Raw genomic sequence first — 144,179 nt, 5'->3', positions numbered from 1 at the left:
ACAGAATGCCTTGAGAATCTGGATGGCTGTTTTACTGACAAAACCTTCTAGTGTAGACATAGGCCTGGATATTAATTAGATACTTAACAGAGGCTTCTCCCAAAATAGCATTCAAAAACCATTAAGCAATTTTGTCAGAACTCATCTTAATTAGATTTTTTAAAAAAATGGACAATAACTTGGACACAATAAAATCTCAGCCACCTAGAGCCAGATCACTATTGTCCATTTTTACTGACTCCCATTAAGATGTGTTCTGACAAAACTGCAGAAGCAGAAAATTTCTAGATCCTGTGACTGCAGGGACTAGGCCTAGGGGAAGCACAAATCTACCCTTTTTACATGTTCCAAATCAATGTTCCAAAAGACTTGCCTGAAACAGATAATGAAAATTAGAAACCACGACAGCCTCTGCAATTCAGAGCCAAACGTTGACAACCTTTGACATCAAGGACAAAAATATAGCCAGTATCTAGATCATAAAAAAGGTGTATAGGGCTCAGCAGCAGGCCCACAAGTATGCATGTGAACACACACACACACACACACACACACACACACACACACACACACACACACACACAGAGTGAGGGTGTGTCTACTGAAAGTTATTTCAGAATAACAGTCATTATAAAATAATTTTGCAAGCATCTACACAGCAAATCCGCTATTTCAAAACAATTTTGAAAAGGCAGATGGCTTATTTTGATTTCTGTAAACCTCATTCTACAATGAATAACACCTATTCTGAAATAGGGACTGTGTAGACAGGGAAGAGGGGATATTTCAAAACAAGCTATTTTGGAATAGCTTATTCCAAAATAAAGCTGATGTGTAGACACAGCAGTAGCATGTTTCTGGGGGCTTTAATCTGAAATAGGTGCTATTGTGCTGGGGCCTCCCTGTAGTGTAGACATGTTATTCTGGAACAACAGCCCTGGAAAAAAATATTTGGAATAACTCTGTAGTGTAGACAATGCAGTACAACCTTTTGCTTTCATGCAAACTGTAGCTAATTCGCTTCAGCACATTCCCTCAAATTTCTTTTCATTCATTCTTTATAACCTATATTATACAGTCAGCACCAGTTAATGCTACAGTTTGCACCCATGCATTATGCAGTTTTATGTCATGTAACTCCATTGATTTAAGTGAAATTACACTGTTGAATAATGAGCAACAAGTTAGTGAGTCTGACTTCCGTTATAATCCAACTTTCAGTCACTGTTTTGGGAAGAATTCTCTTTCTCCACCCACAAGTGATTTTTTTTTCCAAAAGCCTGAGGAAGTTCAACCATTTCTGAGGGCCAGCAAAGGCTTCTGGGATTTTCAAGTCCAATGGGTGGCGTAAGGAGTGGGAAGCAGATTATGCTGCCATCCCCTCTCCTTGGCCCATAAATGCATACTAGATTTACTAACTGCCCACATGAGCCTCTCTTGAAATTAGTCTGACTGGAAAGTCCAAGTGAGTAACCAGCTGGAAAGGGCACTTCTAGAGATACAGAGGCATAATGGATATCTGTGGAACTGACCCTCAAACAACAAAGGTGAGGAGGACAGAAGAGAACAAAGGGCGTTACGGGTATTGAGGAAAAGCAGAAATACAGGAGATCACAACAGAAAAATATGTTCTCATTAATGTTTCATTATTTTGGTTTACATGTTAGATCTGCATTTGAAGCTGGACCAGTCTCCGGATCCAGAGTTAAAATTAACCCTCCTGAATTCTCATTTTGGTTACATCTAACAAATCAGCCTATCTCCACTCTTTCAAACAAAAAGGGACGTGTTTTCAAAAGTGCTTAGCATTGACGTGCCTTTGCTCCTCTTGAGGTCAATGAGAGCTAAACGATTCACTTCTAAAGGACCAGATTTATGCCAAAACCAAGTGCATTTGAAAACCCAGCCCAAAGGCTTCTATAAGTATTCCTTTCTGATACATATTTTGCAGACATACTGTCACCCTTAGTTGTATTTGTCCTTACTTTCTGTAATAATTTTGCTGAATATATTGTAAACAGCGCCCTCTGTGTGCACTGCAACAAATTTTGATTAAAATCCCCTACCAGTTTTTAACATTTAAGAATAGTAAAAACAAAATAATTTTTATTCTGGACACAGAACACCAAAGGATGACCAACCAACTCAATTATTCACACACTACTGTTTGGACAAGCTACATCCTAGAAAGAGGACCATAAACTAGATTGTGCTTGCTAGAAAGGAGTGCGTGTTGGAATGTGCATTTTTGTCATTGCTTTTCTGGGCGGGGGTTGTGTTTTTACAATTTTATTTAAAATGATAAGAAAGATGAATAGGTTGGTTGTTTTACAGTGTATTGAAATGAGGGTTCACCAATGGTGGTAATATACACAGTTCTTTAAGTTTATTTTAGCCCATGAACTAGTTCAGTTTTTGAAGGAATCCTGTTGTTCATAGTTTTGATGATGATAATATGGATGAATCTTTTGGGGAGCTGTTGCAAGCCAGCATGATAGAGAGAGAGAGAGAGAGAGAGAGAGGCAGGGCTCAATCTAACAAGAGTCAGTTCTTGGGTAAAATTGCTTCCTGGGCTCTTGGTATTGGTATTTGGCTGTGAATTATGAAAGAGAGTCGTTACCTACGTTCCTTTTTGTGACTACCTTTGTTCCAGTCTTGTTGCATATGTGTAAATAAAACAACTTATGCTAAGGAAGGACCCAGACTCTGTCCCTGAATGTTTGGAGAAGTGGAAGCCAGCTTTCAGAACCTTGCTATCATTCAGCTGAATTACAGCAAATGGATGACAATGTGTTCTCTTAATGCTGTCTTTTTTCCTATTTGAATTCTTAATGTGAGCAAAACCAGAGTGTTTGACTCAGCTGCATATCAAGGACCACTTATTTTATGCACCTACCCTAGCAGCAACTTTTGAGGCTTAATTAATGCTTTTGCACTTCATTGAAAATGTAAGATGCTATGTCAGAGCTAAATATTATAATTAGGATCTGAACTCAGTCTAACTGCAAGAGGATGAACAGTTTCGCAGGAATTATTTATCCTGAGCCACTGGCTCAACCAAAGCATACACAGGATTTAAAAGCCTGATCACATCTAAAGTGAATCAAGTTATGGTATACCACAGACTTCAAAAACACTTGCCAAATCTGGGGCAAGGCTGCACTTGGGGTGAAGATTGGGGTAGCAAAGCACCCTGACAGACCCAGGGAGATGGGTGTTGAGTCAATCAGCATACTTGCTGGGGCTCCTTCTTCAGACTAGTCCCCTCTGCGCTCCCATTTTTACTAATGTACTCCCAAGCTGTGTCTTAAAGGAAAAGTCTAGCACCCGAGGAAGGGTTTGAGGGCCCGGCTGTGTGAAAATGAGAATTTTTTTTTTTTTAAATGGAGCCAAAATAAAGAGAAGACTCTCAAGTACCTGTGACAAGAATTATAAACAAATCTAAGATGAACAAAGAATGGTTCCTCTAAAGAAACTTGAAGCACAATGAAGTCAGCAGAGTCTTTCAGAGAGAAAGCTGTTCACTTCCCCCAATACGCTGGAACATGCATCGAAAGCAAAACAATTCCACAAGACCTACATATATGGTTTTCTAATCCAGTGAAAGTAACACAGGCTCTGTTTTCAAATCCAGAGCCATCCGTGTTTTCCCTTTACAGACGCAGCGCAGTTAAACTATTTGTCTAAGACTGATAAGGCGATCACCCAGGAATTTTTTTCAGAAAGTCACATTTCTTTTGCAGAACTGAAATGCATATTTCAAAAAAGTAATTAGTATGTTTAATTTTGTGTGCTCACTTTCAACCTAATTTGCAGAATACAGTGTTGATGGCACTTAAAATGTATATGCCGGCAGTCCTGAGGACAACAAATATGATGACCCTAAATTGCATCAAATATCCTATCTGGCTGGAATCATTGTCACAGTAAGCCATGTACAGTAAATTGCTGGAAGACAACAGGACACATTGACAGAGGTTCCTTTTTCTCTCCAGTGAAATACTAGCAGGATTTGTATTAATTGCTAGGTACAGTTCTTGTTTTGCAGCCACTCTCTTACAAAACACGATATATGGAATCAGACATTCTAGGTTGTCATAATTCTTCTAGCAGCTCCAATCTCTGAAAGTATGTGGGAAATAAAAATTAATGAGATGCTGATCGTGAGCCAGAGGGCTCAGGGAAATAAATAAATAAATAAATAAGGCAGAAAGCTGATCTTCCCTTTTGTTATGACTTCAGGTCAAGAATGAAATGATACCTGCCTAGGGCCAGTTTTACGTTTTTTTTCCATGCAGGAATATACCTGCTTCTAACAGCTGCAAAGACAGGTACATGCTGTGGAGAAGAGAAAGGAGACAGGACCTAGAATTCCAAACTGTACCACTGCAAGGTTTATGGCAATTGCTTTGGATGAGAGCTGTCAACCTCATTCAGCAGAATGGGTGGAATTCCATTTTAAATTATGGTCAGTGGACAGTATACATGTAGGACTGCAAAGCATTTTCAGTGACATTTTCAGTGAAAACCTGAGCACCCCCTGGCAGCCGTGGGAGGCTGGCACAGAAAGCAAGGGCAGAATCTGTCTCAGTGTAGACATAGCCTAACTGAAAGTTCCATGTTTATTTTTTCCACTGCACTTTATTGTCCCATTACACCTCCCTGAGAAGATATGCTGACCTTCAGGACCAGCACTACTTCTGCCTTTTGTTACTGTTTCTTCCCTATCCTACTTTGTTTCTGCTCATCTCAACACTGCTCAGCACTGACCCCTCTCAGCTTCTCTCTTCATTCAGCAGCTTCTACCTGCTGCAGCCCTCCGCGATCACTTAATCTCCTTGCAAGACTTTACTGTGCATCTGGTTTCAAGCTACTAAAGGGGCATAACGAGTGCTTCATCAAACCCTGCCCAAACTCACAATTTGGGAAGCTCTGTCCATAAAGGCACACTCACCAGCCCCAGTCTGTCTGTCTATGCCTAGGAACAGCAATCATATTGGAATTTCAGCACTATTTTGCTCCATAGGCCAACTGCCCACCTTCTGAATACTGAAGAAAGCTACTGATCCTATCTTGCCTTCTTTCCTCTTTCTGGTTACAGTAACACCTTTCCCCAGCCCCTGCTGGCATTCTCCAGAGACCAGACTATCTCCTGGAGCAGCTGCAGCAACAGAAAGATGCCATGAAGGTCCCATATTATCATCTCGTGAACCAGATGGAACGTGAAGAGGCTCTCACACCAGCGTGCAGGATAGGGTGTTTTACCTTTGGTGGAAGTGAGGACAGTGGGTGGGATGGGAGTGGGTGAAAGTTGAATGAGTATGGAAAACAATTCACCCCTCTCAGCATATACGGAAAGCAAAAAGCACAAATGTGTCAGAGTTTTGACAGCTGCCCAAGAAGCCACATGAGAAATCATACGTATGACATCCTCTCCCACCCTGCACACCTTGCTGTACATTTTACTCTCTGGTACAATATACAGTCCCAAAAACATCAGGAAGGAAACTCACCAATTTTTTCTCCCTTCAGGAAAGATGTGCATAGTGCTTTAAGTGTGTGTGTGGCAGGGGAGGAGAACAGGATCTAAGTCTTTCTCTCAGTTGTCTGCTGAAGGGTTAAAGTTTACTGTGTCCAAAAAAAAATAAAATAAAATAAAAGCTCTCAGCTCCCAAGATATTATCAGTCTGCTAAACATAGGTAAGAATCAGAGAGGGAAAGAGAAAGGAACAGAGCTATATATAAGGAAAATTAAAACTCAGCATGTTGAGTGAGGGAGGGGGGAATGTGCTTTGAAGTACAAAAGACCCATTGTTAATGTGGGACAAAACCTCCCCAGTATGGGACAGAGATAAAAAGGAGGGAGTTTCTAGCAGATCAAGGTCAACCAAGATATATGAATAACATAAATGCTATTAATCTCGTACAGCATGAATCAGAGAATTGCAACAGCATAGAGCTGTGTGGTGGAGTTCATGGCATGAGCGTTCTTTGCCACTTTGTATTAGATAATGAATGTATTCATCACAGCCTCCTGCATGCCATCCAAACTGGCAGAGAAGCAGCTCTAAGGAGAAAGCTCAGAAAGGTAATAGGGATGTTCAAACATTGAACCTAGCTTAGATGTTTGTGGCTACCCACACAATCTCACGCTGCAGGAAATAGCGTGAGAAAAGAGTTCTGAGCTGGACTGCTTGCAGCTTATTATGTGTGATGCCGCCTCTGTCGTTGCCTATTTTAACAGTTAGAAAAGATGCGGAATAAAGCATGAAAAGACCGTACACTGGAAAATGTCACTTCTTCATCTTGTGACGAATTCAAAGTAGGAGATGCGCTATTTCAGATGGCTAAATCTAAAAAACTCAGAGCAGCAAGAGACTGAGTCACACATCCAAGCGTTCTGAACCAGACATAATACAGATTTTGTGTGTTTTGGTTCATCACACTTTTGTCTTCTGAAATTCCAAGGGCACCAGAGCTGTGTCTACACTGCAGCTCTCTTTCAAAAGGCGAGCATTCAAATGATCCCATTCGAAAGATCATCTTGCAAAAGAGCGCATCCACACATAACAAGGGGATTGAGCCTGTGATCCGCTCTTTCGAAAGGGAGCATCCACACAGCCACAGATGCTCTCTCAAAAGAGCTGGGCGGAAAATAGCACAGATGGGGTCGCGTAGCTGACAAGCCCTTCTGGGGTCCTCAGGCAGCTGGTCCTTTAAAGGGCCCTTCCCAAATTCCTCCACCCTGTACTTGCTCAGGCCCACAGAGCCTCTGCATGGACCATACAGTGCTTGGAAGCTAGTCTTTGATGAATCGCCAGCAGCAGCTCCTTCTGGTGGAGCTGGACATCCTTCATGCCCTGGTTGATCACCTGTCCATGGTGGTCACTGTCACCTTCCATCTCCTGTGGTTGACCCCCAATGCCAGGGGCCTGGAGCTGCTTGACCCAGGATGGTGCTGGCATTCCCCCTGAGCTTCCTGGTGCCTCTGGAGCAATAGATGTAGCTGTGACTGGTGGAAGCAGCTGATGCCGGGGGACTGGGATGATGCTCACTGGCTGCACAATTTCAGAATGAGCAAGTAGACTTCCCAGGAACTCTGCCACTGGCTCGCCCTCACCTTGACTCATCAGGACACCCGCATGCAGTCTGCCCTCCCCCCTTGAAAAACAGGTAGCAATCAACATCTGGAAGCTGGCCACCTTGGACAGCTATGGATCAGTGGGTCACCAGTCTGGAGCAGGCAAGGCCACCGTTGGGGCTGTTGTCACGGAGGTTAGGCATGCTTGGCTCATGCTGTTGCCACAGGGAGTGTGGAGTTGGATCCAGGGCAAAGGGGATCCTTAGCAGCAGGGGGCAGGGTGGCAGGGGCATGGAGGCTGGGGCTGGGAGGGGACAGGGGAAGAACATGGGGAACAGGGGGTGGGAATACTCCCTGAAGTGCTCATGAGACCACACACCCTTCCTCCTATGCAGGTTGCGTGTGCCATCAATGTGATGCTACTGCACAGGGTAATCCATGTGGGGGATGTGGACTCAGCCTTTGTGGGATTCACAGCGCTTGGCTTCCTGAACTGCTTTGGTGCCTTGGACGGGACACACATCGTCATCCATGTCCTGGAACACAGCGCTGGAACACACAGCAATAGAAAAGGCTACCACTCGGCAGTGCTCCAGGTGCTGGTGGACAGCAAGGGCTGCTTGATGGGCATTTATGTGGGCTGAGCTGGGCAGGATGGACACACAGTGCGTGTGTTCCGTAACTGTGGGCTCTGGTGCTGCATGGAGGCCAGGGCACGTTCCCTGTCGGGAGATCAGGGTTGGGGATGTGAGTATGCCCCTCTGTATGGTGGCGGATGCCGCCCTACACTGGCCATCTCAACCCCTCCCAGGAGGCATTTAACACTCACCTCATCGAGGCCCGAAATGTGACGGAGCGGGCCTTCAGACACCTGAAGGGCTGGCAGCAATGCCTCCTCACGCACCTGGAGGTGGGGCTACAGAACATCCCCCAGGTGGTGGATGCCTGGTGCATCCTCCACAACATTGTTGAGGGCATGGGAGATGCATCCCCCGCAGGTTGGGCAGCCAAGTCCAGCCCCAGGGTCCCACAGCTGGTCCCCGCCCCCAGCCACCAGGCCCAATGGGACAGGGTCCACATTTAGGGTTCTCTTTGGGAGAGCTTTGCTTGTGAGCCTCAGTGACTACCCCTGCTCCAGTCAACCCATGCAGGCCACCCCATAGATACACACCTTATCATCACCCCACCACACATCCATGTCCACACCCCTTCACCCCCCACTACCAACATTATGGGACAACGGGACAGGTCAAAAATATCAGTTTATGTGTGAACAAAAACTGTGATTTAAAGTTGTAAAGACATTCTGTACAAAGCAAAAGGGGGTAAATTATATACAAGGTTGGCTTATGCAGTGGAAGTCAGTGAAAAAGTGGGGGAGCTGAAATTGGATTAGATTGGAGAGTGGGGAACCAAAACTTTGTGTGGCGGGGGGACTTCACTGGTAGTGGGGTGGGGAAAACCTCAACTGAGATAGGGAGAATTTGGAACTTTAACCAGGGGGCGGGGGAGGACTTCAACCAGGAGGGGTGCACTACTCCAGGACAGGCTCACGCACTTGCCACAGGGAGTGTGGAGTTGGATCCAGGGCAAGGGGGATCCTTGGCAGCATGGAGGCTGGGGCTGGGAAGGGATGGAGGAAGAGCATGAGGGTGGATGTCTGCGAGCCCCGTCGGCCCCATCCGCCACTCCCATCTCTAGTATGGGGTCCCTGGTTGGGCTGTGAAGGATGGGCAGTACAGGGTGGTAGGACCAGGGGGTGGTCTGGTGGGAAAGGGTTCTGCAGAGGGGTTGTCAGGAGAGAAGAGGAGGGGGCCTGCTCAGGAGGATGTGTAGCAGGGACACATGGGTGGGAGCAAGTGCTCGGGGGTGGGCGCCAGGATTTGTCCAAGGAGCCCAACGTGCTCCCTCAGTACCTCTGTTACGTTCCTGGGGTGCCCCTCCAGCTCTGTCCATGTCTCTCTCTGCCTTTGAATGAGGCACCATTCAGCAACCTCCAAGAGCCAACAGAGTGCTTCTATGGTGTTGGCCTCCCATCTCAACCTTCAGCTGCAAGCCCCTCTTATTGGAGCTGGGGGTGGTGACCACAGTCCCCACTTCTCTTCCTTGCTGTGGAGCAGTGTTGGGGCTCTCCTAGCCCTCCTCCAGCACATCTGCAAGGATGGATAGGAAGAGAGTCAGTCCCTTGTTGGTGGTATGAGGGCCGTGCCTCCCCCAACCCCTGCAGGCACCAGCCCGCCTCTAGCACCAAGTGTCCTTGGTGTATGACATGTTCCATAGAGGTTCCGAGTCATGTTCCCAGTTTTTGGTCCAGCCCCACACCCAACTCCCCATGTGTGCAGCTTGTGGCGCTCTCCCAAGGGGACCTGTGTTGTGTCCTGTACAGGTGTACTGGGTGTGTGAGTGGCCTGCTGGCAGCTGTGGTGCCACTGCCCAATATCTCATTGGGTACTTACCAGAGGGACCCCACCCATGGTCCGATGATGTCCAGCGGGCCATCACCCAGCTGGGGGACCAGGATGGGATGTCAATTACAAGGAACCCCATGTCACTAGAGACCTCAGTGGCCGATTCCATTGCAGGCTCCATTGGGCAACTGTCTGGTCCGGACTCCTCGTCTTCAGCAGGGTGCGGCTCGTACACCATGGTGTCCAGGAGGGATGGTGGGGGAGAATTCCCTGGGCCCCAGGAAACAGGGGAGCTCACTATAATAGGGACAGGTCACGGGACGTGCCCTGATTGGCTGGCAGCATCCCTGGCCCTGGTGTACCCCTGCTGTAGCTCCTTTATTTTGCTATGCACCTGGCCAGGGGTGTGGGCAGGGTGGCCCCTAGTGGCAAGTTCTTTGGAGAGACTGGTGAATGCAGCTGCATTTCACTGCTTGCCCAGCAACGCCCTAAGCTCGGGCTCTGTCTATGAAGATGCCCTTTTCTTCAGGGGCTGCCTGGGGTCCTGTGAACCCTGAGATGGGTTGGGAAGCAGGGGGGTCTTTGGGGTCCTGTGGAGGCTTGCTGCTGGCCATAGTTGCTGGTCTTTTTGGGGGGCTGTTCACGAGGCATGCTGCTAGAACTCATATGTGAGCTGCCGCAAGCACACCCTCATCTTCCTGCAACTGTGGGGCTTTAAATGCAGCCGGATGCACACGCCATCTGCAGGGTATCTCCGCCAGCACCCCGGAGGACTCTTCTTTCAAAAGAGTGGAACATGGAACATTTACATGTGCACGCTTTCAAAAAAGTATTTTGAAAGGGGGCCTTCTTCCTAATACAGAAATGGAGGAGCAAGTTCGAAAGCTGCCCCGCATTCCTTCAATTTTCTTTCAAAAGAGCATGTTGGGTGTAGATGCTTCGTGTGTTCTTTTGAAAGAGGGTGAAATTTTTCAAATTTAAGTGCTAGTGCAGATGTAGCTCACATGTTTAACAGGAGAGACTGGGGGGCGAGGGGGATGTCTCTTGGGGAGGTAGGAAATGGAATTTTTTTCCCTTTATGCACACCCCCTAACCTGCCACAAAATATATGACAGTCAGTAGTTTACGTTTTCATTTATTTTCATTAGGAGTAATAATAATAAAAGGATCGAAGGACACTTATCCATTGAGCTTGGTTGTCCTGTCTGTTACCCTTTAAACCCTTTTGAACAAAAGGGCTAAACCAGAGTTTGGACCAAATGAAAATCCTAGATCCAATAATTCCCTCCCACTGACTGGGGATTCAGCCACCTGCCCAGCTAACTTACTAAAATAGCTTGAACTAGGACCTGAAGAGGGCCACATCGATGGTGATGGGGAGAGGGAGAGCAGACCCACACTCAACAAAAACAACTACATGGCAAGTTTAATAAGGAACACTTACTCAAGGGACAGGGGGAAAGTGTTTGGGGGGGAACCCCACGCTGACACAGGGGCCTAACTAGGCTGAATGAAGAAGCTGGGATTGCCGAAGTTATGAGCATGCCAAGTTCAAGATTAAAAAAATCATAAGCTGAACCCTGAAAAAATCATGAAATTAAATACAAATATGATTTTTGGCCCAAGACTATATTTTTTAAAATTATTTTTAAACTCTCTGTGTGTGTGTGTGTGTGTGTGTGTGTGTGTGTGCGCGCGCGCATGCGCATGAGACACACTTATGCCCACTCCTAATATACAAGTATGGTTATCTTAGGCCCCAGCTAAAGGAGTTCTCTCCCAAACATCTACCCCTGCCGTGCTCAGCCATTAATTCTGTCTCCATCAAACCCATTCCTCCTCCACCTAGCCCTCCATCAGCCCCTGTTCCACCCTAAACCCAGCATCCCACAGGTCAGTCCCGCAGGCATCCCTTTGCTTCTACTGGGGGTCTTCAACCCCCTTCTAAGCCTGGAGGGGCTACAGCAGGGTCCTTTCTTCTCCTTCCCCAGCTGAAGGTGGCAGTTCCAAGTGCTCTTTGCACCAGACTTTGTCTCTTCCTCAGACTGGATACTGAAAGGAGTGGGGAAAACAACAGAATCATCCTGTTCCCGTTGCTCGCATGGAGGGAGGGGAAGGAGGCAACAAAAACATGGAGTGGCTCAGCTCTAATTCCCTCCTCCCCTCCTGTGAGAATGACTTTAGGTTGCTTGGTGAGAGATGGGAAGGGATAGGAGAGCCAGGCTTCTAGCAGCTCCGATTGGTTGCTGAGCCCCTGGAGGTTGCCAAATGGGGCAGACAACCATGCACTAGAGAGCTGTAGCTCCTTGGGTCCTCCTAAAACTGGGCTCAGCCAAAATCATGTCACCTGTGAAAACACCATGGCACTATCAACTCTCAGGTTATCCACAGCAGAGGACAGGCCTTTAGTGTTGACTGTTTTAAAATCTCTTTTCTCTAAATGCTTTGTTTCTTCTGTTAAATAAACACTGCTTTGGCTTGAGAAGGCTGTCCGATGACTGCACGTGCCACTGGCCACACACTGCCAAAGGGAAGAGATGCTGGGTAAGCAAGACTGATGTGTAGGACACTGAAGTACAGAGAGGGGGAATTCCTCATCAAGAGAGGTAAAACCATAAGCCCCAACACCTAAGAGGTCACATTCAAAGAGACTACAAAGAAGGCATAGGCACAGCTGCCCCATAACTGTGTCAGAGGAGAGGAGATTTGGGCAAGATCTGGACACCACTATTCTATACACAGACCAAACAAAAAAAGACACCTTGCCTCAACTTGCTCACACTTCAAAGAAAGGACAGAAAATGCAACAAAGATGAAGTGACTTGCCCATAATCACAGAGAGGTTAGTGATAGACCCAGGAATAAAACTCATTGGTCTTATTCACTGACCCACACAGCCTCTTCCCAGAAGAAAACAATTGGGAAGATTTAGTTTGGGTTGGTCCTGCTTTGAGCAGGGGGTTGAACCAGATGACAACCTGTGGTTCCTTCCAACCCTATGATTCTGTGAGTCTCACCTACCATCTCTCATTCAGTACTGAAAGGTCAGGCAGGTCTTGCTTCCAAACAGCCCACATCAGCTTATATTTTCCACTTGATGCATTTTCAAATGGGCATCTTCTTGCTTTCTTCTAAGCCGCTCCTCATGCCCGGGACAAGCTCTTCACATTATTAACTCCTTATCATCCTTCTAAACCCTCCTTTGCTATGAGACATACGAAAACACCAATCAGCTGGTATGCTGAAACTACAACCTTGAATGCTGACCACATTATCGATTTCCCCCTTGTACTACCCAGTGTGTCTACATCCATATATTGTCTCTTACTTCATATTGAGCTTGCAAGCTCTTTTGGAAAAGGACAACACCTCAATGGAGTCCTCATCCACAACTAGGAGTCTTATAGGCTATGCAAATAATAATAATAATAATAATAATAATAATAGAAAAAGTAATATTCACTGACTGAACGGAATCATTACAATCAAGGTTGTGCAGATTATGAAAGTTCTTTTTTTGTGAAGAATTCTGAGAGTGAGATTTCAGAATTTGGCTTCATTCTTCATTGGCTCAAATCCCTAATATTTTAAGTTCTCTGTGAAGGAACATTTAAAGCAAATTTTCACCTTGACTTTTTATTTTGTGTTTTAATGCAAACTTCAAAAAAAAATTCAAAACAAAGTCATTTCAAAAGAAAATAATTGAGAGGAAAGGATGGAAGGTGACAAAAGACAGGTAAGATCTGATGAAACAAACAGCCAAATGAAAAAAAAAAAAAGATTCCCATGCAATTACACCAAGTAACGGCAGACAACTAAAAATGACGTATTTCAAAGCCCTTAAATACAAGTCTTAAACATCTAAATACTAAGATGGTGAACTTGAGTGCCTTGTCTTAAAGAAGGATATTAACACAACAGGTAACACAGAAACCTCATGGAATGAAAATAACCAAGGGAACACAGTAATACCAGAATTCAAAATATGTTGGAAAGACCAAATTGAACATACTAGTGGGGAAGAAGCAAGTATAGGCTTAAATAAAATACAACCCTTAAATAAATGAAATGGTACTACAGAATCTCTGTGGATAGTAATTCCATATGCTAATAATAAGAGTACAGTAGTAAGGATATACTGCTGAGCACCTGACTAGGATGGTAACAGTGCCTGTGAAATGCTCAGAGAATTTAGAGAGGCCTTAAAAATAAAATTAAACAACACAAACCCTCAATAATAATAATAATAACGGGGGATTTAAATTATCTCCACATTGACCAGAATGGGATTACGGACAAAGTTTCTTGATACCTCTGCTTTCAACCCCCAAGAAGGAAGGGACTTCTTGCTTTAGTCCAAAGTGGAACACAGGATCTGGTCTAAGAGATGAATAAAGCTGAACTACTAAGGTAATAGTCACCTTCATAAAATTTAACGTCCCTAAAGGGGGAAGGGGCAGGAGAGGAACCAAAGCAGCCTACCATAGAAATATTTAATTTCAGAAAGGGACTATGCTAAACAAGAAAAAAAATGCAGTTCCAAAAGCAAAGTATCTGCAATTGGCATGGAAACTTTTAAAAGGAAAACACAAGAGACACTATTTGTGTACCCCAAATTAAAAAAAAAAAAAGCAAGATCAAAAACCTGTCACCAGGGCTAAACAATGAAGTAAAACAAACAGGCAAAAAGCCGTCCTTTCAAAAAGGACAAGTTAAATCCTAGTGAGGAAAACAGGGAAGAGCATAAACTCTAGCAAATGACATGTAAAAATATAATCATGAAAGTCCAAAAAGAATTTGAAGAACCGCTATCCAAAACCTCGAAGTACAGTGGGGGGGAAAAGGGGGCAACAGAAGCAGGAAACCTGCTGAACAATCAGGGGGATCAATGGATGACAGAGTTGCCAAAGGAGCATTCATGGATAAGGCCTTTGTGAAGAAACTAATTCTTTGCATCTATCCTCACGGCTGAGGATGTGAAGGAGCTTCCCAACGTGAGCCATCCTTTGCAGGTGACAAATCTGATAAGTGCCAGATTGACGTGTCATTAGATATAGTTTTGCAAGAAATTGATAAATTAAAGAGAAATAAATGCCATCTGGTCCTGGTGAGTTTACCCAAGTTCTGAAGGAACTCATATGAAATTGCAGAACTACTGACTCTGCCATGAAGCCACTGAGAGCTCCATGCCAGTCCCAAGCCTGGATGAAGGAGGAGGGTTTGTCAGATGTGTGTCAGTGCGCTGACTGTCAAACAACAATACAGTGAAATCTGATGCCAGTACAACCAAATGTTAAGAAGATGCTGGCTCGAACGTCGCCCGGACAAACAAGGTCCGCGATACCAACCAAGTGATCGGGGTTGGGTCGCTAAGTTGGCTACCAAAAGAAAATTACACTTAACACATATGCTATCCATTGGAACATGAAACATCCAAACATTGTGGGCAACTGGAAAATTAGAGCTGTTTTGGAAGGAAATGGAGAGATATCGATGTGATATACTTGGACTGGCAGAGATGCGTTGGACGGGATCAGGAGAGATATGCGGTTGTGAAGACATTTGATCAGGAAACGAAAATGAAGCAGGAGTTGGATTCCTTCTCAGCAAGACAGATAGAAGAGCATTATTAGGATACAAAACCGGTGAGTGCAAGAATGATGGTCGTGTGATTCGAAGCAAAACCGCTCAACATCTCAGTCACTCAGGTGTATGCAGCCACGTTGGACAGTATGGAGGAGGAGATTGAGCTATTTTATAAAGACTTGACAAAGATGGTGGAGGAGATACCGAAGAAAGATGTGTTGATCATTGGAGGAGATTGGAATGCGAAGGTTGGAAGAGATAATGAAGGTCAGGAGAGAGTCATGGGAAGGTTTGGATACGGAGAAAGAAACGAACAAGGTGAGAAACTGTTAGTTTGCTACAGAGCATGAGATGGTGATTTGCAACATGAGATTCCAACAAAAGGACTGAAGGAAGTGGACATGGCGATCGAATGACGGGAAGTCCAAGAACATGATTGATACGATTTTGATAAGAAGAAGATGGATAACATCAGTACAGCAGTGCCAAACTTTCCAAGGAGCAGATACAGACTCAGACCACAGTCTAGTGATCGCAAACATCAAGATCAAACTCAAAAGAAAATGTAAGACACAGTTTAAGAAAAGAAGAGATGTGGCGAGGCTTTGTGAGGAAGAAACAGGGAATGCATACAGAGCAGCGCTTGAAGAGAAGATTAAGAATATCACCACGGAGAAAGACCTAGATAAGAGAGTCGCAGGGATAGCCATTGCTATGGAAGAGGCAATTGAGCAGACTGTTCCAGAAGAAGATCAATAAGAAGTGGATTACCCAGAAGACACTGAATTTGGTTCAAGAGAACAGAGTGTTAAAGATCAGAAGAGATGTTTCTGAGATGGCAGAACAGCAATATAGGATGAAATGCAATGAGGTAAGGAAAGCAGCCAGAAAGGATAAGGAGAAATGGTTAGAGGAGCAATGTGAAGATATTGAGAGGTATTATGGTGAATGTAAGACCAGGGAGGTGTAAAAGACAATTAAGAATATTAATAGGAAATAGCAATCGAAGCAGATGGTGATCAAAGATGAGAACGAAGAAGTGGTCATGAACAGGGAGAAGATGGTGCAGCGACGGACGAGATATTGCGCTGATCTATACAAGCACAGTTGGACCCGAGTGTCTCAGAGAGACTGATTGAAGAATTGAAAGAGACATCTTCCCCGAGCATTGAGGGTGAGACCGATATTTCAAAGGAGGAAGTAGAAAATGCAGTGAAACAACAACTAAAGAACAACAAGACCCCTCGAAATGATAAGATCACGGGAGGGATGATCAAATACAGCAGGCAAAGCATGATCCAGGAAATACACCAACTATGTAATATAGCATGGAAAGAAGGGAAGGCAAGGAATGGACAAGGCCTGTGCTAGTGACAATACCCAAGAAAGGAAGTACATTGGAGTGAAAGAACTACAGAATGATTGCCCTAATGAGTCATCTAGGTAAGGTGCTGATGATGATACTGACTGAGAGATTAAGATCGCAGAAAGAAGAACATATAGCAGACGAGCAAGCAGGGTTCAGAAAAGATAGAAGTACCATACAACAGATATTGGCACTAAGACTGATAGCGGAGAAAGCTCAACAAAAGAACAAAAATGTATGCACTTGCTTCATCGATTTTCAAAAGGCATTTGACAGTATAGATCAGAAAGTGACTTGGGGGGTGTTGGAGTCATATGGAGTGGATAGCAGACTGATACGGTTGTTGAAAGATATCAATGATAATGCGGAGGCAGAGGTGAGAACATGCAGGGAGTTGGGAAGTTTGTTTAAAACAAGTAGAGGTACAAGACAAGGAGATCCAATACAGCCAAGTATATTCATCACACATCTGAAGAGAGTGATGGACAAGATCAAAGAAGAGGTAGAAGGGATATCTGTGCACAAGAAAATAATTAATAACTTGAGGTTCACAGATGATATAGTTATCATTGAGGAAGATGAGGAGAAGCTAGCAAAAACAGTGCGGGGAAGCAGTAGGGACTGATTATGAACAATCGATAAAACAAAAACAATGGTATTTGGAGATAAGGAAATAGGAAGGAAGACCAGTGTTGATGGCATTGAACTAGAAAATGTAGAGAAGTTCACTTTTCTGGGGAGCATTATAACATATGACCTAGACTGTAAGAAGGAAATAACAACTAGAATAGCGAAAGCAAGAGCGAGTTTGAAGGCAATGGATAAGATCTGGAAAAGCAAAGCAATTAGCTTAAGCATGAAGCTGGGCATCTTGAAAACGTGTATTCAGCAGCATGTTGTATGGATGTGACACATACGTGATAACGAAAGATTTGAAAAGAAGAATATTGGTGTTCAAAAGGAGTTGTTATAGAAACATTCTGAGAATAGGATGGATGCAGGAGGTCACCAATGAGGAATTATATAGAAAGATACAGCCGAAAGAGAACCTGCTGCAGAAGGTTATAAAACGGAAGATACAACTATTTGGACATATATGCAGAATGAACGACAAACAAAAAATCAAGACCCTGGTATTCGGCATAGTGGACGGTTCAAATAGGAGAGGCAGACCCCACAGAGAATGGATAGATGATGTAGTAGATTGGTGTGGAGCTAGTCTACAGAAACTAAGCTGCTCTGCACTGGATAGGGAAAGATGGAAGGAAATAGTGAGAGAGGCATCAGACACCAATGGGCACTGAGCCCACAGTTACTGATGATGATGATGAGAACTACTGACTGTGTTTTAGTAACCTATCATTTAAATTAGATTCTGTACCAAATAAATAGAGGAAAGCTAATGTGATACCATTTTTTTTAAAGACTCCAGAGGCAATCCCAGCAGTTAGAGTTTGGTAAGCCTGACTTCAGTTTCAGCCAAATTGGTTAAAACTACAGTAAAAGAACAGAATTATCAGACTAGGGTGACCAACCATCCCATATTTGGTGGGATGGTCCCATATTTGGAATGCCAAAAAGGTGTCCTAACTTATTTTTTAAAAGGGATGAATTGTCTCATATTTAGGTCCTTGGGGGCTGGGGCAGGAGCATCCACAGCTACCGCTTCCCTGGCACTCTGAGCCAGGAGGTCCCACAGCAACTGCTTCCATGGGGCTCCAGGTGGGGGGGAGATGGGAAATGCTTCCCCAATGCTCCAGGCTGTGAGCTTCTGTGGCCCCCGGTTCCCCGGGGTTCTGAGCTAGGAGCTCCCATGGCCACTGCTTCCCCAGGCCTCTGGGCCAAGAGCGCCAGCTCCCCAGAGCTTGGTGCAGCTAAGAGAAGCTGCCCCTCCCCCTCACAGCTCCCTTCCCATATTTGGGACAGGAAGATATGGTCACCCTATATCAGATGCATAGATGAATGTGATTTGTTGGGGGAAGTATCAGCACGGTTTTAATAAAGGAAAATCACGCTTCACCAATCTGTTAGAATTCTTAAAGAGGAAGGGGTCAACAAGCACCTGGGCAAGAGTGCAGCAAATGATATAGTGTACTTAAGATTTTTCAGAAAGTCTTTGACAAGGTCCCTCACCTAAGCCTCTTAAGCAAAGTAAGCTATTCTGGAATAAGAAGAAAGCTTTTCATGGATTTGTAACTGATTAAAAGATTGGAACCAGAGTAGGAATAAGTCATTTTTAGAATGGAGAGAAAAATAGTGTTTGGACTATCAATGGCTATTAGCCAGAATGGGCAGAGAGTGTGTCCCAAGTCTGTGTTGCCCTTTCTCAACTTCTGAGTAACAAGGAGCTGGAACTCTTGATGATTACCTGTTCTGTTCAGTCCTTCTACATCAAATGGCATTAGTCATTGTTGGAAGCTGGGATACTGGGCTAACTGGACCACTGGTCTCACTGAGTATGACTTAGGTTCTTAGGCTAATTTTTCCACTCAGGTGAAACAGATGTCTCCCCCCCTCCCACCCCCCCCCCAAATAGTTTAGTGGTGAATCTGTGAGTATAGATCTACAACACAATCTATTATTGGTATGGTTCTCTCTGTGAGCAATAAGACCTTGTTTTTGGAAGTAGGAAGTTCTTAATCAACCAGTTTAAAATCCTAGGTAAAGAAGGGGGTATGCCTTATTGTAAGCAGATCACCAAATATCTCTGCTTAAGATTAATTATACCTGTTCTATCAACCGCTACAAAACCAAAACCAAGTAAATGGTCAAATAAGGCAGAGAAAAAAAAGTAAAATTTGAAAAAATCCCAAACCCTGTCGAATGACTGCTAATACAAAGTCAGAAAAGAAAGTTGGCTATTTTTCTCCTCGGTGCATAATCTTTATTGCAACTAACAACAATTAGACATAGTGAGGAAAGGTAGCCATACCAAATTCTGAAGTCTCAACCTCCATTTTGTTTGCTAAGATAACAATTAACATAAAAATAAGGACTTTGAATCTTTTCTCAGACATACGTCTATCTAAAAAGTACAAAATGGACATAAAGGGTGCAGGAAGGAGTGAAACATCCAAGCAGAGGGTTTAATGTGATGGCAGCACACATTTGTTGTTCCACAATTTTTGGGATGGAGTGGGGTGAGGAAGCTGTCAGGAGGGGATAAAATAAATGGAAAGAACAGGGAGAGGAAGGGGCTTAGCAGGTCAGGGAAAGGAAAAAGTGTGGAATAAAGTTCAGGAGATGACTGCGGGGCAGAGGAGGGGGCTTCTAATGTAAAATAGTCAACCAGCAAAAGGCAGAGGAAGTCCAGTCAAAACTGTAGAAAGTGCTCCAACTTGTCCAGAGATCTCTGGCTGCTTCTGATGCTGTTGTCTGCAGTCTCTGGCTAGTCCATTGCTGTATTCCCCTCACCCCAACCCCACAAGACCACAAGGCTGCCAGAGGGGAGGCACACGCAGTGTCCTACGTTTACTGGAGAAAAGGGTGAATGGCAGGAGACTGAAGGATCACAGAAGCTTATCATGTCTGTATGATAATTTTTAACTATCTTTAGACAAATATCGTGCTTCAGTCATGCTCATTTCTTTAGTCTGAGCAAAGAATGACTTTAGCAGAAAACTAACTTCCTGGCCGGTTGTTACATGACTGGGTAACTTGTTCATGGGAAGTTTAGAGTTTATACTAAGAAGAGTTAAGTAAATCTGTTAAGGTTAGACAGCTATGTGTTGAAATCATAAGCATATTGGAAGTCTGTTTATAGTAACACAATGCTGTTGTGTGCAACATTGCAGTCTACCCCCAAGTCCACATCATTTTGTTGAGGCTTCAAAGTGATGTAGGATTGCTTAACTTTTGGAAAATGAAGGCCAAATGACAGCCCAGTTGCTATCAAACAGGAGTTATAGTCAAGACTTTTGTATCCCATGATTCCCACAAAGTTACCCTAGCTGCAAAATTAAACTCCAGAAGCTCAGATTATATGGAAAGCAAAACGGATTTTCTAGACTTTCTGGCTGCAGATACAAGTTTGAAAACATGCAGTTGGTACAAAACTGTTGCAGTGATGTTTGCCTATGTTTGTTGACAGACTGAAACAACAGATGTATGAATTGCTCTCCTCAGCATGATCAGGGTCACACTGGGCTGGTGATGCTACAAACATGGACATTGGGCATTTTCCTTAGCCCACAAGGAATTCATCCATTTGCTGCAACCCAGTTGTAATATTTCATTTTTCAGTCTCACTCATGGGGAAATGCATGCCGCTGCCGCTCATTCTCCAGCTTTCCCCACAAGGGGGAGTTAATTGGATTACAGTATCTGCTGCCTGCATTGTTCCAAAGAGCCAGGCAGTAGTGAGGGCGGACTGGGAGCCAAAGCTAGTCTCCAAGTTCATAACCAGGGAGTGGAGGAAGCCAAAAGCATAGGCTGGCCAGCTGAGGCCCAGGGAGCTGGGGAGATGAGTTGTTGAAGCCAACTACAAGCTCTCCCACATGAAAGGAAAGAGCATCTGAGCTATTCTGTCTGGACTTCCTCGCTGTTCTGTCCTTGAAAGCCAAAACCAATGAGAAACATGAAAAAAAAAATCCATCCACTGTAGAAAACATTGTTGCAAAAAGACATCAAGGCGTTTTATGTCCCGTGCACATTTTCAGCAATGAACCATATCCTTGAGTGCCTCTGGGGGAGGGAGGAGGGTTGTTAAGTGTAGGTCAAGAGATGAAATAATGTTGCTGTACGTAGGGAGTCCTGGAAAAGAATGTGGACCCAGCATGTCACAGAGTGCAGAGGCTCTTGCTCATGGTACATTTTGTTCCGACTTTCACAGCCCAGAATGTTCTCACTTGACAAAAGCTCTATTGTTATCTTTTTTCATTGTCTATAAACTGCTGTCAAGCTACACTGCCTCAAAAATCAAGTGCATCAGTTTAACAGTTAATTTCTCCAGCTGGGTAATGCTAACAACATATGGAAGAAGTGCCCACCAGGCCAAATCTGTAATCTAGTTCTGTCCCCTCTGTTTTGTTCCTGGGCCACCACTCCATTACCTCAAGTTCCTGAAAACTTTTGACTATGAAGCATCAGAAGCCCTTATGAAAGTCCAAACACACACACACACACACACACACACACCAGAAAAATCAAAAAGGCTGAGTCTCTCCCTCTCTAATCCAGAGATTACTGATAAACCCTGTTTCTTTGCAGTTTCATATGTTCGCAAAATTTTGGGGCTGAGGTGTTGGCTTTTTTTTTTTTTTTTTTAAATTCGTGGTAGCAGAACTCTTCTTCATGAAAGAGAGGGACTATTGGTACAGGCTAGAGCCAGAAAAGCTGTGGGGAGGTATTGTGCAAGCTTCCTCATAGCTCTGCCAACTGACCTCGATTCTTGACCTGCAAAATCTCAGCTATTCTTCTCCTGTGCCAAATTATGCAGTGGTTTTGAGAGGCACACAACTAAACCAGCAAGCCTTTTGTGACATGTGACCTAACTGGTATTTGAACTCAAGTTCCAAGGTGACAGTTGCGCAAAACCTGACATGTTACAGTGACCAAAAGCTGGCAATTTAGGGTCAATTTTTCAAAAACTGAATCCAATTTTGTGCCCACAATCCACTGCTGAAGAAACAGTCAGACCCAATCACTTGTGCATGCAATTTATCCATTCAGTACTCCCAGAGTAAATATTTGTATAATGTACTTGCTGAATTGCTGATGAATACACAGAATAGCTGACTGGAGAGAATTAGATACTAAGACAGTGTCTCAGTGGACATTTAAAATAGACATTTTACCATCAATTATGTAAGTAGAACCCCAAGGCAAATCTGGATGTCTTCTTCCCTATTTCCTGTTCATGGTATCAAAAAGCACTTTAGTATAAGAATATGTGCTGTGAGGCTGTTCTTGCAGGGTATGTTGGAGTGCCATAGGATATGTTGGCTGTTCCATTAAAAACTTTACCATATTAGAGGGCAGACTGTGTTTCAAACCTGAATGGCTCAATATCTGCCAGGGTAACTCTCTCTTTTTAAGTCACTTATTTAATCCATTATTTTAGTAATTTTTTAAATTTATGTCCCACAATTCCAATTTTAGCAACTAATAAACTGTGCCTGAAGAATGCAAGTGTACAATAAAAAGCACTCTAGGTTGCGTGCCTTTTCTTTGTATGGACAAACTAAAAAAAAAAAAAAAAAAAAAAAGTTCATATCTTCATAGCAAGAAAAAGAAAGACGTTGTTTTTAAACACTGTTATCCCTATCAAGATGAACATTAGTGTTTTCCTTTTAAAGAACACATTCCAACTTCAAACCCACTGCACTTTTAGTTCCAGGAGTCATTACACTTTTAAAAAAAGAAAAGGAAAAAAAAAGGAACCGAGCACTGCTAGAAACCACTGTATTCTATGAATGCTGCTTTATCATTATCTCAACAATTGCACAGGGCCCAGCATTTAGCAAGAGCTATTTATTTTCAGCCTAAAAACTTCCACATAGACTGATGTCGACAGCACACAACATCAGGATCGATACAATGTGCTTAATTTGCTGCACAGTGAGAGCAAAGTGCAGAAATGCTGCAGACAGCTGTTGTCAGCACTATATTTCACTGCTGTTTAGTTTACTTTATGCTATTCCAGCCTTGGTCATGTTCCAGCCGGAGGGGAAATAGAGGAAAGGGAGGTTACAAAACAAAAGGCAGTAGGAGTTCCATATCATTCTTATTTGCCAATCCGGAAAAGAGTTTTGCAAATAGGTCACTCATTAAAAGTTTATATAGCTGAATTCAGGAAGGCCACCACTAAGTTGAACCACCATAAAGAAAAAAGGGTTTTATTGAGCCTTCTGGGTGGGCACAACCATCAGGCAGAAGCCAAAGCTTACATAAAACATTACCTTTCAGATACTTATCTAGCCACTCAGTAAGCATTCAGTTATTATTTACCCTTATGCAAACAACTCAGTAATTCATTTTTGTTCCTCTTTACGGAAACCTAAAGTAGTAAAACTTGGCTACGGTACTAAACAAAGTCACCTTCATGCTGCTTCTTACTACCAGTGAGAGAATGTTATAAAGCAACATGAAAAACAAAGAATGACATTAACAAATTAGACTCCAAGCCTGCAAACCCTAACTCCTGTGTTTTAGCCTAGTCAGACAAGTAGTCTCACTGACATCAACAGAACTACTGCACGTCTGAATCTAAGAATGAAGGTAAGTGTTTGGAGGATGGGGGCCTTTGAGTTTGTGAAACTAGCTATACAGTCTCACACTAGAATTTGAAACTTTCCTTATCTGAAAGCCATTACAACACTGGTTTCGCTACCCATGCCCCAAAACAAAGACTCAAGTATTAGTGCTGCTCCACTGAATTCGATGGGGCTGTGACAAAATTTACACCACCTAAGGTTCTACACTGAGAATACTTGTTAGGAATTGATATGATAAGAAAAAGATTTGGGGACTGATGATAAATTATGCCTGAGTTCCTATCAAACTTTACCCTGTATATCTCCTGCTACTGAGGTGCATTTTGCAACCTTCTAAAATAGTCTATCATCCTGGATCCCATACTGACCCTTGTGGAGTACAGCCTGACATCCCGCCAGACAGTACTATTAATTTCTGTTTTCATGCTCCCTGACCAGGCTCTCATTTCACACAAGAGATTACAATGTTCAGATTTAGTCATCAAGATACACAACTGAATCTGAATATATGCCTTAAAAGAAATCTCTTTTATTAGAGCTGGTTGTATTCAACTTGAGACTGAATTGGCTCCCAGCAGCTCAAAGAGATGGGTTCAAAAGTTTTACTCTTTCCTATTTAGTGCATGTATGGCCTTTCTCCAGGACTACCTGCCTGAACTTGCAGCTGAGTAAGTTCACAGAATATATTTACAATTAGACAAGGGCTTTAAAAATGTCTCCCAAAACATGCGAAAACTAGTTTAATTAGTAACAAACAGAACATCTCATACCTTCCAAAACCTTGTCCATATACAGTTTGCTAATATTGCCGCAGCAATGTTTTCTCACTGGGATTCAGCAAGCCCTAGATGACGTGTTGCAAATTAAAACTCACCCTGGCAGCCTTTACTTTCAGAAGGATTAACATGGGAATCTAAGGGACCTGTAACATTTCATGGGTTTGGATTTTTAGAGCTTAAACTTTCCCAAATAAAACGTCATTCTGATAAATGAATGTATTAAAAATACCATCCAAAAACTGGGTAGGTGTCTTACAAGGTGACAAATTCTTAGCAGAATCTGAGTATTAGTAATTCACAGTCATGCTGGAAGGGCATAATGAATGGGATACTGCAGAGGTCAGTTCTGGGTCTGTTCCATATCTAAATCTTTTATGAAGATAATGGCAGAATACACTTATAAAGTTTGTAAACAATATCAGGGTGAGAGGGGCTGCAAGTACTTTGTGGGAGAGGATTAACATTCGGGATAGTCTGGATAAACTGAAGAAATGTATGAAGTAAATAGAATGAAATTCAATAAGGACAAATGCAAAGTACTCCACTTAGAAGAAACAATCCATTACACACATACAAAATGGGAAAGGCCTATCTAGGAAGGAGTATTGTGGAAAAGGATCTAGGGGTCATAGTGGATCACAAGCTAAATAGGAGTCACTGCGACTGCTGAAAAATAAAAAGCAAACATTCTGGGATGTATTAACAGGAGCGTTGTAGGCAAGACATAAGTAATTCTTCAGCTCTATTCTGCGCCAATTTGGCCTCAAGTGGAATACTGGGTTTAGTTCAGGTGCCACATTTCAGGAAAGATGTGGACAGAGAAGGTGCAGAGAAGAGCAACAAAAATCACTAAAATCTAGAAAACATGACCTGGGAAGGAAGTTTGAAAAATGGGTTTGTCCAATCTAGAGAAGAGAAGACTGAGGGAAGACATAACAGTTTAAGTATAGAAAAGGTTGTCACAAGGAGGTGGGAGAAAAGTTGATCTCCTTAACTGCTGATGATAGGACAAGAAGCAATGGACTTAAACTGCAGCAATGGAGGTTTAGGTTGGACATTAGGAAATTTCCTGTTAGGGTGACTAAGTACTGGAATAAATTGTCCAGGGAGGTTGTGAAATCTCCATCACTGGAGAATTTTGAAAGTAGGTTATACAGACACCTGGCAGGAAGGTTTTAGAGATAATACTTAATTCTGCTATGAGTACAGGTGACTCAATTATATCTCTGAGTTTCTTCCAGTCATATGATTCACAGCTAGGTTCACAGTGGACTGGGGTGCCTAAATCCCTCAGCATTTTAGGTATATCTGGGCATTCATAAAATCACTGGCTCAGCTTCTGCCTAACTCTGTGAGCACCCAAGACATGTTAGCATTTGGCGTGACAGAGGATAGTGTATTGAACAGAGCATTCTGGAGGGAGAGAACTCAGGAGTGGACACCATCGGATAGGATCAATACAAGAAGTATGACCACTAGTATCTAGAATTCCTAGAGTAATATCAGGGACTGATTATGCTCCTGGTGTTCAATTAATGCTTATTTTAAAAGGGTTGTTTTGTTTTGAGTTAGTCAAATTAACCAGTTAGTTGAACTAATAAAAACTGAAAATGAAAGCTCTTAGCTAAAATTCAGTGCCACTGAAATTGAATTGCAACTGTCAAAGTTTATGACCCCAAAGGTAACAATGTTTATACGTTTATGAAGGTACCTATGGTGTGAGCAAAAGTGATTTGGCACCCATACCACAATAGAGAGAAATTATACATTTTCATAGTTTCTCTCATCCAGGGGTAGGGAACACCTGGATCATGGTCCAGATCTGGACTGCAGCCTGTCTGGGTCTGGACCCCAAGGCTGGAAGCTCCCCTCTGTAGAATGAGGTCCATGGTGGAGTGCAGGGTTTGGAGCCCCATGCCTCGTAGACCTTATCAGGAAATCTGTCATCCAAATTCAGACCACAGGCTCTGCAGAGCCAGAGGAAGTGTGGAAAGCGGGGAAGGAAGCAGCTCTGGGCATTGCTGCCAGTCATTGCAGATCTCTCACTCGGGAGCAGGGACAAGGAACAGCAGAAGAGAAGGGGGAAAAGCAGTAGCCTGCCTGACACGTCCTACTGCTGCTCTGATTGGCTGGAATTCTGCATAATCAGAGCAGCTGAGGACAGTGTCTGGGAGCAGGTGGAGGGGACGGTGTCACCAGCATCCAGAGACGCTGCAAAGGTAAGATGCACCTCATCACCCAAGTCATCCCCCCAGAAAGCTCCTGCACCCACTCTCATCCAGAGCTCCCTCTCCCACCCTATTTTGACCCCTCTCCCTCCTAGATCCCACACCTGCATGCTGCTTCTGCCCCCTCCCACTCTTCCTCCCATCCTGATCTCTCCCTTCCAGACCCCACCTCTCAATGCCTCCTACACCCTTCCTCTCCCCTAGACCTCCACAGCTCTAACCTACTCCTGCACCTCCTCCCACCTAGACCCCCACCCAACCACAGCTCCATCCTGCACCAAACTCTGTCCCAGATCACCCACCCTCAGCCCACTCCTGCAACCTCCCTCCCATCCAGCCACCTGCCCAATTCCCACCCTATTCCTGCATACTCCCCATAGCCTATAGTGAGGGACCACAACATGGAGGTGAATTATTTTTATTTATTTAGCTGCTCACTTATAACTTCTACTTGATTTGTCTATGGGTCAGTGGCCATCAGCCTGAAAAAAGTTCCCCATGCCTGGTTTAGGTCACAAAATATTTGATTTTACTGTTGACATTTCCAAATAGCAAATATTAATTAATTTTGTGTTCTTCAATTCCGTTCTCTAGTTACTCTTTCTGAGCCAAATTTTCCATGCTTTGGGACAGGAAATAAGTTTGCCTGAGGGCAGACCCCAGACCTTCCTCCTGAAATTAAAATATTAAGAACACGAACAGTACCCTAGAACTGATATTCATATTTTCCAAGGCCAGAAGGAACCAATGTGATACAGACCGCCAAAGTAGAGAACGTCCCTAAAATACTTCCTAGCACACCTCTTGTAGAGAAAACATCTAATCTCAATTTGAAAATTGTAAATGATGGAGAATCCACCACAACTACACTCCTGCCACATTCATGGTCCACCTTGATCACTTCCATGTTCTTAGGATTTTTGAAAATTGTAAATTTTGTGACTGAAGGTATTTAGACCTGAAATTTTAGTGCTGTAACTTTCAGCATCTTGACCTAAAAAGCAGGTTTGGGGGTGGGGAAGTGTTTCACAAAGTTAGCATAGGGGATGGTACTGCACTTCTGCACTGCCTTCAGAAGTGGAACGGACAGATAGCAGTGGCTGCTGTCCCCCAGCATTGAAGACAAAGCAGAAGTCAGGGTGGCAATACTGAGACAACCCTCCTGCTGCCTCCGCCCCCCCAAAAAACTTTTGTGTTAGAACCTCTAGGATGAGAAACTCTGGTCTCCCTCATAACATCTGCATGGAATAGGCTAAAAGCACACAAAATGCCAGATTTCTCAGTCCATGACTCGTTTTTTTACGAACATGAATTTACAGGGCCCTAACCATGAACTTTGGTCAACTGTTCCAATTCAGGAATAGTAGATGAGTCATTTTAACTTGAGTTTAATCTTAACTCCTTAAAGCCTTGGAGTGTGCATCTATATAAAAAAAAGAAAATGACACCTTTCTGCTCACGAGATGTGTTCTTTATGCAAAATCTGAGTTACATTAAGGGCTTACTGACAAAAGTGTGTCTTTTGTGTTGTACTTCTTAAAAAACAGCACTTCTGATTCTACTGCAAAGTCAACACAGTTAAAGGCAAGACAGGTGGGTTCTATTTCTTCTTCTGCATTGTCAGTAGAAGTAGGGATGCTAAGTATCACCTTATCCGGTGCTCAGATTTGGTAGGCCTGTCACATGTTACGGATTCCACCCACTCAATGTGTCCCCAGACAAGAGCTCTCAAGGAGCAAATGGAATTCAAATCTTCTAAAAAATTGGCAACTATAGGTAGAACTGTTAGTTCCTACTGGAAAGGTAGAATTCTTTCCTCAGTTACAAAATTATCCCTATAGTTCTTTAGGCTGTAACAGTTTGCATAGGTGTTAACTATGGGAAGAAATAGAACACAATTGAGTTGATCTAGTATGAAGGGTCACACTGTGGCCAGCAGAAGCCTTATTACTGATGACACCTTAAAAACAAACTCAAGTTGCCAAATTCAGGTGAGTTTTGTAGGGGTGGCAACTCCGAAAAAAAGTTCATGTAATGGTTCAAGTGAGCAAATATTTTTAAACCCTTGAGACTCATAATAAAGAACCCTCCCAAGCCATTTTTACAGCGACAATCCAAAGAATTGCCATATTTTAAAACATTCAGGTGGCAGGTCACTAAATTCACCCCTTAGTATTCTTGCCTGAAAACCCTCTGAGGATGTGCCGACCTACTCCAGGTCCTGTGGGTGGGTGTGGGGTTTGATACAGTGCGGGGAGTCGGGTGGCCCGGGACCGACCACCCCACCTTTATAGCAGCCATATATAGTGTAGCAGCAATATGTGATTCAGTGTATCTACTTTAAAACCTAGGTTTCCACAGTATTATGAGTACCAGGAACAATAACACTCCGATTGTGAACACCACAATGCCCTGTGGCTGTTTTAAGTCCCAATAATTCTCTATACAGCCCCAGCTAGTGATATTTACTGATAGTGATTGATTCATTTATTCGTAACTACAATTACTTAACACTTGTCTGAAATATATTTATTTGGCATAGGCTAAACACTAGGTTACATATAGCTGTATATAATTACACGTGACTTACCAACAACATCCAATGCTCCCACATCTCACCAACTACTACGTTACAGCAGCCCTTCAAGTCACAGATACGGCTTGGTTGGGACCTTTTGTGGTGGTGACGTCCGGGTGATCAGGCTGGGGTCTGCCGTCTGGACTGGAAGTTGCTAGCCTCCGCCTTGTGTGCAGGAGCCCACAACCTTATTCCTGCTAAATCACCTTTTATACTGTTTCTTACTTAGGGGGTTCAATATCTGGCCAATTAAAGTGTTTGTTACCTAATTTGGGCTTTCTATCCTCCTGGCCTGTCAGAACACGTTACAAGATTTCCTTGGTCCTTGGTCATTTTCTGAACCTTCCCCCGGACCCTCTGATATTGCACAACCAAGATGTTCTCTTTGGGGGGCTTCCCGCTACTTGCCCCAGCTGTTCTCTTTGGGGAGTTACTATCTGCTTGTCGGGATGTTCTCTCTGGGGACTCTCCAACTACTTGTCAACTTTCTGATTTCTTTCTCCCGGCCTGGCTTCAGACCTTCCCACCGTTGTATGATAGTGTTCCAAGATGGAGCATATGGTCATTCTGCCTTGCAAATGAGGCCTGGCCACTAGGTGCTTGTGCTCCCACACCCTCAAGCAAATTAAATGCACAAAGTTAATGCTGAGGAGATAAACATCAGGACATTCACAAAACTGACATATCTGTTGCAACTCAGCTCGGCCAAATCACATATTATTGAATTTCCCTAACATTCAGAAGCTCCAATCAGGGGCCAGAGCTCTTACCCTAAGCGCTGAATATATACATAACAAATAAATGATCCACAGTCAGAATGTTCAGAAAAAGTCAAGTCAGGCCTATGACATGCATTATGTACTTCAACCTGTATCTGAATTATAGGGTAACACAGACACAGAATGCTTGTGTGTGTTCTTAAAAATTTACCAATTTCAGTACAAAGGTCTGAAGACTGCACTAAGACAACCCCATCCCAATGAATGAAAAATGTGGCTCTAGAGGAGATAGTACCTGCAGAACAGAATCAAAGAACTCAAAAATTACTTATTTTTCTGCTAAAAATTCCACCCAGGAAACAAATTATTCTATAAACCGGAGAAACTATAAAAAAAAAAAAAAAAAAAAATCTATATACCTTTGTAAGTCAAATAAAAACACTGATGTAGGAGAGCAAAAAAGGGGACATTACTCTTCTTTGTAAACCTCTTAAGTTTGTATTTCCATGCTGCTCTTGACAGCCATGAGGGCTAAAAACTTCTTTAAAAAAAGAATAAACCTAAGATTCTCACGTAACCACCACCCGAATCTAGGAATTAAGAAAACCACAAGGTATTGGGATACTTGTGACACAGGCATAAGAAATGACAACACTCTTTCTCTGTTAGTTTAAGCCTTAATATTGCAAAAGCTGAGAGAGCTGAGTATGGTATCATTTGCAGATCTTCTAGATTAATTCAGCACTGCAAGGCTACGTCTACACGTGCCCCAAACTTCGAAATGGCCATGCAAATGGCCATTTCGAAGTTTACTAATGAAGCGCTGAAATGCATATTCAGCGCTTCATTAGCATGCCGGCGGCAGCGGCGCTTCGAAATTGACGCGCCTTGCCGCCGCGCGGCGCGTCCAGACGGGGCTCCTTTTCGAAAGGGCCCCGACTACTTCGAAGTCCCCTTATTCCCATGAGCTCATGGGAATAAGGGGACTTCGAAGTAGGCGGGGCCCTTTCGAAAAGGAGCCCCGTCTGGACGCGCCGCGCGGCGGCAAGGCGCGTCAATTTCGAAGCGCCGCTGCCGCCCGCATGCTAATGAAGCGCTGAATATGCATTTCAGCGCTTCATTAGTAAACTTCGAAATGGCCATTTGCATGGCCATTTCGAAGTTTGGGGCACGTGTAGACACGGCCCAAATGACATTGTAATTGGCACAGCAACATAGTTCCCATTGGCCACACTGATGCCTGGCCTACATCTAAACACTTTTGCCATCATAGCTATGTCCATTCAGGAATGGGGAAGGGGACGGAAAAGAATCACTTACCTACCCAACACCTACTTGGCGGGGGGGGAACACATTAGCGATAGCTTAAAGTGGCGGAGTCCTTCTGTCAGCATACCTTATTTCCTTCAAGAACCTGTTTGACCTATACCAATAAAGCAATGATTTTGGCACAAGCTGTGTTTACACTAAGTGAACCGTTATACTTGTGTTCTATACAAGCAGAGGCTACAGGTGGAGGAAGAACTGAGGTCATATTGCCCCTCCTTCCATTCGCTGCTTGGTTCGTGCTGTCCATGCCAGTAACACTGGTGAAGTCAGATGTCTTTACCATGCCATCCTGCTATCAGCAGGCCTGGCTCATATCTGTATAGCAGCAAACACTTTCTAGCATAGAGAGTATTATTAGGCAACAAACTGGAGTCTTCCCTCCGTGTCCAGAATGCAGGGGATTTTATTTCCATGCTGATGGTCTCCAGCAAGTCAAAATTTACTGTTCATTATTTTGCACACTTGTTTCATACAAAAAAAAAAAAAAATGGCAAAAAAATAAACTAAGAGCAATACCTCAGGTTTGCAATACCATAACATATCCAGGATGTGTAATATAGCAAATTTAATTCTGCATGAGAAACAATGTGGCAAATACAGACCTGGTATAATTCCGCTTGGTCTGAATTTGGTCCCTTCAGAAAGTTTCCTGAACACTGATGCTTGGATTCTTGAACCATGGCACTACATTTGCATTACTCTTTCATTTAATATACAGTTTTGTAAGTGTTATGGACTTCATTGAATAGTATCACAGTGCTAAGCACCAGACTAAGAAACCTGAAAAAAATATTCTGAATGGATGCTCTAACCAGCAAAATTGAACATTTCACTCTCCAGCATGCTAATGGCAAAAATTACATGACTCCAAAATGTAAGGAAACAATTTCTTAGCTAGTGAACAAGATAATTAGCATGCAAATTCAAGATCACACTGAGTCACAAACCCAGACCAAGCTCAGAAATATTTTATGACCTGGAAAAGACTTCATTCTCAATTAATGACAAATAAATGTCTCTGTTATCAATGAGATGCACCATGGCTTTGAAACTATCTCAAGTGCATAGAAAATTAAACACGTTTTTCTATTCAGCAGTAAATGTATTGCCATTGATTTAACAGGAGTTACACCAGAGATGAATTTCATCCATGCAAAATAATTAGCCCCACCTGCCTTCATTCATGTAGATTATAAAATAAATCTGTACATTACGCTTCTAAAGAAACTGCAGAAGACAGATGCAAATGTGGGGTAAGTGGATGACTAAAAGCAGGTGAAAGAAAGCAACAGCAGAAGCAAACAAACTAGCTGCAAACTGATCCCATAGGCATTCCCAGTCAGTTATTTTACAACTGGTAAAAAGTGACTTTTTCCAATATATGTCCCCCGCAGAAGACTGGTAAGTTAACTCAAACAACTAGACACTAAAGCCAGAAAAATGCAATACTTCAGAATGTGGACTATGAAGCTGCCAAGAATACTACAGTGGCAGCCACTGACCGATATTAAAGCCAACAAAAGGAAGAAGGAGAACATGTTTAACAAAACCAGCCAATGAGATGCCAAATGAGTATTGCAGATGGATGTGTTCATGTGCCAACTTACTTTACAGATGCTATTTCTAACCAGAATAAATTATGCCAGCAGCAGTCTGTGTATTCATGAGACCACATCTGGACATTTAAAAATCACAGTATGAGACCAATCCACAAAACCACAAGCAAGTGGGACATCCGTGTACATAGCCATGTATAATGAGGAAACAAGTAGTAATTGCTCATTTGTTTAAGGTCCCTCCCAAAAAAACCCAATGGTTTTTATGCTCCAGGAAAAGAAAAATGAACAAATACAGGCAGACGGGGTGAGGTATAAAGTTAGGATAATTGTATCCCCATTACATTGTATTTGCTATATCAAAACAAAAATAGGTTAAAAAGTGTTTTATTTAATCCGGTGTTCATTTTCAATAAGAGCTGAATATTAACCCTGCTGCACAGACTTGGTTATTTGCAATAGTTTAAAAACTTCCTGTTAACTAGTTTGCTAGTCTAGAAGGGGGTTACAAAAAGGAAGCATGAGATGTTCTTTTTTGGGTGATATCACAAAAAGATGTAAAGTTAGCCATGCAATGGAAGCAAGGGAAAACTCACCTTCACCAGAATTCTAACACCAATACTGACTTGCAGTGTTTTGTGGTCACTCACATATGTAACTATTCTAGGAGGTGGAGAGCAGCAACCATATGGTGGCTATCTGTAAAATTTCCACTAGTTTGAACGTCGCTGGTTTGACAGTCCCTTTTATAAATAAGGATCTATGTATAAAAATAAGCAATACCAATAATTTTTAATAAAAACTATCCAAGTGGTGGAAAAAAAAAACATAACTGAAAACTCTATACTACTACCCAAATACCATAAAAAAAATCATATCTGGAAAAGTTGGCCCGAATAAAGGTCTGTCAGACATTGTTAGCTGACAACTGCTTTTTGATGGTATTAGAGAACTGAGATGCATTAGAACAAGCCAGGAATACACGTAAGCATTTAATGACCATAAATTTAAAATGACAAACTTTCTATGGTGGAAAAAAAAAAACCCCACAAACCTGTAACATGAGCTTCCTAAATTAGTTTGTGGACGCACTCTTTTGAAAGAAGCTCTTTCGGAAGACACCTTATGTGTAATGTAATGCACATTATGAAAGGATGAACTGCATCAGACAAGTTATTTCCAAATTGTTTTGCACATATATTAATAAAGTTCTGGCTGAGACGTAGTGCAGATGTAGCCAAAAACAATTCAGCACAGTGACTGACAGTGACTAGGCTCCTTCTGCTATTACACTGTCAGAACACCCTAAGTACTATCTAAGGCAGATATGCCATACTACTAAAATGCTCCCCACTCCAAGCCTTGGGGTGCAGAGACACTGCCTGAGTCAGTAGAAGGAAAGAAAACACTCATGCATCTGTAAGGATTACTCCCTCCTCCTTCCAGCCTTTGTGGGAGTTTTGCTTCTCTGTGGGAATCTGACATAAGGATCAGAAGTCCATTGGCTCCCACACATCCGGGAAGGACTTTTTATAACCCTTTTCCCCTGCCTAGGATACCATTCTGCACCTGGAATCAAGTGTGATCATCCTTCCAACATTTAGGATAAATGGTTATTTGGTTTCTGGTCTTTGCAGTGAGCATTCTATTAAATTGCCCTCACTGCCAGGCTAGCCTGCATGGAAAGAGGTTTATTCAGCTTGCTTTCAGCAGCCCAGGACCTGTGGCTAGGGTCAGTTGTAAAGTTCTTACAATATGACAGATGTCCTGCACAAGTCTGGTTCCTCAGTAAACTAGAGCTGGATAGGGGAAGGCATCTCCAAAAGAAAGTGGGAAATGGGGCTCCCCCTGACTGGTATGAGGGGTCAACCCTTTTTCCCCCAGTGCATCAACCCTTGTACATGGGGAGGGCAGTATGAGGACTCAGTAACAGTAATGGGAACAGCTTAATTGGGTTGAGGAGGAGAGGTAAAGGCAGCCCTCACCAGGTAATATGCATTATGAAAGGATGAACTGCATCAGACAAGTTACTGCCAAATTGTTTTGCACATGCACTAATAAAATTGTGGCCTAGCATAGCCACATTCCTGGTGTCCTGGACAAAGGAAACAAGCAAAAACAAAGCTATATAAATAAGGGTTTTGTGCAGGTTACTCAAAAATTAGGATTCCCCCGACAAACACACCGCTATTTTACATTCACAGAAAAAAAAAGCTTGTATATATAGTCTACCTCACTTTATTAAACTTGTTTTTTAACTTTAAGGCACAAAGCAAAGATGGCCAAGTGTCTCCAAACCTTAGACGCAGCTGCTCCTAACCAAGTACACAGCATTTGACACATCTGGAAGAGATTGCACAGTCTTTGAAAATTGTTGTCCCAGTCCCTTTCCTCCTGCTGATGATATTTCAGGCTACTAAAGTACTACATGAACTACTGAGCATGCTTCTTGTCAGAATAAAGGAGAAATTTTTCAAACTAGTCTGAAATAACAAACTTCCTGATTTACAAGAAAGAATACTGTAAAATGTACTGGAATAAACAGAAAAATCAACTGGAAGACTGACATTTAACTTGGAAAAATTGCTATTTACTGTACTTGGCAAGCAAGATAAATTTTAAAAAGTAAATCAGCACTACAAGCTTTTCATGTTTGAACTAAGCAGTGAAATGTTAATATATTAAGTTTTAAGTAATGAAGGATGGAGTGAAGAGGAGAAAAAGTTTAGCCTTGTGTAGCTAGAAATTTGCTTGAAATTACATACTAACGTAACGTGTGAATACTAAAAATATAATTCTCTAATGTAAGTTGCAAAATCTAAAAGGAAACAAATAGCAAAACAAAACGTTTTATTTGCTTGTCTCTCAGAAGAGCACGATGAAAAAGACAGATGAAATTTAAAGGGAAATACAAGTCAACTATTAAACATAATGAACTTTATTTTTTTTTTCTGGATAAGCTTTGGAGAGTTTTTCCCCCCCAAAGTAACCATTTACTTTTTATGTAACTTTGGAAGATGAATAAAAATGAATTGTGACCAGTTTACATATGCATTTTTAAAACATTCAGTAGATATAAAATTGAATATAACACTAACTTAAGACAACATAAACCTCAATCTTTTAATGTTAGTATTAAAAGCAAAGCTCCAGTTTAAAAGAAACACAGGAGGAAACAAATGTTTTTTCAAAAGACACAAATTTTTCTGATTACTGGTTGTAACTAAGATTCCAGTTGTAATAAAGAATTAAGAGATCTAGTCTCCCATTGTAGCAGAAGCATAAATCTCACAAACATTAGTGGGAGGTATGTATGTATATATGTAAAGAGAACACACCCTTCTTGAGAAGATATTTTAAAGAGTAATACCATTACTGTTCAGCAAAATACTACTGAGAGCGCACTGATTTTATTTTTGCCAGTAGAACCTTAAAAATAAAACCCCCCATGAAGAAAACAATGTTACTTCCAAAGTGACATTAAAATTTACTCCTCAGCTTCATTCTATTGTAACACTGGAGTATTTAATCTAAACAAGCATGCTAAGCCACCTACAAAGTCCATTTCGAGAAACTATTTGAACAGATTGTGTTTACAGAACAAACCTTCCCAAGTAAGATGATCAATGTTACAAACCAAAGAACTGAGCTGCAACTGCACCTATGCATATGGTCTCAGAGAGCCAATTGACTAGGTCCAATTGCACAATCAGGCCCCAACAGCTCGATGCTTGCTTGCTTGCATGTGTAGCTCTATCCCCTTCAATGGAACTATCCGTATGTGTTTTCAGGAACAGGCCCAAATTATTCAAATCACCAGGAGGAAACAATGTTCAGATGGACATTTAAAACTTTCGCCATCCTTTAGAATTATATCTAAAATAAAACTGTACTTGAACGTCCAAATTAGCAAAAAATAGCATAGATATATAGTCCATATTAAGATTAAACAATTTATAGTGAATGAGAAAAATATTGTGGTTACAAATATATTTTGATATAATTCTTAAGAAGCAATCTAAACCAGTCATCTATGCATAGTATTTACACAGGAGTAAGAAGGGGTGTTTCATTTTCAAATCAATTGATATTTTGGTCAGAAAGTTTGCTAAAAAGCTCATCAATGCAGGTTTATAATAATCAGGAACCGCATTTTAGTAAACTTTATAACAAAAAAAATGTTATATGTTGCACAATTATTGGATGAACCTAAATTACATAAAAAGCTAACTAAAAGTCTGACCTGGTTAATCTGAATCACTCAGTAAATTCCATTTTTACTCTCAACATAAATTCAGATTAACACAGTGGTACATGGTACATATACGTTATGAAACAGACTATCACTTAAATCTTTCACAAACACAGATTAACCACGTCTGACTGTACTTAATCTCTATTATCCAACTCTATGCATGATTTGTTCTCATTTCAAACCTGTCCTTTAATTAGCACATATGCAAATGTGCAAAAACAAAGGCAATACTTAATATAAATATTTACTAGAATGAACAGAACTGGCACTTAACCAAAAACCACCCTGTCATTCATTTCTGAAGCTGTATTTTTTCTTCTCTAATTTGTCTTCTGTTTTTAGTAGTCTTCTATCCTATTAACTTGTAGGGTTACCGATCATCTGGAAATTTCACATTGGTAAAGGAAAGGAATGTCTGGTTGATGCAGTCTGGAGATAAAGAAAGAATTGTACTTCAGTTCAGACTGATTACCTGTAAGCAACATTGATAATTGAGTTAAGATATACAGCAGGATGGGGGGGCAGGGTGGTATGCCCGCACAGGAAGTGCAGCTACTCCACACTCCCAAATCAGGATAACTGAGAAAGTGACAATATGGAGGAAGGTTGGGCGAGTGGGGGGGGGGGGGGGGAGAAGAGAGAGAACTTAACTTTCCAAAATATTCTAGTCCCTCTTGAAAGACTGATGTTTGTTATTATATTTTAGAATGACTAATCACTGACAGATAAGAGGTTCTGTCCAGTGCAATTATTCCTTATATGAAGTTCATTGATTTATGTTGGCATTTGCTTTGATTGGCTTATTTCAATTAAATACGTAAAACCTTCGAACAAATATTACATCTCTCCAGCTGCTTTTTTCTTTTTTACAGCACTCCCTGTGAGAGATAGATACCTCTCAACCAAGCACACACTGAAGTCAAGTCTTTGACTTCAGTGGGACCTGCATAAATCCCTCATCTTTCATTTTACACCAGATTTTAGCCTCAGATGAAACAGAGACCAAGCCAGCCTCTTCCTTGAAGCCACTGTGATCAGATTCAAAGTAGGCAGTTAATTTAGTAAATAGATATTAGATGTTTTAATATAGCATTTACTGTACTTTCCCTTACTCTGTAAAGGCCACTGTATTGCTCAGAAAAAGCAACGTATGTTATTGCTATGGGAAAAAAATAAAATACTACTGTGAGGGTACCACCACAACTTACATGGCATTTGAAAGTCAACCTATTTCTTTAGCATTGACAGTTTACCTTACTGCACAGTTTTGACAAAATGGCACAAAGATAAAATATATTGCAATTTTGTTTGCTTAGATTTCTTGATCAAGATCTGTTAAGTAATTAGTTTCTGAATTTTGTCAGTAGGTGTTTAAGTGATTTTACCATCTTAATAAAAGACCCATCATTTTTAGACTGTTTCGTTCCCTTGTCTCACCTCCTCCCCAACTTCCAACACTGTGTGTCTATCTCATACTGATCCTGTTGCAAATATTGGAAAACATGACGAAAAAATTAGTTATGTTAAATTTAGCTTCTAAATGAGAAGAAAGAACTAGCTCCAAACATTTCAAGCAATTCATGAAATAAGGAAAATGCTACAATAGTTACATGTGGACATGAAGACAGTGTTCTTAACACTAAAGGAGGTGGAGTCTTCCTGTATTTAGTACGTAACAAAATTCAAAAGATCCCCCTAATGGATGAAATTACTACAGGAGCAAAAAAAAAAGTGAACATGTGCCAAACTGATTAGTCAGCTAACTAGAGGATATATACAGCATACTGTTAGATATGTAATGAAAGTCCTTGCTCACAACTGACTGAAAAAAAAGTGATGTGTGGAGTTAATACATGTCTATTTCTTACCTCTTCAGATCAATGTCAGATTTTATATTCAAATAGCCAGTAAGGAAGTACTGACCTGACTGATGAGCCAAATCAACTCATATTTGCTAATTACTCCATCCTGATTGTTCATCTTGCATAATCAATCTACAGCCAATTTGCACTTTGATTTCTAAAGTTTGTTTCTGCTTTAAAATGCTATTTTGAAAACAAAACAAGTTTTACTTTCAAACTGTATATGTACAAAAAGCATTGCTGAATTTTCTAATGTACCTTCAGAATACAAGACAACACAATTCTTTTTTGGTGACCAACATTTAAACAGCCTCTCATTTCAGTTTCTCTATACCCAACATTTATTTCTATCAAAGTCTTAATATTAAAGGTTTACAAAGTCGCTTACCTCTAATACAAGAAGAAAAATCTTGTTCTATGAGCAGCTGCCATACTTTCAGACATATTTCTGACTTTAAGGTAATTCACAAATCCTCGGAAGAACAGGAGGAGGCCTGAAAATATTTAAGACATGAAGAGAACTGCTAAAGTACTTTTATTAATAGGTTACATTTTAGCTGTATTAAAATAATGTAAAAAATCAGTATTTGTATAATCCTGATCTTCCCCAATGCAATCCATTAGCTGTGCATCTCAAATTTAGTGTCTCATCCTGTTATAACTGGATAGATAAGTTACACAGACACGACTGATTGTAAATTATTCCCCGACGTTTGATCTATTTCAGGTTTTAGGTTACTAAAGATCAACATACAAAACATTTTTAAGTACAGAAAGTTTGCAATACAGTTTTATAACATTCCTCTATTTAGGTGTCTTCCTTTTCAAAAATACAGCTTTTAATTCAGAATAAACTGCTGCTGCGTCAGAAGACCTGAATTCCAACACTTAACCTGAAATATACAGATGACATAGGGGCGTAAATGTACTTCCAGCCTAACATATAAAATGCTCTAGCTGGAAGATCATAAATGGCAGTAGATAACAGCTTCATGTCGGGACACAAAAAATTTTAACTGTCTAAAAGAGCCCACGATTGACTGATTAAACTCAAGATTTGTTGAGCATTAATTGTAAATACTTGCTTTTTTGGCATAAGTCCCTTAGAAATTAAAATCATACCTTTCCCTCATCTTTCAGTTATAGTAATTTAGAGAGTTATTTACAATGGTAGGTACAAAATAGTCAGATGGAAGTTATTAGTCAAGTTTCAATGATAATTATATCAGCTCACTCTCATAAGATACAGTAAACTCCCAAGATACACGCATCCAAGTTGAGCATGTGTCAGGTTAACACGACTGCCGTCCATGACAGGAGCAGTTTCCTGGTCCGGGGAGTGGCGGGGAGCTGGGAACTAGGCGGCAGCCAAGCTCCTAGCTCCCCTCCACTTGCAGGGCTGGGAAAGTAACCATACATGGCTGGTCAGTTTCCTGGGTCCCACAAGCAGCCAGGAGATGAGAACCAGGCTGCCCCCTGGTTCCCAGCTCCCTGCCACTCTGCTGGCGGGGGGTTTGCAGGAACTCAAGGGTTTACTGTATTTGAGAATTAGCAATTAAATGACTATGACAGACTGGACTTATTTTTCCCCCTAAATCAAAAAGACTACCTGCCTTATACTCCTTGACAGTGTGACCTAGAGTAGTGGTTCTAAAACAAAGGGTCTGCAGCCCTGTGCGGGACCACGATCAGGTTTCATGTGGTCCACTAAGCAAGGCCAGCATTAGACATATAGGGACCGCAGCAGAAATGCATGAGGCTGAAGCCCAGAGACCTAAGCCCTGCTAATTGGAGCCAAAACCACAGGTGATTGACTTGCTACTCCTTAATAGTGGCCCTGACTTTTATATTCAGGCAACCAGTTACTGTGGCACAAATGGGCCATGGAGCTGAGCTAGGCAGCATGGGCTCCTCAGAAAGACAAAGGTTGAGAATCCCTGTCCTAGAGGATAAAGTACTCAGGAAACGTGGGTTCTCTGCTAGTCCCCTGCTGGGTGACCTCCCTGTACCTCACAGTTTCACCATCTGTAAGATATAGATTGGGGTGGAGAATCTCTTCTGGGTTGGGACCACTGGCCCACAGAAAAATATATCAGTTGAGGGCCACATACAAGTGAGAACCCAAAATAAACAAAAAAAATCCCTAACACTCACGGACCTGGCCCCCAAGACAGAAGTACAACCCACTTGTACTCACAGATGTGGTCCCCAACTGAGACTTATGGAAGAAAAAGAAGGAGAAAAAACAGAAAGACACTCCCCTCAAGTTCCAGACCCTCTGAGGGTGGGGGAGGTGCCAAGGGTCAGACTTATCTCCAAGGCTGGATTAATTCTTTTGAGAGCTCAGGGTTAGTGGGTTTTCCCAGGGCATCCAGTCCCTGGAATGGAGCAAAAATTAGGCATTTGTTGTGTGACGGGGGGCTGCTGCAGAACAGGCTGGGGGTGTGAGGTTTGGACAGGAGTTGGGGTCCTTACTTGGAGCATCTCCCAGGGAGGGTGTACAGGTACTTTTGTGCAGTTCTGTACAGTCAATCATGGGCCTCTTTCCTGCAGTGTATAGAGTGTACAGCACAGTGTATGGCACTTTCCTGCAGTGTACAGAGCTGCATAAAAAAGTACCTGTACACTGCAGGAAAGTGCTCACTCTGGACATCCCTCCCCCACACTCATTAACTGCAATTCTTGGCAAATGGAAGTGGCAGAGGGTGGTGTATGCAGGGAGCACTTCCCTGCAGTGTGCTGAACCACTTCCTCCTCCCATGGCAGGCAGATCCCAAGGGCCAAATCCAGGCCGCCTTGATCAGACCCACAAGGCTTGGGGCTCCCCTTGCTGCTGCAGGGAGTCAGCACTGGCATTCTAACCACCGTGGCCCAAGTGTCTGGAGCACCGGCTTGTGCCACTGGGGGCGGAAAAATTGGGGGCCAAACCCTAAGCCTCCGAGGCTGGAGCAAGACAAGCCTTTGACTGGATTCAGCCCATCGACCATAAGTTTTCCATCCTTTATGTGGGTAATTTAAAGGCAGAATCAAATACTTTGAAATCTACTAATGTAAAATGCTGTTTAAGAAAAAAGAATCAGGTGATGGTATTATGCCCATAAATACTGAAAAAAGTAGTTGTAGAAGGTACATCGCATTTCGTGATTCCAATCTCAAACGTCTAGGCATTAATAGGACATTCATATTACATCTGCATATTGTGAGGGTTTTTTGCACTGTCTTCCTTGCTGCTGGCCATGGCCAGAGAGAATTTCATGGACGAGCTGTGCTAGATCAGACCCAGAATCCATCAACTTCTATGGTCAAATAGACTGTCGTCTTTTAGGGCTATGGTACCATCCATCCCATTTTCAGCAGGACGGTTCTGTATTTGGGATGCCAAAAAGCCGTTCCAACTTATTTTATGAAAGGCACTAACTGTCCCGTATTTCCTGCACAGGTGCACCTGCCTGTCGGAGAGCACGTACTGTGCATCAGTCCATGCTCTCCACAACAGAGAAAGCCAGGTAAGGCTCAGGGAAGGGAGGAGGAAGCACCTCAGCCGCTTCTCCAAGGCTCAGGGAAGTTGGGGGGATAGCGCCCACCCCCAGCCCACATGTGGCCATGGGAGGTATGGTCATTCTATTTAGGGCTAACAGGTGTCATTCAGAATACTGAAAAACTAAATTTCACCAAGAAAAAATGATGGGTGGGCCAGACCATGTTGACTGGTGCCACTCAAAAGATCTTTTCAAATCTAAGCAGGAAAGTGGGAAAACTTTGTATTTCCTTTTAAAAGCAAATTTAAAGGACAAATCATGTCCTATAAATGGTGTTCCAGACAAAGATATGGGTCTGCTTTTTTTTTTGCGGGGGGGAGGCGTTGTTTGTTCCTTCAAGCTCAGAATGTTTTTTCCATGTTTTGTTAAGTCTTCACTTGACAAAAAACACAATCACAGAGCCGAAGATGTTAAATACCACAGTTTTAAAATATGCACATAGCAATTCAGTAATTTATTTATTCATCTCTAGAATGGATGAATTATCATTACTGAATACATTTAAATGCCAACTCGTGCCCTTCAAGCCGAAAGGATTCCAGAATATATTATAAAAACTTTAAAAATTAAGATCAACATTTTCCAACTTATGAGGCTGAAGTTAAGCTGCTTAATTTGTATTCGGTCCCTGAGTATGTACCAAATGTTACTAAAATTAATGGGGAATGTAGTTGCACAGAACTTCTCGAAAGCTCCTTCCTTTTATACAGATGGGCAAAGATGACTTAAAAGCCCTAACCTTAGGCACCCAAGTTAAAAAAACAACTTTAGCCTAAAACTATTTTGTGTTTATTCAAGGAATCATTTTACCAACTACTGAAATGAAGTCACCTCTGAGAAAATATGAAAGCCTGGTGTTAAGAGGGTCTCACTAGTTGCAGTTCACTTTGATTTCTGGCCCCAACAATGCAGGGCAACAGAGAAAAAACAAGTTAAATATAAAAAGTGAAGAACACTCCTCATAGCCAACTGGAAGTGCAATAGGAAATGTTAGGTTGCTAATATGTTCCAAAGATCTTTCTTGCTCATCAAGTTTAGATTTAGTTTCCAAACTCACCAAACAGCCTAAGGCCCTAAACATCTCAGAGGAAAGAGTGCCACCTACTGGATCATGCCACATTTTAGTGCACTTCCAGTTAGAAAATAGGGGAAATTAAAATAGTGGTAAATACCAAACACACACAAGAAAAAAACTGCAGTGGTAGTATGTTCATAATGATTTAACTACAGTAGAGACAGACAAAGGAGCGAAAATTAGCTATCTATAAAAACTTCTCAAAAGTCTGTTTAGACTCATGCTCAAAGAAAACAGACTGATCAAAAAGTATGACTTGTCTGACAGACTAATGATTAATGTAATATGCATTTCAAAAGACACAGAAAGGATACTTGCATGACAGGGTGCTTTTGGATGGTTGTATCTTGTGAGAACTTTATTGAATGCCTAAAAGTTACTTATGTAGATATTGAAAATTAAAACCAACAGCTTTTTTTAATTTAAACTTACAGCTTTAATTGTGTAATTCTACACTCTGATATGTTTATTTTTGTTTTCAATGCAAATTACAAATCAAACAGCTGCAAAATTATATTTCTTAGTATAAACCTCTGAACTGCAGACCAACAGGGTAATCAGAAATTCACATAGAAGGAGTGCATCCAAAACCTTGGTATAAGCAACAGAAATGAAGTACAAAAAGATTTTTAGTAGGTGCAGAAAAACTACAGTTTTCTAGTTTATATTGTGTAGTTTAAACATATACACAACATATCTTTAAATTCAAATAATATATATTTTGAATTACAACTTACCAAGTACAAGAAATATCCACCAAAGCCAGTACTGTCCATTGAAATATCCAGTAAAGTAGTCTGAGAACTAAGACAAGGATTAAATACAATAACAGAAAAAAATTACATTTAATACATGTTAAATGCAGATAGTGAACTAATAAAGTTAATATAAAATTCATTGAAACAGAAAGTAAACAAGTAGTTCAAGAAGCTGCAAAATATAGCTTCTGTGTAATGTTTTTTATAAAAGGATTTTTAAACTCTTGTGAAAAATGTAATATTACTCATTTGATTCTGATACTTTCTATTAAAATCAATTACTGCCACGTCCTTTTCAATGTCTACCATGCCAAATGCACTACAGCAGCCTGCTGCTTTAGATATTAACACTAAAAGCCACATTAGTTTAATCTTATCAGACAGGGATGTTCTGCTGACCCCTCGAAAGAAGAGCTTTTGACCTTCTGTATACCCCCTACTGTTAATCGTTGCCAAGAGTACCAGTCCCATAAAGACCTCTAACTCATTAAAGTCTTTTCATTTTCAAACTAGATGCTCCAGCATTCAGTTCCCAGCAGTGAGCTAAAACAGCCAAATGAACCTTGAAGTGGTATTTCAACTGTTCCTGTTAGTGACCATGGTAGACAGTCTGCTCCTCTCTTTATTGTGGGAATATGAACAGGCAGCTGGAGGGCAGAGCATGATGGTACTGCAGACCCCTATCTTTTCCTTGGCCAGACTGCAGACTGCATGCTTCACTGATAAAAAGGCAAATCAAACAGCTCCAGAGCTCACTTCATCTCTCTCTCCACTCCTAGTTTCAACTCTAACTCTTCCCTAATAGTCACTAAAAGGGAACAAAGTAATTTGTACAGTTGTAGCAATTGAATAATTCTCTGTCCATTTCCAGTCCTGTTCTAAAGCCACTCAGCAAGCGTGATGCATACTACCACAGAGCTTGCCCAGATTATCATTGCCAGCAAGTTTTGTGCAATAGGTAAGCGCAGACATCAACTATACTAAAATGAAAATATGGGGTCAGATCCTAAATTGATGTAAATCAGTGGAGTGCTATGTATTTAGAGTAGCGAGGATTTGGTTTATGATCTCCATTAATATTTTTCCCAGAGCAGGAATAATTTTGATCGTTGACAATTGCAAAAGGTCAGTCTGTAACAGCATTCACTCCAAATAACTTTCTAAAGAAAAAAAGAACCCAAAAAATCAAATATCAAATATCCATGAAGGGTAGAGTCCCTGTTGGAACTGGACATTGAGACAGTTTTACAACGGCTTCAGTTATCAAATCCTTAAGATTCCCAGACGACTGGGCATGAGTTGCTTCAGACGCATAAAAATCATAGAAATGCAGGCAGGAAGACACTTGCAGAGGTTACAAATCCAGCCCCTGTACTGAGGCAGGACCAGAATAAACCTGCATTTACATGCAAGAAATGACACAATAGGCATTATTGGGATAATCTCAGGAAATACCCTTTGTAATTTCTAGGAAAAGGAAGATTTCTCCCCCTCCTCTTGGTTTTTGTAAAGTAGGTAAAAAAGACCAAAGTGCCATAAAGGTACCTAAAAGCCCCAAATCATCCAAAAGAAAATTCCACAGGCACAGAAACTGAGTCAACAGCTGTAGCCTGTCTGAAGAGCCACTTAAGTACTGGACAGGAGACATGAGTGGGACATATTGCTCCATTGCTCATATTTCTCCATTGCTCAGTGAGGAGGGAGAAACAGAAATGGGGAACTTGGAAATGGCAGAGATGCTTAATGACTTCTTTGTTTCGGTCTTCACAGAGAAGTCTGAAGGAATGCCTGACAGAGAATGCTGGTGGAAAAGGGGTAGAGTTAGTTTTTTAAATAAAAAAAGAACAAGTTAAAAACCATTTGGAAAAATCAGATGTCTGCAAGTCACCAGGGCCTGATGAAATGCATCCTAGAATCCTCAAGGAGCTGATAGAAAAGGTAGCTGAGCCGTTAGCTCTCATTTTTGGAAAGTCATGGGAGACAGGAGAGATTCCAGAAGACTGGAAGAGGGCAAATATAGTGCCCATCTACAAAAAGGGGAATAACAACAACCCAGGAAATTACAGGCCAGTCAGCCTAACTTCTGTGCCAGGAAAGATAATGGTGCAGGTAGTTAAGGAAGTCATCTGCAAGCACTTGGAAGGTAGTAAAGTGATAGGGAACAGCCAGCATGGTTTTGTAAAAAACAAATCATGTCAAACCAACCTGACAGCTTTTTTTGATACGATAATGAGACTCGTAGATAAGGGAGAAGCAGTGGATGTGGTATACCTAGACTTTAGTAAAGCATTTGATACTGTCTCGCATAATATTCTTATCGACAAACTAGGCAAGTCCAACTTAAATCGCGCTGCAATAAGGTGGGTGCATAACTGGCTGGCTAATCACACCCAGAGAGTAGTTGTTAATGGTGCTCAATCCAGCTGGAAAAGCATAACAAGTGGGGTTCCGCAGGGGTCTGTTTTGGGACCAGTTCTGTTCAATATCTTCATTAATGATTTGGATATTGGCATAGAAAGTACGCTTATTAAGTTTGCAGATGATACCAAGCTGGGAGGGGTTGCAACTACCTTGGAGGATAGGGTCATAATTCAGAATGATCTAGATAAATTAGACAAATGGTCTGAAGCAAACAGGATGAAGTTTAATAAAGATAAATGTAAGGTGCTGCACTTAGGAAGGAATAATCTGTTTCACACATACAGAATGGGAAAAGACTGTCTAGGAAGGAGTACAGCAGAAAGGGATCTAGGGGTTCTAGTAGATCACAAGTTAAATATGAGTCAACAGTGTGATGCTGTTGCAAAAAAAGCAAACATGATTCTGGGATGCATTAGCAGGTGTGTTGTGAACAAGACACGAGAAATCATTCTTCGGCTCTACTCTGCGCTGGTTAGGCCTCAGCTGGAATATTGTGTCCAGTTCTGGGCACCCCAATTCAAGAAAGATGTGGAGAAATTAGAGAAGGTCTAGAGAAGAGCAACTAGAATGATAAAAGGTCTGGAGAACATGACTTATGAAGAAAGGCTGAAAGAATTGGGCTTGTTTAGCTTGGAAAAAAGAAGATTGAGGGGGGACATGATAGCGGTTTTCAGATATCTTAAAGGGTGTCATAAGGAGGAGGGAGAAAACTTGTTCTTCTTGGCCTCTGAGGAGAGAACAAGAGGCAATGGACTTAAACTGCAGCAAGGGAAGTTTAGGATGGACATTAGGAAAAAGTTCCTAACTGTCAGGGTGGTCAAGTACTGGAATAAGTTGCCAAGGGAGGTTGTGGAATCTCCCTCGCTGGAGATATTTAAGAACAGATTAGATAGATGTCTATCAGGGATGGTGTAGATAGTGGTCGGTCCTGCCGTCGGGGCAGGGGACTGGACTCGATGGCCTCTCGAGGCCCCTTCCGGTCCTAGTGTTCTATGATTCTATATTAGGGAGAGAGAATATTGCATAGTGCTACAGACATGTTTGACAATGATGCCACATTCAAGGTAACCACATAAGGTTGCCATACATTGATAGGGAATCCTTTAGTGTTGAAAACACCAATAGCTGCTGCAGCCATTGGGGCAGCCTGGAACTGGGAGGGCAAAAAAGATGGCTTAATGCCCTCATCCACACCCTCCTTCGATTGGATTGGAAGCTCCATGCTGTGCCTCTGCATGGGTGCTGCAGTTCCACAGATTCAAAGTTTAAGCCCAGAAGAGACTGAGGTCAACTCATCTGTCCTGCATAGCACAGGATGTTAAATTGCTCCCAGTTAACCCTATATTGAGCCCCAGAACTTGTGCAGTGAACTTAAGCATCTCTCCCAGAGCAGCCTCCAGGAGAAAGATTTACCATTTCCCTTGGCAGATTGTTCCAGTAGTGAAATATTCTCAATGTTAAAAAAGTGCCTTTTTCCCTCCCAATTTGTGCGGCTTGGGTTTCTTACGTTATGCCTTTTCCCACCGAAATTAAAGACCTTTCATGTGTGGCATTTTTTCCCTTACGGAGACATTTATACACTAAACAAAGCACCTTTCAACCTTCTTTTTGATAAACTCATGAGTTTGAGCTCTTTGAGTCTCTTCCTGCAAGGCATTTTCTCCAGTTCATGAACCATTTTTGAAGCTCTTTTCTGGACACAGCTGAATTAAATCAAAATCCTTTTTAAAAAGGTACCAGACCTGGAAGGAGTATTCTCGTATTAGTGTCCCCAATGCCACAGAAAGAGGTAAAAGTCATCTCCCTGCTTCTAGTCTGCAGTGTAGGACTGCAGTAGCCCTGTTCGCCATAGTTCTGCACAGAGAATTTAGGTTAAGATGCTTGTTCATCATAACCCCATAATCCTTTTTAGACTCCCCACTCATACAGGTATAGGCCTCAATATTCTCCATGTGGTCTGCATTAAGTTCTTAGATGTGTAACTGTATTTCACTGGATTAAAACATACTGTTTGAAAGTACCCATCTTGCTAAGTGACTCTCTGTGTAGGTAATCTAGATATATATTAGGAATCATTTTAGTCCATGGCTTAAGCCCCACAGGATTATTTGCATGTCCCTTCCAAGTCCCTTTTGGCATACATTCTGGATATTCTTGTTATCCACATAAACATCCAAACCATTTCTGAATATTGCCAAATTCTTGGCTTGAACAGCAGACTGTAGCAGTAAGTTCCACAGTGTTGTTTTTCCCCTTTTTTCTTTTAAGTGTTTCTCTTTTTAAAGCAGAGTTGGGGACACCTTGCACCCACCTCCTTCCCAAGGCCCAGATCTGGCCTGCTGGTTGCCTGGAGGCCAGCCCACAAGCCTCACCACTCTCCTCTACCCAGCATCCAGCCCATGGGGGTGGGTAGGGCCAAAGCTTATGCACAGGAACCAGGCAAGCTGCGACCAGATCTGCCCCCCACTGGGCTCTCCCTGCTGGGGGCAGTAAGCCACTCCTCCCTTGGGGAACAGCAATGCATGGCTGCCTGGACAGGCCAGAATTCCAGCCACTCAGAGCAGAGGGGATGGGAGGAGGAGGGCAGTGCATGTGAGCAGCAGGGGAAGCCTCTCCAGCGAGCATTTCTCCATACTGCCATTCTCTCAGCCAGCAGGGTGAGGGGGGGGCGTGTTGGAGGAGGGAGCAGCAGCAGCATGTGGAGGTAAACACACACCTCCATGAATCACCCAGGCCCTTACCCCCAGGGTTCAGGAGCAGACTCCCTCTTCTACCCACCCCCTACCCTGGCACCCTTCCTCCTACCCAGACCCCTCACCGCCAGCCTACTAATAACCTGCCACACACTGCCCTCATCCCAGTCCTGCATCTTACCTCCCAACCCCTGCTCCAAGTGGCTGGAATTCTGGCCTCTCCAGGCAGCCATACATTGCTGTTTCACAACCCCAACCTGCTCCTATACCCTCTCTCTCACACTCAGCCCTTCACCCCATGCTCTGACTGAACTCTTCCCGCCACCCAGACCACCCACCCTTAGCCTGTTCCTGCATCCTCCCTCTCAAACCCCCTTCCCCGCCCCCCAATTTTGGTCCCACTCCAAGTCCCAAGCAATCTTATATGGCCTGGGGAAAGCCGTGAACCTCAGTCCTCCATTCCCCCACCCGTGGTGCTGGTGTGCGAATGATGTAAGGTGTCTCACGTCAGGAGCCACATCAGTCGGGGCGGGGGTGTGTGTGAGTCGTTTATGTAGCTCCCAACTGATTTTTCTGTGTGTCAGTGGCCCCGCAGGCCAAAAAAACATTCCCCACTCAATTTAATACCTCCTTGTTCTTATATATCCTCTTTTCTCTCCTATTCGCTGTTGTAGATACTTCTCCCATATTGTCTCCTCTTAGTCGCCTTTCCGATAATATAAATAATCAAGGGGGAGAATCTAAAAAAGGAGATGTATAAGCAAGTACCCAGTGGGACAATTAAGGTCTGTTCGTGGCGTATGTGTCACTTGATACTGGGAATGTCACAGAAAACAGCAATGGGGCTATTAAGGAAGGGGAAAAAGCCTTAAGATAGCTTCTTCATGTCCCAAAAGCTCCAAGGAGACCCTGAATCCTTTAAAAAAAAGTTCTCTATTATAGTCTATATAAAAACCAACAAAATGATTTATGTGCCCTCCCGCCCTGCAAAAAAAAATTAATCTTTAAAGGTGCCACAGTACTCTTTGCTATTTTTGCCGATACAGAATAACACGGCAACCCCAAGACATATTCTGTGTAGGTGCTTGAATGCCACTGATTTAACGGTACATAAGAACCTAAGCTACTTCTGCATCTTTATTTCATTTCTGCATAATCTTACACAGTTAAATCCTTTTTGATAAAAGCAGGAATGTGGCCAGTTAAATTTTTACAGCAGATACAAAGCAACTACAACATTCAATAATTTACATATTAAATGATAATAAAAGCTGTTAAGTGAATAAAAACAAGCAAGTTCACTGGCAAAATTCTGCAATTTCCATTTTAGTAAATATTTTACTGCATTTACTGTTAAATATTAGATTAATAAGTTGATAAAAACCACTTTAAACTATATTTTAAAGAAAGTAAACACCATGAAGCAGTCTTTCAAGTATCATTTAGTAGAGACACAGGCAAAAATTAACAGTAAAGAACCTTACCCGTACAATGAGAATCCATTTGATGAGCGACAGCCCAAACCCACAGATTGCACCATACCTTCCCGCTATGGTGTTTGTTATACAGAAGGATAAACAAAACCCAATCCAGTTGAAAATAAATGCCACTAAGACCAAGAGAAAACAGTAGCTGTGTTAGTGACTCACATTTAGCCGTACAAAATAAATGTACCTAATGTACTAAAAAGCAAGTATATTTACATGGTTACAAGTTCTTTTTAGTATTTGTGACAAAAATAGTATCCTTCAGAAATTCAAATGTTCTGAATGGTATACACCTTAAAAAGTACACTAGACAACATCCATCAGACAATTATTTTAAACAGAGAAGAAAGCCAAATAAACGTAGATTCCCTGACTGGAAGCTAAAGAACCAGAGGAATGAACACCATATAAGCACTATGAACTGGATAAATGCATGAAGTTACGCATTTATCTTACAACTATGAAAAGTGTAGCAAGGTCAACAGTACAAAAAAACGCCATTATTCAAACTTTTGACCGATTCTACAGAGAGATATGCCTAATCTGGATTTAAAAAAAAAAAGTTTATTTTGTTCTATAAATCTACTAGGAGATGTGCCTGGCATTGTTTACATTCTTAAGTTTAAGTTTGTTTTTTAAATAAAATGAAAATGCACATGCTTTACTGAAATGATTGTATTTGAAAAACTATTTTTATTAAATTAATTCCTTTACAACATCTGAAATAAAAAGTGATGGTTTCAGTTTAATCTTTTTAGTAACTTTTTAAAGTGGGAATTCCAGCAAGTGTATTTTTAAATCCCTATAAACTCTTATTTGTTATGTTTTAACCAAAAATGGTCTATAGTCAAGCTGATATCCAATGATACTCTTTTCTAGTTTTCAAACCGTAAACATCTGTGACAAAACAGAGCAGTACTCAAAATTTCTTGGTGCTACCTCTTTCCTGTAAGGTTTATTGAGATGCAATCCTATTCCAGGTTCATCCTATTATTCTGGCTCATCTTGATTCAGTCCCTTTCAACATTCACTTAGTTATGTCAATTCTGAAGACTATACTTGACTTTGTGATTCTGTCTTTTTCCTATATCAGAGGGGTAGGCACGTTAGTCTGTGACCGCAAAAACAACTAGCCCTGTGGCATCCTACAGACCAACAGATGTTGTGGAGCATAAACTTTTATGGGCAAAGACCATGAAAGCTTCTGCTCTAAAATATCAGTCACTCAATAAGGTGCCACACGACTTCCCCCTCCCCGCCTTTTTTTTTTTGTTGTGTTTTATGAGAAACAGTTCCATGTCATGCACATCCTGCTTTCCAGGCACAAATAAAACCTTACAATGCTTAAAGTTATGCTACGAGGAAGATGTATCCCTAATGTAATGGTCATTTTCTTATTAAGAACTCCTAACTTATAAGAGCAGATGGATACACTCTAAAATATATAGTAAACTGATAAAATGAAAGAACAAAACAAAACAAAAACCATATTGGTAGCCTGACATATTACAAGAACAGGGCTCTGCTTGATCACCATAATTTGATACCAGTGAAATACTATACCAGACCCTGGCCTAGCCGGGGGGGGGGGGCAGCATAAAATGCTATCTGAAATATATCCTTCAGGTAAATAAATTACATTTTCATAACACCTTATTTTTGTGGGAAGTCAAAAAAAATCACTGCTTAAATTTCTCTGACTGCTGTCACTAACAAAACAATCTAATCAACATGGATAAAAAACCTTATATTTCTGCTTAAAGAAAATCAGATGTTTGAGTTAGATTGCTCTGATTACAAAAAAAAAACAAAAAAACAATGAAATACTAAATTTCTAATTTAAAAGTAAAAACAACACTTACAATTGAATCTCATCACAAGCATGGTACACAATACACTTACAGCCTCATAAAAATGAGTTAATCACTCTAGTCTGTCCAGCCTACTTACTAGTTCTTGCTTCTTGAAAGTTTTGGCCTTTCAATTTCTGCTTCTCAGCAGACTAAAAAGTAACATGGGCAACAAAGGACAAGATGGATAGGACTGTTTTTGTTCTATGCTAATATGGCGGTGGACCTGGACCAAGCACAGCAGAAGAATTAGTTAAGACACTGTCTTGGATAATATATAGGAAATGACAGAGGCAGCACACAAAAACAATGGAGTGGGGTAGACAAAGAAAAAGGGAAGACGCGCTTCAGCACACACAGAGCTTCCTCTATCTCCCGTTTCTCCCCGCCCCCACCCATCCACCCCCTTGCCCACCCACACTTTTGCTTCAGAAAAATTGTTGTGGCTTCTGGAAAAACAAGCAGTCATCCTATGGCAATTTAGACTAAGAGATCCTATCATGGAATGTTTTGAAGAAATTCATCCCTTGGGGGAAAAAGAAAAATGTGTCAAGTGTAAGCAGTGCAAGAAGAAAATTCAGGGCTTAGTTGCAAAAAATGAACCATCCTAAGGAAAGCTACTTATTGTGGTGGGAATTATGTTGGTATGGTCAAGGGGATCAACTTGTTCGTAACTTAAATAATTCACTTCACAATGCATCATTCTTCGAGACTCTTGCTATGCCTTTTGGTAGAAATGTGATTTGGCCAATCAATTCCAGAGTTGTTTGCTGTGTTGGATGTTGATAGAAAGAAAAAAAAAGTTTAGCTTAGCTAATCCCTATGGCTTGTTTAATTAGTTAATGAGGCTTAACATCTACCACTTAAATATACAATACAGAAAGCCACTGTAAAAGAAATCTAGAGTTGCCAGTTGCCACTGAGTGTCATTCTTTTATTACATAATACGTGCCCATTATTTTGGAACATCATGACCACATATCATAATAGTGATGCCATTAAGCCTATTTCTTCTTTCCCATAATGCATCTTTCCTAAGGGAAGCCCATTCTAGACTTGTTTCCTCACAAAACAGAAATCCAGGCCAGTTCAAAGGGGAGACCATAGAGGCAAAGTCCATCTCCCAAAATGCTTACTTAGCTTAGGGAAAGAGATATGTAAGGTTAGATACCAGCTGACTTTAAGCCTCAACGACTTATCCATACAGGGTTGATTTGAGATGCCTTCCTGATTACTGTCTAGTACATTTATATTCAAAGTGAGCAGTCTTTCACTATCTAGAATGGCTAGCCATAAACGAAATCCATTGCAAAACAACACACTTTACACTGTAACTCAGCAGACTGGAGCTGTGAACAGAGACACTAAGAGAGGGAGTTAGCCTAGTAAGCATCCAAAGAGACCTAAGATGAGAGAGGCATTAAGGGGTCTGTGTTGTGAGCTGGTGGGGTGAGTAACCATGTGCCTGTCTGACCAGTTTGTTGAACTGGTGCTAGATGAAGGGCTGTTTTGACCGCAAGTTAGTCAGTATGAAAACTGACTGTTTGAAAAGCGTGAACTGGGCCTGCTTTGTTCCACTTGGACCTTGACTGACTGACCGGCTTGCAGTTCAGGCTGCAGTTCACTGGCTTGCACTTGAAGCTTTCAGTCAGGTCACTTGCTTCAGCCTTACAAAAGCAGCAGACTGAGCAAACGGGGTGAGAGGCAAACAGACAGACAGTTACCTGGAAGAAGCCTCAGAGAGGTTGTGGGTTTTTTCTGGAAGTGGGGGGTCCTTCTTTCTCTTCTCTGCTTCAGGGAACAATATGTACATCTGAGGAGTCTACAAACACTGGTCTCTACATTCGAAGAGAAGACTGGAGGACTAAGTACCAAACCTGCCTTCCACAGAGAAGATGAACACTTTTTGGATAGAAGTCAACATTTCATACTGCAGGCACCGCATGCAGGAGAACCAGACAGGGCAGCACAGAAAAAGCAAGGTAACTGCAAGCATGGGACCTGCAGAAGACAGACAACTCAGGTATTGACAGACAACTCAGGTACTCAGATAGAAATAAGTAACCATTTTCAGGCTCTCGCCACAGATACTAAAAGGGAGAATGCTTTCAAAAAGACCTCAGAGGGAAGGGATCAGCAGGAGACCCCACTGACCAGAAGGCCTGGGATGCATTGTCACAGGGATCGGGGTTCCACAACCTCCACTCCCAAGAGGATGAGATGGGCTGGCGACTTGCTCTATGGGAATCATCCATCAGCCATCCTGACCACAAAACTAAAGAAGCGTGCTGCTTGCCTGGAGCTAGAATTCAGGACATGACTGTGAGCTTCCTGAGACTGGTCAATCCCTTGGACCACTACCCCTTTTCTACATGGGAACCAATGATACTGCCAAGAATGACCTCAAGTGAGTCACTGCAGATTATGTGGCACTGGGAAGAAAGATCAAGGAGTTTGGGGCACAACTTGTGTTCTCATCCATCCTCCCTGCTGAAGAAAAGGTCCCAGGTAGAAATCAAAGAATTTTGGAACTAAATGAATGGTTGTGCAGATTGTGTCAAAGAGAGATGCTGTTCCAGACAGAAGGATTGATAAGAGATGGGATCCACCTAAGGAGGACTGGGGAAGAGCATTTTTGTGGACAAACTTGCAAACCTAGTGAGGAGGGCTTTATACTAGGTTAATCAGGAGATGGTGACCTAAGCCCTGAGGTATGTGGAGAAGTGGGATACCAGGAAAAAACAAGGAGGAGGGTGCAACAGAAGGACCCCTGAATACTACTAAGAAAGCAGAGCAATTGGGTAGTTAACTTTGGTGTGTGTACACAAATTCACGACGCTTGTGCAACAAGCGGGAAGAATTGGAAGCCCTGGCACAGTCAAGGAACTATGATGTAGTTGGATAATGGAAACTTTGTGGGACAATCATATGATTAGAGCACTGTCATGAAATGGTATAAACTGTTCAGAAAGGACACGCAGTGAGAAAAGGTGGAGGAGTTGCACTGTAGGTTAGAAAGCAGTATAAAAAACAGGTGAAAAGCCCGTTGAGTGTCTTTGAGTTAAGGTAATAGGCGGGAGTAACAAGGGTGATATTGTAGTGGGTGCCTACTATAGACAACCACATCCAGTGGATGAGGTTCTCTTTGGACAATTAATGAAAGCTGCCAAATCACAGGCCCTAGTTCTCATAGGAGACTTTAAAAATCACCTGTGTATCTGCTGAGACACCAATACAAAAATAATCCAGGTGTTTTTGGGAAACGTTGGGGACAGCTTCGTGATGCAAGTGCTGAACAAACCAACCAGGGGCTGTGCTCAGCTTGACCTGCTGTTCACAGGCAGGCGGGAATTGGTAGGGGAAATAAATGTAGGTGTCAACCTGGGCAGCAGTGATCATGAGATGGTAGAGTTCATGATCCTGACCAAAAAGAAAGGACTTCAGCATAATATGGACACTGGACTTCAGAAAAGCAGATTTTGACCCCCTTACCTGGGAAGATGTCATGGTGTGGGGGAGTCCAGGAAAGATGGCAGTATTTTAAAAGAAGCCTTTCAGAAGGTGCAGGAACACACTGTGCAGTATGAAAAGCAAATATGGTAGGCGACCAGCTTGGCTAATACAGAAAATGTTGGTGAGCTTAAACACAAAAACAGGGAGCTTACAGGAAGTAGAAATTTAGACAGATGACTAGGGAAGAATATAAATATATTGCTCAAACATGCAGGGCTGTAATCAGGAATGCCAAAGCACAACTGGAGTTGCAGCTGACTAGGGAGGAGCGATAGTTTGTGTTTCCATATGCATGGGTATTGGAGAATCGGGGATTACCAATGACGGGGAGGTACTGGAGAAAGTGGAAGTTGTAGTAGTAGGGGTCTGACTGAGATCAATAATGGAGGCAGAATTCATAAGAGACAAGGAAATCTCTGGAAAACCTCACGCCTTGCAGCATTAGGTGCATCCTCATGGAACCTGGTAGTCTGACGATGTGAAGGTCTGCAGTACAAAGGAAGGTATGAGAGGCACCAATGCTTGCTTGACTGTCAACTGCAAGACCAAAGACGCAGTCAGGGCTGAACAAATTGCCAACTTCTTCTGGCTGAAATCCCTGGAATCTGCCAGCACAGCTATTTTGCTTCCATGGTACTGAGCCCTTCAGTGGGCACTGTGGAATTTAGATCTGCTCAAGGACTTTGATTTACAGCTTGTGGCACAAAGACCAGTCAAAGCTTCTGTGGAAGCCTCTGAGGGGAGCACAGGGTTTTTAGCACAGTGTATCTCAAAGGTATGTTTTTTGAAGAGATTCAGTATTCCTCTAAGGAGACGTCTTGCCCATGTCACTTGTAGGTCTCCCAGAGGCTGAGGGGGAACAATGGTTCCTTGGAAGCCACTCTACTGGGATGTTGCAAACGTGATCAGAATTACATCTCCCTGTGCCTCCAGGCACATCTCTTAGAACTAAAGAAGATTTTGCACTTATGAGATTCACAGATGCTTTCAGACATGATACAGTGCAAGATGCCATGACTGACTTGAAAAGGACTCCCAGCAAGTGAGGCAACATTAGGCAAGTACTGAGTAGTATGTATGCTCCATCTTTGGCCAACATATTCGGGGAGAAATTTGGGGCAGTTCAGCTTTCACATTTCTAAATACTCTCAGCATGGAGCAAGAGAATGCCTAGACTTGATGGCCAGACCAAACAAGCAGCGGTTCCAGAAATTTCTAATTGAAGGCACATTGGGTGCACATGCACCTCAAGCAGATCACCCAGAGGGACAATACTCAATCAACAACTAGCCACTCTAATTGTACTCTAGAAAAACTAGAAAACACACACCAAAACACAACTAGGAACACCTCCCTGGGCATTCCCACAATTTCTATCATGTGCCATAATGCCTCACTGCATAGTGCTTTTTTCATGTTGTTCATTTATATTCCTTAATCTCAGCATTTCCCTTTATAACTATGTGCCAATCTTCTACCAGTGTTTGTACAACCTGGGTCTATTTGGTTAATTCATTGTTCGAAATTCCTGCCACGATATTCAGCATTACTAATCCTGGCTCTCTCACATTTGTTCATTTCTACCCTTACACCTTACCTTATTTTTGGGTAACATATTTGAATGTGGAATTCAAAGCATAATCAGTCTAACACTAAGATAAGATCCTAAAATGAACTCAGCTGGAGATGCAATTTTGCTATATATTGTGGATGAAGGAAAAAATCATCATCAACCATGGGCTCAGCGCCCATTGGTGTCTGTATGCCTCTCCCACTATTTTCTTCCATCTTTCCCTGTCCAGTGCAGAGTTGCTTAGTTTCTGTAGACTATCTACCCATTCTCTGTGGGGTCTGCCTCTCCTAGTCAAATCATCCATTATGCCAAATACCAGGACCTTGATTTTTTGTTCCTTCTGCAAATATGACCAAAGAGCTGCAACTTGCATTGTATAACGTTCTGCAGTAGGTACTCTTTCAGCTGTATCTTCCTACATAATTCCTCATTGGTGAACTTCTGCGCCCATCCTATTCTTAGCATCTTTCTATGACAAGTCCTATCAAATGCCAATATTCTTCTCTTCGAATCTTTCGTTATCACCCATGTCTCAAATCTGTACAACATGCTGTTGAATAAACACGTTTTCAAGACACTCAGCTTCATTCCCAAGCTAATTGCTTTGCTTTTCCATGTTATCCATCACCTTCAAACTCACTCTTGCTTTCTCTCTTCTAGTCACCATTTCCCTCTTACAGTCTAGATCATGTTAATTTTGCTCCCCATATATGTGAACTTCTCTGCTTTCTGCAGTTCAATCCCATCTACACTGATCTTCCTTCCTATTTCCTTATCTCTAAATACCATTGTTTTTATCCATGTTCATAATCAGTCCATACTGCTTCCCTTTCTCATTTAGCACCTGCACCATTTTCACTAGCTTCTCCTCATCTTCCTCAGTGATAACTATATCCCTTGCAAACCTCACGTTAATTCTTTTCCCTTGCACAGATATCCCTTCTACCTCTTCCTTGATCTTGTCCATCACTCTCCCTAGATGCATGATGAAGATTCTCAGCGATATCAGATCTCCTCGTGTTGTACCTCTACTCGTTCTAAACCAACTTCCCAACCCTCCACACATTCTCACCTCTGCCGCTGCAGTCACCTTGAACAACTGATATTGATATCCTTGAACACCTATCAGTCTGCTATCCACTATGTAGAAGTCCAACACTGCCCAAGTCACTTCCTGATCTATACAGTCAAATGCCTTGTGAAAAAAAAATGAAAGCAAGCATAGATGTTCTTGTTCTTTTGTTGAACTTTCCCCGCTATCAATCTTAGCGCCACTATCTGCTGTATGGTATTTCTATCTTTCCTGAACCCTGCATGCTTGTCTGCTAAATGTTCTTCTATCTGCAAACTCTCCATCAGTATCATCATCAGCACCTTGCCTAGATGACTCATAAGGACAATCATTCTGTAGTTTTTGTATACCAATGCACTTTCTTTCTTGTGTATTGCCAGCAGCATGGATCTTGTCCATCCCTTAGGTGCCTTCCCTTCTTTCCATGCTATATTACATAGTCAGTGTATTTCCTGAGTCATACTTTCTCCACCCTACTTAATCATTTCCAAGACTCTTGTTCTTCAGTCTTTTCACTGCTCTACTTCCTCCTTCAGAATATCAGTCTCGCTCTCAATGCTCAGTGGAGATAAGTTTCAGAAGGAAAAATTACACAATATTTACTTTTAATTTATGCCTATATTTGCTGTCCAGCTAGAAAGCTTCTTAAATGTTTTACAGCATAAAAATAAGGTGCTATTTAATTCCTGTCTCAATATTTACATGGCACAAAGGCAATTAGCATCAGCAGTTGCTTCTAAAAACCATGTATGTATTCTTCATTCTGCTGTCATTTTTATCTGTATGAAACACCATGTACAACCTACCATTGCCTGTATTTATATTTCTACAAGGAAACATGTTTGCTTATATAGAACTCCAATTGTATGTTGTTTTTTTTTAAATGTACTAGCACTAAGGTTTTTTTCGACCCATTTGTAAAATACAGACGTGGACACTAGATGGCTTCCAAACATGACTTTCGATGCAACTGAGGAGTTTTACCACTAGATGGTATCTTCAGATCATATTCTGAACTCTAGCTCGACAGTAAAGAGCTTATTTTATCTATATCTGTTTTAGTGAAACTGAGATAATGAACGACCCCGTTGACATTATACTTAAAACTTTAAATTGACAAGTTTGGTTTCCAAATTATAACATAATGCTATAAGCTTTAATCAAGTACAGGGTCCACCTACACTGCACACTTCTTTAAATGCTATCAACACATGCACTGCATGAGCCCTACCAATATCAGTGTAGATGACTAAAGCAAAACCTAGGTGAAGGGAGTAAGGAAACACTTGAACCCCACAGGTATGTACCCTACTCATGAAAGCAGTATCTCCAATTCAGCATTATTTTTAGCAGTGTAATTTACCTACTGCTTCAGTCTTTCCCTGTCACAGGGAATGGCTCTAGCTAAGGGAAGAGCAATAGTTTTTGATGCAAGGCCAAATCAAGAATTTGGAAAGTGGTTAAGGACTCACTATTCCATGATATTAATGGAGCAGATGTGGGGTCTGGGATGGAGGCTGGGTGCAGAAGGCACCTCAGAGTAAGGTACTGGGGTGCAGGAGCGGGTATGGGTTCTGGGAAGGGAGTTTGAGAGAAGGAGATTGTTGTGGTCTGGGACACAGGACGGAATGCATGGCGCTGGGCTATCACCTAGGGCAGGGGATCAGGTTCTGGGAGGGGGGATAGGTGTAGGAGTGATGGGGCAAAGGAACTGCGGGAGGGAAGGTCTGGCATGCCAGAGGCAGGCTCTGGCCAGAAGCTTTACCTGGGGAAATCTTGGCCAGCAGCTCTACAGGGCCCTGAGGCAGGCTCTCTGCCTCCTGCAAACCCAGTCAGCTCAAAAACTGCTCTCTACGCCAGCTGTCTGTTCCAGGTGCTGAAGCCATTGGGGGTGGGGTGTTGATGAATTCATAGGTTGCTCCCACTCTCTCAGCCCCTTTTGTCTGGGAACTGGCCAATGGAAGAAGAAATATTTTGCAAGGGGACAGGAAATGCATATAAAGCCCTCCCCTCCTCCCCCTCCACTATCCGCAGCAGAGAACTACATGGAGCAGGAAGCCACTTAAAGAAGAGGCTGGCTGCTCTGTGCCTTATGTGGCCCACTGGTCAGATCTTGCCCACCTGTGCTCTAGTAGCAGATAAAAGGTTCAAATGGTCAAGTCTTTCCCTTTTGCCTACATCCACCAGGGCCTTTCACGGAAGCATGTTGCTACACAGCACATAATGGCTGTGTCTACACGTGCCCCAAACTTCGAAATGGCCATGCAAATGGCCATTTCGAAGTTTACTAATGAAGCGCTGAAATGCATATTCAGCGCTTCATTAGCATGCGGGCGGCAGCCGCGCTTCGAAATTGACGCTCCTTGCCGCCGCGCGACGCGTCCAGACGGGGCTCCTTTTCGAAAGGATACTGCCTACTTCGAAGTCCCCTTATTCCCATGGGGACTTCGAAGTAGGCAGCATCCTTTCGAAAAGGAGCCCCGTCTGGACGTGCCGCGCGGCGGCAAGGAGCGTCAATTTCGAAGCGCGGCTGCCGCCCGCATGCTAATGAAGCGCTGAATATGCATTTCAGCGCTTCATTAGTAAACTTCGAAATGGCCATTTGCATGGCCATTTCGAAGTTTGAGGCACGTGTAGATGTAGCCAATGGATGCCACCTATTTCTTACTATGGCCTGTATCAAAACATACCTTGCACATCACACCCAGTGATGTGCATTTTCTTCGGCAATATTGTACATGACCCTGTTATGGCAAACTACAAGAAAGTGATGTATAGGGAATAAGTCAGAGCAATCTAATTTTACATACAATTGAGCCTGCCCCCTCAAGGCTCTTACAGATCTCATCCTCCTTAAGTACCCTTTCCTCTACTTCATCCCATTCCGCTGTAACGTAACCATTTGCAGGTTTTTAAACAATTTCCTTCTTCCCTGTTGGTGTTTAAACTGGTCTTATTTTTGTAGATTTATATTCCCCCTTAATTACTTGTCTACTTATTGAACTCATTTAGTCTTCTCAGGCATTACTTTAGCCCTAGTAATTCCTTTAACTCCAACTTTCTAACAAGGAAGTACTCAGAACTCAACACCATGTTCTGTACTTTGTATTAATTTGTACAAAGCATTATTGAGGTTTCATGTGTTAATTAAAATTTATTCACACAAACACCCATTTACACATGCAGTTACCTAAGTGTAAACACAACTTCTCCAAATGAACACAAAGTAAACACACACTTCCATAAAGACTGTTACATATACGCAGTTTCGAAAAATAAGCTCCTAACATGCCAGTCTCAAATGAAGGAGCCCAGCTATCCAGAAGTACATTTTCTGAATAACTGAGAGTTTATCTCCACTTGTGGCAAAAACGGTGTCTACATATGTATGTAGTGTAAGTCGCTGCTTCTTTATATGGTCAATCTTGGCATCACTGAAAACATTCAGACATTTCTCAAAAGCAGAAACATTCTGCATGCCCAAAGCTGACTAAAGTTTTTAAGCATGGAGTTTTGGAGATATACAGACAATGTCCCAAATCTTTGCACTGCATAACCCATGCTTTTTCTGTATGCCTCTATTTACTAAAATGTTACCAGCTTTGAGCTAACAAAACTAAATCTGATAACTCAGAGGAACTTCATGGTTTTACATCCACTGGTCACTAGATCTAAACAAACAGTTGTCACCACTGCTGACAACTCATCCAAGGATGTTTTGTTACCAGTAACAGCTTGTGCAGAAATATGAGCTGTTACCGTACCACCACAAACTTGTACTAGATCTGCTGAAGCTAGCACGCTAAAAACAGTGGTGTGGACATGGCTGCAAAGACAGCAGTTTCAGTTAGTCTCTCAAGTCCAACCCACAAAACTCCCTGGGTCCAAGCTTGAGTGGCTAGCTAGAGTTGCAACTTACCCATGACCTTAAAGACCCAGATCTGTTTGCTCAGAAGCCGAAGCAAACTCAAAATTCTGTAGTCCAGCCACCATTTAAGAACAAAGAGCAACACAGAGTGCACATGATTACATTTGCAAAACTATATGGTTTATGCATACAAAGCTTTATCATCTCACACGGCAAACCCCTGAATTGGGTACCGAATGCTTAAAGGACATGTAGAAGTGCTTAGTAAATGTGGTAGCTTTCATCATCCAGCCAAATCAAGAAGTTGTCCAAGATATAATTTATAAAAGTAATCCAATTCAAAGGAAAGATGATAGAATGTGATTCATGTAATCAGGATGAGTTATTTAGCTGTAGACTTCAAGTCTGATACATGGAAAAATTCACTGCACTATCACTTTTAAGTGCTTATGAGCTATGAATGCTTCATCAGTGATGTAGATTAACTTTTTTTTTAATCCAAGGTAACATTGGAAAATAGGTAATTAGTCCTTCTAAATGTAATTTATAATGGAAAACTAATCAGGCTCATTTACACATTACATATCTGATTGAAAAGAAATGATGTACAGCACAGTTTCAGTGAATGTAAGTGCTCAGGCGATGTTCACAGCAATTGGCAGAGTATCTGGAAACAGTGCTTTACATTATTCAACTAGTTATCATGATTTAAATTGATATTTTTACATACTTAAATTAGTTCGACCTGAAATAAAATTAATACTATTTAGGTCTGATCAATCCTTCCATTGCTATTTAGTTCAGTAGGCCAATCACATAATAGTGTACTAAAGGCAGGATTTTCAGGTAGAAGAGTAATTAATCACAATTTTGCCATCCAAATTTTTAATACAAATTAGCAGTTCTGCAGCTCTTAGAACTTTAGGATGCAAACCACACTAGTATCCTGATATACCTGAGCCTATGAACTGAAGAGATGTTCAGACCTTTATCTGTGACAAGTGAAAGTAAGTTTTAAACACTGTTCTCAGAAGAGACTGGGGGGGGAGTCCCCACAACGTACTTGCTTTTTCTTATAGATATTGTTTTACACCTGTATACAAGCAAAAAAAGATTCCGTTTGTTACGGTGTATTCATGAAGTTTACTGTGGTTATCTTTCCTAGTCTGCTTTTCCAAAGGATATTACACACCTCAAAACATCTGAGCTATAAAAATAACTTACTGAAAAACGCCAACATGAAGATACCATCATTGCCCACTCTAAGCTGATCTGCATCACTGAAATCGTCCCGAGGTGGATATTCTTCTTCCTGGATTTACAGGTTGCGGACATTTTAGTGAAGGAAAGTTAATTTTAGGCTAATGCATTGCATTGTAGATTTAAACTGTTAATTGTATTTTTTTAAAACAAGTCTGTTTGCTCACAGACCTACATAAATGAAACACAGCAAAGTACTATTAAATCCATTAACTATATTAAAAGGAATTGTATTGCTTGCCTATGATAAAGCCCATGTAGCAATGAAATTTACCAATGAACTTTGGAGGAAAAACCTGGAACATGTACAACCAAAAATGATGCATTCAATTTAAATTGAGCTACAAACCATTATTTGAGCAACAAAATTATGTTTATCACCAGGAAAAAAACATCTCAAGGCAATTCCTCTGCCCTCAGCAACAGTTACATGGATGAGTTTAGCTTAGTCTATTTTAACACAGCCTACCCATGTACTCCAAGTAAACCAAAAAATTAAAAAGAAAAATTGCAGTGTACTTGCCAATCAAATACTTCAGCATAAGAGCTAATGCCTATTTTCACTGTTTGTGCTATTTATCCTCAAGTAACAGGTAAATGTTCTTAAACTTGAGAGTCTCTTTTTAAGTTAAAGGAATTCACGTTTTTATAGAAGCTAATAATATTTACTATATTAGTACTGCATGACTTTTTTACTGAAGTTCAAGAAATCATTCTATATTCAGCGCCACAAATTCACTAAGGCTTTGTTTACTGAAGTAAAATGTCATCTTTTCACCACAAAAAAAAAAAAACAAAACAAAACAAAAAAACAAACCCCAACAGTTACTCATCTCTTGTAACTGTTATTCAAGATGTGTTGTTCATGTCTATTCCAAGTTAGGTGCTCATGCATGTACACAACAGCCAGAAGATTTTTTTTGCCCTAGTTGGTAGCTGTAGGGTTGGTCCAGGTGCCCCTTGGAGTGGCTCCTTCACAACGCTCAACACAGGGCCCTGCCACCCTGCCCGATGCTTTCAGTTCCTTCGTTACAGCTACTCCAACAGAATGGATGGAGGGAGGGTACTGGAATGGACATGAACACCACATCTTGCAGATCAGTTATGAGAGGTAACTTTTCTCATTTTCGAATGATTGTTCACGTGCATTCCAAGTTAGGAGCGTTTCAAGCTAATGATTGGAGGTCGGATTGGAAATCTGGACCCACTGATGCACTGCCATACCAAAGGCCTCATTGCCCCTTGCCTACCATGTGATTGCACAGCATACTGCAAAAGTGCAGCTAGATGACCAGATCACAGCTTGGCAAAGACCACAGAGGACGACTGTGCCTTGATAGAGGAGGAGTCACCCCGGCTAGGTTATAACACAACTTAATGCACTCCACAATTCAGGAAGAGATCCTCCGGGAGATGACAGGCTGACCATGCACTCTGTTCACAAGAGTGATAAACACCTGAGGTGTTTGTCTAAAGGGTTTAGCTCTACGTAGAATGCAAATGCTCTTCATACATCCAATGTTTGTGGGGTTTGTACCCTAGCATTAGCATGTCACTTAGAATAAAAGACCAATAGGGATACGTCCTGACTGACATGGAACTAAAAAGACTACCTTACGCAGAAAAGCTGGGTGCAGTCTTAACCCTTCTTTGTCTTCAAGAAAAGTTGAGTAAGAAGACTCCACCGTAAGGGCCCTAAATTTAGATAACTTTGTGGCCAAAATAATGGCCACAAGGAATACTACTACATATGACAGATAAAGGAGAGAATAGAAAGCCATTGGTTCAAACAGGGGACCTGTAAGTTTGGTCAATAGCAAGTTAAGGTCCCACCCAAGTATCTACTGTCTAATCTGGGAGAAAAGCCTGTCCAGGCCTCTGAGAAATCCTGAGTTAAGGGATTAGCAAATACTGAGCAGCCCATATCCCCCTGGTGAAAAGTTGATGCAACAAGCAGACAGACCCAAACAGATGCCAGGGAAAGACACTGCTGATTGAGGTGGCACAGGTAGTCCAGCATTATTGGGATTGAGGCCCTGAGCACAGGTACACCCCACTGTCTGCCCATATTAAGAACCAGTTTCACGTGGCCGCTTATGTTGCTCTTGTAGTTTACCTTTTTGTTCATGAGGACCTGCCTAACTGAGTCAGAGCAAGAAATCTTCACAGTACTCAACCACAGAGTTTCCATGCTGCTAGATGGAAGGAGCTGAGGCTGGGGTATCAAAGCCCATCTTCCGGCTGTGACAGGAGATCCGACAACAGAGGAAACAGAACTGGATCCCGGGAGAACATGTCTATTCAGATGTGTACTAATGCCACCTGACCCATTCGGGAGCTATGAGGATGACAGAGGCCTGATCTGACCTGATTTTTGAGGAGGGCCTTGTGAATTAGTGGAACTGGAGGGAAGGCATCCAGACAGCCCTCTCCTGCCCCCTCCTGGGGCGGGGGGTGGAGAGGAAGCTCAACATGACTGCTAGGAAGCCTGGGCTGTGGTTCTGGAATAAACAGATCTTGTCATACTTGTGGTTCAAGTACATAGCAAATAGGTCTATCGAAGGATAACCCCAAGACTAGAAAACTGAATGTCGAACATCCAACCAGGCTGACCGGAACAACCACTCATAATTCCTGAAGGGCTTGCTGAAAGAGTCTGCTATGGAATTCTGAATTTGTGGGAGATAAAGAGCTTGCAGGCGAATGGAATGCTTTATGCAAAATTCCCACAGCCTTAGGGCTTCCCGGCATTGGGAAGAGGAACCCCCTTCCCCCGCTTCATACCTAACACTTCACAGTAAAAGCTGACATCCTAGACAATCCTGAGTGTGCCTGCAAGCTTCAAAATAAAGCATCAAAGAAAAGCAAAAGCTTTACTAACACGATGATCTCAGGTGGCACAATCTAGAGCTCTAAAACCCAACAAGCACCCAACAAGTGTTAGGTTTGAGTGTGCCGATAAATCCAAGTGCCTCTCACGTTACAGCCCGTGCCCTTTGTTGAGGTGGGAATGGGCAGAATGGAGCATACTGCTGCAAGAATCCCTTGGGCAAGACAGACAACAGATCACAGACAGGACAATCCTCATCAGGAAGAGCCCAAAAGAAGAGGAGATAATGGTGACAGATTCTGGGTGGGAGGGAAATCCAGGTTCACCTCCAAAATTTGATCAGAGCACATCTCTAGCACAATGACTGTCAACCAGTTGTCAAGTTAAGTAAAACAGTTAATTTTCTACATTCTTAAATAAGTCAAATACATGGAGATGCTTATCTGATAATGATCCACAAAATGCTTCAGAGCTTTTACATACCTGAGATCACTAACAATTTTTTGTTCTAATAGTTTAAATGTCCCATCTCAATCTGATTTTGATAAGAGACATGATGTATACATTATTTCCATCTGCCTTGCCTACATATAGGATTATAACTGTCAGAATACTTTCATACATACAGTTTCCTCCCCCACTCATCAGCCCTAATTTTATATAATTTTAGTTCATGCACATTACAGGGAAAATTAACATACGGTAACAAACAAGCAAGATTCTTATTGACAATTTTAATCGGGAGCAAAATATAAGCTTACAATTTTACAAATGACTATTGAGGAAGGCATGATCAAAAATACTCCCAATACTGTTCTAACTTTTGATTTGTATTTTCCATGACATTAAAACATATTTTGAAGTGTGTAAGAATAACATTATATGATTTGTAAATGAAACATCTGATTAACTCATCTGCATTTGACTTAAAAGGAGGGACAGAAGCATTCATTTTCTTTAGTAAGTTAAAGAAAGGACAGACAATTGGGAAAAATTAGTGGAAGTGGTCATCTTCATCTTCCACAATGCCTTATGATGGCCATTAAGTGCCAACAGGCATTTTTTACAATTCATGGTTAAACACACACACACACACACACGTGCAGAGAAAACCACTGTTTTGAAAATGTTCCTGTGCGTACAAAGAGCTGCAATTTTACCTTGGAAATTAGGAAATGGTAATTTGGAAGGGTACAGCAGTTCTAAGTGCTAAATGTGCCTGAAGACACACACTGGCCCCTAGACTCACCATTTAGGCATCTGCAGAGCTTTGAACATTTAGCACAACTGCTGCTGTAGCTAAAAAAGATCAACATTTTTAAAGTTACATTACACAAAACATTCAACATGCAAAGTTCTCAAATTCACATGCCAGTTTACTTTCTCAGCCTTTGACAGCACAAAATTTGGGATTTAGTTTTAAAAGTGTTAATGTTGCTTTATTTTATTTTCTGAAAAAAGAGAAAGGGGATCCGAACCTTCATTATTTAATCACTGTGCACAATGGTTTATTTACATAGAGGGATTAAAATATTTGGAGCAGCAAAAAGTATTTTTTTACAAATATTAAAATTCCATAATCTTTGTCTAGATCCATGAAAGCATCCTAAACTAAAATTTTTACTATCTTGACATGCCTAGCTCCATCAGATGAAAGGAAAGCTACACACTGAAATCAAGATTTTCCCTGTGGAATCTAAGGGCAGAAATTCAGATACACTGTTCTTATACTTTTAATTTATTTTGTAAAATCTGAGTTCTTATTATGAAAGCAGTATAAAGAGAAGACCACGCTATATTAAAGCGATCTTAAAATTTACATATTACATCGATAACCTTAAAAAAAAAATTCAAGTGGGCACTGATACTAATCTTAAATCGAGTGGTCATAACTGCATATCAAGTTCTCAACTGACCCCTGCTTATGTAAGCCACTTGGCAGCATAAAAGATTTTAGAATCATAAAAATGACAGATGAGAAATACCTTTCAGGCCAGTGGTCATACCTCCACTAATATAAGTTTGCTCTGTATAGAATATTATCTTGTTTTGTGTAATTTTGTTTTACATGTTTCGGTTTTTCCTCCACCCCTTCACGGTGTTTTCAGAGTGGTCTAATTTTTGGTCATGTGTTGACTTGAACTTAACACCCAATATTGCTTAAAATCTCTTTATAAAGATTGTTTTGAAAGCAGGTGGAAACTACTACAACACAATGCTGATTCAACAGCAGCAGTCTATAAAACAGGCCGCGCAAAGTGGGGGGTGCAACATTTTGCAGAAGAGGGAGCAGTACAATTGACACATACCCCCAATCCCCCTGCTAGCTCCCCAGCACTCTGCTTCCTTCCCCACAGCCTCCACCGCCACCCTCATCAAGGAAAAGTCCCCCTGCTGCTGAGCCAACTGCAATATTCAGAGGCCTTGAGTCAAGTGACGAGGCTTCACAGTATCAGCAAGGCCAGGGACGTGGTGGAGGCTGTGGCAGGAGCAACTACTGAACACATGCAGAGCTGGCTGTTGCCCATGCAGTCGCACCCGCTTCCTGAGCAGGCCCACCTTCCCTTCCTGTGGTTCTCCTACAGGTTGGGGGGACCCTGGCAAACTGCAGTGCCAAAAAGGGGCAGATGCACCAAAAAAGTTGCCCACCCCGCTATAAAGACAGTCTGCTTCCCAACTGTAAATTCTTGATATCTTTAGAGCTCTAAAAAAAAAGCTCTAATTCACTTACCCTTTTTATTGCATAATTTACATAGTGGATCAAGAAGCCTGAAAAGCTCACACACATTTTTGTAAGTGTTAGAGATCTTATGATATGGATTACAAAATTTATAAGCTATAAAACTGATTTGGTTATTAAGACCAGAACTAAAGGATGATAATTAAGGAAGTAAAATACATTAATGTGAATAAATATCACAAATACAATAGCATATCCTGCAAACAGGAAGGCGCTAATTTTCATAATCTTCAATTATAGTGTTATCTGTTACTACCACTATAATTTAGGCTCTACCATCAGCTCCATTATGAACGTTTTCCCACAGGCATATGACTGTCTAATGACTACAAATTGCCAGTCTACCCCGTGAAAAACCTAGAGTCAACCAAGAAAGCTAAGTTTTATGGAACCAGTTGGACAATTGGTGCAGTTCTGTGCAACACAAATGGTTTACAGAATCAATCTCTAGAAACTGAATTCATAATCTCCTGGAAAAAAAGGATGGACTTTAATATTAGCATAATTTAAATATAGATTCTCAAATGGCACATTTAGCTATTTTCAACAGTCATAAGGTTTCAATGGTTGGAAGATATTTTTGAAGTGATAAGGGCAACTCAAGGTTTACCAGCAGTAAAATTCAGAGCAGTGTCCAAACTAGTCAGAACTGTGCCATACCTCTGGTGGACTGAGGAATATTTCATCAAACAGACTCCTAGACTCCCTAAACTGGCCGTGCTAAGCATGTAAAACAAAAGACAAGACACAAGAACTAAAATAGCGTTGAGAGAAATCCATTCATTACAAACAAGCCATTTAACTATTTTGTATATACCGTTTCCACATAAATGACCTTTTAAATATTAGTTTAGAAATTAAAAATGAAAATGTATACTAAAAAACAGCAAAAAGCAATTAAAATTTTTCAAAAGGAATGAATTAATGAGAAACCTAGAGATAGTGTAGAAAAGCACATACAGTAAATGCTTTCATATCCAGCAGCCTGCCGGATAGTCAAATGTTCTGGATAATAGAGAGGTATACCTAGCAATATACAACACTAAAGAAAAACAAGATTAGATATTAAGACACAAACAAAAATGTATGCCGAGTACTTTATCAACAGTAATAATGTACACTATAAGCTTATACTTCATTTATTGTATTTATGTCTATTTACTTTCACTATACTGTACATCCCCCACGATATGCATGATGTGGACTTGTGCTTAACTTGCATTAACACAACTTAAGTGCAAGCCAAAATCCTGGGTTTCGCAGGGGCTGACAGGAGTGCAGCTCCTGCACCAACTCCCTGCTCCAGCTCCCTCAGCAAGGGCAGTTGGAAAAGTAGTGCCTGGCTCCTGGAGTGGCGGGGGGCTGGGAACCAAGAAGCAGCCTGGCTCCTCTGGGCTTGTGGGACCTGGGAAACTGACCAATGCACCAGCACTGGTCAGTTTCCTGGCTCTCATCAGCAGAGAGGAGCTGGGACCCAGGCTAGCCGCCTGGTTCCCAACCCCCCACAGCCTGCGCAAAATTTGAGTTATGCAAGAGTGTGCAGGAGTGCAACCCTCACGTAACTCGGCGGTCTACTGTACTTATGTAAATTGTAGTTATATTTTCCATATGGTTAAATGGCAACTATTTGGGAGTTCCAGATAATGTAATGCCAAATATGAAAGAGTTCACTGCTCATCAATATTATATAAAAGCTTATTACAGAAAAAACAATGTTGCAGAGTCAAGCACTCAAAAGTTAGGAAATAATGCAATTAAAGTTGCCAGTGCAACATTATTGCCTTTATCATTCCAGAGAGTCAAATATACCTTGGTCTTCTCTTCCTCCTGTTTCAATTTGGCAGTTTTCTTCTTTGTGAGCAATAAAAAGCAACATGTATCTGACTCACAGGGATGGTATTATCCCAGAAATTGGAATGGTTAAATCACTGAATCCCCCCCAGTCGCCAACTTGCTGGAATGTACTAGCAGTAGAATCAAATCTACCACAGAATGTGTTTTCTGAAGTGTTTAGAGAACAGCTGTAGTTCAAAGAAATCATCCATAGTTCTATAAAAATTTATATCTTCAGAATGCCTTGCAAGTAACTAAATTTTAAGATATTTAGCATCAAAAAGATATCACCCAGAACAATTAAAAAAAAAAAATTGGCATATGGGTCTAAGCTCTTTTCAGCACTCCAGTAGAGTAAAATAACTTATGAAAAAACAGCCTTAAAAAACAGATTCCCAGAAAGATTTTTACACAGATGATATTTCAACTTACTCTCTGTGCAGCTTCTGCTGCGGCAGCTGCCATTGCTGCAGCTTTGGCTTTCTCTGCTTCGTCATAAGTAGGAAGAGAGGTAGCGACACTATAAGGAGGTGGTACAGGGTAGAATTCATTAGGCGTTTCTGTTAACAACAAAAAATGAAATTCATGTTTGGATCCCCGAAAAACAGCAATCTTAAAGAGAGTACAATAAAGTAAAACCAGGGCCACTGACATTTAAAATGTACAGTCATTAATTTCAGTTTCTTTGTTCTACAGCAACTTGGCCTGTAAGTGTTTAAAGTTTTTTTTTTTTTTTAATTTTTTTTTTTTTTAATTTTTTACCCTACAGGCAAAAGTGAATCATAAATTTACAGAAGCCTAATGCTGCTGCTCAAAAATAATTAAATTAAAGTTTGACCTAAATACTGAACGAGGGCAAAGAGTTTTGGAACTAAGATTACATTTTGCTGAAAATGGGTGGTTGATTGTGATCACTCAACTCATATGCAAGTTATTTTACCTGATGGTAGAATAAAGGCACAAAGACACATCTTAAAAGAAGAGTCTCATGATCCTAACATTAATAACATGAACTGAGGCCTATACTGGCCAGGTCACACCTCATCAACTGCAGCTGGTCTACACAGGCAAGACAACTGCTTGTCTACTGAAATATTTCAATTTTGATATTACATTTTACAATGTAATACTTTGCACAGAATCATAAAACTGGAAAGCACCACATGAGGTCATCAAATCCAGCTCCCTGCACTCATGGCAGGACCAAGCACCATCTAAGATCATCCCCAACAGCTTTGTGTCTAACTTGCTCTTTAAAAAGAAATAACCAGTTATGGAGATTCTGCAACCTCCTTAAGTAATTTATTCCAGTGCTTAACCACCCTGATAATGACAAAATTTTCTTCCTAATGTTCAACCTCAACCTCCATTGATGCCTCCTGTCCTATCCTGAGAGATTAAGACTTTCTAACAACCTTTTAGATACCTGAAAGCCTGTTACTGTGTCCCCTCCTAGTGCTCTCTTTTCCAGACTAAATAAAACAAATTCTTTACATCTTCCCTCACAGGTCATATTTTCTAGATCAATCATTTTTGTTAATCTTTTCCGGACTTTCTTCAATATGGCCACTTCCTTCCTGAAATGTGGAGCCCAGAATTGGACACAGTGCTCAAGTAGAAGCTTAATCAGGTAAGACTAGGGAAGAAGAATGGATTTCTTGTCTCCTGATTACAACACTCCTCTAAAACATCCCAGAAAGATGTATGCTTCCTCCCAGCATCCCCAGAGAGTATTACACTGTTGACTCATATTTAATTTGTGGTCCACTCTGACCCCTAGATACCTTTCTGCAGTGCTCATTCCTAGGCAGTCTTTTCCCATTTTTTATCTGTGAAACTGATTATTCCTTCCTAACTGGAGTGCTTTGCATTTGTTCTTAATTAATTTCATGCTATTTATTTCAGACCATTTTGAATTACAATCCCATGGCTCAAAGCATTTGGTATCCCAGCTTGAGATCATCTACTATTAATCTAAATCACTGAAGATGATTTTGAAGAGTACTTGTCCCAAAACTGATCCCTGTGGAAACCAATCCATTAAGTTCTTACACGTTAACTGTGAGCCACTGATAAGTGGTTGAATAACTGCTCCCAAAGAGTAGTTAGCACTCACCCTTTAGTAGCTCCATCTAAATTGTATATACCTAGTTTATTAATGAGAAGGTAAGGCAAGATTGTATCAAACACCTTATTAAAATCTAGATACTCCCCATCTGCCACTCCCACTTACTCACAAGGCTATCAGGTTGATCTGACACTATGTATTCCTTAGAAATCCATGTTACTTTTTATCTTATCTTCTAGATGTTTGCAAACAGATTCCTTAACTATTTGCTCCATACTCAAAAAAGCTCATCACCAAATAAATCGTTTTGTTAGTCTTTCAAATGCTACATTTCTGCTGTTTTGTTTTGCTCCATACTCGTACACTAACATCAAAGTGACATTTTACTCTAGGACATGTAATTTATGTACCTCAGGGTACAAAAATATTAAACACTAAGCTTTTTAATGGTTAACCGGTAAGTCTCACCCTAAACGGATGAGGCTTACCAGTTAGAGCAGGCGTGTCCAACCCACGACCCGTGGGCCACATGCGGCCCTGGACAGCTAGTAATGCTGCCCCACAAGATCGTAAACTTTTAACATTATTATGTGATTTATATACATTAACTATATTATATATTTTATATGCGGCCCAAGACAATTCCTCTTCACTCAATGCGGACCAGGCAAGCCAAAAGGTTGGACACCCATGAGTTAAAGTTAACCGATGGAGGCAGCCTGGGAGTGCTGCCAGTAGAGGCACTCCAGCCCAGCCAGAGCAGCCTCTACCTGGAGAGGGGTGAAAGGGGAACACACACATGAAAAGGGTAATTCCAGCCTAGCTGAACTGGTGCACCACCCCCACCTGACCCCTCCTTTTAACTGGGACGCTAATTCAAGGGGATTTTAGATCCCTAATTAGAGTCCAGTACTTAGCTTTCCTTTACACCCCAGCATCAGCATGTAACACGATTCTGCAGCTAAGTAATGCCTGTAGGGGTGCTTTTCTTGCAAATAGTTCATATATGTGTAGACATTTATTCATGATATTCATTTGGAAAATGTTTCAAGAATCAGAGACAATGCATACCTCAGCAGAATTTGGAGCAAGAGCAAAGAGATGACTGAAGGTAAAAATAGACAAATTCAAAGAACTAAAAGGCTATCTTCAGTTAATAATATGCTACATGCACAGAGTGCCGTAATTTGGCGCAGTGAGCAGGATTTCAGAAAGTTGCCTGGGTTTTGGTTTGACACGAACACCACACACAAGAAAAACATACAATCAGTAAGTCATGTTTAAGAAGACAACAATAAGCATAAAAAATTTTATATGATGGCATCATACTACCCCAACCAAATCCACAGCTGATTCAGGGTAGCTGTACTTCTCCAAACAGTACTATTACTTAGGGCTGACACTTGAAGACTCACCAGGTATTGCCTGGGGCAGGCAGGAGGGTGGGCAGAGACATGCACCCTGCCTTCTGGCTTCTCCCTGGGGCATTTGCTGCCCCTCTGTGGTCATGCATGACTAAAACTGCCCCTGCTATCATTCCCCTCCCTTTTCAGTTTGATATGAAACAAACACATTCCATACACATACCTATTATCCTGGCACAACCAACCCCGAGCTTGCTTTAGGTTAGAGGAGAGAGTTACAGCCCAAATTTATTGGCCCTACTTCTTACTGTTGCAGGGGCATTCTTGAACAGTAGAACTCCCAGATGGACAGACAGTCAGATGCACATTTATAAAAATACATACTAAGATATACTGAAGACATAATACCTGAGGTTGCAGCTGCTTCTAAAGCAATGCTACAATAAGGTGGAGGAGAAACATCTGCTTCAGACACAGCTGATGGTTGAGAATTTTGCGTAGTCTCTGTAGAGGTGGATGGCTGCTCAGACGTCGACTCTGGAGTATCATCTTCATTGTGAAGCTTTAAAAAAATACCCATACAGAAATTTCAGAACACAGAAAGTTTTTACATGAGAGTTAAATGGTGACATTAACTTTTTCAAACATGACCACGGAATAGATATTTACCTTTATTATTTAAGTTACTGCAATCACTTAATCTTCTGCTAATAAATGCAGGAACTACACCATCACATCCAACAGTTAAGATTTCTCTGACAAGAGACTCTTATAATGTGCTTCCAAGAGCACCTTTAAGCAATTACTTCAAAAGTACCTGAGATGTTCAGTACAATTCCATTCTGTTTTAAAAACGTCTCTGCTATGCAATTGATTTCTGATGCTTGAAATAGGTTTCACTGAAGTCATTAAAATACAACATAATTTTTAAGACTTACTTAAGATCCTAAACCATTAAAGGAATCATGGTATGCATGTATAGAACAAAATAAACCAGTTTAAAACAAAATAGGTTAAGAACTCCTACCCTTCCATTGTATTAATCCAAAAATCATGTAAACAGAGTATGAGGATTTGCTTCAAGCCCAAGAGAGAAAACAGAAGACCACTAGCCAACACCTACAGTCCTCAGCTAAAACCTCTACAGCGCATCATCAGGGATTTACAACCCATCCTGGACAATGATTCCCTACTTTCACAGGCCTTGGGAGGCAGACCAGTCCTTGCCCACAGACAACGTGCCAACCTGAAGCAAATCCTGACCAGCAACTATACACCAGACCACAGTCACTCTAACTCAGGGACCCATCCATGCAACAAACCTCGTTGCCAGCTCTGCCCACATATCTACACCAGCAACACCATTACAGGATCTAACCAGATCAGCCACACCACCGTGGGTTCATTCAGCTGCACATCTACCAATATAATTTATGCCATCATGTACTAGCAATGCCCCTCTGCTATATACATCGGACAAACTGGACAGTCTTTACGTAAAAGAATAAACACACACAAATCAGATATCAGAAATGGAAATATACAAAAACCCATAGGAGAGCACTTCAATCTCCCAGGCCACACAGTAGCAGACTTAAAAGTAGCTATGCTACAGCAAAGAAATTTCAGGACCAGACTCCAAAGAGAAATTTCTGAGCTACAATTCATCTGCATATTTGATGCCCTCCGCTCAGGCTTAAACAAAGACTGAGAATGGCTGGCTAAATACAGAAGCAGCTTCCCCTCCCTTGGTGTTCACACCTCCAGATCAACTGCTGGTAGTAAGCCTCACCCTTGCTGACTGAGCTAACCTTGTTATCCCCACCCTTACTCTGGCTTATTTATATCTGGCCCTGCAGATTTCCAAGACCAGCATCTGATGAAGTGAGTCTGCGCTCACGAAAGCTCATGCTCAAAACTTTTCTGTTAGTCTATAAGGTGCCACAGGATCCTTCGTTGCTATTATCTTCTTTATGGTGTCTTGGATATTGAATCTATGCATATTCTGTTTAGTGCTCCTCAACTCAAATTCTGAGACGGTCACTATTATTATACCCCTAACTTACCACTAATAATCTTTCCCACAAATGTTTACAGTCACCAGTTATAGCACTGCAGGGAGTTTTTTTCCTTGAACTTTTTGCTTTAGAAATATTGCACAGTGAAGTATACCAAATAAACATGATCTACAGGAGATGATTTGGATAGGCAAATATAATTATTTAAGGGGGGTAATTGAGCAAAACCTTAATTTGGCCATGATGCTGCCCTACCATCTCATTATTTGAGCCATAACAAATGTCCTCTAAAAATGAAAATCTAATCTAACAAATTCAACAGGAAACAGAACAATCTATGCTAAGCAGAAAGTACTGGTATTAGGAGGGCTAAGAGTTTTGAAGAGCAAAAAGTTTGAAAAAGACAAAAGGTTATGAAAAAAATATATAAAATCAAAAGCAAAAAGCACACAAAGACTGGTGGTTTCTTTGGATCACCAGAATTAAGGAAGATAAAGACATGACAGAAAGATAAGTTATGTCTTTACATCAGCCTTCAACATACCTATGCCTCAATTTACAAGCTTTTGATTTATGAATTTTTGCTACAATAAATTTATACCTATTTTTCAATCTATAAACAAACATTTTCACTACAAAGAACCACGCTTTGTCTGAGCATCTGCTTCGCAAGTATTAAATGCAGAGGAATGCAGCAGATCGCAGTGCGGGGCTGACTCATTTCCCTCATTCGCCCAACTCTTCCCAGTTGGTTCATGTGCTTTGTTGTGTTCGTATTGTTGGCAGGGGAAACATTGTTATATTTTGTTCTCATAGAAACATTGTTTTGTATATGAATGCTTACTGATGTTCCCATGAGGTTCAATATTGTATTTAGCATTGTTAGTGAATCCTCCTTAATTTTCTCATGAAATTCAGCATTGTTTTGTTACTGAAATCCTGTTCATGTTCTATACGACTGAATAACTCTACCTCCCTGTAACTTACATTCTGTTAATAATCTATTGGTACTTTACCTCCTGATTAATAGGGAATTACCAGAGCGGAATGTCATATGAGCAGTAGAAATTCAGTTTGAGCTGGAGGAATGGATAAAGGGAGTATGAGAAACTCTCCCCTGGTTTGTTGGGAGGGGTGGTGAACAAAAGAGGAGAGAGGTATAAGTATTGCTCGCTGCTTGTTGCAAGGTGTGCAGGCTTTGAGGAGAGATCCCCCTGCACCTTACTCGGCGTGCCAAATAAAGATTCTTCTTCCACTCTCGGTGTGTTATTGGGCCAGCGTTGCACACCAGGCACGAACTGCCACTGTGCCACCTTAAGAAGGAGGCAACAGTTTTGGCGTCCCTGGGTGGGCACTCTAAATTAAAGCCTTGCCCGGCTCGCCTCTTGGCGAGGGTGGCGGGAGACGGTGTCGGAATTCCAGCGCGCACACCGGTAACTTTACCAGGGGAACTCAGTGTCCGGATTCCGCAGCCCCTGCCGGGGACGACACAACAGTGCAACGCAGCAACGTGGAAGAGAGAGAGAGGAAACAGAGGGTGGAGCAGCGAAAGCCGGACCTCTGGACAGGTAAGACCCAGTCCCTTTTTGTGGTGATATTAAGGTCTGGGGCACAGGTTATGGGTCAGGGTCAAAGTACCCATAGGGATGGTCAGGGTTGGAATACCCCTAAGAACAACACCCCTTTGGCTTGTGTTTTGAAACACTGGAAAATTATAGGGGGGGGGACCCTATGACGAAATCTAAATTAAGGAGACTGTGCACAGTAGAGTGGCCACAATATATCTTAGAGGGACAAGAGCGGTGGCCACCAGAGGGATCCCTAAATTATAACACCACATTGCAGCTGCTTTTGTTTTTTACAACATACCGGTAAATGGGAAGAACATATGTATGGCCAATGGTTTGAATATCTTAGAAATAGACAAGACCTGCAGGAAATGTGTGGATCATCATGTGCAGTACAACCAGTTGTAAATAAGCCTAATGTAAACGGTCACCAGGACCCCCCTTTGGCTTCTACACCCACACCCCCTCCATACAGGGAAAGGGTTTCCCATGATTTGGGGATAGCCCCCTCAGTTGAACTGTATCTATTAGTGACTGAAACAGTGGTTGACAGACTGGGAGCTGCGGATCGGCAGGCTACTACTATGCAGGTGTATTCCCATGTGCCCTTTAATCCGATTGATTTGGCAACTTTTAAAGCCCAAGCCGGGGAGTTTTCCACGTATCCTAGCAGCTTTATTTCAATGTTCAGAGGGTGTTTAGCCAGTCACAAGCCTGATTGGAATGACTGTCAGGTCCTAATGAGAACCCTGTTGTCTGAAGTGGAGCGTAACCAGGTTGTAACAAAAGCCAGGGAGGAAGCAAGACAAAGGCATGAACTTGGCAGGAGCGAAAAAAAGCGATTTGTCGAATCCCCGAGCCCAGCAATAGGAAATAACTGCGTGCCTTTTTGGGAATGGCAGGATTTTGCGGATTATGGATACCTGATTTTGGGGTACTGGCTAAGCCTCTGTACGAGTGTGTTAAAGAAAGTAACAGAGACTTGTTCTGTTTTAAAAAAAAGAGGCTCAACATGCATTTAAAGCTTTAAAATTGAGTTTAATGGAAGCTCCAGCCCTAGGTCTACCAGATATTACTAAACCATTTCAGCTGTATGTGCATGAAAGGAAGGGAATCGCTCTTGGAATATTAGCTCACCAAAGGGGGGATGGGGATGTAACTAGAGGTAATGCCCGGGAGGACCGAGAGGCCAAACGGGTAGCGAACACAGAGGGTATTGCTCTTTTGCCTCTGACCCCCACCCTCCCAGATCCCCATGAAAAGCCAGAAAACTCTGCCCAAGAACAGCAGTTGGCTGAGCAGTTACAGCTGAACCAGCGAGAAGGATGGTATGTAAGTGAAAAAGGACAAGTGTTGCTTCCTGGACCCTTGATAAGGCCAACGGTTATGAGTTTTCATCAAGGAACGCATGCAGGTCAGGAGGCCCTGGTCCAATTATTAGAAAAGTACGTTATAGGAGATGGAATAAGAAATGAAGCCAGACGGGTGGTTAGAGACTGTATGGTATGTCAGAAAAATAATCCCCGAGCAGGAAGACCCGTGGTACCCTCCCCACTACCATCAGCCCCGGGACCAGGACTTGTGTGGCAAATTGACTTTACTGAACTACCTCGCGCCAGTGGATTTCAGTACCTCCTGGTACTTGTGGACTGTTTCACAGGATGGATAGAGGCATTTCCGTGCAGATATTGTACGGCCAGCACGGTTACCACTAAAATCTTAAAGGAGATAGTCCCCCGGTTCGGAGTACCAGAATGGATTGAATCAGACCGAGGAACCCATTTCACAGCTCAATGTGTGGAGAAAATAGCAGATGGACTCAAGATCCCATGGAAATACCACACTCCATATAGACCGCAAGCCAGTGGAGTGGTAGAAAGAGGGAATCAGACTTTGAAAAGACATTTGTCAAAGTTGTGCCAGGAAGCTCAGCTTAAGTGGCTAGAGGCCCTCCCCTTAGCCCTTTTGAGGACCCGAATATTGCCCAAAGGGAGGTTAGGACTAAGCCCATTTGAAATCTTGTATGGGCAACCATGGCCAATGAATGGGGTGCCTGGTACAGGTATAGAATGGGGGATAGGGGAGGGGTTTTTAAAGAAATATTTGCTGTCGCTGTCGTCTGTTATGTCTTCTATTCACAGGTTTGTTGCGACAACCAGCCCATTCCGTTGGACCAACCCCTTCACAATATTCAGCCAGGAGACAGCGTCTTGCTTCGGACGTGGAAAGAGAAGCCCCTTCAAAAGAAGTGGAAAGGACCCCACCTCGTTTTATTGACTACTAAGGCTGCTGCTAAACTACAAGGGGTCAAACCGTGGGTCCATTTCACTCGAGTAAAGGTCGAGCCTGCTGAGGAAAAGGAGTGGACTGTGAGCTGTGTTACGCCAGAAGCTGAAGAGGACTTAGGACTGAAATTATTGCTTAAGTATTAAAAGATAAGAAAATGAAAATGCTACCCATGAATCAGGTTTTGAGTAAGGAATATGAGAAGACTCAATATGGGACATCTTGAGTGTTCTCAAAGTGGGGAGATGTTGGCAGGGGAAACGTTGTTATATTTTGTTCTCATAGAAACATTGTTTTGTATATGAATGCTTACTGATGTTCCCATGAGGTTCAATATTGTATTTAGCATTGTTAGTGAATCCTCCTTAATTTTCTCATGAAATTCAGCATTGTTTTGTTACTGAAATCCTGTTCATGTTCTATACGACTGAATAACTCTACCTCCCTGTAACTTACATTCTGTTAATAATCTATTGGTACTTTACCTCCTGATTAATAGGGAATTACCAGAGCGGAATGTCATATGAGCAGTAGAAATTCAGTTTGAGCTGGAGGAATGGATAAAGGGAGTATGAGAAACTCTCCCCTGGTTTGTTGGGAGGGGTGGTGAACAAAGGAGGAGAGAGGTATAAGTATTGCTCGCTGCTTGTTGCAAGGTGTGCAGGCTTTGAGGAGAGATCCCCCTGCACCTTACTCAGCATGCCAAATAAAGATTCTTCTTCCACTCTCGGTGTATTATTGGGCCAGCGTTGCACACCGGGCACGAACTGCCACTGTGCCACCTTAAGAAGGAGGCAACAGTTTCATCTTCAAATATTTTTGTTACTTGTGAACATCATGGATCCTAGATGTGAAAAAGTTTCTTCAGGAGCAGTCACTAAGGCTAAGAATCAAGGAAAGCAGTATCTGTGGCTACCAAACTTGAAGTTATTAAAGAACTGAAGAGGGCCAGTAACCAAAAGACATAGTTGGCAATGAACTTGGCAGCATCAACAGTGCGTACAATCTTCTTGCAGAAAGAAAAGATTTTAAAAATGGCAGAAACATGTTGGTGGAGCTAAAAGTTGCACAGAACAACAAAAGCCAGTGAGGCAATAATGGGCAAACTTGAAAGACTTAATACATTGGATCAACGGCCAGAATGAACGCAACATGCCTTTGAGCTTCCTCATCATAAGGGACAAAGCCCTGTCTTTGAGGGCCTGAAGAAAAAAGCCGAGGAAGAGAAGCAAGTTGGGACCAACAAAGTAACGTTCAAAGAAAGTCATGGTTGGTTTGAGTACTTTAAAGTGCATTCACATCTTCATAGTCTGTGTTTTACAGGCGAAACAGCATCTGTTGATATTCAGGCTGCTAACATTTTCCCAGCTGCACTGGAACAAATAATTGAGGAAGGAGGATATTCTCCAAAACAAATCTTTAATGTTGATGAAAAGGGGCTTTTCTGGAAAAGAATGCCTTCCTCAAACCTTTATTTCAAGGGATAAAATAAAAGCAACAGGTTTCAGGGCCTTAAAGGATCGATTGACTTTACTTCTTGGTGGAAATTTGTAAAGAGGCATGAAATTGAAGCCTCTCCTTTTTTTTTTTTTTTACCATTCAGAAAATCCAAGGCTGCTTAAAAGCTTAAACAAGGCATCAGACCTGTGGTCTGCCATTCCAATAGAAAGGCATGAGTGACAAGGCAGGCTTTTGCTGATTATGAGACAAGCTACCTTTCATCATTTGTCTCTAAATATTGTGCTGAAAATAATCTGGATAATAAATGTCTGCTGATCCTCAGTAATGCTCCCAGTCACCCTATCAGTGTTGAAGACTATGGCAATAACTTTTGAATGGCGCCCCCAAATACCACTTCCATACTTCAGCCAATGGGATCAAAGTATCATTGATCTATTTAAGGCTTACTATCTGCAGCTGGCGATGAGGTATCTCATACCTGCATCAGACAGAGAAGACAAACTGACAATTAAGCAGTTCTGGAAGAACTACAATGTCAAGATGGCTATAGAAAATATCACAACTGCTTGGAATAAAATTACTCAAAGTATCATGAATGGTGTTTCGAAAAAGCTATTGCTGAAATATGTTTATGATTTCCATGGTTTTGAGGATGAAGTAAAAGACATTTAAATTCTGTTGTGCAACTGGCAACTCAAGTAGGATCTAATGAGGTAGACACAGATGATGGTCAAGACCTGTTCTCTGTGTGACAGTAACAACTGACTAATGAAGAATTAATTCAGCTGGATGCAGGAAGGTTATCAGAAAAGGAGGAGGAGGAAGAAATGGATGAAACACAAAAACATGCTGGACAGAAATTTTCCCCTTTATTCTCACAAATTATGGAGCATGTAGCAGGCTGCCACCATGAGGGAAATGTGACTTTTGTTGAGGTCTAACCAAGTCAGGAGGCTCATGAATCTGACTTTTAAACAGCTGAATGTACATTCTACCCTTCCTCAGCCTGTAGTTCAACTACTCCTTACTGCATCCAGGTTGCCTGCATACGTTTCATGAGCCAAGGGAAGATGGGATAAGCTGGGTCTCCCAGAATCACTATTGGCATCTACATATCTCCAAAGGTTATTTTTGGTCTAAGAAGGAAGTTCCATCTTGTAGCTTTCTGAACAGACCAGTGCTCCTAAAGATGCGTGCCTTGTGCACTTTTCCCGACCATCTCACATCGATATCATATAGCCCTTGTGATCCACCAATGTCTGCAACATCATCAAGAATTACTCCTGGTGGTTTATGTACTCTGTGCCAAGATGGTTTGGTTCCAAGTTAGATGGAATGCATATCCCTATATCCCCACTGCAGTTAGGGAATCCCATCACCGCAAAAACATCCACCATGTCCTGCACATTCCTCCCAGTCAGCGTCCTTTATTGCAGAAGGGTGTTGATTTCCCTTGGCTACCTGGGTCATAGCAGCCCCCACTGCTTCAGAGCAGGGAAAAGCAATTTATAAAAGTTGCATGAAAGTGAACTTACGCATGTGGAAGTTTCGTAGCCACTGCTGACCATCCCATACCTGCAGAACAATGCCGTCCCACCAGCCTGAGCTTGCTTTACAGCACCAGAATCGGCATTTCACTATGTACACAGCATAACAGCTGCCCACTGCTCCCCTCCAGTGATTCACATACATGTATGCCTGTGTCCTCCTCAGCATCTTCATCACTGACAGATGGCAAGGCTCTGAACATACCACAGCATAATTCATGCGATACCACAACAGTTTGAAGTTGGATCAGGTTCATGTGAGCCTTGCAATGGCAGCTGCACAGATACCCAGTGACAAAAGGGTGTGAAAATACTTTGCCGTTGCTTTCCAGTGAGAGATGGAGGAGATAAGTGCTCTATGGGAGGCTGACAATACATACCCAGAATCATGCGGACTGTTTTTATCCCAGACACTGGGAGCTCAACCCACAATACAAAGGGGCAGCAGAAACTGAGGGATAGGTACCCAATAACACTGCTGAGGAAGTCAAAGCTGCCCACCATATTGGGGATGCACTCCACCCACTTCATATAACAGAGGGGACATGTCCCCTTAACTTTGCAAAACCAGGTGCTAAAAAAATGTTGATCTTAACAAACTTGACTTAAATCTCCTAGTGTAGATACATCCTGAGTCAACAGCTGCCCTCCCCGCTCCGGATCATTCACCGCAGGACCTCCTGCACTCTCTCTAAAGCATCTCAAGATACCATTGACAAAACACCAATTCCTCTGTTGGCTAGGTCACTACATTTGGCTAAACTGATGTTTAAATATTAAACATTTTCAAAAAATACATCAGGATACTTCTTTAAAAGTTTATGCCATTCCATTAAGAGAAGACAGATTTTGTTTATTTTGACCATCATAAAAGTGGATCGCTGCTAAGCAGTTGAGAGTATTGTGTGCTCACCAGGGTGTGTCAAGGAACATCTTCTAATTAAAAACAAACCAAAAAAAAAATCTTTGCCGTTAATTTTAAGTACAAGTTTTGAACACTGGCATATTTCTCTTCTCATATCCACAATTTTCTGCTAGTTAAAAGGCAGCAGATAATAGAATACTTTTCCTTTTTTCTTTTCTAATTTTAACTCCATTTGCCACTTCTAGCACAAATAAATTTGCTCAACAGCAGTTTTTAAAAAAATTAAAAAAAAACCCCATTCTGTGGCAGGTCACACATTTAATCAAGGTATCTTGCAACTATATAAAGCTTTATTGTTAAAGCACGGCATACTCCTTCAAGGGGAATCTAAACCTGCTGACACACTTTTTACATGAGTATATGATGTCTGATTTCCACTCCACCTTTCAAAACAGCTGCATGCTGAGGAGGCATCAGGGTCATGTCACATGAACTAAATAATAAAGGTTCAGAGACCTATGAAGATCACTGGAGAATGAATAGTACAGTCAAAAAATCACTTATTTCTATCACATTCTACTTTTACACACAAATTGTTTCTTCATAACTTAATTATAAATAATGAATTTGCACCTCAGGCAACTTAAAACTATCAGCCTTACTCAATTCCCCCACAGGTTGTTTTTCAAAGGCAGAATCTGTAATTCATTCAGTGCTTCTCAATCTTCTGAAATGAAAGGCACTAACTATCTAAAATTCACAGTAAGACTACAACCTTTGATCTCAGTTTACTTTTGATTGGCATATGTCTTTAAAAAGGACAAACACTGCATCTCCTCAACAGGGTCTCAACATTCACCAGGGTTCCATGTAGAGAACCCTCACAAATACTGAGTTTTGCGAATGCTGCTCCTGCCTGGAGCAAGTGGTGGCTACCGGTGCTCCCTGCCTGGGGCCCCAGGAGAAGCCGCTGCTTGCAAGTACTTGAATTCATGAACGATAGGCTCGCAAATGTTGAGACCCTACTGTAGTTTGCTCCCTAACTGAAGTGCTCATTTTCTATTTCAGATACATTTCCACAGCAACCAGACATGATGTCAAATGATCTAGGACTTCAAATAAAAACATTAAATACTTAAGATGGCATCTGCTTACTCCAGCAGAAATCTTCTGAGTGAGGGTGAAGAAAGAAAAGAAAATGACTGCAGGTGGTCTACTTCCCCCATTATATTTCTACATCTAAGTAATATAAAATGGACCTCTATATGGAATACTCTGGCTATACCTTGCATTTACCTTTAGAAGGTTGTGTGCATTTTGCATAAATCTCATTACTTGTGGAAGCTGAGTCTGCCTCTCCTCTCTTGTAATGCTGACTGATTGCTGAAAGAAGAATAATGCAGCTGAATAAGGATCTCATTTAAATATGTTGAATTGTCAGCTTGTTGAGAAAGTGATGAGTTTTGCTGATCACTTACATCATCTGACAGCCAAAAAAGGCAGAGTAATTACAGAATGAGATAACTAGATACACCCTGTTATACGTGGCAAAATTCATCCCTGCTATTACACTGGAAGTTACAAAGATGAATTTTGCCATTGACATTTATTGGCTTCTAGTCATTTAACATACTTTTACCATCTTCATAACTAAATCACAAAGCCATACAGGATGACTGTACAGCCATACACTGATCAATCCTTTCCTCAAGCTATCTGCTTCTAAGGTGATTTCAAAGGTTACTACTTTGCTGTCCTCATAATGCAACACTGTGTTTTACCATCTTAACTCATGTCAGAGTAGAGGCTTAAAACTGGATGATCCATCCATTTGTGTATTGGGGCCACAATTAGCTACTACATACAATTAAAAACAAGATATGGATAGAGAATATCCAGTTACGTAAGAAATTTATCTTAAGGGATACTGTGCTATATGAAGTGGAAAATGCCTTTAAGAAATTCTTTTTCAGGACAGCCATCACAAAACAGTTGGAGTCCTTTTGGGCTCTTTGTCTAGCAGACAAACATTTAATAAGATCTAATAGAAGTTGGACCTATATAAATAGAGACAAGAAGCAAGATGTACATTTTTAAAACAGTGAGGGTAATCATCCACATACATATTTATCACTTCTCCATCACTGACAAGTTTTGAATCAAGACCAAGACTCAATTTGTTTTTTTAAGAGAGCTGTTTTAGTTCAAATACAAAATAATTCAGAAGTTCTATGGCCTGTGTTACACAGGTTGTTAAAGAGACCATAATTATCCCTTATGGTCTTTAAAATCCATGAAGCTCCACAGCAACAGATACCCACATCAACCACACAAGCAATTATAAAAATTGGGCTCATATGTCCTGCCTCCTTCCTTGTGGACTCCAACAAGAATTTGAGTGGGACCTAGGGGACTACCTCCCACAAGCACCACTTCCTTTTATTAGGATACAGCGCACACAAGCCCTTGAACTTCACGGTCACTAGCACCATGATTACACCAAACACAAAAACTGGGAGAGAGCTTCTCAGCATTGGCAGACACACAAACTACTGTGATAAAAACAGCTGTGTGATCACAGGTTATTATGTAAGTACATACCCATGACATCAGGAAAGTTTGTACCCAGAGGGCTCACCTTAAGTGACACTTGTACTACTATGACCCCAATGATGTTTCAGCTTACTAGCTCAGGGTCGGCAACCTGAATCTCCGGAGCCACATGCAGCTCTTTCAAGAGTCACTTGAGGCTCCAAGCGCTGACTCCTCTGTGACTCTGAACGCTGGAATTAGGCTTACCAAACATCCAGGTGACTTGGTCTAGCCAGGTTTTTACAAAACCAGAAAATGTCCAGGATTTTGCTCAGCTTCTGCAAACTTTCTGCAGCCCCAGAGTTTCCCCTCCCCTCGTGTTTGCCTTGACTCAAGTTACAGCTACTCCAGCTAGTTGCCAGGGAGCAAAGTCAGAAACAGAGCAGTCAGAACCGGACATGTACTACGAAATAGTAGGAGGGCTCCTACTTGTATGAGAAGCTGAGGAACTTCTTTTCTGCAGTTTACAGTTGTGCAGGGCCCTCCCTCCCCCAGAGACCCCGACTGCATGGTACCTTTCTCGTGCTCAACCACATTATGCAGCCAGCCCCCCCGACCCAATAAATGGACGTGCCTGCTGTTCAGTGCGGACCATACTGCCAGGCAGCACCAGGTCCTACCTTGCATGCTGTGAGGGCTCCAAAGGCATCTAAGATTTCAGGGCTTGCTGTAGCCAGGGGAAAGTCTCCCCCAGTGTCTAAGATTTTTGGGTGCTTGCAACCACCGGAAGGACTATTTCAACTGGCCCTCAAGCCACAGACTCCACACCCCTGCCCAAACAGATTTTCAGGGATTATGTCAACTGGCCCTTTATCCTCCAATCCACCCAACCGCCTCCATGGGATGAGAGGGTCCTGAACCCTAACAGTCAGTAAGGGCTGGCCCCCTCACCTAAGCACCTTGTTGAAATTTGGCAAGCCCCATCCCCTGTATTGGGCAATCCTGTGTAGCGTAGTGGGAAACCAAAAGCCTTTTTTGTAACCTCTTCTATCCTCTTCCTTCAAGCTTTGGCTCCCTTAACACAAGGAAGCATAGAACACGAACAGGAATGGACCTGGAGAGATCATTGAGTCCAGTTCCCTGCTCTCACAGCAAGACCAAGTACCATCTAGACAATCCACATTAGGTTTCTGTTTAACCTGCTCTTAAAAATCTCCAGTGATGGAGATCCCACAACCTCCCTGGGTAATTTTTTCCATTGTTTAGCCACCCAACAGTTAGGAAGTTTTTTCTAATGTCTAATCTCCATCTCCATCTCCATCTCCCTTGCTGCAGTTTAAGCCCATTGCTCCTTATCCTATCCTCAGAGGCCAAGGACAACAATTTTTCTCCCTCCTCCTTGTAACCCTCTTTGAGGTACTTGAAAACCGCTATCATGTCTCCTTTCAGTCTTCTCTTTTCTAAACTAAACAAGCCCAGTTCTTTCAGTCTTCCCTCATGGCTCATGTTCTCCAGACCTTTAATCATTCTCGTTGCTCTTCTCTGGACCTTCTCCAATTTTTCCACATCTTTCTTGAAATGTGGCCCATAGAACTGGACACAGTACTGTAACTGAGGCCTAATCAGCACAGCATAGAGCAGAAGAATGACCGCTCTTGTCTTGCTCACAATACTCCTGGTTAAACCATCCCAGGGAAGAATGAATGAAGGGCCAGCTGAGAGAGAGAGATTGCTGAGTGATCCCAGTGCACAGAAGCTGTGTAATCAACTGGGAAGACAAAAACCCTGCCTTACATAATCTTTTTTCCCCAAAAAAACCTTTACTACTGTACTCCTTCAAGCTTTGTATTGTTCCTCTATCATTTTCAGGGATCACTTGTAATGGGAGTGGGGGGAAGGGAGGGAAATACAGTGGCTGGAGGACCAGCTGAGAAAACTCAGCCACCTGATGCATTTTTTGTAAAAATCTTTGATAATTCAGTTACAGCTACAGTTATAAAAACAATACAGTGACAAAAGCATGGGATTTCAGTTAATTTTGTGATCTTTGTTGATGCCCTGCTTTTCCTTCCTTCCTCCTGGAAAAATGGTCCTTTGCTTTGCACAGCAGGGAAAATGAGAGCAATGCCCACTATCACTTGTGGGAAATTTTTCCCCATGCTGCACCAGCAAATACCCAGAATGCTATGGGGCTGAGGGAACTGTGGGACAGGTTCCCACAATGTACTGCTGCAACAGTCAACGTTTAGCAACTGAGTGTGGCAGAGTAAGTCGACTTTGTGGGGAGCCTGTGGGGAAGCAAGGATACTCAGATTTGCATTTATAAAACCCAGCATTACTTAATCAATTTTAAATAAATTCAAATTTGTCTCCTAGTGTAGGCATAGCCCTAGGTCTATGACCACCACTGAAGGGCTTTCAGCTGCCCTTCATGCTCGGGACTGTAGGTACCAGCAACAAGGATGCTTCAAGAGCAAGTTTGCCATAGGGTGCTAATGGCAATCAACCAGATAAGTTTTGGTCCCTTCTCCCAACAGCTCTGTGAGACAGGAATTATTATTAAACTTATTTCACAGATGGGGCAACTAAGGCTGAGAAAGAGCCAGGCCTCACAAATGCTGCAAACCTGTGTGTGAAAAAACAGGTCTCAGCCAACTATTTTACTGCCAGGGTGCTTTGAAAGCCACTCTCAGTCTTGGGCTACGTCTACACGTGCCCCAAACTTCGAAATGGCCATCCAAATGGCCATTTCGAAGTTTACTAATGAAGCGCTGAAATGCATATTCAGCACTTCATTAGCACGCGGGCGGCAGCGGCGCTTCGAAATTGACGCGCCTTGCCGCTGCGCGGCGCGTCCAGACGGGGCTCCTTCTCGAAAGGACGCCACCTTCTTCGAAGTCCCCTTATTCCCATGAGCTCATGGGAATAAGGGGAGTTCAGAGTAGGCGGGGCCCTTTCGAAAAGGAGCCCCATCTGGACGCGCCGCGCAGCGGCAAAGCGCGTCAATTTCGAAGCGCCGCTGCCGCCCGCGTGCTAATGAAGTGCTGAATATGCATTTCAGCGCTTCATTAGTAAACTTCGAAATGGCCATTTGCATGGCCATTTCGAAGTTTGGGGCACGTGTAGACACGGCCTTGGTGTGCCATTTTTGGACTTCTGCTTAAGTTGAACCAATGAAATGGTAGAAGAATTATGCATCTCCAGGTGCCTCAGCTTCTGCTCTACCCACTAGGCAGGGGGCATAACACTTCATAATGGGGGCACGGAACAATCAGCCTCCCCAATGAGGCCTCTCTGCAGGCTCACCTCTTCACCCCTACCATTGCCAATGGAGCATGGCGCATAACTTGGAAACAGCCGCTCACTTCCAGGGCACTGGACAAGCTGAAGGAGGGACCCTGCTAATGGCAGGGACAAAATGTGGGGCCTCAACATAAAAGTGTGTTGACCCCTGCCATACTGTATGCTCCTAAATTGACCCCCTTGGTATAGTCAATTTCTGGTAGTCATTGCCACTAGATAGGACTGATCTTGGAGCTTACTAGGACTCAAGAGAAGGGTTAAATATTTACATGGATCGCAATGTAAATTATCATTAATGCACTGTTCTTAAAATAGGCATTACATAAAGTGTGATTTGACGTTACCTATCAAGGACTGTCTCCTACTGACGTGCATTGTGGCTCTTCAAGTATTGGTTTTGTAACCAGATTTGAAGGGAAAAAAAGGCTTCTCTCACTATTTTGGTTGCAAAACCCTGTGCTAGCTTTGCTCCAGCTAGTACATCTGTCTGCCCATGCTGGGAAATACCCTTCCAGCTATAAAGGGGGAGGTTTCTTCCTGTGTAATGCACTTGCTTCTGAACCATCTAGTACTGGATACTAATTACAGAGCAGTCGCTGTGTTAATCTGTATCTTCACCAAAAAACCAGCTCTGTAGCACTTTAACAAAATAATTATCACCTAATAGATTATTTTGTTAGTCTTTAAAGTGCTATATGAGCACTGGATACTGTGAAGATCAGTTTGCTCTACAATGGCAAACCTTAAATTCCATATTTGTTCTGTGACCACAAAGAACAATCCAATATCCAGGAATGTTGGTCTTGGACCTTGCCAAAGCATTAACTCCCTAATAATACAATGATCAAAGAGATACTCTCTAGCTAAAGCATTTCAACAAGTATACATAAAAAAAAAAGACAGCCTGCCAACTTCATATCTTCACTGCTTTGTGCAACAAAAATTACTAAAGAAAAAGCTGAAAAACATATTAAGTTGTGTAAAATTGACACCTAATAATCAGATTCTGGGAGCACATTTACTAGCTTCAACAGTTGGATGCATGTTATCCCCTGCTCCTCTTCCATATCATTCTACAAATACTCACCATTACAAGTACAGTAGTCCCTTGAGTTATGCGACTATTGCATTCCCACGCACCCTCACGTAAAAATCAAATTTCGCATTAAGTCAGGGGTGGCTTTTCTCCATGGCAGAACACACATTCTGCAGCTGGGAAAGCAGCAGGTGCACCTGGAGCTCCTTTTCAAAGCTAAGTCCCGGGGTTGGGGTAGGGGAGGAAGCAGTTGGGGAGGGTTCAGCCTGGAAGTGAGTTGGGGCTGTGGAACGGGGGTAGGGGGGCTAAGCCTGGGGTGGATTAGGGCTGCAGGAGGGCAAGGGGTGGCATTGAACTGGAGCCACGAAAGGGGGGGTTGAACAGGGGGTGAGGTTTGAGCTGGAACACCACATGGGGTAGAGAGGGTGTTTGAAATGGGATGGGATTGCGGGGGGGGGGGGAGGGGGGGTTTGAGCCAGAGCTGTGCAAGGGGTTTGAACAGGGTGGGTGGGGCTGACTCAGAGCCACACATGGGGGCAGTGAGCCAAAGCCAGCCAGCCAGCCAGCCACTCTCAGACAGTGAGGCAGCGAGGAGGTTTGAACCAGAGCCACATGTGGAGAAGTGGTGAGCCAGAGCCAGAGAGCTGGGTGCGGGTGATAAGCAGAGCTGGTGGGAAGTGGTGAACCGGGGTCACGTGGTTGAGCCAGGGCAGGTGGGGGGAGAAGCGGGATTTTGAGTTATGCTCAACTTGTGTCACTGAGAGTTAGGCGCAACTCAAAAATCACGCATTTCGAGGTTTACTGTATCTGGATTTGCTATGCCCTCACTAAGAAAGAAAGCCAAGGCTGGTATTTCACAGCTGTGTACGGTACTAAATGTGTCAACCAAGTATTAGGTTTCCATGGACTTCAGAGTGGTAATTCAACTGAAAATTGGTGAAACTGAGCTGCAAGTAAAGGCTTTTTTCCTGAAAGTTACTCACCCTTCCTCACAAATGCTTTTACTGAATAGCAACATTCAGAACAGCTTTCCAGAAAGCTGTATTTCTCATCTACATAACCAGAGCAATTATCTTGTTAGTTATTTTTCCCCCTTTTTCTTACTTTTCTCTCTTCAATTTTCTCATAATATCTCTTGCCAAAGCATTACAGTTAGTTTATGGTGAACACTGGATTGCCAGAGCCTTCATTAGTATTTTCACAATGCCATCGATGACCAAATATTTTCAAAACAAAAACAATGTTCCTGACATGAGTACTTCACAGTCTTTGAGCCAAACTGCATCTGCTTCAGGTTTGTACGTAACCGCAGTTAAGTCAACAAGTTTGGTCTACTTGTGCAGGATTTGGCCCTCATTTAATTTGGGTGGGTAAAGGACACACTTTTTATTGAATGGTCTGTAGATGCTTCAGTGTAAGTCACAGGAAGGCCAACAGATCTAAGTTACATGTAAATTAAAAAAAAAAAATACTTATTATTTTTAAATATCCTGTGCATATATATGTGCTAGCCAAGAAATCAAAGCTATTTACAGAAAGGGAACCTCCTCAAAGCTGCCTTGTGTGTGCATGCCATAACTGCATGAAGCTATTAGTTAAAATGAAAAAAGGCAAACTGAATTAGCTTCTTCCACTGAATCTTCTGCTTTTTCAATCACCTGTCTTTTTTGATTCCATCCTTATCAGTAATGTGTAACTGACTGTAGTTATACTTCATGTTGCTTTATAAAAGTCTGCTGTACAAAGTACAGTCCTCACGTAGATCAGAAGAGTTCTGAATGTCTCATCCTTAAAATAAACCCAGTATGAAAAAATTCGATGTTAAGATGCTTTTAAATAGTCTTAAGATCTGACGCATAACCTTGTTATCTAAATGGACTAACTTATTCTACATTCTCATAATGTTTATTATTCACCTACAATGCTTGAATGAAATGAGCTCTATTGAAGGAGGCAGCTCACTTGCTCCTCAAATAAGAGCTTGAAAAAATAACAGATTACTTCCACAATCCTATATCCAGCAAAATAAACAAACCTTAGTATTTCCAGGCTCGGAGCCTGGAATCAAAAGGACACTGAATCCTTAAAAGCCCTGGGACAAGAGGCCAAGTGACTGTCAGTTGCCAGGGGCTGTTTAGGAACTTGTCAGTGAGCTCAGGCAGCCAGGTAGTTTGCAGAAGTGTAAACACCTGAGACTTCACCAGTTCTAGATAATACGCCACAGAAAGAAGCAAGCATGCACTTTACTGTTTTTAAAACGTTTTGGGTGAGATTTTGTTCCAGGAAGGCTGTACGATCACTAATTACCACTATCACTTCTTTCACAATGAACAGATTTTAGGTGTTGTACAAGTGTCACACCACCTGAAATAACCACAAATGGATCACAGAGGATTAAACCCAGAACAGGAATTTGGGGAAACGCAAACAATTCTGTTCTGAGAGAGATGACAAACAGCTGCCTGAGGATCCACTTTTGAGATCATGAACCATCAAAGGAGTGGTTAGCCTGGGACCTGTGACAATCAGTAATGCTAGGTGCACACACACTAATGGAATTAACTTTAAGAATGTCTACACAGTAATAAATGTTTGTGATACATATTTTAAACACCACACATCAGTAGATCCTTCTCTAAGGTCCAAAAATGCTTTGTTTAAAATTATAATAAAGTGATTCCAATATCCTCATTCAGTAAACTGTTGAGACATCACAGAACACATGAGAACTTTGAAACACTCAATTTAACTATTAACTAAGAACAAGGAGTACCCAACACACCAGTGAGCCTGCAATTCAAGACAGTAAGACACTAGAGAGAGAGTGCATCTGCAAGCGTCACCAGCCATAACAATTCTTTACCAAAACTTTTTTCAGTTTTTTATTTTCCCATATTAGATGCCAACAGATCAGATATGACTTTTTTTATCATCATCATCTGTGGACACTTTGTGCCATGAAACAATTATTTTCCTTTATTAAAACGTGAGAGAGAAAAATCTCCATCAAAAATGTGTAACGATCATGTCTTCAATGTTGTACAAAGTGAAATTATGCAAATATTCAATGTTAAATTCAACCTGTAATGACAACCAACTATAGGCAGTTGCTTGAACTGTTGTAGAAACTAAAGTACAGTAGATCCAAAACAAAAAACAGCTTTCAGTAAGGGCGGGGGACAAAGATTAACTTGGTCAATCAAGCTCAGCAAGTCTTTCAGAAGACTATTACTGCTCCAATAAATTCCTTAAAATGTCAAAACACTAACATTTCACTGCCCTGAAACGTGCATTGACAAGCTCTGCATACTAAAGGAACTACTTGATATCATTTTTCTTTTCCTTTTAAACGCATGCTTAAATGATGCCTTCACAAAAATATTACACGTTTGGGAAGCAAACAAGTTAATGAGATCTGCTGTTACACTGAAAATTGTGATACATGCCATATATATATTTTTGCAAAGACAAAAACAGAATTTAAAATAAGCAAACAAGGATACTTGAGAGCAAGCAAGTACAATTTTACAAGAATGTTGCATGTGGCTTTGTGATACCTAAGCATGAACAACAGTTCCTTAAGCCATCTTTACTAACAGTAGTATTGAAATTTCTGTCAATACTCAAAGTTAAGATACTCATAAGGTTGATAAAAGAGAGCCTTGGACAGGTAAGCATGGTGGAATTTGTTCCTTTGGCATTCTGCTGGCTTGACTTCATATTCCTTAAAAATACATTCACAAAAGGTTTAGTATGATCCAGTTTCTCTGATGCAGGAGTGGGGAACCTATGGCCCACAAGCTGAAAGATCCCGGCCCGGAGGCTTGGGGCTTTTCCCCACCCCACATCAGAGAGCCCATGTTGGTGCACGGCTACAGAAGAGGGGGAACCTTGCACCTTGCAGATCAGAGTCTGGCAAGCCATGGTCAAACCGGCCCACGGGCTCAGCATGGTGGGGTGGACGAAGCAGCTCCAGGAGCTTTCACTTCCCGCTGGCTAGGAAACAGACTGGGAAACTCTGCCTGGAGGTTTCCCCCACCTCCACGCCCTCACCCCCACCATTCCAACTAGACAGGATCACAGCTGATAGTAGTAGCATGGTGCAATGCCTAGAAGCAGCAGGGGACACAAACCCAAGCGTATCTGCGCAGCTCCCTGGTGATAAGCACTTCCCTATCACCCTCACACATCCTCCTTCCCCTCTCTCCCTGCTACACCCCCAAAATCCAAGCCTGCTCCTGCACCCCACCTCCTCCTAAAACCCCAGTCTCCAAGCCCACTCCTGTACCCCACACAGACCCCATCCCCTCCACCTCTGTGCCCTCTCCCACAAGACACTGCATCCCCCACTCCTGCCCAGATCCTGCAACTCTAACCTTCTCCTGTACCCTACCATCCTCCCAGACCTCCCAGCTCACTCATGAACCCATCTTCTGCCCAGACCCCACACCCCAAGTCACTTCCCCTCATTCTGAGCCCCAACCCAGAGCCTAAGAAGGCCCACAATATCTAAAGTTCTGGGATTGATGTGCAAGGGGAAGGGGGTCTTCCTGCTTCTCAGTCACGACAGGGGCTACACCTGAAAGACTCCCCCCCCCCCCGGCAAACTTCTCACGGGTGTGGCCCCCAATTCGTTTTTCTGTGTCAGTGGCCCCATACTCAAAGAGATCCTGACTCCTACTTTAATGGTAAGCTACTTGCAATAAGACCATTATTCTATTTTTGAGTAAATGTAGTATGCTCCAGGTGGAATCTCTCTAATCCAGAACTCTCCTGTCCAGCAAAAATCAGCAATTCAGCATGATTTTAGTTACTCAGATGACCACTTATCATGGGTGTGGTCAAGTTTCCTGTGGTCTCAAAGTTTGTTTCCAGCCACCACTCCTGGCTCTCACTGTTCTGTGCTATTATTTAACTGCAATTTACCCCTAAATGTCTTCTAAGAAACCAGTAAGAGTGAAAATGTTGGCAACATGATATTGATCTTGCATGGTCCAGCACATTCTCTCATCTGGCATCCGTCAGATCCCAAGGGTGCGAGACAAGAGAGGTTCAACTTATATGACAAATATTAATGGCATTACATAATTATTTTTAATCTTCAGAGAAATATTTACTCACTGCTGAACCTGTGATTTACAAATAATAAAGGAGACAGGTCTCTGGCAATCTAAAGTGACATAAAAGACAAGGTATGGGATTGCAAATCCAGAAACTAACTTGGATTTTTGTACGTCTTGTTAGGTCAACATTCAAAGTTGGGAGACAGACTAAAGCTTTATTTATACTGCTAAGTTTAAAGTGGTACTCTGACAGAGCTTTTACACAGCAGTTTAGTCCTAACACCAGCATCAAGAGATCACGCTTCCAGCATTGTAGTGTAACCAACTTTCTGTGCACAGGGGTAGGGAGAAGAACCTTATTTAATACAAGAGCATGATAAGCACATAGTAAAGTGGAAATGTAGACAAGCCCTTAATAAGAGTCTTTGCCTGTGCCACAAAGGACATGCACCAAAAACTGTGTGGTGATGGGGTTAGCTAAGGCACAGCAAGAGTGGAGCCACAGGATCCACTTTCACATAGATTCAGGGGTAATATTCCATGCAAAATGATGCAGCGTAGCTGCAAAAAACAGACAAGGCTAGCAAAACGTCTTGGAAACCACTCTATTCTTCTGTTTCTTTAAGACTTACAATTTCAGACATTCAGTTAAGAAAAAACTGAAGTTAACTGTTTAGCTCACGTACACAGAGACCAAACACACAGCCACAGAAGTCTAATTTGTGTCCATTTTTACGTTTATCACAAAGAAATTGCAGCACTCATTTGTAGATTTCAAAGTACTTTGCAAGGATGTGTACAAATAACTAGCCCTACTTTACAGGTACAAGAAAAAGAAAAAGATTGAGAAAAAAATTTAAGTGACCTGACTTCATGAAATGCAACATTTAAAAAGTGAATGTCAGTGATTGCACTACACAGCTAAATTTGCAAACCTCCTATTAATATTAACACATTTTTCAAAACTAGGTTAAGGTTCAGTACATATTTAGAAGTAGACTGTGAACTCTTACCAGAAAGTCACTAGAGCCAGCACACCTTAATGACTTAGGAGTTGGAAAAAGGGTAACCTAACAGCCTAACTTTAGACCTCTGTTTTTTAACCTCTTCGCCTCAAAGCCTGGTTTTGCTTCTCCAAATATGGGAAACAGCACTTGTGATGCCTGCATTTACATCGCGTTTTTAAACTGAGGATTTAAGACCACTGCAAAAGTGAGCACAAATATGTAGCCACATGTTTCAGATATCAAGGCCAAACAAAGTGATGCAGTAACTCTTACTTTGCTATACTAAAACATAAGGGAAACCAGACTATCACAATTCTCCAAAAAATAGTCTTTTAATCTTGGGCCACTTCTATTCTCAGTCGCTCATCTGCCCAAGTGTAAATGCCATTATATTTGTCTCAGAGGTGTGAGGCCTTGTTAAATATGGGCTGTGAGCATTCACTTTTATTAAATCCAGTTACTGGAAAACTATGGCTTATAATTCATGGCCTAGACTGAGCCAGAAGAACACAATTCTTTGTACTGCTATAATTCTGATTTCTTACTGTCTGCCATTTTGGTGAGGAAAGTGGCTGAGCAGAACCCTTTTCCCTAGATTTGTTCTTTCAATGTTCTCTCTTTATCTAAGGTGACAACACAAGTCTCAATGCAGTGGTAACTCTTTCACTCAGCACAATGAAATCCTCAGCTGTACCCATCCATTTTCTATGATTGGCTCTGCACACGTACCCCAAGAACCACAGTGCCAACTGGCCAGGGGATTGCAGCCACCTCCTGATTTCCCGACTTGCATTCAGGTTTAGGTTCAAAGAATGGATTTCATTTGAGACTTCACATGACAGTGCATCACTAGTTATTCACACTATTGTGAAGTGTATATGTAGGTTGAATACCTCTAATCCGAAACTCTTGTTTGGCAACATCAGTAATTCAGCACTATTTTAATTAGCCAGAAGACCACTTATGGGTTTGACTAAGTTTCCTGTGGTCCCATAAAATCTATTTCCAGCCAACAGTCCTGGCTCTCAGTGTTTTGTGCTGTTATTTAGCTCTAATTTACCCCAAAAGTCTTTTTATGAGCTCAGTAAGCAGTGAAAGTGTTGGTAAAGTGCTAGATAATAGTGACTTGCCGAGGGTGCTGGACTAGAGAGGGTCAAACTGTACTATGAAGTGTGTACACACACAAAGAAAATATGTTCAAGTTTGCTTCAAGCTAGTAGTCGTCACCAGCAACAGTGCCAAAAAGGTTCCATCAGACAAGAGATGTTTAGGACATGAGGTCTATCACCAACCTGAACTGAAAGCAAAAGAAAAATTGTGAAGACTTCCTGGGGTGTGGGACAGGAAGAAGAAGGACAGCATTTTCGCATCCTAAAAGAAAAAGGGGAGGGGTCTCAACCAGGCTTGGTTGAGACCACGAAAGAACTTTGCATGATATTAACAAGTTGCTCTCTTGCCTAAAGATGTTAAATTTAGTCACTAGAAAGCATGTTGTGGTTTTAATTCATATGTAGATCACTTGTTTTCAATATTCTTAACTTACTACTGCTTCAGTCTCTGATAAACTTTTCTGCATTCTTTACAAGCATATGTGAGTGCTGTATTGGTAAGCAAAGTGCTAGTACTGAGATGACTCTTACAAGCTGGTGTATTTCGTTATGGTGAAAACAGAAGACCTGGTAAATCTGTGAGCATTCCAGGGATAAGATATGGGACACAATGGGGAATTCAACAAACTTGAAGGTTGGTGTCTGTCCAATATAGAAAGAGCGAGCCTGGAAAATAGTGCCTTATGCTGCCAGAGACAACTGATCCACACCAGGCAGAGACACAACTGCTTAACACTAAATGCAGATTGTGAGGAAGTGCCTCATGTTATTCATAAGCTTCTGACACAACTCGACTATCACCTGTTATGGGTAACTATTACCGCTTTTTTTTTTTTTTTTTTAAACGGAGGAAAATGCTCTGTGTGTAAGGCTCCTTCCTTAGGCACACAATTCATTAACACTTTTAGTTTCTAGTAAAGGAATTAAAAATCATAAATGAGAGGTCAAATAATAAAAGTAATGTAGCACCTTAACTAATCCATCTTACTACTAAATCAACAAAATTTGTTTCAAGCACTGAAGATGACAAATGTCTGATAGTCCTCCACACTTTTTTCAACTGAAAAGCAGTGACACCTCAGAAAGCTCACAGAGAAAATAACTTCTGTGGCTATGTCTACACGTGCCACTTCTTCCAGGAGCAGCCTGTTAATAAGCCACCAGGAAGATGCTAATGAGGTGAGGATGTAAATTTCCCATGCCTCATTAGCGTATGGTTCAGAGTCCAGAAGAAGCTCTTCCAGACTCCAAAATACATGTGCGGACACACAGCCCGCAGGGCTCTTGTGGAAGGTAATTTTGAGGAAGAGGGGGCTTCCAGAAGGAAGGTTTCCTTTTGGAAGATACTCACTCCTGGGAGCCCATCTTCCAAAAGGAAACCTTCCTTCTGGAAGCCCCCCTCTTCCTCAAAATTACCTTCCAGAAGAGCCCTGCGGGCTGTGTGTCCGCACATGTATTTTGGAGTCTGGAAGAGCTTCTTCCAGACTCCCAAGCATGTGCCCATATGCTAATGAGGCATGGGAAATTTACAGCCTCACCTCATTAGCATCTTCTGAACAGCTCATTACCATGCCACTTCCAAAAGAAGCAGCACATGTAGACATAGCCTAAGTGTTTATTAAATATACTAACGATTTCCAAATATAGGCTGAGGTAAAAAGAGTATATTTTTCCCTCAAACACTGAGACAAATCACAAGTACCAGACGAAAACTGTTACTACTTGCACAAAAAACAAGCACTGAGTTGTAATCAGGGACCCTGGGGAGACAGCTGAGGTCAGTCAGTTAGGATGAAATGTAAATAGGACAGCTACTCTTCAAAGCTTATGGTTATTTCAACAGTTATATTTACTAAGCCAGCACAAAAGAGCCTCTATGATACCTTGCTGATTATTCAGAAGGCAACACTACAGTACCCTTAAAGCAATCCAGCCTTGGGCTTTCACCCAAGAACTCAAGTCCAATGATGTTTTACCAAACTAGCGGGCACCCAGGAAACACCTACTGTAGATACTTGACAGCAGACACTAAGACGGGATACGCCTAGTCAGAACTGGAAAAAGATTGTCCAGGACAGGGGACACTCGTCAATGGTCATCACTGGCCTATGTTCCAAAATGTAGGAGTGGAAGAGGCTTACCACTATTAATCTTCAAGAAACAGACTTTTCTTCCAGATCTTTAACTATTTCAGATCTTACCTCAAATATACATTGACAAACAATTATTAAACTAAAATGCATTTTAAACTAAGAATATCTTTTAAAAAAGATCAATATCCATAAAGAAATGAATACAGCTGTAACATCAGACTCCAAGTAGAGCTAGTAATTACGCTTTGTATCTGCAAACAGTTTTTAGAATTTAGTCCATAAGTTATACAGTTCAACATCATATTCAGGGTGTACCATCTTAGCACTGGGATCTCAATGCTTATAGCTTAGGCTTCCCATACATGAAAATTTAAGGAGATCTGAGAGGACAGAATCAGGACCCAATGATTTTTTTATCTCATTTCCTGGCAGCCTCTCAAATATAGACTTGTGCAAACAATAGCTTTTTGATGTGATCTACTGTTTCCAATATAAGAATGTTTCCATTAAGCATTTTGTTTAAAGAGATACAATAAAATTTAACCCAAGATTTGTTTAAATGTTAATATTCCATTTGATCTCATCAACCACAGTAACAGCCATGTAAACAGGCAATTCTGGTCTAGCATACACATTTGGGCTAGAATGCTGAAATGCAATCCTATCTAGCATTGAATGCCCATCATTACAATTTACGCACTTGACTGACTTGTGCACAAGCCGACTCCAGGTAAGTTAGGGTTAAGCATCCTGCAGGCTTTCTGGCCACGAGTCATACTTGCAATAAAATCTGTCACAATTATATAGCAGTCGTAGCAAGAATTTTTTTTTTTTTTTTTTTTACACAGTCATATGATAATCAGAAAACATCACAGGTGAAAAATAATTGTAGAACCATCACCTTTGGAAACATACTATATATTTTTGCAATTATTACTGTGTCATAATGTTGCACTTCACCATATTTAGCCAACTGGGTCTGCCAGTCAGTGTTCAGACTGGCAAATGTGGAAAAATAAATTCAAACCTCTGACAGTTATTTGCTGGTATTATTCTTTTGGGTGCATTCATACCCGATTTTAACTGCAAGCTCTTTGGGGCACCAACTTTTTTTTAATTCTGTATTTGTTCACCTTGCACAAGGAATCCAGGTCCCAAACGACTGGGACTTGTACGATCTATGATGATAATGCCAAAAGTAAGATTTGAAGCAGACATAAAAAAGGTAGCTGATCTCTTTTTTCATGATGACTCAAGCCATATGTTGGCTTGTTATTGAACAGATCAGCAATTCAAAACAGCTGTGGGTGGTGTGGAAATATGAGCACTTGCTGTTCATAACAACATTTGGGGAACATGAAGGTGATAAACCCAGTACAGTGGAACAATTCAGATGTATTTTGTTCCTTGTCTTATATTGCTCAATTTACTGGATTAGTCAAAGTAGAAGTGTACCACTTTGCGTGCCTAATCTTTCAGGTGTACACAACCCAGCTAAGCCATGCATTTCTTAAGGTGGTAAGCTAAAAAATAAATTTACCATATATTAAACATTTATATCACACACACACACACACACACACACACACACACACACACACCACTTTAATTTGAACTTCAAAGTGAAATTATGCACCCACCCAAAAGTTAAACAGTGGGTCAAGTAGAATCTGCTGTTCATATTTTTAAAAAAAGAATAAATATCAGCATTATATCTCAGTTTACAACAAGAAAAAAATCTGAAAGTTACTTTTGTTCACTAGAAAGAGTTTTTTCCAAAAGGGAGACTGATAAGGTCCATTATTATTTGAGAAACTATTACAGCCATTAAAAAACAAAAATCTTGGACAAGTGTGCTACACTGAAGAGGATTTCACCTTCAGACAGTGAATTTCTCCTCATTAAAAGTGACAGAATGACTGTCTTAGACATTATAGTAGGGGTGGGGAATTCGGTGTGCTGACTACAAGCTGTTTATCAGGGTTAGCTGCTGATGCGCCGCCCAATGGTTTGTTTAGCTGTGTGTTGACAGACATGGAGAATGATCAAGGTGTCTACCACTAGGGTATAAAACAACAAACAAATGGTAACTTACGTCTTGTACTTTGAGCCCCACATCACGTGTGACCAAGCAGCCACAGCAACATCCTTAATTCCCATATGCAGCTTTGGTTCACGCATGCATGAAACAGTGCTAACAAGAGTCAAACAGACCCCAGAACTCCTCCTGAGCAGTGAGAATTAAGGAAGGTAGTTGGGAGAAATGCTGCTGTCAACCTCCTTTATGTAGGCAGCCACAACAGTCAATCACTGATAAGTTGATTTTAGCTATGCAATTGGCATAGCTAAAATTGTGAATCAGCAGTCAACTTCTATGTCTGGTATAGACACAACCCGTGACACAGATGGCAGACTGCAAAAGGTTTTAAAAGATAAATGAGGCCTAATAGAGGGTTATGATCTGGTTATATCTCCTGACTTTGCTTTCTGTGTGTTGCAAGAGGGAAGGGATGTTTAGCAGGGATCAATGAATCTGTAATAAATGAGGAGTGCCCCTAGGTAAGCACTGGGTGTAAATATATAAGAACATGGTGAACTTACTTGTAAGTGAAGAGGAAGGCAGACTCAACCCCCTTTTATTGTGTCTTACGCCTCATAACCATTACTTTCCAGTTCTTATGGCTAGGTCCCTACTAAATTCATGGCCCATTTTAGTGATAGCATTTTGAAAGGCACAAATCTCATTAATTTATCTATTAAAATCAGAAATTTTATCATTTTAACTACTGTGGTCCTGTTGCAAAAAGGTGTGGTGGGGATCACAAGGCTACGGGGAGTGGCTGCAGTACTACCACTGTTTCATCTGTGCTACTGCTAGTAGCAATACTGCTTTCAGAAATGAACAGCTAGAGAGCGACAGCTGCTCGCTGGAAGCCCAACTCTGAAGGCCAAGCTGCTGCCAGCAGCAGCACAGAACTAAGGATGGCATGCTATGGTATTACCACCCTTCCTTCTGCACTGCTGCTGGTGGGATGCTATCTTCACAACTGCCCCCACAGAAGGCAATGCAGAGGTATGACCCCCCCGCCCCCAGCAAAAAAAAAAAAACCAACCAACCCTGCCCGCCCCCCGCCTTTGGGTCAGTACCTAGCGTTTCTCAAAATGTGTCCCCCATGTAATTGTACAGGTAACTGGTAAAACACAGACTTCATGGCCCATGATACATTATTTGTGGCTATGAATCTGGTAAGGTTCTACGTACGGCATCTCCCGAGGAATGGGGGGAAAAAACCCAACACTGACAGACCAAAGATAATAATCAAGCACCTTAAAGAACTATGAGAAAGAATTTTAAAGAATCCTCGAGAGATGTAAGCACTTATATGCCCCTGAATTTCAATAGGGATTAGACACCGTGCAGGGGCTTTTGGAAATTTACACTGGAATTCATTAGTAATGTAAAACATCAGATTTCCTAGAAAAAAGGCAAAAGCATGAGAACCATCATGAAAATTAAAGTTTAATTTTTTAGTAACATCTATACATTTGCATTTCATTGCTCTGTATATACAATTATGATCTAAAAAGATTTTTTAAAACAAATCTTTCAAAGCCCTTTTCTCTGCAATGAGTTTGAATAAAAAACATTAAAGAACACCAAAATAATAGCATCCAAAGTTAAGAAGGAAAAGGCGCAGACAAATATGATGTTGTGGGAAAACTGACTGCTTGAAAAAAAAAAAAAAAAAAAAAAAAAAAAAAAATTGTCTCTGCTATCTAACCCTAGTGGAATTGTGTCTCATTTCACTTACTGAACAACAAACAAGAGCAGCAAAAAGGAGACAAAAATTAAACAGGAAAGGGCATAGCAGCACTATTCATGGGCATAATGAAATTTTAGAATTGTAAAGCACTTGAAGCAATAACACTGCAGTTTACAAATTACTGAAGGGAGAAGAGGAAAGGATGAACAATGGATGACAATTGGTTGGTTTACCTCTGATGTCCTATCCTCATAGGAGGATGACAAAATTCTACCCAGCAGTTAGCTGTTCACAGGCCAGCAGAAGTGAGCACAGAAAAGGAGGTGTAGAGAGAAGTACTAATCACACATCCTAGGAGAGAAAGTTATATAACATTCTGATCTACTTAGAGAGCTTAGTTTGCAACTCTCCACATTCCCTGCTACATTTGCAAATATAACCATTAAAAAGCTGAATTTTAATCATTTTAAAAATATATTTGTTTTTTTATTCCAAGGTGGTAGAGAAAGTTCTGTTCTTTTAATGTTTTGAATCTTCAATAAATTCTTATGTCAAAGAAATAAATGCAAGGAAATGTTGGAGTCAAAACTGCTCCATAGAACATTGTGTGTAAAATTAAAAATTAGTGTTAAGACACTCAGGGGTCACAGCAAGAGGAAGCATCCCCAGAGAGGGGAAAGAACACCTTAAAGAGATGAAGACGGGACGCGGCAAAACATCCACATTTGCTATTCACATACTACAACTATTAAAAAAAAAAAAAAAAAAAAATCACTCAGCACGACGCATTTATGGTACCAGTACTAATACAGTGAGTGTTAAACAGTTTTGGTTTTCCATGCCATGGTGTTATTACAGTATGTATAGAACTGCTTAAGAATCCAGTTGACAGTTTCAGAGCTGCATTTTGATGGACAGGATAAAGTAACTGAACCAATCATGATCCTTCATATGATGTGACGCTATCTCTATCAAAATAAGTTCTTGTTAGCATGTACTGCAAATTAAACATGTTATTCTCACTGTGACCTAATTCAAGTTTGGTGGTCTCTATTTTAATATTGCTATAATTAATTAACCTTTACGTAGTCATTTTCAGGTCATCTATATGATGAGCTATTGAAACATCTTAGGCTTATTACAATTTAATTCATAGGATCTCCAGTCAAAAGGGTGCTCTTCCAAAATTCTGGGCATCATATTCATACTTAAAAGAAAAAGACCATGAAAAACAAGCTGACCAATACTGCTTCTTTCCATCATACATAAATCATTCCAAACAAACCAACAACAGAAATACAAACTCCTACTACAAAAATTACACTTTAGATGACTTTTGCCTTTTGCCAGTTCTTCTCAAATGGGCTTTACAGTATTCCCAGGTTATTTCAGACATTTGAACAATAGAGTATTCCAAAGGGAAGTGGCCCACATGAAGAATGCCAGCTGCCATCTCCTCTTTTTACAACAAGGTGAACCAAAACACAAGACCACTGTTGACCATATGAATTGCCATACTGGGACAAAGAGTCCACCTTTCCAAGCATCCTGTTTTCTGACAGTGTCTTATACTAGATTGGGAAAATAGGGCAATCATTAAGTGATCGAACCCATCGCCCACTCAAATTCCAGGGCTTAAAGATGCTCAAAGCCTGGTGTTGCACTCCTGACCATCTTAGCTAATAGCCATTGCTGGATCCATCCTCCATTAAGTTACCTACTTCTTTTTTTCCATTCTGTTAGGCTGTGTCTACACTAGCTCCCAACTTTGAACGGAGCATGGTAAGTAGGGTGTTGGGAGATTATTAATGAAGTGCTGCAGTGCATATGCAGCACTTTATTAAGCTAATTCAAAATTTTAAGGAGTAAAGGGACTGCACAGTAGTGCCAGGGCACTTCGAAGTACTGGCGAGTTAGCCAAGGCTACACGCATGCCAGAACTTTGAAGTTTCAGCTTCAAAGTTGCTACAAGGGAGAATTAGCTTAATCAAGTGCTGCTTTTGTACCCCACAGCTTCATTAATAATCTCCCAACACCTTACTTACCAGGCTCCCTTCGAAGTTGGGAGCTAGTGTAGACACAATCTTAGTTTCAGATTTCATAATATTCCCTCACAAGTACCACAGGTTAACCATGCACTCCATGAAGAATTCCATTTGTTATTTTTAAACCAGCCACCTATCAGTTTCGTTGGGTAATCACAAGTTCTCGTATTACCTACCTGAAGGATAAACAGATTTCATTCTTCACTTTTTCCACACCATTTTCTAATTTATAGACCTCTATCATCATTTCTTTCCCAAGAACAGTCCTAGCCTTTTAAATTCCTCATATGCATTGCAAGTGTAGTAATACAGCAAAGAGAGACAGGCAGTTTCTCAAGTGGTCAGCTTGAGAGAAGTTCAGTATTTTATCCATTAAAAATGAAAACTCTGAATTCCACCCGAAAACCATCAGGCAGCAAGTGCAAATCGAAGAGCATCATTAATATACACTGCAACCAAAAGGCATTGTTTAAACAAGCAGGCTAACAGCTTGGACCATTTCAAATTTGTAAGGAAGATTTAATATGTAACCATGGAATACACTGAAATAATTCAGGCTCAAGATGACAGTGGCATTAATCACAGAGCCAGGGCTATATAGGAAACAAAGAGTCAGAGCACTGGCAAAACACAGGTGGCAAAAATGTTCCAGGACACTGCCACTGTGTAATTATCCAACTACAGATGTGGATACAGCACAGTCCCTACACTGAGCATCAAAGTAAAAATCAAAGGCACACCACCAAAGGAAAACTTGTGTGTTAAAAACAAATACATTTTTGGAATCTTAAAAACTACCTCAACACAAGCAGCTGGACTTATTTTGGGCTGCAAAAATGCAATAGGAAAGTTCACATCCAAAAAGGTTAGGTCTTGAAAATCCAGACAGGGGAAAATGGAATAAATATAGCTGAAACTGACTAATTTTTTTTTCCATTATTCACTTTTGAGTTTGGACAGCCTGTGAGAGTTAACCATTTTAAGTTACATTGTATTAATATAAATTATGACTTGCCACAAAAATTAAACCTTTTTCAACATGAGGATTCTTGGAAAACATGATTTAAAGCCACAAAAGCAAAGAAGTCAATGGGTCAGGGTTATAAGGCTCAAACTTCAGGCTTGCTCTCACTCTTGTAACTCTTGCTGAGTTTACATTTCACAACCGTAATTTATAGGATGTTAAATATAGGTACGGTGACTACACAACACAATCAACCCATGATGAAACGTCACCTTTGATTTGGCACCCACTGCTTTGGGGGAGGGAGCAGCAATACAGCAGGATGGGGATAGTTAACCTAGAAACAAATGAACCGGATTCTTAGCCAGACTGGAGAATAGTTCTCCTCAGAAGACCAGACACACCTAATTATACTCTCAGACCAAATTACTCAGAAAAAGTCTCGAGGAAAGAGACAACCTCCCTCCAGCCCACAGATGAAGGAAGGACGCAGATGGGGAAATTCCCCCGTGCCTCTTCATTGCCCTTCCCTGGCTCCGAGACCGGAGAGACGTCAGGACACGCGATTACAGTGAGTCTCTCCCCCTGTCACAAAAGCCTTTTGCCGGCCTGGGAGTGCCCTTTCCCAAGCCCTTCCCCTTCTCTCCCCCACAGACCCCTCCAGCAGCCAGGAGGGGGCCGGCTTCAGCTGGGTGCTGGCGACCAACGCGCCAGCACTGGGCCGCCGGGGCACGAGCAGGGCCCAAGGTTAAGCGCTGCGGAGCCACTTCGCGAAAGCCCCACGCTGGCCGAGGTGGAGGTGGGGGTGGGGCTGGGGCCGGGGCCGGGGCCGGGGCCGGGCCCAGCGCGACCCCCGCAAGCCGGGCTCCCCGCAGCCGTAGCTGCTCACTCACCACTTGGTAGCGGCTGGCGGGTTGGTGCTGATCCATCCCGGCTCCGCGCGCCCGCCTGCTCCTCGCTCTCCCCGTGCGGCTGCAGCCCCGGCTCCCTGCCGCAGCGGCCGGGCCCTGCCTTCTTCTTCTTCTTCCTCCTCCTCCTCCTCCTGGGCCCCGCCCCAACTCCGACCCGCCTTCCGGGGGCGCGCGGGCGGGCGTGAGCGGCGGCCACTTCCCGCCCTGCCAAAGGGCACCGCGACACCACCACCGCCGCTGCCGCCTCCCAGTGACGCACGTAATAAAGGGGGGAAGGGAGGCACGTCCCAGCCCAGCCCAGCCCCCACCTGCCTCTTCCTGATTTCTGGGCGGCCCTTGTCTGCGTCATTGCTGCTGCTCGCATCCCTCGTACGCTCCGGATTACATCCTCCCCCCCCCGCCGCGCACACAAACACCTCCCCCCTTCCTGTTCTGCGGTCCCTCTGACGACTGGTGCGGAAAGCGCGTACAAGGCGAAGTTCTTTACTTGTTCCTGTACCGTAGGGACTGGGGTCCCCGAAGGAACCAATGGATGGCAGGGTCGAAACTATCAAGCTCCAAGACGTCCTGTGGCACCTTATAGACTAACAGATGTTTTGGAGCATAAGCTTTGGTGGGCACAGACCCGCTTTGTCATGCATCTGAGGAAGTGGGTCTGTGCCCACGAAAGCGTATGCTCCAAAATATCTGGTAGGGTATAAGGTGCCACAGGACTTCTTGTTGTTTTTGAAGATACTAATTCCGCTACCTCTCTGATACTGAACAAAAGCATGTTTTTCTTCATTAGAACGGCCATGCTAGGCCAGCCCAAAGGTCCATTCTGCCCAGTATCCTGTCTGCCAACAGTGGCCAGTGCCGGGTGCCCCAGAGGGAGAAAAACAAACAAGTTGCAATATCTTTTTTTGCTATCCATTTCTAGCCTCTGACAAACAGAGACAAGTGCCACCATTCCTGCCTAGCCTAGTGTAATGCTGACAGATGCAGGTTGTCAGCACCAGGCACTGAACCTGCAATTGTAGCGGCTAAAGCACTGTGCTCTCCTGCATGAGGTAAAGACCAGCTGGCTCTCAGCCAAGGCTGTAGAGCAGAGACTTGAGTATAAGGTCTCAGTACCCCTGGGTACTATATGCTTCCCTCGGCCTGAAGAAGCAGGTCCCAGGCTTCTGAGACCTTCCAGATTATTACAGACAAGACCCCAATTGTAACACCAACAGACCCAGCTCACCAGCATTAGGAATTGAACTTGCAGTCATAGGGGTTTTAAAGCACTGTCCTCTACAGCATGAGCTAAAGGTCAGGTGGATGGCTGTGAAGCCTATAAAGCAGAGGTGTCACTCACCCTATGATGAAGTCTCAGTGCCTCTGGGTACTACGCTAGCTAATAGCCACTGATGGATCCAACCTCCATGAATTTATCTTCACACAGTGCGCAGTAAGCCTGGAGAACTCCTTGCCAGAGGCTGTTGTGAACACCAAGAGTTTAAAAGGGTTCAAAAACGAAGTAGATAAATTCAGCTGAATGCATCTGAATCTTTCTTGAGCAGCCACAAAAGCACACAGCTTACAGGGAACGTTGCCAATGGCTCTTCCAGCTCCTTACACAAGCCTGTTCACCTCACATACCCTGTACTTATCCCAGCTCCTCCCTGATACTATACACCCTCTGGACTTGTGTGGGTCCCTTACACACACAATCTGGGCCCCTCCTGACACACACACTGCTGTGGCATAGGTCTGCTCCCTACACACCTCTTTTCCTGCATTCCCACCTTTCTGTGTCCTTCACAGAGGCCAGTCCCCTATACACAGATGGATACATCAATGCCCTTCACAGCCCAGTCCTTCACACCCACACATCTCTGCCCATTGGATAAATCAGTTCCTTACAGATGTAGCTTTGCTCCTCCAGCCCAGCTCCGCACACACCAGTGCCCAGAAGTGTAATTACCTGTTTGGGAGATGAGGCATGTAAAATACAACTTTGGATCTCCCTTTCCTCTCACTGCTCACCTTGTAAGCATTACTGCTTGGCTAATGTTAATTATTTAACCCATCTCAGTGTATTAGAGAGCATAGTTTTATTTGTGCCTAAGATTTTGTAGGTATAAAAGTAATTTAAGTTTCCTACAGGTGCTGTTGCGCTGCACCCCTGGTGAAGCACTAGAACAGTACCTGTAAGAATTTTAAGAGTGGTGTGGTGTGGGGGTGGTCTGAGCAGAGAGAGTTAGGAACAACTTAGACCAGCAGTTTCAGGATTCCAGAATAAGGGTATGAAGCTGGGGGACTCAGGGCAGAAGAGATGTGGGGAGGCAGAAATCAGGGCAGAGGGTTGGAAGGTTTGGGGATTCAGGAACAAGGGCAGTGGGCTGGGGAGGGGGGTCGAGGCAGAGGGTGGGGGGGCCTCAGGGCAGGGGGTGTTGAGAAGTTCAGAAATAATGGCAAGAGAATGGGGATAAGAATCATGGCAGGGGCCAGGAGGTGCAGAGGTTGGGGGGGAAGAATGCCATGTTGGGAGGGTGGGGGGCTGCAGCCACGCATATCAGGTCACTGCTGCTCTTTGACAATCAGGGAACAAGGGGAAGGCCCCTCCCCAGAGCCACTGGGAGCAGCTGGAAAGGCAGATATGCAGCACACTTTTCCCTTACTCTCTGACAGTCAAGGGAAGAAGAGCAGCAGAGTTCTGGGCATATGCAGTTTCAGACTTTGCCACCCCTGCCACATCTCCGAACAGTGCGAGGGTGGGGATAGAGGCTGGGCCACTCCCAGACTGGGGACACAGAGTGCAGACTCCTCCAGTCAGCCCCTTTCACCTGCTGGTGCCTGCTTCTTAGCAAGGCAGAGAGAAGGAGACCCTTGGGAGTAGCAGAGGCTGAGCCAGCCCAGCCCACCAGTTTCTCTGGATTGGGCCTCACTGTGGCCTTTCGGCTACATGCACAGCGCTTGCTTATGCTGCTCACATAGATCATAGTGCCCTACATAGAGACACCTGTGCCCTTCACAGCTGAAGCCATGTGCTGCACTTGGAGTTATGGGGGACTGTCATGCTGATACTCACCCTACGGCCTAGCCGTCCCCAGTCTCTTCAGCACAATCATGCATTCAAGGCATCCCCTTCTTAATTAAAGTTGCTACCTTTTCCAGTTTTTCTGAGGCCCATCTGTGTGTTTCATTTTTGAGGGAATAGCCAGTGAAATCTGTAAGGATACTCAATACACACCACCAGCTAAGCAGTTTTATAGGCTCAGAAGCAACCAGGATGTCCTAGTTTTTTGTGCCTCAGAGGTGGCAAGCCTACTTGTAACAGGATTTGCATTCCCCACCCCCAGGAGTCACAGGTCACAAGATGTGTCGAGGTTACCTTCATCAACTAAGCATTTGCATTGTCACATCAAGTTATTACCACGTATTCTAATGTTTGTGGTAGTTGTATATTCGTCACTCAGGAACATTGTGATTCATCAGGGACCTTAACAGCAAAAAAATGAAGTTGAGACTGGAGTATAATTTAGAAATTAGCTAATCTTATTTTCTTGTGAGGCTGTTCTCCTTCCTTTTCACTTTCTTGTGTAATAAGGCTTTCTGTGCTTACTCACTCTTGCTTAAGAGATACATTTATTACTAAAGGTCATGTTATTGAATTTATGACTAGTGTATACAGACTAGCATGTTGAGTTTTTACTGAATGACTGTCAAATCACTGTAAATCTGAAGAAGTGGGTCTGTCCCACGAAAGTTCATCACCTAATAAATTAATTTGTTAGTCTTTAAACCTATATTCAACATTAACTTAGGATGAAACTCAAAATAACACAGCTGTCACATACGCTATGCTATACTGAATTTTAGACTTTATTATTGCATCAGAAGGGGAAGAAATTGTAGCCAAGAGAGGAGAAAGAAGTACATTGTTCACATCGATAACCTGTCCAGTGAGTCAGAATAAGCACTTTTTCATATATCTACTATATATTTGAGAGAGTTTGTCTGTTTGTTCAAGATTTCCTCCTCCTAGAACCACTACATTTGAGGTACAGCTACCTCATATCATAACTTAAAGCCACAAAAGGGTTTGAGTGTGCCAGGACAATGGGATGTACCTGGAATGGGAGTGCTTCTCCAAAAACATACAGAAAAAAAGAAGAATCGTCAGGCAGGTGAAAGGGGCTGACTTGGGGCATGATCCCTACATCCAGGATTGCCCCAGTCTTGCGTTTCCCACCCCCAGGTACCCTTTAGAGAGGGCTGGAATCTCTCCCCTGCCTTCCTGAAAGGATATTGCTGGCTGTTCCCCTTAATCAGGGAGTGATGGGAAAATGCACATTCTTCCATTTGACACCAAAGCCGTGTCTACACGTGCACGCTACTTCGAAGTAGCGGCACTAACTTCGAAATAGCACCCGTCACGGCTACACGTGTTGGGCGCTATTTCGATGTTAACATCGACGTTAGGCGGCGAGACGTCGAAGTCGCTAACCCCATGAGGGGATGGGAATAGCGCCCTACTTCGAAGTTGAACGTCGAAGTAGGGCACGTGTAGCCCATCCGCGTCCCGCAACATCGAAATAGCGGAGTCCGCCATGGCGGCCATCAGCTGAGGGGTTGAGAGACGCTCTCTCTCCACCCCCTGCGGGGGCTCTGTGGCCACCGTGTGCAGCAGCCCTTAGCCCAGGGCTTCTGGCTGCTGCTGCTGCAGCTGGGGATCCATGCTGCATGCACAGGGTCTGCAACCAGTTGTCGGCTCTGTGGATCTTGTGTTGTTTAGTGCAACTGTGTCTGGGAGGGGCCCTTTAAGGGAGCGGCTTGCTGTTGAGTCTGCCCTGTGACTCTGTCTGCAGCTGTGCCTGGCACCCTTATTTCGATGTGTGCTACTTTGGCATGTAGACGTTCCCTCGCAGCGCCTATTTCGATGTGGTGCTGCGCAATGTCGATGTTGAACGTCGACGTTGCCAGCCCTGGAGGACGTGTAGACGTTATTCATCGAAATGTCGCTACATCGAAATAAGCTACTTCGACGTAGGCTTCACGTGTAGACGTAGCCCCAGGCTGCAATCATGTAGCACTTTAATGAAATAATTTATTAGGTGGTGAGCTTTCATGGGACATAAACCTGTCAGTAAGCATTTCACTGGAGCAGGCCATAGCTTTCAAGACCTGAAAACCTACACCCTAAAACAAAGAGGACTTTAACACCAAATTACAAAGGGACACATCTGAATTGAAGTTCATTCTCAAGAATGACATTTTACACTTTGGTCTCAGCAAAGATAGCAATTACATTACACATTACAAGGACAGTTTGATATTTGTAGTGATCTCAGGCAACTCACTGAACTTAACAGACACTTGAATTAACTAATTTTCTTCCCCCCTTTCATTCCTCCTCCTTATGTCCTCCATAGCTGATTCGTCAGTTTTCATTTCATTTTTTTCCTATCTTTCTGTTAAATTCTCATCACGTCAGTTTACTTTTATCAGAATTTCCAGATCTGAAGAAGTGGGTCTGTCCCACGAAAGCTCATCACCTAATAAATTATTTCATTAGTCTTTAAAGTGTTACATGACTGCTTTATATAGGTGGCTTAGATAGCATGCTGGGAGAGTTCTCTCCCTGTGCTGCTGTTGTGATCACACTGCCGCATTAAAACTCTGCCTCTGCAGATCTTTAAACTCAGAAGTGTAGATAATGCCTTAGGGCATGTCTGCACTGCCCTGTTTTATCACTCAAACCCCCTTTCTGGTCACAAAACGCTGAGAGCATTCTCACTTAATGTGACAAAAGTCACAAAAATCACCTAGTTTGGTTACAAAAACTTTCATGATGGACTTTCCTCCTCCCAGTACTATCAACTATCATGCGTAATGCAGTCCCAGATGCTGTAGTCCTTCCAACAACAGCTTACATCAAGCTCAAGATCGAGATCCATAGCAGTTCAGATGCGGGAGAAGGTGAGGTGGGTGTAGATAACCTCGAATGTGCGTATCATATCTTGATCAAGTGGCTGGATAAGGGAGGTGGTATTGGGAGGAAGAAATACAACTTCCACTTTGGGGTGTGCAAATTGTAGAGACTTGGGATGTCCAGGAGCATTATCTATGATGAGCAGCACCTTGAATTCCACTCCCTTTGCAGACAGATATTTTTCCACTTCAGGGACAAAACACTTGTGGAACCAGACCAAAAACATCTGTGCCATTACCCATGCCTTCTTATTGGAGTGCCAAAACACAAGGAGGAGATTTTTATTCTTTCCTTTCAATACTCTGGGGTTTGCAGAGCGATACAGCATCCCAGGCTTGATCGTATGCCCAGCAGCACTGCCACAAAATAAGAGCGTAACTCTGTCCTTTGCTGTCTTAAACCCAGGTGCCTGCTTCTCAGCCTTTGAAATGTAGGTTCTACTCGGCATTTTCTTCCAGAAAAGGCCGGTCTCGTCTGCATTAAACACTTGTCCTGGCCTATATCCCTTCTTTTGGATCAACTTCTTTAGTTCTGCTGGGTATTTTTTGGCTGCAGCATGGTCGGCAGATGCTGATTCCCCTGTTAACTGCATGATATGCAGCGAGTATTGGGTTTTGAATCTTGCCAGCCACCCTTTACTTGCTGAAAATGTTTTCGTAGATATGGTAGATCCTTCACCACTGATGGATTTCTTGAAGTGCTCATACAAATAGAGAGCTTTCTCCTGTAACACCTTTCCATCACATGGCACACACTTTGTATTCATGTCCTCTAGCCATAAATTTAAGGCCTTCTCAGTCTTAATAAGAATTGGATCCCGCACATGTTGGATCAATTTGGCTGTTGCTGGTGCAGTCTTCCACTGCTTTGCGTATTTTTCTTTCATGAATTTTAATAGAACGCGTGGAAGATTCGTTCATGTTGAACCACTGCGCAACCTCAGAGTTCGATGTGCCACTTCTTAATGAGTCCAAAATCTTGACTTTTTCTTCAAAAGTTCTCACAATATGACCTTTCCTCTTCTTCTCACTTTCAACACGACTAGCTCCACTACTAATTTTCCTCTTAGGGCCCATGATTGTGGTAACATTCACTGATAACGAAAAACTTTACACGAGCATAAGAGGGAGACATTCACAGAATGAGAGTATGAGAGAGAAGGAAGACGTGTAGTCTGAGTCTCTAAGCTTACGCACTGGCATGACAGATTCTTATGTAATTTATTTAGGCAGCCCATTCAGCAATAATCCCAACACAATGAACCATCTAAATAAATAAAGTGTTTAGATGATAAAAAATATATATTTTATTAAGTATGACATGATAAATACATACAAAACATGTCACTTGTGTGGACTTGTTTCTTTTGCGAGGCAAAAGATGCAGGGTGGTGGTAGTCTCGCTTTTCTTATGTGAGAAGAAAGGTGGTGTGTGGGTAGACTCACTTTCCAAGTGATGCTAGTGAGAGATGTTAGGGGTGAGTATTGTACACTTGCTTCTCACCCCAGGCATAGCGCATAAGTACAGATCATGAGCGTAAGTATGAATCGGGGGGTCAGCCATGTAAGAGCGGGGTCACATGCTCTGGATTTGCATAGTTTGAGACCTTACTGTACTGCCAGCTGCACTTGCGTAAGTCAACACTGGAAAATTGATTTTTAGAGTTATGCCTGGTGAAATCTGCAGTACAAAAGTCGACCTTAAGAGCGCCCTTAAAAACGACCTATTGAGTGCTGTGGCAAAGACTGTTGGGTTATAAAATTGACCTAAGACCCTTACATTCAATTTTATCCCTTAGTGTAAACCAGGCCTTAATTCTTATTCATTTGTTGGTCTGTTTTGCTGTCTCAACAGTGATAATAGCTATATTCAATTTTACTATTAAAGAGGAGAGCGTGTTCTAAATGCAGGTGATTTAAAGGACACTATCTGGTGCCTCATATTGCTGCAGCAACAGAAACTGTGTCTATGCGGGGGAGCGCGGGGGCAGGGCACGTAAAGCAACAAGGGAAGGCAATGCTCAACCATTCCCTTCTTCCTATCCCAATTCGGATTGTTCCTGCAGGGTTGCACAAACTCCCACAGGAGGCTGTTGCAGCTTTGTGATTCTTCTCCCTGCCTTCCACACACACTCTGGAGTTGGTCTGTTAACATAAAAGCTGTGTCTACACGAGGGGGCATGTTAATGAGGCAGTTTGGAAGATGCTAATAAGGCACTGATATGAATATACAGCACCTCATTAGCATAATGAGGAAAGGCAGGCATGCACAATTCGAAAGTGCTGCTTTCGGAATGCATGCTGCCCATGCAGATGGGGGACCTTTCGAAAGGACCCCCCTGACTTCAAAAGCCCCTTCTTCCCAAAATCAAATAGGAAGAAGGGGCTTTTGAAGTGGAGTGGGGGTTCTTTCAAAAGGCCCCCATCTACATGGGTGGCATGCGTTCTGAAAGCAGCACTTTTGAATCGCACATGGCTGCCATTGTGCTAATGAGGTGCTCCATATTCATGCCAACACCTCATTAGCATCTTCCAAACTGCCTCATTAACATGCCCCCTCCCAAAAGAGAGGGGACGTGTAGACCCAGTTAAAGTGAAAAGCCTTCAGCTTTCAAAAACTATTAGTGTAATGTTGAACCTGTGAAAGATTATTAAGTGATAATGAAGCCATTTAACAGGCCGATCCAGAAGTATACCTTATGTTGGTTTCTAAACTTTCTGACAAAAACAGTTGTGCGTTACTGTAATAGCTTAAAATATTGCATTAGTTTGTTGCTGAAGATTATATATAAAAAAAAAATCACACCTCTAAAAAAAATACTTGTGTACATTTTAAGAGGCACAATCTGAGTATTCAGCTTTAGCCATAAATGCTTGAATGTTCAGACATCCAGTCTTTTAAATAATTTTTTCAGACTTTCCTACTTAAAATACACAATTTTTAATTGCTATAGTAAAAAACTTGCTTCCAAAGTCTTCCTTTTCTTTCTATCCATTTCTCTCTACCACACCGCACCCCCGCCGCCATTGAAAAGAAACCTTAAAAGGGACAACACCCCTTTTATTCCAGATAGCTGGACAAATAAGTTTGCCTTTATTTACCTTGACCAAAAATGACTATCTGAGTAAGACGTAATTTTGTTTATTTTTAAAATCTTTGGAAACAACTTTTTAACATAAACATATGATGAAATTTCACAAACCTGTCTGTTATGGAGATTCCATAAAATAGCGTTCACTTTTTCTAAAAGCAATGAACTTTGTTGTGAACACACTAAATCACTCTGCCTAATTTAAAATAATGTCTTTGTTTCAGTGCATTAAATATGTAGTAATCTGGAATGATTATTTTATGAAGGCTTAAGAGTACATTTAAAGTATAAAATCACCTTAGAAACACCAGTTAAAAAACCATAAAACAGCAAAGAGCTACATCATGTATTCCATAATATTTAATGTATTTAGCAGGACAGCTGACTTGCCCTTACTTATCAAGGTATTTCAGAAAGCCTGTGGCTGACCCTTTTTATTCCTAAATGTAGTGTTTTCAGTTAGGTACGTTCTGCATGTCCAATTTTCACATTCTCCATTTTGATTAGAAAGAAATTTTAGAAGAGTGGTTTTTTTAAATGTAATTTGCTACATTTAGATTCAGGGATTTGGCTGGAAGAGGTGAGCAAAAAGCAGGAGAAGAGAAGAGGGAGACAGTGGGGAGAAGGTGGGGCCTTTGCAGAATGGGTGCAGTGCCTGAGAAGAGCTGGAGTAGACTATGGGTAGGGCCACAGGCTGGGGAATTTGTCTCCCCGAGCAGCAGCTTCACCCATGGTGATGTCACTGATTCTACACCAAACTTTATGGTGACAGGAAATGATCTCTAAGGAGAATGCAGATTGGAAATACATTGAAACAAATGTCATTGCTACTTTTAGCAAACCAACAGCCTACCTACATGAAAAGAAAGCTAGAGTAGCCAAATGAAGCACTCAGAAGCTGGGAAATTCCAGAATTAAGGTGGCTTGTGCAACCTTTATTCAGCCCCCCTGTGTGAATGCAGTATGATACAGTCTTTAATTCCGTTATCATGTACTATGCTTTCCCAAGTCCGTATGCAGGAATTTCTGGGGAGGTGCTTTTTTGGTAAATATAGACCACCACCACCCAGCAGGCCCTGCCCTTCTTCCTCCACCCTCAGCTCTCCAGATGGCCCTGCCGCCGCCCTCCAGTTTGGCTCCCCTTCCCACCCCCACTAGGCCCAAAGAACACCCCACCCCTTGGTCTGCCCAAACACCTCCACTCCACCCCTGCTCAGACTGACCACCCCCCCCACACACACAAGGCCCCAACATCCTCCCCAAACACAGTCCCCCCCGCTTTGGCCAAAGACTGCCCCACCCCATGCTCAGCCCGAACACCCCTCCACCCCAGCTGATCCTGAAGAGTCCCCACCCGCTGTGCTTGGGAGGGGGAACATTACCTGGGGGAGGGGTTGGGTGGCAGATGGCAGCAGGAGCAGCTGCAGGGAATCAGCTTCCGTGGCCTCCCTCCCCAGCACTCACCACATGGAGCTTGGCCTCCTAGCCTGCTGGGCCCCACTTCCTTGTGGGAGGCCTCCAGTCACCACTGAGGTTCAGCAGGGCTGGAGGCAGTGACAGAACACTATGTGGTGAATGCAAGGGAAGGGAGGTGACTGCCAGCTGTGCCTGTGGCTGCTGCTACTGCCACCTGCCCACCCCCTACCCTGGTGTTCCCTGCCAGGCTGGTCAGGAGAGGGGCCAGCGGTCAGTGTGGGAGCAAACTGGAAAAGGGGTGGGGCCGCCCATGGGGGTTGCTTTCACCCCCCCACTTGCGTCTGTAGCCCAAGGACCAGTGCATTTGAGCAGCAGCCCAGGGAACTACAAGTTGTGTACTACAAATTGTGGCATGCTGGGAGAACTGCCAGCTCCTGCCAGGATGGGCCCTCCATCCCCAGCAGGGTCTCAGCAGAGACTGAGCTGAAGCAGCGTGCAGTCTGCAGGCAGAAGAGAGGGGCTGCTGAACTGTGATCCTGTTTTGTGTTCATTCTGTTTTTGAAAAAAAGTCTGTTGGTACACACCCATTAATACATAACACAGAGCACACCAAGGAGCCTCAGGGCTAGTCTCACCCAGTTGTGTAAGAAATCACAAGGCTTCCCCTATGCTGAGTAACCTCGCACAGGGCTAGTGAACAGGAGGGGCTACACATCCACCTTGCATACAGGCCTGTTTTCCCACATCAAGCCTCTATTAGGTCACTCAAGTCGTGTTAGCTTTATCTCTACCCTTCCTTGTCAGCTGTAAATTTGATCCCGTCCTTAAATGGTGTTTAATTACAGCTATTCTGAAATGGCTAGAGAGCAGAAGTCAGTTCTCTTTACTAGTAAACAAAGAGGATGCTATACTTGTGTAACTCTTCTGCTGGAAGGAGTCGGCAGCACCCCAGGCTGGGTTCAACATCTAGGGGTTCCTTTTCATCCATCTCACACACAACCAGCTCGAGCCCCCACCCAGTAGCCTGGGAAATTCACATATCCCGGGCGCCTCGGAGAGGCAATGCTTCCCCACTCGCAAGCACAGAGTCTGAGTGTAGAAAAAAAACTTTTAATGAAAGGCAGAAAAGTCAGTTGGCATAAGCTTGGGAAAATACTACACCCAGAGTTCATAACCAACCCTCAAGTAACTGTCCCACCTCAAATGGATTGAGCAATGTCCCTTGCCTCTCAAGCTCACCAGTCCAATACTGTAACCAGCCAATCCACACACCCTAACCTTCTCCATACCCCACTTCAAATGCCCCACTTACAACTCTGTCCAGTCCGTGCAGGCCTTGACACATCACCCTGATGCACTCCCTCATTCAACTTGACGTAATGCCACCTTTGCGCTGGTCTGGCGTTCCGCTTGCCCCTGCCAGCTGCTCCACCGGCTGCCCACTGGTCGTTCCTGCCAGCTGCCTGCTGCTTCTCCTACCAGCCAGCCGCAAGTCACACCTGCTGGCCGCCTGCTGCTTCTCCTACTGTCTGGCTGCCGAATGCTCCTGCCAGCCACCCCCCGGTCATTCCTGCTGGCTGCCTACTGCTTCTCCTACCAGCCGCCCGCTGGTTGTGCCTGCCAGCCATCCGCTGTTCTCCTACTGGTCTCCCATTGGTCACTTCTGCCAGCTGGCCGGCCACCGCTTCTCCTACCAGTTGTCCGCTGGTTGCTCCAGCTAGCCGCCCACTGCTTCTCCAACCAGCCAATCACCACTCATGCCTGCCAGCCATCCGCTGCTTCTCGTACAAGCTGCCTGCTGGTCACTTAACCCTCCATCCCGTTCATAGCTCCATACTGCCCCAGCCTTTAATCCTCTCCAAACCCACCCCCAGCCCAAGGTTCACTTACCTTTCAAAAGCAGTGCCACATGCTGCTACTCCTTTGCCAAATTAAGGAACACTAGGAACAAATCAGAGACTTTAAAGTGTATTTAATGGGAATTTAGCATCCCTCTTACAAGTTTTCACCTATGAGCAGAAAGTTGGGAACCAATTGTGCTCGTATAGTGAAGGATGAGTGTATCTAGAGAAAACAACAGGCAACACACACACTTTCTCCTCTATCTCCAAACACTCAGCAATCACTTCATTTTACACCCTAATAATGTTTGATGTTGGCTACGTCTACACTATCCCAAAACTTCGACAGTTTACTAATGAAGCACTGAAATACATACTCAGCACCTCATTAGAATGCCAGTGGCCACGGCACTTCGAAATTGCTGAGGCTCGCTACCCGCGCGGCTCATCCAAACAGGGCTCCTTTTCAGAAGGACCCCGGCAACTTCGAAATCCTCTTTTTCCAATTTTGAAGTGCCGCAGCCATAGGAAATGGAGCAGTACCTGGCTGCATCCTCTCAGGATTTTCCAGGCTTCAATAGGGCAAGCACTGTTGCCAGCTTGCATGCAGCAAAAGTAAAGGCATTCCATTAAGTGAGACACACAGCACATTTTCATAGTACTAACAAACATGAGAGCCAGTCTTGCTCCAGCTATGCATGTCAATGTTGAGGCCTCAGGTTCTTGGGATGACCTGGGTCTGCCAGCATCACTGTGTGGAATATGGAGTGTGGAAGAAAGGCCCTGGTTTGAGATGAATCTAGTACAGCCCCTATAAACCCTAGTCTCTGGACTGGGGAGAGATTTTTCTGTGTGGATTAACAGTCCCAGAACATTGAAAGTTGATTGAGTCAGAGCAGCATTGCTCTGCATAGCCATTTGGACAGGCCCTTTCTTAGAAGTCAGTTGTTTAGGTAGGGGTAAACCTGCACTTCTCATCTTCAGAGGAAAGCAGCTACTACTGCTATGACCTTTGAAAAGACTGTGGGAGCTGCTGAAAGACTGAAAAGTAGCACCATGAACTGGTGAGGATTTTGATGTACCAGAAATGGAAGATATTTCCTTTGAGTTTGATTGCCACATCACAATAGCTCTTTTTGAAGATGAAAGGTGTCATACCAGCCCCCAAGATACAGGGAAGGGATAATAGAAGCATCTTTATCCCTTTAAAGTATGTGCTGAAATAGCACATGTGTAAAATTAGTCTTAGGTTCCACTTTCCTTTTGGAGTTTGAAATTATTATGAGTAAAACCCTTTCCTTATGCATCTACATGGAACCTGCTTTATGGTTCCTGAGCACAGGAGCAAATGAGCTTCCTGGATAAGGAGTTTCTCATGAGTCTGGTCTCTAGAGAGGGCTGGGGATGGATGAATACAAGTAAACAGCTCACTATATTCCATTTCCACAATACTCAAGACCCACTGGTCCAAAGCAATGTAAAGGCAATGACTGCAAAAGTGTGAACCCATGTCTTGTGAGGCTGAAGGTTTTTGAGTCTGGAGACTTGTGTTGACCTCAGTTGGCCCTTCAAAATCCCCGCTTTGTTGTTCTCTGGTCTGAGGGACCGTAACACCCAGTACTATGGCAGCGCCCCCTCTGGGTGGTGCAGGCCAACACACCTTGCCCACCGGGTCTAGCTGTCCTAGGGCTCTGTCCCCTTTAAAGGCTCGCTGGGGGTCAGCCAGCAGCTGGAGAGCCCCACCTACGGTCAAAGGCGGGGTCACGGTCAGTTAAACAGTTAGAGACCCACCCTCGCTCAGGGCAGGGCAGCAGTCACACATGCTGTCCTGGGAAGCCCAGCCCTCAGTCCAGGGCCAGGCAGTGGCCAAACAGTGGCTTACAGGCCCCGGCCCTCAGCTTGGGGTGGGGCAGTGGTTCCCCAAGCGGTTTGGACGCCCAGCCCTTGCGGCCAGGCGGGGCTGCAGGTAAGTGCACAGTTTGAAAGCTCCGCCCTCAGTTCAGGGTGGGCAGCAGTCAGGCAGTGGCTTGGCAGCCCAGCCCTCAGTTTGGGGCAGGGCAGGGGTTAAATATACAGTGTGGGGAAGCCCAGCCCTTAGTTCAGGGTGGGGCAGTAGTCACTCTACTTTCCCCTAGCCGGGATCGGCTGTAGAGAGAGGCGAGGGGTTAGCCCGCCAGGGAGGGGGTAGGGGGTTGCAGGCCTTCCCACTCCACTGCGACCTGGCCTAGGGCCCTGTGGATTGCTCACACCTGAGCTTGGCAGCGGGGATCCAGACCGCAACACACCACCATTGGCTCAGGGGGAGCGTTCCCCGGGCCACTTCCTACCTCAGCCTCCATTGGTGCGGGGTCCCATTTGGCCCAGTTGGCTGGTCCTGGCGGGTAGGTCTCATCCAAGCACTCTGCCTTCGGGGGCTCTGGCCAGTCGGACATCTCAATGTCATTGGGGTAGTCTGGTGGTGACAGGACTGTGGGCTCAGGGCAGTCGGAGGCCTCTGTGCTGCGGGTGTCCGGCCAAACTCCGGGATGGGGTGCTTCCATGGCCTCCGGGTAGTTAGCCCCAGACAGCCTCTCCGGTCCTGGCCAGGGCTCAGGGGAGGGAGCCGTCCACCAGTGCGAGGACCCTGGTAAGTCCGGGAAGTACCCCATGGCATCCTTATCTGTAGCTGCCCAGGCTGGTCTCGACGGCTGGGGGGCAGCTCTGGCCGACAAGCTGGCCGGTGGCAGGCTTCCCGCCCCTGGTGCCTGGGAGCACAGTCAGCCAGCTCCTCCTGGCATGGCAGCCCAGCATTTAATGGGCCTCGAGCCCCACTCCAGGCCCTTCTGGCGCTAGGCGCCACCCTCTGAGGGGCGGGACACTTGTGCTCCGACTCAGGGCCCTCCCACCAGGGCCTCTGAGCAGCCTCCTCTGCCTCTGAGTCTGGGGGAGGCCACAGCACCTCACTACAGGGACCCAGACCCAGAAACAAAGCGAAAAGAGGCCTCTGCCTACAATTATTGTAACTTTTCTTTTTTCATATAGTTCCTCCTGATGATGAAAAGGAGAGGGATATCTGCATGTTTTCGATAATGGATAGTTCTTCCAGGCTGGGGCAGGTGTGTACAGAAAACCGCAGATGTAATTCAATGTTGATAAATACAAAGTAATGTACATTAGAAAACAATCCTGACTATCCATACAAAATGGTGCGGTCCAACTTAGCTGGTATCAAAAAAGATCTTGGTAACAGCTGCTCAATATGAAGCACTTGTCAAAAAAGCTGACAGAATGGTAGAAATCATTGATAAAGGGATGGATAATAAAACAGAAAATGTCATAATGCCACTGCATAAATCCAAGGTAGCCCATCTATTGCAGACTGTATGGAATTCTGTTCAGGAAAAACCTGCTATGAGAACCTGTAAAATTTAAAGAAGAAGTAATGAGGAGTCTGTTATTGGGCTCAAATGAGGGTCCCGTGATGCCCAGTAGAACCACATTAGGTCACAGGAAAGAGGCAGGTCCCTGACTGGGAGAAAAAAAAAGTATAAGACCCTTTAGAAACTTAGCCAAAGTTCTGTGGTGGTGGTTGAGGAACCGTATCTTCACGTGGAGTGAGGAGGGAGAACAATATGCTGAACTAACGGACAGTGCTGAGTATTTTCATGCCAGGAGATAGTCCAGAATAAGTGGAATATGGGAGTCAGTGTTGCTGCCAAGCGTAAACGATTTGTTTGTTGGGCTGAACATGTGCTAGTCTGGTGTGTGCTCTCCTTTGTTCTGGATGTGTGGACAGCAGGATCTTTGTGTCCAGTGGAGCTGACAGCCACCATGGGCCTTGGGGCAAGGTGGGAGGGGGGTTTGGCTCTTTGCCCCGGAAGATGCTGGACCATAAGTGGAAGGGGTGTGGCCTAGGGCAGTCAGCCCTTAGCGTTTCACCAGTCACAGCATGGCTCCCCTCTTCCCCACAGATGTGCAGAACGGCACTGCTGTGCTGCTGTGGTACTTCAAAGGGACTCAGAGCTCCAGCTGCCACCACTGCCAAAGTAGTAGCAGCACTGGGTGCCTTTGAAATGCTGGGCCCCAGGGCAACTTCCTCCTTTGCCCCCACCCCATCAGTAGGCCCGTCCCTTTTTGTTTAGCCAGTGCCCCTGCTGTCAGATGTCGGGAGGCTGCGCCTGGACATTTCCATTGTCCTGAGCTAGTAGGAGATAAGTGTTCTACAGTGCAAGATGACAAGGCCAGCAGATCTAGATATCAAAACTGTCCTAGCCAGGCAGGTGCTATCAGGATGGCAGTAATCAAACCTTATCTTATCTCTCTCAGATCCCACACCCGGAAAGCTGGGAACGTTAGTGTACATCATTCTTGAAGAACATGGTTCAAGGAATGCATCTGATAGGGATCCTGGGCTTAAGCCTCCTCTCAAGCTGAATAGGAGTCTTTCTTGTTAGAGTCTCTTACAAACGGGCCTATTAATGATGGGCTTAATTCATGAAAGGTGTTTTGGAAAATGGGTGTATTGATTATCCTCGTGTACTCCATAAAGAATTGCCTTCTTAAATGATATGCTAGGACATTTTGCAGCCCTGTGAGGTATAATGTTATGGGGGAGAGTCACTGCGGATGTACCTGTTCCAGAATAGAACGGCTTCCTGCAGGCCTGCCGCGAGGAGGGTGAGACATCACAGTTGGCATTTGCCTTGGGTCCTGGTGATTCAAAGGTGCGTGGGGCTCTCAGCTGCCACATCCACAGGACTGGCAGGGGCTGGAGCCCTGGATCCTTTAAATCAACACTGCAGTACTGCGCAGTGCACTCCAGGTAGCTGAGGGCTGGCTAGGGGGAGCCAGTGTGGTGTGCTCTGGGTGGCACTGAGGACTGACTGCCTCCAGCCCCACCCTTTCTGCCTGAGGCCCTGCGTCTTTTGGGAGTGTGCAGCTGCCCCTGCTCCCTCTGCTCCATACACACCTTGCCCAAGGGCGCAGGAAGTCTGTCAGCACCCCTGGCCTCCTGACAGGAGAGTGAAGAGGAAAGGAGAGTGAGCTCCTCCCTGTCTGTTTATGTAAAACATGGCCATTATGTTGTCAGTCATGACTTGTTGGGCCATTACTTGAATCATTGGTAGAAATACAGTGTAGACTCAACCAATTGCCCTGAGATCTAATACATTTATAAGTTGCCCATTCTCCATACAGGTCCATAGATCTTGCGCCTGCAGGCTTCATTAGCATATATCCCCCACCAGAACAGGGGTGGGTCTGTCATTAACATCTTGCTTGAAAGATGTTATGAAAATGATACACTGCTGCATATGAGTGGGATCCTTACACCAATTCAATGTCAAAAGAACCTCAGCAGAAACTTGCACTGACATGCCTACAGGGTGTTTGTTTGGCAGGTGCACAGACTTCAGTTAGATCTGCATTTAGCGAAGGTGAAGTCTGGCTTGATACTTGAAACATATGCTAGAGCAGACAGAGGCTTGTTCTTATCATGGTGCATGGTTGTTTCTGTAAGGGTTGTCATGGAATTGGTCTGTCCTGGAGCTGGTAAGACCTGGCTAGAGTGGAGTCCGAAATGGCTCCTATGAATTCTATTCTCTGTGTTAAGTCTAAAGGAGAATTCTTCCCTGAGTTTTAGGCTGAACTCAGAAATAGCTAGTGAAGTCAGTGGGTGGTACTGTGTGCCAGATGCGCTGACTTCCCTCAAATCAATCAGTTGTTAAGTTATGGATACAGGATTCATTATTGTTTTCAAGAGTAAGCTGCCACTCTGCCCTGATTATTAGAAGCTACAAAAATCAACACTGCAACTAAGGAGATGAGAATGAATCTGGATTGGTTTTGACAAATGCCTAGTGCAAGGGTTTAAAAAGCATTTGGGGTATCTGTTCTCTAACAATAACTAAAAACTTTCAAAGGTGGCACAAAAAATCAGGCTTATCAAGCTGTACAGAAAGTCCAAAAGTAAGATAGATGTTGAGAGTTCAGAGTACAAACTAATTTCATTGACTTCAGTGATAATTTATATGGTTATTCTTGCCAGAGAGATTACAGAGAAGTAATACATATTCAAGAATGAACCTTCTTCAAGCCCCATTTCCTTCCTGTTAATTTCTGTAGAACATAAACAGATTTCCTGCAAAGTTCACAATAACTTCAGTGGGAAGGAAAAATAAATAAAAAGGGTCCTTAGTGAAAGAGAAAAGTGATTAAAAACAAACAAAAATGTACATTACAGCTCCCTCAATGCATGACTGTTTTCCCTGGCTCCTGCACAGTGTGTATCATTTTCCTGAAGCAATATCTTTGTCCACTTAGAGACCAAACTAGAAGGATTCCATTTCACCTTTGATCAAAAAGAGGCACAACTGCTCTGTACATATTAGTACTGAATTTGATTTGTTTTTAAATACATTTCTGTCTGAAGTTTGGAAAATAACAAATGTATATTTTCCTGTTTCCTGGTACAAAACGTTTTGGCTGGGTCTACACAAGCCCCTTCCTTTTGAAAGGGGTGTGTTAATGAGAGGGTTCAAAAGATGCTAATGAGGCGCTGCAATGAATATGCAGTGCCTCATTAGCATAATGGCAGCTGTGGCGATTCACAAGTGCAGCTTTTCGAATCGTGCGCCACTGTGGAGACGGGACCTTCCGAAAGGACCCCCGAGTTTTCAAAAGCCCTTCTTCCTATCTGGTGGATAGGAAGGTCCTGTCTCCACAAGTGGCACACAATTCGAAAAGCCGCACTTTCGAATCACTGCGGCCGCCATTATGCTAATGAGATGCTGCATATTCATTGCAGCACCTCATTAGCATCTTTCGAACCCCCTCATTAACACGCCCCTTTCGAAAGGAAGGGGCTCATGTAGACCCAGCCTTTGATCTTCTGCCTGCTTCTACATTGCCCCTCCCATTGGAGGGGGCATGGTAACGAGGCAATTCGAAGCCAGCTAGTGAGGCACTAACATGTATTTTCAGCATCTCTTTAGCATAATAGTGGCCACACAAATTTTGAAGTGCAGACTTAAGATTGCAGATTGACAGTGTAAATGGGCGCAGCTTTGAAATAAGCTCCCCACTTTGACATTCCCTTACTCCAACAAAACTAGGTAGTCACAGCCCCCTGAGGATTTTCCCTATTTAGGGAGATCCTTCAGTGGCATAGGGTTACTACAGCAACTCCTACACCAAATCCTCTCTCACCAAACAAGACATTTCTAGGATAAAGTGAGCAAGCCTTAATACTATCCCTTTGTCCTGTCTGCCAAAATGGCCCCTTTGCATCATGGGCATCCAGAAGTAAATTAGTCATAAGGCTGCACTAATTTATGCTAGGACCCAGCCTTGCCTCATGTTCATGGGAGAGTATAGATGGCTAAATGCAATCCTCCCCTTCTTTTCTCTCTGCCAGCTCACTAATAGCACTGCACACAGCTTAGCCAAATTAAATATGCTGAGGCCAAGTGAAGTCAGTCATAACAGTTGTTCTTCCCTCCCCGGTTCCCATAGTTCAGGATAGAGTGTATTTTCTGTTTGTTTGTATTGCTCAACAAATCCACATAACACTTTCATGGAAATATAAGTGAAAGCTAGGTCATTTGTGTATGGATAAATATAATAATTCACAGATAGGCAGACAATTTAAAAAGTATAGCTCTCAGAAACTAAAGAGGTGGGTTATAACTGTTGCAGAAAATAAACAAACCAAGGGCATAAGTAAGTACTCTCAGGTGTCATGATTGCATCTTGCATTGTATACAGTAATCTGTCACTCTGCTTTAGCAAAGCATGGGTATTTTTCAAAGTAATGCATATAACACTTTTTTTAGGTAGGTTTCAACCCCCTACTCTGAAGAGTAGGCACAGCTCACAGCTGATGTAATAAAAAGCCACAGATACTGCTGCTCTCTCAGAATGCTCTGAGTACTGCTTTGTATTGTCAGGTTGTCTCCTCAACACATAAGCCTCTTGCTTCAGCATTGTGTGGGATACCAAGATTTGGGCTTAAGGCAATGAATAATATGGTTCTTAGTATGTTCTGAGCAGTACTGTGCTAACTGTCAGCTTGTTAATTTCTGTCTGTCAAAATATAAACATTGCAGCTGTGGCCACACTAGCCACTCCTTTTGGAGGGGCTGTGGTAATGTGGCACTTTGGGATATGCTAATAAGGTGCTCCATGAATATGCAGTGCCTCATTAGCATAATGGCAGCCACGTGTGCTTTGAAACTGCCGGTTTCAAAACATGGCCACCCATGTAGCCGGGGGGTTTTCAAAATGGACCCGATTTTGAAATCCCCTTATTCTCAAAACCAGATGGGAATAAGGGGCTTTTGAAATCAGGGGGTTGTTTCAAAAGGCCCCCCCCAGCTAAACAGGCAGCTGCATTTTGAAATCAGCAGTTTTGAAGCGTGCGCTGTTGCCATTACGCTAATGAGGCACTGCATGTTCATGACAGCACCTCATTAGCATATCCCAAAGTGCCAAATTACATTAGCCCCTCCTAAAGGAGGGGCTAGTGTGCACATGGCCTGTGTGCCAAGTTTAGTACCCATTAAGGCTTTTTTCCCCTTTAAATATTATAATTGCATTTGTGGTTTTCTTCAGCATATATAACACAGCTTTGATTGCTGAAACAGCTTTTCTTTAGCAACCCACCAACTCGGAACCAGTAACCCATATCTAGAAGTAATACACCAACACACATGGAAGACTACATGAGCTTATCCAACCAATAAAATATGTGTGTGATCCTGTTTTGGGTTTTGTTATTGTTGTTTTCGTATATTAAAGCATTCTGAAAACTTAAGACTGCCTCAGACTGGTCTGAAGGCCCAAATTCTGCCCACACAACTCCTATTCCAATGAACTGATGTATTTATGTATCAAAATGCAAAATGTGGTCCATACTGTTACAGATGTTTGAAAACAAGATGGGGAAAATATTATTGTAGTCTGAAAGGTGATGTTTCATCAACCATAGTTATATGTATGAACTCTGAAAAAAATAATGTTGGGCAGTGAAAGCCACAAGGAGAATGTGCCTGGATTAATTAAAATGAATTAATTTTGTAATAATGACCAACAGCAAAAGTATTGTCTAGAGCTTAGTGGTCAGCTGACAGCCCATGCTGATGACAAGATCTCATAATCCCACAGGTCATAAACGGTCTTTGGAGAGTATCGGAGGGGTAGCCGTGTTAGTCTGGATCTGTAACAGCAACGAAGGGTCCTGTGGCACCTTATAGCCTAACAGAAAAGTTTTGAGCATGAGCTTTCGTGAGCACAGACTCACTTCTTCAGATGCATCTGAAGAAGTGAGTCTGTGCTCACGAAAGCTCATGCTCAAAACTTTTCTGTTAGTCTGTAAGGTGCCACAGGGTCTTTGGAGATGACACCTTTAGAAGTCTAACACGTGGTACAGTTAGTCGCAAGCATATTAGCTAGATGAGGGCTAGTCACATACCTTAGCCAGCAGATCCTTCCTCTGCAGAAATTTCCATTGACCTTATCGCTGAACTGGGCTTCTCCCCATTTCTCAAGCACAAACCGTCACACCTAGTCCATGTTTACTGTGCAAACATAAAAGAATAAAAAACAAAGAGAAACAGCTCCTCAAGTCACCCTTTGTCCTTGGGTTTAATGGCTTCCATCCATCGGTTGCTAGTGATCCTGCCTCTTGCATCTTCTCAATCCCATCAAGATCAAATCCCTTTCTGGAACAACAGCCACTGGGCTACCTTTCCGGACACTGGCCCCTTTCCTCCAGAAACTATCACTACAGAATAGTTAAGTGAGCTTTATTCCTTTGTAGTGCCTTTCCCCAGGCACGGCCTGTCTTAATAACTCTGCTCCCCGACAGGTCTTCACAGCCGCAGGTATAGTCCTGCCCCTTTTAGCTCAGTTGGGCCCACCTGCTCTGACCCAGGAGTACTGGGCAGGGTCACTCACAGTGACCAGCTAGACTGTTGCACATCTCAATGAGAGTCCTGTGCACAACATACATGACCATCAAACAGGTGCCTAATGATGGATTTAGGAGCCGACCGCAAAAACTTGGCATAACCTGATTTAAGCAGGCTCTGACTGGATACTTCCCTGATAGTTAGCTGGGGAAAAGACTTTAGGTGTGTTTCATGTGAATACAGTTTGACCCTGATCTGCTTACCTATTGAGCAGATACAGTGGTGTCCAAATGATCAGCTTTCGCTGGTATTGATGTAACCCACACACCTAAGTGTGGTTAACTGTCCCCTGTAATGGTACCTCGACCACTTTGCAGAGAAAGAATGTGTTCTCTACAGCCTAAACTGAGTCAGCTGGCCTTTAGCTCAAGCTGTAGAGGTGCCTGCACTAAGCCCCTGAGTTCTCAGGTTCAAGTTTGCCTGTGGGCAGTTCTATTGGGTACAAATCACCTTACTACTACATGCAGGGCAGTGAAATATGGTTAACAATGTTGCAATTATTGTGTGAGAATACAGGAAAGAGGACTGTGTGTAATGTGCCTCAAATGAGGGGGACCACCCTCAGCTGAAAGAACCTCAGTAAGCCAAGTCTTGAATGTCAAAGCCTTGTGAAAGTAAGAGAGGGTGGGGATATATATTCCACTCAGGAGCCTGCACACCGTCACCAATGGTCCTTCTGAGACTGGTTTAACCTGTTCCACTCCAGTGTTCAAGGGACAGAGTTGCATAGGCTTTGTTAGGAGTCTCTTTGTTATTTTAACTGCTCAAGCAGAGCTGAAACTAGTTGTGGTAGGACTGTGTTTCTGCCTTGTCTGCCCAGAGCTGGAAATGACTGAGAGATCAAGTCACTTGAGATGGGTCCAGTGTTCCCAGCCAGCCTACAAAGAGCTGAAAATTACCTTGTAGACTGATGGGCAGTAGCAGGTGACTGACAGTCAGCTGGTGAAAGAGTGGCTGGGGCAGTGTTAGAAAGGTATAATAACTAATAAACAACTAACTCTGTGGCTGGTGGAAAGGTGTGATGACCGGCTGGCAGAAAGGCATACTGAGAGCAGTGAGCAGGCAGCTGAGAGAGCAGCCAGTGAGTGGCCAGCAGGGTGACCAAGTGAGTGCCGAAGCACGGAGCAGGTATGGTGCCACTTTACCCACTCCAGGGGAGGTGAACTCTGCCGATGCATCTCTGAACTCTGGGTGTGGCCTGCCCAAGGACCGCAACGCTAAGTGGAGTGCAGAGAAAAATTAGGCACAGAAAAAGGACTTGTACGTTGCTGGAACTAAGAGCTGGAAGGGAAAAAAGACACTGCCCGGCCTACTTGGAAGTGAGTCTTTACTTATGGACCCTGTTTGAGGTGTTTTTCCAAATTATTGCTGAGTTACTTCCCTCCTTTTATTATAAGTTTATTTTCTGCACTTAGATTCTGTGCTTGTGAGTGGGGAAGTATTGCCTGTCAGAAGCACCCCAGGGTATTATGTAAATTTCTCAGGTTACTGGGCTGGGGGCTTGAGCTGGCTCTGTGTCGGACTGATGGAAAGGAGCTCCTAGATATGGATGTGACAGGCTGCAATCACAGAAGACCCCGGGGCGATATTCCCATGTGATGATCATGCCACTGACACCCACCTTCTTGCTCTCTGGGACTGTCTCACCACTCTGTCCTGCTGAGCCAGGGCACAGAACTGGTGTTACCACCTACCCTCTGCAGAGCAATGCAGACACTGTTTAACTACAGCTCGGGGTTGATGCAGTTCTAGGGCACAGCACACAGGGAACCAACTCCCAGATGGGGTCAGAACCCCAGATAAATTTGTCTCTCTTGGTGCAAAATAATTTTCATCTGGAGGGTTCATCAGGAAGTTATTCACAGTGGTAGCTCTCTCCAGGCAATAACAATGTACACAGGGTTTGACTATAGACAAGATAGTTTTATTAAGCAAAATAGTAGGATTTAAGGGGTTAGAGACAAGGAGAAGCAGAACAAAGTGAGCTACCAAATCAAACAAGAGAAATTACACAACTAATTCTATTCTCAGGAATTCTTATCCTAAATAGCTGCCTTTATATTAGATGAAATCTTCAGATCAAAAATGATCTAATTCTGACCTGGGTCTCCAGCAATGTTCTCTGTCCTTCTTAGGGTGTATCTGGCAATTTCCAAGGCAAGCTGAAGACAAAACATGGAGGAACCCAAGGGTCCCTTTATACCTTTCCCTGTGGATGGAATTCTGTTCTCTTTGTGTAAGATGGAGACTGTCACCTGAGTAGGTCTCCTGTCCAAGTCCTGTTTAGGCAATCAGCCATTGTCTTAATGCAGTGGTTTTTTCCTAATAAAAAAGGTACCAGAACTCTCCCCCCTACATAAGGCTTAACCCTGCTCACCCAGCCGCCCCTCTGAAGCTTATTTCCCCCTGTGGCTCCTGGTCCTAGTGCTGCTGGGGCTCCCCAGCTGGCACTTCTGTTTCCCTGATTGGGGCCACCAGTGGAGCTTTGAGCCCTGACATCTCCCAGCCCTGGTGCAGCTGGAGTTCCCAGGTCAGAGCTACCTGAAGAGCTTTGTGCCCCACCAACTCCCAGCCACAGTGCTGCTGGGGTTCCCCAGGTGGGGCCACTGATGGAGCTTCAGTTCTCTCCAACTCCTGGCCCCAGCATTGCTGGGCTTCCCTAGCCGAGGCCACCGATAGAGCTTTGCACCCTGCCAGGTCCAGCCCTGCCCCAAACCACCCCCAGGCTTGTCCTTGCCCCAAGGCTCCAAATTCCACTTACCTTGTATAGAAACTCTGCAGGTGGCCATCTTGTCTTCTGCAGGGCTCCCTACTCACAGATAAAGTGCACTAGAAGCTGCTCCCAGAACTCTGTGCTGGAACATAGGCCTCAATTTAATTGGCTTAACAGCCTCCTGCTGGCTGTTAAACCAATTACATTAAATGCTAGGCTTTCAGCTGGCAAGCAGGATGGGAGCTGCTAATGGCTCATTAATGAGCTACTTGCAGCTCCTAGATACCCTGCCCAGCTGTCTTTCAAAATGGCAACACCAGAGAAAAAAGGTGGCAGAATGCTGTTCCACCGCATTCCACCAGAAAAAAGCCCTGCCTTTCTGCAGCATTGCATGTTCACCAACAAGTTCCTCAGGTGTGGATTCGCACTCATTAAGTTGGTTAAGTATAGTTATCCCCTCACAAGCCATAATGGGTAGTCACACCTCCTGTTGAGGTCTCCACAGAGACACATATTTGGAATACAAATATGTAGCCACTACTTATAACTTCAAGTATAAAAATGCTGCATGCACAAACACAGGTTTTACAGATCACAAGCCACATCCCATCCAAAGCATTTCTGAATTATGCATATATATATTCATAACCCATTTTCCATAAGGTATGGGTGAGGGGGGTCCATCACAATGGAACCCAATACTCACTGCTGGCTCCACCTGGCAGAAGAGTTATACAAAATCCTATCATGTTGCTTTAAAGAGATCAGGGAGAAAATACCCTCACAGTTCTCTTCTTCCTTCCCCACTACACGTTCCATCTTCTTTCACATCCTCCCTCATTTACCCAGGAGAGAGATGGAGTTAGTTCCCAGCATTTACTTATGAAAAGTTATAATTTGATTGGAATATCACTGTGGATATGCTGTTTCATTTGTAATATAGATGAATTTCTAAAAGCCCAGACTGTGATACACTTGAGTGGTATATCAGATTGAGTGGTACCTTATTCCAGGGGTGTGGAAAGTGGGGGGTGCAACATCTTATTTTGTAAGGGGGCCTCAGTGCGATCGGCTCCTCCTCCATGGCTTCCACTGCCGCTCCAGCCCTTTGCTTCCTCCTGTGCAGCCTCCACCACTGCTGTTGCCAAGGGAAAACCCCACCTACAGCTGGGCCAATCAGAATGCACAGAGGCCCGGAGTCAAGCAACGGACGCAGCCGTGAGCTCGTGGCTTAGTAACGTACCCTCCTGGCGTCTCTCCTTGGTACCGTCCTGGGGTCCTCCCCTTCAGCACCCCTCCCCCTTTGGGGCACCCCCTGGAACTCCCCAGTATCCCTTTCCCAAGCATCCCACCCCCTTCCTGAGTGCCTTCCACACATCTCTTCCTGTGGTCCTCCCACAGGCTGTTGGCGGGGGGGACTGGCTAACTGCAGGATTGAAAAATGGGGCCCTGTGTAGAAAGTTTGCTCACCTCTGCCTTGTTCCACAAACAGTTCATTGACTTCAATATGACTGCACATGACGGAAGGAAGTAGTATTTGACCTTTTCCATACTGTGACCCAATGTTTCAATATCAACCATATTTGAGATTGTCCTCCTTCATTCCCCATCTAGCAATAATGAAGGAATGATTGGTCATAACCTGTAGTCTTACTGTATAAGGTGTTATTCAATGTGAGTAGAGTATCATCCCCTGGCCCAAAGTAGTTAAACACCCATACCACTAATATGGATGTTGGAATATCATGTCAGTGTTCCATTGTTTATGTAAATACAGTGCTTTTTTTGTGCCACTATTTGCCGGTACTGAGTACTGGCACCATGGCAGGCCCAGCTGTGGGATTGGCTAGGGTGTGGGCTGAGGAGGTGGCTGAGTACTGGCTCCTCCTCCTTTTTTTTTTTTTTTTAAATAAAAAAAGCTCTCAGTATATGTATGTACAAAGAGAATGACTATGTGCAACATTATGGGGAAAAATTCCATCCTGGTGTAAAAAGATAGAATGCCTTCCATTTCAGCGGTCTACTTATGCCAGAGCTGAAGTTAGTCCTGTGACTTTTTAGTGCTTTGATTTTGATTGAAAGAATGCAAGAAGGCAAGAGATGTTTCATAAAGTAGCTTGGTTTTTTTGTGATTCTTCATTCATGTATGCCAATCCAGACAGATATGCTACACCAGCAGGGAGCAAGCATTTTATAATGGGGGACTCTGTCCCTAAATCAATTAATTTTTTTGTCCATCAGGTAAACCTTTGAAGCTTTACAACTCGCATGACAACCTAAAAATAAGAGAAAAACAGATGAAATATTGGCAAGTAAATTGAAAAATAAAGACATTTATTGTAATATGAGAAGCAGTTCTCATAAAGGGCAAATATCTCTCAAGAATTGGCAGCTTGCTCATGAATGTTTAGCTATGTGATCAGGCAAAAAGTGCGTGTGGGCACACACAGGCATTTGTATTTTAGAGGACAGTTGTAGTTCTTCAAAAATAAACTGTGAGGTCTTTTAATTTACATAAAGCCCTCTCTAATCCAGCACTCTCTCATCTGTCAACATCCATAATCCGTCATGATTTCAGCTAGCTGGATGACTACTTATCGCGCATGTGGCCAGGTTTTCCATGGTCCCAAGAAGTTTGTTTATATCCACCAGAAATTAGTTTTGTCCGTGCTATCATAAAGTTTATGTTGAGGTAGCACCCAGAAGCTCCAACCAAGTCAGTGAGACTGCTTGCTTCGGTAAGAAGCTATTGATGTAGACTTTTCTTTAAGATGCTGAGCACCTCCAGAAAATTCCTGAGTGCTCTCAATTTCCACTGATTACAATGGGACTACTAATGTGCTTAAAGTTATGTACATACTTATATACTTTGCTAAGTCATGGACTTACTTAGTGGGACTGCTTACATATTCAAAATTAACACATAGGCTACGGCTACACTGACCCGAACTGCTGGCAGCAGTATGCAAATGGCAGGTCTCAAAAAGGCAAATGGCCACTCATTTGCATATTCGTTTGCCAGCAAAGGCTGCTGATGGGAGAAAAAAAGCAGTGTAGACATGGTTCTGCCAGCGAAAACCTCACCCTTTCTTGGCAGCCTCCTATGCCTGGAAAAAAATCAGGCATCAAAGGCTGCCAACAAAGCGGTGGGGGGTTTGCTGGCAGAACCACCTTTACATAGCTTTTCTTCTGCCGGCAGCAAGCTCTGCCGGTGAGTGAATACGCAAATGAGAGGCCATTTCCATTTTCGAGACTGCCCATTTGCATACTGTTGCCCACAGTTCGAGCCACTGTAACCTTAGCGATAAATTCTTTAGGGTCTCCCTATTTGCAAACATATGTTATTTTAGTTGGTTTGGTTTAATTTATTTAAGTTGTTCTGGGTTTGTTATTTATTAAGTGGTTTTCATATGACAGACTAACAAAATTCATACATACCCTGACCAGATTGGAAAGTAGAGTTGTCAGGCACAGTCTAGTACAAATTTCATGCAATGAGGCTATTGCGTACAATAAACATGGAAACAGTTTGTACATATCTGTGGACTAGAGACAGGAAATAAATGGCGATCAGTCCTCGTTTCAGTGGTCAGAAATCTTAACTTGGAAGCCTGTAGGGAATTAGAAATAAAAACAAACTTCAAAAGAAAATATACATTCCTGGAGCTAAGACATATGTATGCCTGGAAGCCATAATGTTTGAAGACAAAATACACCATGTAGTAGCAGAAAGTGTGCCAGAAACACCCACACCTTTGAAGGCAATATCAGATTTCTACATTTAGTTGTTAATACAAACAATAATGTTGCTTGTAATATAAAGGAGAAAAGTAATTACATTAAAGGAACTCAGAGCACATCTTTTGAACCAACTGCAGCTGATCCGATAAAAGATATTGGCTGCGTCTACATGGGCAGCTTCTGTCAACAGAAGAGCTTTTCTGTTGACAGAACTCATTGAGCATCTACACAGCTAAAGTGTTCCATCGAGAGCTTGTCAACAAAACTCAGATGTTCTGTCGGCACCATTATACCTCTCCCCATTCAGGTATAATGCCCCTGTTGACAGTGTTTTGTCAACAGAGTCCCCATGTAGACAGTTCTGTCAACAGAGCAGGTCCTCCATGGCTGCTGGCAGCCGGAGCCAGGAGATGCCCTCTCTACAGCTGCCAGGGCGCTGTGCTTACTGCTTCCACCTGCCTTTAAAGTAACAGGTCTCCAAGAAGCCCTGTGTAGGAAGCTGGGGCTGTGGCCGGATGCTGGCAACATGTGCTCAGTCCCATACCCCAGCAGCCACTCCCCAGCTGGTACAAAGATGGCACATGCTGCCTGGGACTGCCCTGACCCCTCCCAGGAGCCCCACAAGCCATCCCAGGAGTCCGCTCGTGGGAGTTGCAAGTAGGCACTGTCTTGGTCCGGCACTGAGGTCCAGGATCTGCTGGCTCTGTGGGCAGACGAGCTGCTTGTCCTGGACCCCAGTGCCAAGTGCTGGATCGCCCTCAGCACGGTGCACCCAGCATGCATCCTCCAACAGGTGTATGCAAAAATCAAGGAGCTGTGCCAGGGTTGCATGTGGGCCAGGGATGCCCAGCACTGCTTGGGAGCAGGGGTGCTCTCCTGCCCCTGTTATGATGCCCTTATTCATATGCTGCGGACCATGATGGGTTGCCAGGCCGGGAGACAGTGAACGCTGGCCAGGAGGTCTCTGCCAGCGAGGCTGCCACCTCGGACCTGGAATCATCCCCAGAGCCACAGGAAAACCTACCCCCCAACCCCAATTCCAGCCGGGGCATGCTGATCATCATGGTGTCCTCCGGCCCCTCCAGCATCACAGCCTGTTCCTGGCACCCTCTGGTTAGTCTCTGCCATGGGGAACATACACCCATTTGAGGGAGTGGGAGGAGACAGGGCATGCCACCGGCCCTGATGGGATGGCCCCACCAGGAACCCAAGTCCTGGGCCTGGCACCTGCACCATATACCCACTGGGGCGTCCCACCTGGACCCCACAGGCAGCCCCCAGACATGGCTGCTGGGCTGCTTGCTGTCCCACGATGAGCTGCCTGATCTCCAGGGCCTCGGGGGGTGGGGGCAGCTGCCTGCCCCTGCCATGCCTGCAAGCACACCAGTCACCTGGCCGAAGGGCCCATCCCACACACCCCACCTAAGGGCATGGCTCCCCTGTCAGGTACGGCAAAAGGCGACAGCCAGCATCCACCCCTCTGGGCAGCGCTAAGGGCTGCTTGCATGCAGGGGGAGGCCCTGGCTGCACCCAGCATGCCCGCCACCCACAGATGGAGACCACTTTGTGGATGACACCCCCTCTCCAGGATACATATCTCTAGGGTTTACTGTATAGCAGCCAAATTTCTTATAAACTAGTTTTCTGTGTTCTGCTCCAGACTTTGCAACTCACCTGATGTCACTTCACTTTTCTGTGCCTCCATTTCCTCTTCTGTTCTTTATCTGTCTAAAGTGTAAAATGACTGAGGCAAGGCCCATCTCATACTGAGGCTACGTCTACACTACATGATGAAGTCGATTTTAAGACGGTTAGCTTGATTTTACAATGTCGCTGTCTTCACTGTAAATACCATAAGGTCGATCTTAGAGAGCGCTAAGGTCAATATTATAACACCCACAAACCGAGTCAGCATTGCTCCAAGTTTGATTTTAAAAGATCGGATTAATGCTCGTGTGGAAACATTAATTATTTACATCAACTTTGCTGGCCTCTAGAGGTGTCTCATATGCATTCCACGATGACCCACTGTTGGAGACAAATTTAGAGTTTTGTTAGCAATCGGGTCTCCATGTTTAGTTTCATATTCAAGATGGAGTCCTTGCTAGAATCCATTTTGTAAAATGGATCCTAGATGCTGAGTCATATCTCCCTCAGAAAAAGGGCGCGAAACTAAAGGTGGGAAAGATCCGGTCCCATGATTGAAAATCTGCCAAGAGAGAGAAGGTTATAAAAAGTGGTGGAGCTATCCCCTCAGGGCTCTTGCTCCCTGACGCCCCTGTCAGCCAGTCAGGCAGGAGACTCAGAGGAGGCTCCTGGTGGCTAGGGCGAGGCACTTGTGCAGCTGTGAGACTTTGTAGGCCAGACTCATTTGGTAGCTAGGGCAATCAGTACTGTGAAGCTTGTAGGCCAGGGCCACCTGGTAGCTCCGGCAATCAGTATCATGAGGCTGTGTAGGCCAGCGTAAATCTTGGCAGCTGGGCTTATCAGTGACATGGTGTTGAGGCTTTGTAGGCCAAGACATTATTCTAAATTAACTTAACACTACAGGAGAGGGAGCTAAACACATGCATGCTTGTGAGCCAATGCCCAGGTGCCAGCTAAAGGGTCTGGTGGGGCAAAGGGGTGATGCCACACCAGCAGCTATGCTAAGCAGCCAGGGCAGGCTGGGTTCTTTGGTTTGTGTTTAGTTCGGGTACAGCAGCAAGAGGAAAAATTACACTTAGAGAGGCTTTAACAGTTACTTTTATTTATACAAAGATAGAAACAATTTAACTAAGACAAATGATTAAAGTACAAGTTAGTACTCATGGTTCTTAAAGGGGAAACAACACAATTTAACTTAAGAAAAGTTTTAGACAAACTAGCTAGCTTAAACTAATACAATTAATGTGTACACAAGAAAGGCCTCTTGCAGGTGTGATTTTTACCCCTGCCTCTAAGACCTGGTGGAACCAGAGTCTTTCCCTCAATTCCTGTAGGAAAGAAGTTTAATACAGGTGTAATTCTTACCCCTGCCTCCTAGATCCAGTGTGACCCAGATTCTCTCAATCCCTTGGGAAGAAGTAGATACAAACCAGGCATCCCCAGTCTCGGGAGTTAATTCTAGACCTGACCAGCAGGTGTAGGTGATTGAAAACTCAAAGGGAGGGGCGGTCTGCCAAGCCCCTTTATACCCCTTTTGTCATGTACGCTTCTTCCTGGTCTTAAGTGGCCAATTGGGAGGAATGTTTTGAACCCCAGGTTTCCCAGGGAAGGTGCAAGGCTCAATTCGCACCTGTGAATTGTGGACAATTGGGCACCTTTGGAGGTGATGGGCGGGGTTCCCCAATCTTCCTGGGGAAGTGATCAAGGCATGTCAATTACTGAGATCAGCCAGAAGGGCGGCCATTAGCTAGCCCATTCACTGTCTGGTTTTTGTGTATAGTAGAGAGGCTGGGCGAGACAGCACACTTGTGTTCCCAGGACATCAAAGGCTACCTGTCTCCCCTGCTTATTTCTCTCTCTGTCTCTCCCAGACGGGGGGGGGGAAAGGAAGAAAAGGTCAAATGGGGAGTTCATGTCTGGCTACAATGCTCCAATTCCATCATTCTCTCCAGGCATTTTTCCATGCAGAATGGTGAGTAAAGTATATGAAGAACTGAAGAAAGAAGAAGAGGTGGTTTCCATCCAGCCTGGAAGCCTGAGTGAAGCATTCCTGGTCAGCATTTCCATCCTCTTCCCTCTTCTCTGCACTAGCTGAACTTATCTGAGTAGTCACATCTCACTCCAGGAGTGCAGTGGGGAGTGGTGGGAAGGGAGGGGAAAATATACTCACCTGTACACAGTTTGTATGATCTCATAAATAGTGACAGCCAGAGTTCTAGATGATTATTATTTTGGTTGGTAAATAAATCTTTATTGTTTGTTTACCTTTCAGTTGTGTGGTAGTCAACTGCATGGTGATAGATACAGGAAGGGGGTCCAAATCTGTATCTAAAAGTAGGGTTCCATTGATCCTGCTGACTGCCAGTGGAACACCATGGAAGGGACCTGTTCCCTGGAGGGACCATCTCAATTGGTCCCTCAACTACGCAACCCTGATTGCATGTGGGCGGGCTGGCCCCTGCACTGAACGAAATTCACAGCTGGGTCCCCTGCTGGAGAAGGCCTATGAAGGGACCATGTCAACTGGCCCTTCAACTAGTACCCCACCCCAGAACGAATGTGTGGATCCAGCCGCTGCACTGAATGATATCTGGGGCTATCCCTGCCTCCTGACACAGAAAGCTTCAGAAATTTGGCTCCATTTCAAGAAAGCACTTCTTGGTTTCATACCATGCATACTGTGCTTTCAAGGAGGGAAAAGTAGCTGCGGGACCAGCTGAGATGGTGCACTCACCTGTGTGATCCCGGGGTTGTATGGACCATCGTGCATTGAGACTCTTGAATTATTGACAGCAACTAAGGGTCCTGTGGCACCTTATAGACTAACAGAAAAGTTTTGAGCATGAGCTTTCGTGAGCACAGACTCACTTCATCTGATGAAGTGAGTCTGTGCTCACGAAAGCTCATGCTCAAAACTTTTCTGTTAGTCTATAAGGTGCCACAGGACCCTTCGTTGCTGTTACAGATCCAGACTAACACGGCTACCCCTCCGATACTTGAATTATTGAGTTTTTTTACCATATCAGAAAAAATGGCTCTTCTTGCTGTTTTGGTTGCTGACCCCTGAGCTAGTGCATCTTTACCAGAAGAGGCAAGGGAATCCCTGCTATTTTCAGGCAAAATAATCCTTGAGAGAGACAAATGGGTGCTGATGGACCAGGACACTCCATGGTCTCCCAAGTAGCTTCTGACGAGCCCCATACCACATGTTGGACGTGTCTGTGTAGTGACATGGGAAGCCAAAACCCCTTTCTAACTCAGTGTGCCACAAATTGTCTTCTTTCCATTCATGAGTATGGGGAGTGGCACGCTTTCCCCCTGCCTGAGGGAGGTGGTTTTAGTTGTTATGGCTTGGACTTTCCTCAACTTTGCTATCATCCTACTGTACTTCAGGCAGACTGGCCCAGAAATAGCACGCTCTGACAGCATCTATCATCAGTGGCTCGCACTCCAGCAAGTGGCCTGAGTTGGGGCAGGGTTTGGAGAAATGGTGCAAAAATCCTTGGGCTGTTTGTTTTCAGCTGAGAGAGATGGGGGTGGATGTCACAAGCAGTAATCAGTTCCTGTACTATTTTCATGGAGGATGTTTCTTGTTTTAAGGGAAGAAAAAGTGGCTGGAGGTCCAGTTGAGATGGCATTGTCACCTGAGTGATCCCAGGGCAGTATGACAGTCCCCTGCCTGGCTCACTACTTGGCTGATAACGTAAAAGTCATACCATTCCAGCCAGGCAGGGATGATATCAAGTGGGGACAAAGTGGCTGAGGAGGGCCAGTTGAAATGGCACAATCGTGAGTGATCCTAGGGCACAGAATCATTCTAGCACATGGGTATGCGTGGCCTGGCATGCTACATGGCTGAACAGGCAAAAGTTGTACCTAGAGGTATTCTTTCTATGGGGGAAAAGCAGCAAAGTAACCAGTTTACATGGTTCAGTTATCTTCTGAAACCAGCCTATTTGGTTTTCTTTCACCTGGGATTCCCTACTTTTCCTCCTTTTCTTCTGAGAAAATGGCCATTTGCTTTCCACAGGAGGGGAATAAGGGCAATGCAATGTGGGAAGTTGACAGCACATGCCCTGCAAGTGATTGTGGGTATTTTTTCCCACACTGCACCAAGTAAAAAAACTCAGAATGCTACGGGGCTAAGGGAACTGTGGGATAGGTTCCCACAATGCACTGCTGCAGCAGTCAATGTTTGGTGATTCAGTGTGGCAGCACTAACTCAATTTTTTGGGGAAGTGAGAATAATCAAAATTCAATTAATAAAACCGAGTATTATAAAATCAAATTTAATAAAAATCAGATTTATAGCATAATGTAGATGTAGCCTGAGTGTCTAGCACAATGAACCCTGATCTCAATTGGTGTATCCAGGAACTACAAAATATAAGCTACAGCAACAGTAAAGGTAATAATCATAGATACTTTGTGTAGATTAGTTTTCTGATATAATCATCAGTCTACTATCCTTGATACTAAATGGATGTTATTTTATGATATCCACAAACAGTTACAAAATACTAAGTTTAAATTTTAGCAAACACATGCACAAATCTCAAAAGATAATTTAAGATGCAGTTAGTCTATTTTAAAATCTGACAGTTTATAAACCATTATCTTAGTTTCAATTTCCACATTGTAATATTAGAACACAAGATAAATCCCCAAAGAACAGGAGTATCAGAGAGGTAGTCAAGTTAGTCTGAATCTTCAAAAACAACAAGAAATCCTGTGGCAGCTGTAACCAACCAGGCTCGGGTTCCCCAGAAAGGAGGCTGCACCAAGTGAGTGCTGTATTTGATTTATTGAAAGCACGTGACACCCGCAACGGGAGCCCCGGAGACGCCGCAGTCACCAGTGGGGGAAAACCCGACACGTTGGAGCTTCGCTCGGGGAGAGGCTCTGTAACAGGCCTCCTAACACTAGCTGATAAAGCTCAACTCATTAACATAAGATTGCCTAAAATTGCCTATGCATTCCTTATCACTATCTCTAGTGGCCTACGGCCAGCGTAGCCTTGAAGTGTTGGCAAGCGTGCTTTGTTTTGCAGGTGTTGTCATAGGATTCCTCTGAGGGTTCACAGAGGGGTCGGAATGCTCTCATGAGACCATTACAAAATCTTCTCACACCCTACAGCACCTTATAGAGTAACAGATATTTTGGGGCATAAGCTTGCGTGGGCAAAGACCTACTTCATGTCTTTGCATGTCATGCATCTGATGAAGCAGGTCTTTGCCTATGACAGCATATGCTCCAAAATATCTGTTAAAGAATAGGAGGTATTTTCTGTTATGCCACTCAGGCTGGTAACAATATTTCAGCCTGCATTCTTATACCTGAATACAAG

General features: G+C 43.1%; 1 protein-coding gene across 1 annotated transcript; it reads right to left on the bottom strand.

Annotated features, from left to right (window-relative positions):
- Window positions 1–35,766: 35,766 nt before the first annotated feature.
- On the bottom strand, window positions 35,767–108,712 carry NDFIP2 (Nedd4 family interacting protein 2). Its single transcript, XM_074989123.1, has 8 exons — window positions 108,460–108,712; window positions 75,314–75,467; window positions 71,906–72,033; window positions 64,035–64,122; window positions 50,932–51,056; window positions 44,313–44,379; window positions 39,350–39,455; window positions 35,767–37,528 (listed from the first exon to the last, which is right to left on the bottom strand). The coding sequence occupies exons 1-7, from the start codon at window positions 108,493–108,495 to the stop codon at window positions 39,352–39,354; spliced, it is 702 nt and encodes a 233-aa protein (XP_074845224.1). The 5' UTR covers window positions 108,496–108,712; the 3' UTR covers window positions 35,767–37,528; window positions 39,350–39,351.
- Between the last annotated feature and the right edge of the window lie 35,467 nt (window positions 108,713–144,179).

This window comes from Carettochelys insculpta, chromosome 1, assembly GCF_033958435.1.
Source record: "Carettochelys insculpta isolate YL-2023 chromosome 1, ASM3395843v1, whole genome shotgun sequence".
Lineage (NCBI taxonomy): Eukaryota > Metazoa > Chordata > Testudines > Carettochelyidae > Carettochelys > Carettochelys insculpta.
Note: the sequence above shows the minus strand (reverse complement) of the source record. Positions and strands in the feature narration are given on the sequence as shown.

Bases quoted from the DNA above. Each gene is read 5' to 3' on its own strand.
- NDFIP2 (XM_074989123.1), bottom strand. From the start codon at position 108,495: ATGGATCAGCACCAACCCGCCAGCCGCTACCAAGTG. The intron at 75,468-108,459 runs GTGAGTGAGCAG...ATTTTTTTAAAG, and splicing joins CCGCCAGCCGCTACCAAGTG to CTTCACAATGAAGATGATAC. The intron at 44,380-50,931 runs GTAAGGTTCTTT...TCCTTGTCTTAG, and splicing joins AATGGATTCTCATTGTACGG to TTCTCAGACTACTTTACTGG.